This window comes from Lycium barbarum, chromosome 1 (assembly GCF_019175385.1).
Source record: "Lycium barbarum isolate Lr01 chromosome 1, ASM1917538v2, whole genome shotgun sequence".
In the NCBI taxonomy this organism is placed as follows: Eukaryota; Viridiplantae; Streptophyta; class Magnoliopsida; order Solanales; family Solanaceae; genus Lycium; species Lycium barbarum.
This window is the reverse complement of record NC_083337.1, coordinates 152332686-152459357: the sequence shown is the minus strand read 5'-3', so window position 1 is coordinate 152459357 and position 126672 is coordinate 152332686. Positions and strand designations below refer to the sequence as shown.

The following is a 126672-nucleotide window of genomic DNA, read 5'->3' as shown; positions in this document are numbered from 1 at the left end:
AAAGATCTAATTGCGTAATTATATTTTTTCAACCAAACATCACGTTAGTAATTGCACTGTAATTACGCTATGACAAACAAGCATGTCCTTTTAATAATTATACTATATAATCACTAGCCTGTGTAATTACTACCTAATAATTACACCAAATCCAATTACAAGATGGCTTCCGAACCAGTATAGAAAACGTTACATATCTTCTCTTCAAACATCACATGAATAAGATAGGTCGAAATTAAATTAATAAACATTCAAAGATTCACCTTTAGAGGCAATGAAACAAGTTAAAGTTTTCCTTTTTCTAAATTTCTTTCAAACTTTCTAGAGAAAAGACATGTTTTAACTCCTGAACTTGGCACGAAAACTCACTTTAGCAACTAAACTTAACTTCTATTTATTTACCTACCTTAACAACTTACGTTTCAATTATTTTTCACCCTAAAAAAATAATACCACTCTCACAATGGGAGGTGTATTACACTCGCGTCACGTCATTGCCACGTCAATGCCACGTCGTTGCCACATCATTGCCATGTCAAAATTACCAACACATCATTTTTTATTTTTCTTTTATTATTTTTTTCTTTCTCTTTTTTCTTCTTTCTCCTCATTCTCACTCTACTTTTATCAACCACCATGCCCCTGCTATTGCCGCCGCCACTGCCGCCGCAAAAAATTGGACGAACTGCCCTTAAAAAAAATTCATCACCATCATCTTTAACCCCACACCCACCACCACCACCATCATCTCCCCACCAAATTTCATCAAATTCCTTAAAAGAAAAAAAAATCACCACCACCATCTTTAACCCACATCTACAACCACCACCATTTCTAGCAAACCCATTTCTTCCACCACCATTATTAGCAAACCCATTTCTTCCATAACTTTATTTTTGAAAGAAAATCAAATTACCCACATCCACAACCACCACCATTTCTAGTAAACTCATTTCTTCCACCACCATTATTAGCAAACTCATTTCTTCCATAACTTTATTTTTGAAAGAAAATCAAAATACCCACATCCACAACCACCACCATTTCTAGCAAACCCATTTCTTCCACCACCATTATTAGCAAACCCATTTCTTCCATAACTTTATTTTTGAAAGAAAATCAAAATACCCACATCCACAACCACCACCATTTCTAGCAAACCCATTTCTTCCACCACCATTATTAGCAAACTCATTCCTTCCATAACTTTAATTTTGAAAGAAAATCAAAATCAAAAAACCAAAAAATGGTGAAAATGAAAAGAAGAAGAAGCAGCTGGGGGGGGGGGGCTGTGGCGGGGGAAGAAGATGGTGGGTGAGGTTGTGAAGAAGATGGTGATGGTTTTTATTTTTATTTTATTTTTTAATTGTATAATGTTTATTTTATTTTTTAATTGTATAACTTTTATTTTATTTTTTAATTTATAATAATATATATATATGAGCCGGTCAACTTTTTTTGTTTTTCACTCTCTTAAGTTTTTTTGCCACGTCAACATTTGGGATGGAAAACAATTGAAACGTAAGTTGTTAAGGGGGGTAAATAAATAGAAGTTAAGTTTAGTTGTTAAAGTGAGTTTTCATGCCAAGTTCAGGAGTTAAAACATGTCTTTTCTCAACTTTCTATTTGCAATAACTTTTGTGATGTTAAACCAGTAAATTCTTGACAACTCAGGGGTGATAAAATTAGTCTCTAAAAATATGACATGTTCAATTCATTTAATTAAGTTCAGACGGGACGGGTTAACCCCATACATTTATTAGTTTAGCCAATTTTATGCCACAACTCATGTAAAATCAGATTTGCGCTAAATATATAATCCAAATTGATGAGAAAGTTTGTCAAAATATACTTCTCAAAAATGATTTGATATGTCATATACTATAACTATAATAAAGAAAAAGAATTGCATTAGTTTTGTCTGATAGTCATAGCACCCCCAACTCATTCAATTATCAGGAAACAAAATTAACATTTAATAAGAGTTGGACGAGTTGGGAGTGCTATGATTATTTTAAATTTATCATTAATGATTTAAACACTGAGTATATTATTGTTTGTTGTTGTTGTTGTATTAATGACTTAAACATTTGGTTCCGAAAAAACTGCAATATCAAAGCTAATGAAGTTCTTGCCTAGATCATATATATGCATTTATGATCTTAGAAAGAGATTTTGCTTGAATTCTAACCGTCAAATTGAACTTTCTTGTTGTAGAATTTATCAAACCATCGGATGAATTGAAGAAGAAAGGAGATGAAGAAGAAAGGAACGAAAATAAGGCCAAAATGAATAAGGACAAGACAAAGTCAAAATGTGTCATTGGGCCATTAAAAATATTGGGCTCAAAGAAATGTTTAGATCAGGCCCAAAGCTATCATCAACTTTCAGACACTCAACATTCAGCCCAAAATCAATTTGCATCTCAAAATTCATCTCAACCATTCAAAGTTGACAAAATCACAAGAGCCACACGATCAACAAATCTTGATATAAACAAGTATATTTGGAAAGTGATTGGAAGATTCCCTGATAGATAAGACAAAAATCTGTTATAGCTTAGCAAATAGACTAGATACTGGAACCCGTGCCAGCACGGGCCTAACATATATTTATCATTTAATCGATATAATTATAAGAATCGATCAACATATTCTACGATATTTCTTTGTTACAATTAATCAACATTTCAAAACTAATTCAATTTTATCTCTATACAGTTTTAAGAAATTTTCAACATATTTGACAACGTTTTTTGAAAGTCACGTGGGAAAAGCTAGAAGTTTTGGAAGCCATAAAAGGTGGTAATTAAAGCATGGGTTCTATAATTTGTGTTATAGTATATTTTTTCAGATTATTTGAAATGCTTTGAGACGTTATATATTTGTGTAGTCATAAATTATTTCATTAAGCGTAAAATTAATACCGGATAAATATTTTTAACATTAGTAAAAATATTATTAAGAGCAACAACAATATTATAATCTTTGAGTTCCTTTTTTCTTCTTTAATATGTTGTGTAAATAAAATCTGAGTAGTGGAGTAATTAACAATTGAAATATATGAAAAATGGAATAACTAAAATGAACAAGTTACGGAAAAGTTGTAGGCAAATTTAAAAGACAAATGCATTGTGATCCAAAATTAATAGGTGGGTCCACTGCCCTTTGATTAGCTAGCCCACATGTGACCAACAAATGTGTGCTCTAGCCTGTTCTTTATATAGTTACTAGACGCGACAGCACGAGCCCAATATTTACGTAGTATTATGATGATATTTTTTGTCCTTTGTTACTAAGTTGAGAAGTAATGTCAAAGATTGTATATTCAATTTTCTTCACTTAAAAATTAGTAAAAATACAATAAAAAATGTTATTAATCATTATAACGTTTGGTTGTTTTCCTCATAAATAATAGTATAAGTTATACGGAAATTTATGTATTATCGTATAGATCATACATTACTACATTACTAATTGTTGCATTACAATTCCTACTATAATACCTACAATATTAATCCCTACATAACTCGTCTCTGAACAAACGATCGCTTAAGAATAGTTTAGTTTGAGGTCTTGGTGAAATATACATGCTAATTTAAGTCTTAATTTGTAATTGTATGAGTACAATAATATTGTTTAAGTATACCGTGCATAAACTATGCTTAGAAATTAGAATAACCTAAAACCTTATTGCAAGGAAATATTTCATTATACGAATCTTCTAATTTTTTTGTTGTTCCTACAAAATGTACATTTGATGAACATTTCTTTATTAAATTTGTATTCTATGATTAAGAGTTTTGCCTATAATTAGTACTAACATGACCTTAAAATTCGAACTTATATATCATACAATTATAAATTTATAATATGCTATTTTATTTGGTTGAAGAATTGATTAGAAAGAACTATCAGAAATTAAAGGAGGGCCTGGTAAAATTCTATAAGAAATGACATTCCTAGACGAATATTTTACGAAGAGTAGCATTCGGTTGAGTTATTTTTTCTCCAATAGAGTACATCCACTGGATACATGCAGAAAGAAAAAAATGATCAGATGAAGGCCAAGTGACTTGGATACTTTTCTTTACTCTAATCTAATAACACAATGAATTGAATAGTTAAATACCAAAAATGTTTTTTGCCATAAAGAGTTGTTAGGCACAGAAGGGTAAAGAGAAATGAAATTGACCGGCAAAAAAAAGATTGGGCCCACAAGTGCTTAACAAAATCCAACAAATACAGGGAAAAGTAAATGGGTCCACAGCCACAGAAAAGCTGATACAACAGAGTATAATGAATGCCAATATGGGCTGGTCTTTTTTGTCCAAAAGTGAAAAAGTACCTCAATAGAGCAATGTGGTACAATATCTTTAAAGCTTGAAAGCGAGGGCTTTATGGTCAATTCACATTGACCCCAAGCTCCTCTATTCTACCGTCGATCGACGGCGATCCTTAAGTCCCCCATGCTTCTATTATAGTAGAAACAAGATAATTGCTGCCCGCCCAACATGAGGAACTGACTTCAGAGTTGATATGCTACTGTGTCACTCCCTCTAAAGTCTAGAAATGCCGATATATTTCATCCTACTCAAGCAAATTGAATATAAATAGTTGTTGTGCGTAAATAGGATATGTACATACGGAGTATACATAGTTGCTGACTATTTATGCTACATAGAAATTTCTTGAAAGAACAAAACTTTTTTTTAATAGTACAACTTCAAAGCCAAAAGATTAAATGCCATAAAAAACATGACATGAGACATCACACGAAATTCATCATTTGATTTTGCATGCTAATGTTTTTCATCGTCATCCTTACATCAAAAATTCCTGATAGCCTCCATGCTCCACATTAAATATTGCCAAAATGTGGAAAGCTTTGTGCAACTATTGGCGCCAAGTTTACTGTGTGGTAAATCATCTCACAGTATGAGTTCACCAGCAATATGCATGGACGTATTTCTAAAAAGGTGTCATACCACCTGCAAGCTTAGAACTTTACCTATATGGTTAGCAAGGCCGTAAAGATCAACCAGATAACCATGATGCACAACAGAAATAACCTCATAATATTCCTGCATAAAATATAAACATAAACATGCATCTCTTTTATCCGTCAATCTTGCACAATTGCAAGTATGTAAGATACAACCCGGGGGTTTTTATAGGGCAAACCCATGTATCAGAACATCCAAAAAGGCTTATCCACACGTCCCGTGGGTGTTGATAAGACGGGATTCATATGTCAACAACAGAGGGGAGGATAAAGAACATTAAAATACCAAACCTTGGTTTTCTGCCAATGGTCTCCCCATTTCAAAAATGATGCCTTTATCGTTAATTTCCTTTGTACAATATCAAACTTCCCCTCCTCATATAATATGTGTCTTTTAGGAAAAAGAGATAAGCTTCATAGGAGAATCATCGAAGAGTAGGGATAACAGAGAAACAACCAAAAAATCAAGTTTATAAGTCCAATTGTTTCTTGTTTTCTGTTAACTCCTAAAAATTAGAACAAATTACCTTGTGCTGGTTCTTAGGAAAGGTAAAGTAACTCACTTTGCCAACTACAATCCGTCTGTCTCAAAGCAGCAATACTTGCATGTTAGTCAGAGACACAGGAACTCTAAGAGACAAAGTTGAATCAAAATTGAAATTCTACTTATATCAATTTTTTATTCTTAAGCTATGGTCTCTTGATTTGAAAATACTGAAAAAAGTGATGGTTTAGCAGAAATACGACATAGCGAGGAAATAAGATGTTGAATTTTTCCTTTGGTCCGACCCTTTTCTAGAACCAAAGATTTATTCTATATTTCTATTTGGCTTTGATTTGCAGTACGGAATCTGAAAAATCTTTTGTCAAACCCAGAACAAAAATTCTTTTGTTTTTTTTTGGGAAATGGAACTTTGTATCCACCAATAGAGTGAGGTACAATCACAACATTCCTTGGAATTTTTCTCTAAATTGCCCCATAAAAGCACATAGTATGTTTTTTTGAAACTGGTAATTGTTAAAACCACATAGTATGTTAGAACTTTGTTAGTCTAACTTTATCAAACAGATGAACACATTTTTTCAGGAGTCGTCATTAGTTGAGAAGTTAGAATCACCCAGACTTTGAGCTTAGTTGTAGGATTCTTCTATATAGTTCCAGATCTTTAAAGGAGCTTTTATAATCAAGACCCTTAATTTAAGCTTAATATCGTACTTATAAGTTATATCTCATTAACATCAGTCATTATCTAAGGGACAAATTGAGATAAGACAAAGCACTGAAACTATACATTAAACTCTAAGAAGCATTAATCAAAAGTAAAAACAGAATACAATTTGGGTACAAGATATATAGTTGGTCTTAACTACATATCCAGATAAGGTGGACAATACATGGTTGACAGCTTACGTTTTCCTTTGATGTGCAGAATTAGGAACCCGGTTCCACTCCGGTCCTTCAGGAAATTCTGAAGAGCTGCACCACCTTTTTGTGAGTTTCCAAGCTCCCATTTCTACACACTTCAATATCTATAAATTTCAGAATTAGCACACATCCATCAACCAAAAATATAAATCAATCTTCTAATTAAGAAAACAAAAGCATATAGAATTACCGAAAGAAGAGACATCCAATTTGAGGACGGTAAGCTTAAGGGGTTCCTGCCGTAAGCTCTTCTCCTTCAAGATTTAATCTCTGACCCTAACAAAAAACTAAATCAGCTTGCGTAATGATACCTTTGTATAGATTAAGAAATTCTTTTAATATGATTTGGGTAATATTTAAAAGAGGAGGAAATTGTAGCAGAAATTGAAAGAGAACTTTTTTTTTTATCGGAAAACAAAAATCTCTGTCTCAAACAATAGGTAAAGAAGGGTATGCAAGGATTTTTAACTTAGAAATTAAGCAAGACGTTTCCAAAAGTAAATAATGAAGAACTATACATATTGAATATTAAAATCAGACAACCACTAAACACCCCCTGTTGTAATTCTACGTGTAGAGAAGCCTTAAAGTTAATAGCAGCTAGAGTAGTTGTTTTTTGGATTGACTGAACGACATTGTTGCACCCCATTTTAACCGAGGCTAAACAAAACACAACTTATGGAGCTCTGAAATAGTTAATTATGTACAGAGTCGCCACCTAGCATTTAAGGTATACTAGGGTACCTATAAATTATTAATATATGCAGCTTAACATGGTCTACGAAAATAAGTGAGATTCTAGGTAAGGGTTCAAATTATTTCGAAGGGAAGGTGTTAGGCATCCTTCAGAATCCACAAATGTGGTTCCCGGCTGGACCAATTTAACTATTCGAGGGATGTGTAAAAGGCTTGATTATTATTTACAAAAATTAGTAGAATTTAGACTAAAGAATAACTAATATGACTATTCACATAAATAAGCGTGCAATACGTATTTTATACATATGTGATATAATAATTATTTTTTAAAAAAAGTTATGTGCAACTTAGAGGCTTGGGTATGTGAAAAGGGTATAAGGAATGGGCATGAAATTATTTTGCACTCAAGGTGAGTTAACTAATTTAACTAGCTAAGTATGTACGCCTAATCAATTAATTATGAGAGTACATTCTAAAGCCTAAATATTGAGGCAAATCACCCTATTTATTTACTTAAATGTGCTAAGCTATTGAATTAAAACTCTAGCGAAACATGATAACTATAAGAATATTAGCTACGAAAATAATAACTGTCTAATATTGATTTGTCTAAAACTCATAAAATTTAAATCACCTAAGCAGATCATAAATAAATACCATCAACCTGCACCCTAAAAAGTAAAGTTTCACTATATTTTATGCTTGTATAATTTAATAATGTAAATATATATATATATATAAACAGAGAATTTAAGAAGCTATTTGAACTTCTTTTAAGTGTCATCTTCAAAAAGTAACTCCGGATACCTGCATGAGACTTAATAAAAATGTTAGTAAGAAAATAAATAACTATCGGATGAATTAAAGAAATAATGAATAAACTTAAAATAAAAAACCCGTCTTTGTACATGGAAGGCCTTGGAAATCGACGGAAATTTCTTCATCGGCCATTTGGGTGTAGTATTTTCCCAAATTAGTTAGCGAGTCGGTCAATCATAAAAGCGAGCATTATTTAGCAACAAATGTTGTGAAAATAAGTAAGAGATCAACAATATCCATTAGCAAGATGGAGTGATAACATAAAAAAAAAAAAACAGTAGCATAAGACATAGAGCAAAACAGTAGCATAAGTCCCAGAAACTATAGTCAAACGGGGCAGTGGAAAACATGGCCTAAACATAGCAAAACAAAGGTTAAACAGCCAACATCAGCAGCTAAAAAATAGCAAAACGGAGCAACGACTTAACCAACCAAAGAGATCGTCGGAGTTCCACCTGAAAAATAAACAAAAAGCAAACAAAAACGTGAAAGGGAAAAGGAAGGGGAGCAGCGACTGGTTCACGGTGGTGGTGTGTTGATGGTGTTTGACGGAGACGGGTTTCATGGAGGAAGGCAGCGTCGCTGCTGGCTGCTCCTCCACCGCCTTTGATGGCTGTTCACTGGCGTCGAGCAGGCAGTGACGGGTAAAAACAGAAGGGTTAGGATCGTTATCGTCGTTGAAGCTTGGAGAACAAGAGAAAGGGGATGAACGAACTGCTTGTCGACGTTAATGGAGTTCGTCGGAGCGGGCAGTGGGGATGGTGATCGGCATTGTGGTGTGGTGGCTGTTGTTGTGGTGGTGTGGAGAGTGGTGTGACGGGGGTTCGCCGGAGCTCGGAGCTCCGGCGTAGAAGGTGGCGGCGGCTGGAAAGAAGGAGAGAAGGTTAGGGGAGAAAACATTTAGGTTTAGAAAAAAAATCTGATGTTGTGATGTGTCTGTGTGAGTGTTGTGTTGGATCCCAATAAAATGAAACCCCTCCCCTTCTTTTATAACATAAAGTCCAAAAAAAAATATATAGAGTCATACCCCTTTGTCCCCTTATTTCTTTTAACTAATCAAAACCTAAACCATCACCTCAAATGTCCACTTTTAAAAAAAAGAGACGAGACCTTGATTTGATTGAATTTTGCTCTGCATTTAAAAAAAAAATTAGTTGCTCCACTTTTCTCTGCACTGTCGGGCTGTACTAAAATATAGTTAATTAATACATGTATAAATAATAATGTAAGTATAAAATAAAATATTAATGTGTGAGATATGAAAAGGTATCGCTATAAAATTAAGAAACAATTATTAATTGCACAAAAAATGGTAGTATTACGCTGTACATGTGCAAAATAATGATTCTTGAAAAAATGACAATAAATTGAGAAAATTCCTAAAATAAGGATAATCATCAATAAATTGTTAAAAAAAATGTAAAAATGTGTAAAAAAAAATGTATTTCGTGCTCTTTAACGAATCAGGGCCCCCCAAAACGTTAATTTTAGCACGTCGAGCCAAAATTAGGTGTCAACAGACATCCCCCATTTTCTTCTTCGATCTGTTTTTCTTGTTCTTCTACTATTGATACTTTTTGGCGTCTTCTACCCGCCAAGTACCGGAAGGTCAAGGAAATATGCCCTGACTCTTTCATCTTTTTTTATTATGCTCGAGTATATCAAAGAAGTATTTTGGGTGGTTGAATTTATACATAAACCTCTAAACTTCTCTTAAACTTTTAGCTTTTTTGATCTACTATTATCTATAACAGAATATTTCCATCCACATCTTTCTGCCATATCATCTTCTTGTCGTAAGACCTGGTCGCAGAGCAACTGAATAATTAGACCTAGTTAGATCATGTGTTACCATAATTTTAAGGCATCGAAGAATTTCACAATGATATTAATGTAGAGATCTCAAATTAAACAATCATAAGCTCGAAAAGGGCACACTAATACAAATTTCTAACAAGTTGGCAGAGAGAACAAATGAGCATAATCACTAAGAGAAACACAATTATCCATAAATATAACTGAAGATCAAAATGTATTTCGTGCTCTTTAACGAATCAGGAAATGTATTTCGTGCTCTTTAACGAATCAGGGCCCCCCAAAACGTTAATTTTAGCATGTCGAGCCAAAATTAGGTGTCAACAGCTTGTCCCTCTTCGACCGGAGTCGATGAAAGAGTTTTCGGACGAAGACGTTGACATGTAGCCTATTTTGGCTCGACAAAGAATTACTAAAAGGATATGTACGGAGAAAGAGGCCAGACGTTGGTAGAGCTTTGACAATACTCTCAGTCCGTCGACAGGGTTGTGATAAAAAAAATGATAAAAAGGGAAGGATTGTTCAGGGCCGAAAAAACGTTCGCATACCCACGTCGTCGCTTCCAAAATTGCCCCAGTATCGAGCTACGAGATGCTGGGAGGGTGCAAGATTGCATACTTGCTGGGGAAAGAATGATTCTCGTCCCGATGCGACCGAACTCTGCATAGAGCTTCCTACATATCTCATCAATCACGAGAATTAGGTCAATGTAGTTCGAAAGGTGATAACTAATGGATGTTGTGACAAATTTTGATCGTCCAATCAAAATTTTGCCCCAGTGTTGTTAGAATGATCCTAGCAAGTGTAAGATGAAGAACGATCGTGCTATGTAACGCCTTTGCTTCGGCGAAGAATGCAGGTGCAGAAGATGATGCCTTTGCTTTGGCGTGAATGCAGGTGCAAAAGATAACGCCTTTGCTTCGGCGTGAGTGCAGGTGCAAAAGATAACGCCTTTGCTAAGCTGGCATGATGCAGTGCGTTTGAAGGGTATTTGAAAGTGATGATGCAATAGATGTGTAGTGCGTTTGCGAGTATTCACAAGGCATTTGAAAGTGATAATGTAATGCATGTGCAGTGTGTTTGCGAGCATTTGCAAAGTAACGATGCAATGTATGTGCAGTGCATTTGCGAGCATTCGCAAAGTAATAACGCAATGTATGTGCGATGCACTTGCGAGCATTCGCAAGGCACTTGAAAATGTTGCAATGCAGGTGCGGTGCAATGCGTCTGCGAGCATACGCAGGGCATTTAAAACAAAGGAATGCAGGTGCGGTGCAATGCGTCTACGAGCATACGCAGGACATTTAAAATAAAGCAATGAAAGTGCGGTGCAATGCGTCTGCGAGCATACGCAGGGCATTTGAAAATAAAGCAATGCAGGTGCGGTGCAATGCGTCTGCGAGCATACGCAGGACGCTTGAAAATAATAAAACAATGCGGGTGCGGTGCAGTGCGTCTGTGAGCATACGCAGGACGCTTGAAAATAATAAAGCAATGCAGGTGCGGTGCAATGTTTATTATGCTCGAGTATATCAAAGAAGTATTTTGGGTGGTTGAATTTATACTTAAACCTCTAAACATCTCTTAAACTTTTAGCTTTTTTGGTCTACTATTATCTATAACAGAATATTTCCATCCACATCTTTCTGCCATATCATCTTCTTGTCGTAAGACCTGGTCGCAGAGCAACTGAATAATTAGACCTAGTTAGATCATGTGTTACCATAATTTTAAGGCATCGAAGAATTTCACAATGATATTAATGTAGAGATCTCAAATTAAACAATCATAAGCTCGAAAAGGGCACACTAATACAAATTTCTAACAAGTTGGCAGAGAGAACAAATGAGCATAATCACTAAGAGAAACACAATTATCCATAAATATAACTGAAGATCAATATTATTTTCAATTATATTACCTCGATTGAATCCCCTGCAAAGATTACAACCGACTTCTTTGTAATGATTTGGTAGAGAGCGAATTTGTCCCATTTAAATCAAGTACAACTTTCTCATCCTTCGTCAGATGATTTGGTAGCAAGAGGAAGTTTGAGCCTTAAACCCTAACCTGAGCATCAGAGCATAGAGAGCGGCAACAATATGTTAAGGCTCAGGGTTAAGCTCAAGTTACACATAAGATCCTTATACTGAAAAGGATAAAACACGTGTTTCTGATAAACTAAATTGGGTGACATAGATGATTCGATGGCTATTCAGTTTCAGAATTGAAGGATACGTTGCATCAGATTATATCAAAGTTGAAAAAACCATTAAACCCAAAATTTAAAAAAATCAAGCAGCCATGCCGATAGAGAATGTCGAATTTCGCCTTTCATCAGATCCTGATTTCAGTGCAAAACAAATTTGTAGATATCGCACTCATCCGATGATTACTCAAATACAAAACAAACCTGTTACTATTTGATTGTTCTATTAAAACATAGATTCATATATGAAAAATCCACCTACTGAGAAATTAGCACTTCACGAGATTAACCGTAACTCGTGTCAACTATTTATAGAATTTGCTACGAATATATGGATTGTCTACTGACAACATGAAGTTTTATGCCTCGAGGGCTCTCTTAGGAGCATCAGCTTATGTTTCACTCTCGATATGATTCTAGCGGTGGGCTTATTAAAACTTGCATGAATAACATGTGATATTCTAAAACTTTTAGCATTGAATAAAAGTTATCTGCGGTGTTGAAATTCCAAAGTCCTATGTCCTAAAATTTGTTCAGTCTAAGAAATATTCCCTGAAAACATTCCTAGGACAGTTATGTAGTTTGCTAATAAAGGAAAAATGATGTGCAAATTTCCAAGAATTTTGTTTATTTGCTATAGCGAGGCTAGAACAGTTAGAAGAATGTGTGTCTCAATAATGTAAGTTGCACCAGAGTCTCCACTATGTGTACACCCAATATGAGACATTCTTCATTGAAGATACATCTATCCGTTCACAACGATTATATAATTATAGATCTACCAAAATACTGAGTATTCCAGATTAAGATTTCAAAATAATTACTTGAATGATTTTTTTGTTTTTTTGAAAAGGCAACAAAACAGAAGTGGCAAAGTCCATTTCATGACGCTCTGCATTTACAGAGTACTTGACATAAAGCAAATACATGCAACTACAAAGAAATGAATAAGTCATGTTTTTAAACACAAGGAAATTAAACTCACCATAATGCCTACCAAAAGAAAGTGACACTGAACCTTCATATGGTAATCTTAAAAGAAGGTGCATCACCTTTATTTGGGCAGCTAGCCATTTTTGTCCTTGCAAAGAAAATAAAGCACTCTCCACTCTGATAAAGTAACAATTTTGTATAATCAAGTTTGTTCTTTAACCATTTTATCTAAATGGGAAAAACATAATAATATTTGAGTATAAAGAACTTCAATTCTGAGACGGAGAACAGAATATTATTGCACCAAAGAGTTTAGTAGGTTTTCAAGGTTAGCCAAACTTAAAATCAAAGTTCAGTGAAAATATTAACTAATATATTAAATGTGTCGATTGATCGACCAGGAGATCAGGAAAGGAAAAGGGAAAACGTAAATGTGCACCTTCCTTCACTATGCAATGCTTCACTTGCAGGCATTTCTAATTGAAGTATACCAGTTCTTGTTGTCAACCACTGCATAACACAAAGAAACGTGTATCATTAACCAAAAGATTTATTTGTTCTTGCACCCTCAATAACATAAAGAACTGTTTAGTAACTATTTATATCTTTCAAATTATGGCATGGAAGCCATATGACTAAAAAGAGGTGATTAAAACAACCTACACCACAACATCTTAATTCTGAAATTATACATATTAGTTGGAAGACAATTCTGCTTAAGTTCTAAATGCTAGTTAAATACCTTTTCTATATAATCATTTTTTCAAGTAGTATAGATGTCTCATTGTCAATACTGGAATAGCTTGCCCCCCTCATTAACACAAAGAACTGTTCAATAACTATCTTATACCTTTCAAATCATGGCCTGGAAGCTATATGACCGAAAATGGGTGATTGATTCAACCAACTAACACCACAACATCTTAAGCGTGAAATTATACAGATTGGCTAGGAGACATTCTGCCAAAGTCCTAAATGCTCTCATAAGTACTTTCCAAAATGTCACCTGGTAATGGAAGTCGGTTTAGAAAGATGGTGGACATAAAGAGGAAAAAAACCGGCAGAATCTTTTGAATTTATAAACAATACAGAGTATGCATTAGTACAAATTCGAATGCTATTCAAGAGAGATAAAATGAACACCTATGCTGGAATAAAAGTACAATATCATGCAGTAGTATGAGGATTCTTTTAGCAAACTGTAAATTTCCTCAGCAGACATAAGATACACAAAATAGAAAAGTACCACCCACCGCATGTAAGCATAATAGTTGTAGAAAAAGAAAATCTAAGAGCTGTCCAAACTAAAAGGAATGAAGTTAATGCACTTTTTCACACTTGCAATGGATAAGAACTGGATAATTCTCATTATAAAAGAAAAAAAAAAGGATAATTTTTGACATCTACAAACATTAAGAAAAGAAAGTATGCATCCATTCACCAGGATTATTGACCTAGAAGCATGACAGAGAGAATGTTAGTGACTGCTTGATAACGTTCAAATACACTCCTCAAAGAGAAAGTGTACACGGTCGTATGCAATATATTTACCCAACTATGAGTCGGGGTCGATCCCACAGGGAACAATATGCTAGGCGATTAAGAAAGTAAGGAACTTTCACCAATTACGCTAAAGCCAAACGATGGATAATATTTTGGGTTTTTGAGAGAATTATAACTAATGCGGAAATGTAAACTAACCTAGAAAGCGAGTAAAATGATCAATGGCCACATGCATGGATAATAGGATATTACACTCAAGTAACGATCCAACGTATTTTACGATTTTACAACTAAGAGCGGATTTGTGTTGATAGATAATGATATCTACAATCTCATTGAAAGTCTTCCAACCAAATCAATGAATTTCACTCTAAGCTTTTCCAAGCCTTAGAGTGTGATATTAGGCACAATCAATTTAACCTCAAGTAACTATCCTCTTCCGAGCTCAAGTTATTAGATGAGTTTAATGACCCAAATTCTTGTTAATTAATCTTTTCCAACCTAGATTTCCTCTTCCGAGCTCAATCTAAGTAAATGGGTGAGTCCTAGGGTTAGCTAATCCCTTTGGAAACATTCAAGAACGAGATTAATTAAATCAACAAAGACCCACTTCAATAGCAATAAGAATCATTCAATGCATAAGCATAACAAGACTTTCAAACCAAACTTTAATCAAGAATATTTTCATAAACAAGATTCAAGTCATGGAATAGAAAGCTACACACTTAGATATACAATACAAAGCAAGGAATTGAAGAAATGAATTAAAGGTTTAAGAAATACTCAACCAAATCTTCAAATCTTTAACCCCAAAGTGTGGTGTAAAAACTAGTCTCCAAACTTGATGAAAAACTGCCAAAGATCATCTATTACAAACCCTAAAAGAGTATTTATATTATTCCAAAAACGGGAACAAAATTTGGACCATAATACCCTCTTGCACAACATGCTATTCGCATGTTCAACATGCTAATCGCATGTTGTGCCAAAACCGTAGCATGTGGTGACAATTTCTCTGTCAGCACATGCTGCACAACATGCTGTTCGCATGTTGCACATGCTGCACCATATGCTACTCGCAAATGGTGCCACTTTCACTGGCAGCAGATGCTGCACCACATGCTGGTGCCAGAAACGTTGATTTGTTCTATTTTTGCTCTATTTTGGTCCGTTATGCTCTCCGGGCATCTTTTCCTACAAAACAACATAAAAACACAAAAAGTAACAACAAAAGTGCTTAAAGAGTCACAAAAACATAAGGAATTAGCATCGAATATCGCGTAATTTCACGACTCATCACTGCTTACCTGTTAGACATTTCAAAGCCACTGGTATAGCACAACTGGACATAGTTGATGTCTGCTGAAAAGGAAAATGTTTTTTTCAATCAATAATATTAAATCCAGAGAATAGACAACAAAAGTATACTCCAAACAAATTGTTCTTCAGACTCTTCCACTTATTTTTTTCCCATTATATTTTCCATTAAAGTTGTTTCCGCCCCCTACCCCCCACCCTTCCCATATTCAAATCCACCTCGTTCAGTTGCTACTTTTGTGTCTCCTTTGACTGAACAAAAGTGTTCATTTTTTTGTTGTCTTCTCCAATGTCATTCAAGGTTAGTGTAACACCTCGTAAACTTGAACTAGGTGTGAATGTTTAAAAGTCTAGTATTAAGATGATATTATATCTATATGAATCCATTCTTGATGAATTCGGGTGGAGGATGGTCGTTTTGAAGTCAAATCAACTAGTGAAGTTCTTAAGGGCTCTTAAATTCGCCTAAGTTTTGGTAGGTCAGTCTTCTGGGCGATTTTCATGAAAATGTGTTGCGAATTTGGAAACACTTCCTTGATGAAAGTTTTAGATCTTTGAAATAGCTTTCCAACGGTAGGTCGCCCAGCCCAAAAAAGCTGCGTACAAAAAGTTATGCCCATTTTACTGAAACCTGTCTTCGTTGGAAATTTTGCCTGTATTACGGTGAGACGTTATGGACCGTAACACGTGTTACGGGCCGTAACATGGACCGTAACGTCTCAAAAATTTCCAGAAACTCTCTGAAAATTTCCACTAAGGGACGGTCCGTAACACGAAGGACGGTCCGTCCTTCAGAGGCGTCCTTTAGCCCGTTTTCACCAGAAAAATATAAATAAGACCCTTGTTTTGTTTATTCCTCCACTTCCTAAACAACCCTAAGGACGAAAATCATTTCCCTAAGTCTTCAAATCAAAGGTAAGGGCATCCTTAACATTACTAAATCATTCTAACATCAAACCCATGATTCTTAACATGATTTTTGTGACCAAAACCTAGGGTTTGCAACATAATTCTTCCCAAAGTGATTCAAGCTAGGGTTTGGGTGTTCTTCATTAGAAAAGTGATTTGTTAAACCTTTTTTAACAAATTAAGGTATGTCTCTTTTGAAAATCTTATTTTGGAATGCATGACTTCTTTTCTTGAAAGTTCTTTATGGAATAAAAAGGGTGAACTTCTCATACAAAACCCTAATGTATGTCTCTCTTTTAAAAACTTATTTTGAATGAAAATAAATTTTGAAAATATTGTTGGAACTATAAATTTTATTCAAGATTCTTTAATGAATGAAAGGAAAAGCAATCTTTTCATGTTTCTTGAACCCTAGTTCATGTCTAAATGGTGGTTAATGTGTGTGAGGGGACAAACCCACATTAAACCTAGATTGTAACAAACCCTATATATGTATTAGATATTATGAATGTTTTCCTCTATGGGAGATGCCTAGTAATGCTAGTTAAAAGTTGGTAATGACATTCTCATTGGTGAATTGGGACATGGAAATCTTTGTAAAGAAGTTGTACGTTTTCAAAACATTGATTGGAATGACTTATTCTTTCGATATGGCATAATGAACTTTAATGTTATATATGGGGTGACTGCTGTGAGATAATTTGTGAATCGACTTCTATGCTATGAACTTTATTGTTGTGTTTGGCCTAGCTACTCGGGAGGAAGGGTAGCCACTATGGATCCTAGTGTGTCATTGCCTAGCCATTCGGGAGAAAGAGTGGCCACCGCTGGGTTCGCTACTCGGGGTGTGATTTATTCCTAGCTATTCGGGAGGAAGAATAGCCACCACGTACTACATAGTCCGGTGTGATTTATGCCTAGCTATTCGGGAGGAAGGATAGCCACCGAGAATTATATGTTCCGGTGTGGTGCGCTATGCGCGATATGCTTGATTTTGGGCCTGTATTGGCATGTGTGACATCCTTATCCTCTTATGGAATTGTTGATGAATATCTTAATTGATTAAAAAGGCATATTTGAAGTTGTAACTTGACAAGAGGCTTTATAAATGGGTTTTGATACTTACTATTGAGACACATAGACTGAATAACTGTTCTTACGTTGGTTTCATATGATTTTCAAGACTGATTTATTCATGTATTATTTTACTTTATTTTCGTATTATTCATTGTCCCCGAAGCACTCACTGAGTATGAAGTACTCAGGCATACCATTGTTGTTTTTGATGGTATGTTAGGTAACGGAGAAGAGCAGGTTCTTGATACTCCCGGTGCTTAGGAAGGACTTGCTGTTGCGGCTAATTTGGTGAGCCCACACATTCATTCGTGGGACACCCTATTGATTTGCTTATTTATTACATTAGTTGTCCGGGCTGCGTCCCGATGAGTCAGACTATTATTCATTTATCTTAGAAGCTCCCTAGTATACATGTGTGGGTAGTTATTGAGTTATTGATTAACTCTTGGGCACGTTGTCATGTTTGACAAGTATAGATAACTAAAGACTTCCGCTGATTTAATTCTTATATGCATGATTTGTTTACCTTTATTTTATAAACTGTTGGAGGCGAATGTTGCACCTGGCAAAGTATTGTTATTGTGTTGTTTAGGTTCTTCCGATGTTGTTCATGATGACGGATGCCGGTCACGTCTAGGGTGGGTTTTGGGGCGTGACAGTTAGTGTCAAGAGGGAACCAGACTACTTTTCATTTTCAGCACATGACTGAATATGCACCTTTCCAGATGTTAGTTCATAATTGTGTGCAAATGATTCTTTCACTTGGATTCTGAACATTTGAACATCTTGCATTGATAGGAACTCCTTTCCGGATAAGAAATTCACTTGTTTTGCGAGTTCAGTCATGTAAAAATCAAAAAATATAAGTTGTTTAACTTTACCAACAACACAACTATTTGATGTGGTTACATGAAATTTATTTAAAGCTGTAATTTGTATCTTAACTACAGTTAAATTTGTGAATCTCCTCTGCAATAAGGAATCATCATATTATTTTTTAAAAATTTCTCTATCACATTGCCTCTTGTCACTCCCTACAACAATATCTCAGAAAATAAACCTGAAGATTTTTAGTTTTTTCCTAACAGAGAATCAGGAAGCACATATAGTATATTGATACTCCTATTAACAAATTGAAAAGCAAAAGAATTACATACCTTCCTGCTCACTATTCTTGAAGAATTTTCATTCAAACATTCAATTTCTTCTAGTTTACCCAAATATTATCCCCAAAAAAGTTAAGGAAAATACAGAATAAATAGTGTGCTAACCTTCTCAAATTAGCGGACTATGTAGAGTATATGATTTATATTGAGAAAATTAGAGTAAAACAATCCCACATCTCCGCCTAAAGAACTCATGACAACAATAATCAAGAGAAGAGTACAAAAAATTTGAAGAATAGACTAAAATGAATATTAACTTTAAAATTGAGCTCAAAGTTTTGCCCTAAATTCTTTCTCCTTCAAGCCTAACTCTCCGACTCCAAAATACTCAAACAGTGTTCTCGAGAAAAGAACGAAATTTGAGCAAAAATTGTAGAAGACGTAGCAATGGATCTTTTTTAGATCTAACTTGTATGTGGCGTCTCTTTGCTCATAGAGATAAATTATTATTATTTTATACAAAGGGGCATGTGGAGAAAGTGAGAAGCTTCCGGATTTGGTGGAAATGTCATAATCGCCCTTTGGATGGACGACGATCCCCACTTTCACTCATGCTTATTAGTAGACTAGACGGCCTATGCCCGTGCTGCGCACGGGCCCAACACTTTAGATTATAGTGCATCTATGTGTATGTAGTTATCTTTGAATAGTATATATATATATATATATAGAGAGAGAGAGAGAGAGAGAGTATATATTATGTTCAAAACACGATTAATATAACATTGTAGTTTGTACTCCGTATCTAAAACTTTATTATATTAGTGTTTACTACGAATACAAAGTCTGCACTTTTTTTTTTTTTGACTTTATTTTTTTTTAATATGGGGTTCACTTTTTTTTTATTTTTTATATTGCTTGATTTTGTTAATTTGGGATACACTTTTTTTTACCGTGAGTTTGGAGATGGTGGGTTCCACTTTTTTTTTTTATTGCTTGATGTTGTTTAGTATGGGGTCCACCCTTTGCGGGGTGCACTTTTTTTTTTGGACATTATTAGTTTGTATTATTTTTATGCATATAATATATATACATATATTATGTTCAAAACACGATTAATATAACATTGTAGTTTGTGCTCCGTATTTAAAATTTTATTATATTAGAGTTTGCTACGAATACAAAGTCAGCACTTTTTTTTTTTAACATTATATTTTTTTAATATGGGGTTCACTTTTTTACCCTTAAATAAAAAAGTAGGACCGAACACGGACGACGATCTTGCCTCTATAAACCGGCTCTTCTATATAGTAGTAATAGTAAAGTAATAAATATAATTTTTTTATCAAATTTTGATTTGGATAATTCTAATTCAAATTATTATATTAATTTTACATGTTTAAAATGAAACAAAGTAGAAATTTGATTTTCTATTTAAATGAAGAACTTCTATTTTTAAATTTTTAGTAAATATTTTTTGTTTAACTCATTTTACTTGTCGTGTTGTTTTTTACACTGTTTTTTAAGGAAACGTCAATTAGAATTATAATTTCACTAATTTACCTTATTAATTATTTGATCTCCATTTAATATTATTTTTTCTTTTATGACATTAATCTCTTTTCACATTTATTAGAATAAGGAAAAAATGAAAAAGTAATTAAATTCTATCTTATTTTAATATATAAGTATTTTAATTATGTTGCTGTACAATAATTTCATTTGCTCCCACTAATGAGTTGATACGCATGTGGCAATGAATCCATCATTATTGATTTAATTGTTTGATTTTCTAAGCACTTTTTTTTTTTAACATTGTTTGTATTTTTAATATGGCATTCACTTTTTTTTTTAATATTGCTTGATTTTGTTAATATGGGGTCCACTTTTTTTTTTCCTGTGAGTTTGAATGTGGTGGGTTCCATTTTTTTTTAATACTGGTTGGTGTTTAATATGGGGCCATGAAGAACTTCTATTTTTTAATTTTTAGTAAATATTTTTTGTTTAACTCATTTTACTTGTCATGTTTTTTTACACGGTTTTTTAAGGAAACGTCAATTAGAATTATAATTTCACTAATTTACCTTATTAATTATTTGATCTCCATTTAATATTATTTTTTCTTTTATGACATTAATCTCTTTTCACATTTATTAGAGTAAGGAAAAAATGAAAAAGTAATTAAATTCTATCTTATTTTAATATATAAGTATTTTAAGTATGTTGTTGTACAATAATTTCATTTGCTCCCACTAATGGGTTGATACGCATGTGACAATGAGTCCATCATCATTGATTTAATTGTTTGATTTTCTAAGTATTTTTTTTTAATATGGGATTCACTTTTTTTTTTTTTAATATTGCTTGATTTTTGTTAATATGGGGTCCACTTTTTTTTTTCCCGCGAGTTTAGATGTGGTGGGTTCCACTTTTTTTTTTTTTTTTAATACTGGTTGGTGTTTAATATGGGCACACAATTTATTTATTTTAACATTGTTTGATTTTTTAATATGAGATTCACTTTTTTTTTTTTTTAATATTGCTTGACTTTGTTAATATGGGGTCCACTTTTTTTTTCCCGTGAGTTTGAATGTGGTGGATTCCACTTTTTTTCTCTTTTTTTTTAATACTGGTTGGTGTTTAATATGGGGCCCACTTTTTTTTTACCGTGAGTTTGGATGTGGTGCGTTCCACTTTTTTTTTTTTTTTTTTTTAATACTGGTTGGTGTTTAATATAAGACCCACAATTTTTATTTAATATGGGGCCCACAATTTTTTTTAATATTAGTTGTTGTTTAATATATATGGGGCCCATAATTCTTTTTATATTTTAGTTGTTGTTTAGTATATATGGGGCCCACAACGGACGACGATTAATACTGGTTGGTGTTTAATATGGGGCACACAATTTTTTTTTAACATTGTTTATTTTTTAAATATGGGATTCACTTTTTTTTTAATATTGCTTGATTTTGTTAATATGGAGTCTACTTTTTTTTTCCCGTGAGTTTGGATGTGGTGGGTTCCACTTTTTTTCTCTTTTGTTTTTTTTAAATACTAGTTGGTGTTTAATATGGGGCCCACTTTTTTTTTTTCCCGTGAGTTTGAATGTGGTGGGTTCTACTTTTTTTTTTTTTAATACTGGTTGGTGTTTAATATGGGGCCCACAATTTTTTGTAATAGTAGTTGTTGTTTAATATATATGGGGCCCACAATTTTTTTTTGTTGTTGTTTAGTATATATGGGGCCCACAATTTTTTTTTTGTTGTTGTTTAGTATATATGGGGCCCACAATTTTTTTTTATGGGGCCCACAACGGACGACGAAAAAGGAGCCCAACCGGCTCTTCAATATAGTTAGAACTAGATGATGTATGCCCGTGCGGCGCACAGGTCCAACACTTTAGATTATATAGTGTATCTATGTGTATGTAGTTGTGTACAATTGTAAAGATTTATGTATTGGATAGTGATAGTATATATACTTTATATTGCTAATAAACATACCTAAATTTGCACTATCGATGCATATATATATAGATGAACATTAATACATATACACAAATGTTATTTGTCTATTAAGTGGAATTATGTGAGCATGATAAAATAGTAAAAAGTAAAAGAGTTTAAAAGTGACACGTGGCCAAATACGTTTCTTGATCGTTTATATTTCGTCTTCTCGATGTTATTTCCCATTATTTGTGTGAGACGTAATATGTCTAAACTTATACCCAAAGGTATAAGTTTTAAATCTTTTGGTTTTATGACTTCTTTAGCGGTTTTTGTGTTCAATTTAAATCGTTATTTCTTTTTTTCCTGAATTTCTCTTCTTTAAATTTTCTCTAAGCGTACGTTTACCATTTTCTGAACTTATTATCATTATTTAAATGTCCTACTTTTTTTCTTCCTCACATGGACCCCACTTTTTTATTTTTTTATTTTTACAATTATCTCCTAATTCTTCACGTGGATCCCACCTTATTTTTTTTAAATTTGTACTATTACAGAAAAGTCAGCCCCAACTTGATTTTTTTTTAATTTCTCTACTATTATAGAAGTGTGAGCCCCATCTTATTTTATTTTTTTAAAAAAATTACTTTATTGCTACTATATAGAAACGTGAGTTTCTATTATTTAATAGAGTAACACAACTTATTATTTTTTAATTATGAGAACTTTAATTTTTTAAGTTATAAAGCACTAAGAATCTAACATTCTATCTGTTTTTTACTATCTCTCAATGCTATAATTCATTAGGTTTGCAAAGACATATATTTGCTTCTTAGATTGAATTGTATTTTATACAACAACAGTGAGTCATTATACATTAATCTCCTGAAGATCAATCATTTCTTATTTACCGTTCACAAATAAAAATTAGAAAGTTCAGCGCATAATTCAAATGTGTAATTTATCTCGTCAGATAGCAGAAAAGTTATTAGCATGATACAATATTTGCTTCTGTTCTTCTTTCATAATTACAAAATGATATATTGTTAATAAGTATTTTTATCATTTATATCAGTTCAGTGAAAATATTATTGTGTAGTCTCACATCATAAATGTATTTTTTTAAAATTTAATTTAAATTCTACTAAAGTTTATGTTATATAGTTACACATCAAATTAATTTTTTTGACCCATATATTTTTCTTTTATTTCAAAATTTGTTCAATCTTTTTACTTATATTACTAATAAGTTGTATGTTCAAAACATGATTAATATAGCACTGTGGTTTGTGCTCCGTATCCAAAACTTTATTATATTAATGTTTGCTACGAATACAAAGTTTGCAAAAAATTATTAATACCTTTTAAAAGAGAAGACTTGTTTAAAAGGAAACTATTTTCCCCTCTTTGAGACAAAACAATAGCAATATTTAAGCATCGGTTGATAACTTGAATTTTAATTGGATTAATTTAAAGGTGTAAAATATTCTAGTGTTAATATGTATGTAGATTGGACATAAACAATACTTATTATTTTTTATCAAATTTTGATTTGGATAATTCTAAATTTAAATCAAATTTACATTAATTCAAATTGTTCAAATTATTAAATTAATTTTACATGTTTAAAACGAAACAAAGTAGAACTTCGATTTTCTATTTAAACGAAGAACTACTATTTTTTAATTTGGACCCCACCTTAATTTTTTCTTCACATCCCCGCCTTAATACTTTTTTTTTTTTTTTTGCAATTGTCTCCTAATTCTCCACGCGAATTCCACCTTAATTTTTTTTTAATCTCTACTATTATAGAAGAATGGGCCCCACCTTATTATTATTTTTTTTTATATAATTTTTCTACTATTATTAAAGAAGATTGGGGCCCACCTTTTTAAAAAAAAAAATTAGTGACTGACGACGAGAACTATATAGAAACTGACGTTTCTATATAGTAGTAGAAAAAAAATTAGATAAGTGTATAGGATTTTTTTTCATATTCTTTGATTAGATTTCACTATTGTTTGTATATATAGGAGGTCTTACAATGAAATAAACAAGCAGAAAATTTCCAATTCTTGTGTCAAATCTTTCACTTGTTGATAAAAAACAAAATTGATGGTCACTTTCAACACTTAAATGTGTTCCCTATTCAGGCAGACGTAAAGGGACCCTAAAGAAAGCATACTAGTATTATTGATTTCATTTCCTCATCTATCGTAGCAGTGATAAATCCGAACTAGGCCTCGCCCCACTTGATTGGGGGAGAATAATCATGTCCTTTTCCATAAAATTCATTTTTTCTTGTAAATAATATCAACGTCTAAACATTTTGTTTGGGAATATTATTGGTGTAACCTTAAATTCAATTTGAATGCAAGAAAGTTTGGTTTGAGTTCTTGCCATTCATTTATGAGTAGATAGCTATTTCACTAAGAAATCTGCCTAGTTACTATGGAAGTTTGGCACTTAAATTTATTTTAGATACTTTGTGGAACTTTTAGTGCCGATAATTGGTGGTAGCCTCGGCTTCCATCTCAAGTACAGTGCCAAATTATATAAACACTTGACACTTTTTCTTAATTACAGTTAATAGTGATGTTCGAACCAATATGCACGTACCTTGATTATTTTACACTATTATAGAATATTTTCTTACTTCTTATTAGCATACGTATCAGATAATTTTATATATGCAGACTTAGATAAATCACTGATTAAAATAAATTACCTAATATATTTAGATCTCGCTCATATTTGAAGGGCAATTCTATGATGCATTCCTCTTGACTCTTAAGAATATAATGAAGAAGGAGAAAGATATCTTTTTAACAAAAAGGTTTGATCTTGTAGATTTTCTATTTCGCTGAAACTCGTGATTTACTTTGTACGAATTACAAATAAAAACACTCTTGTTCGTCGTAAGATTACAAAAAGAAAAATTAATCATGAATTTAGAGTGTCTGCTTTAATTATACGAAAATAAAGATATTTGAAAACAAATATATAAGAAGAAAAAGTAAACTTTAAGCGCATATGACCAAAAAAGAGAATTTTATTTTAATAATACTTTATCTGAATCATTGGTAAGAGGGTAAGATTCAAATAGGTTTAGTACAGACGATCACAAAAGTCGCCAAATGAACCTTATTTTTTTCCTCATAATAATTCTCCTAACCACTAGATCTGGGCTATGGTGCACAAAAAACTTGGCACTATTGCCCGTGAGGTACTATTTTGAACTTTTTTTTTATTGTCAATGGCTTGTCGTGTCTTTACTCGTGTACAGTACTTGTCGAGTTATAAAATGCTTTTGATGCTTTTTTTTTTTTAATGACATAAAATGTTACTGTATCACAATATTTTTATAATCTTTCGCAGATTTTAAGTAGCTTCATTAAACTATTATAAAGGTTTTGAACTTACTCTACCCAATTGTCTTGGGTATATGTACGGCTTTCAATTTTGAAAATTTATATTAATCCACGAACCATGTTTTTTTCTGGTAGTGGTGGAGTTTATTAAAATAAAAATAAAAAAATACAGCCATCAACCAAGCTTAACTCGTGTATTTGTCTCTCTTTTTGACCTGATTGTAATAATTGTGCGCCCAAAACAAAACGTGGAGTCCTCCTATACTAAACAAGGTTTTTTTTTTATGAAATTTTAATAATGTACAATTTAGCATAAGAAATTACATCCACATCGCCATATTTTTAAATTACATTCGCATAGCCACTTTTTCACGGTATACAACATTATATAGCAATATACAATTTTATACACCTATTGTGGATAATGTATCAACCTTGTATAAAAATTTATAATAATGTATAAAACTAGTATACAATATTATACAAACTTATACAAGAGGTGTTTATACATAAGAGAGTTTTATACATGATGTATAAGAGGTGTTTATACACACTTCTATAGTACAAAAGTGTATAAGAGAGACATCATCGAAACGCCACCACCATCTGGCACTTCGCCAGAGTTAATCGGAGTTAAGAGGCGTTGAATCAGAGTTTCTCCGACAAGCTACAGCCGGAATCTGGCGGAACGCAGCCGGTCAAAACAACACCACGGCGCTCAGTGATCACCGGCAACGACGACGCTAACAGTATCCAAATCAGTGACGGCGACGGCAACGACAATCTTCTCATCTCACCTGCTAAAACAGTGGCTACAGCGGGTAAAAAAAAAACATAGGCTAAACCGGGTAATTATTTTGCCCTAATTGGTAGAGTGTAAAAACCTCTTAATTATAAATTTGTGTAGTATGCAATAAGTTGCAAAAATAATGAATTACAAACAACTACAGGTAAATCGAAGACACCTTTTGATTATAATTGTATTTTTTTTTTTTGTATGGAATCTTGCAATGTGATTGTATAGATAAATTAGCCAGACCTAACTCCTGCCCAATACTCCATAGATAGTTCGTATAAGAGCAATAATCAATTTTAGCTCGAATCGTTTGTAGGAAGCCCTACCCTCTGGTATTTGCAGCAAATGTGCTCAATGTTGCAACTAATTGAAAGGAAATAATGGCATGAAATAGAAAAAAGAAATATTTGATCACAAATTCAAAGTGCATAATTACATTTAAAATTGAGGTGAGGTTGAATATATGTACAACAAAAAACAAGTTGTTATCGGATTATATTTGTATAAAATAAAAAGTTCGATACTCAAATTGATTCAGAAAGATATTTTCTATTGTATTTAAAAAGCAAAGTATTTTCCATCAAAATGACGTTTACCGTATCCAAACGCATCCTAAATATACTTAGTGCATTATTAGAGAAACAAAATAAAAATTTATCAATAACCTATGAATCAAACAATCAAGGGCAGACCCACGTTGGTCACAATGGGTGCTCGATGACGCAGATTTTTATATTTATACAAGTAATTTATAAAAGTATTTATCTTATACCGTGAGCATCTAGGATCTCAAAAGGCAATTGCATGTTGTAATTTTTCGAGCAAGTTAACGAGCGGCCAAAATCCTTTCAATATCGAATGGAGTACCATTATATTCACCCCCACTAATCAACGTGTTTTTCCTTACCTTGTTTGCTTTCTTATTTTACTTTCTTTTTTCCATTTTTATTTTCTCCTAATCCCAGAGCCTTTTTTTTTTTTTTTTTAGTATATGCTTTCTTTTCTTACTTTCATTTTCCATTTTAATTTTGGTTATTAATACTAGGCTCTTTCTACCCTAACTTAGAATGTTTGCTTCTTTCTTCCATTTCCGTTTTAAGATTTGTTTGGTATGCAGAAAAATATTTTTCATACTATTTTTTTAAAAACTATTTGGTAGGTTAAAATGTCCTGGAAAATATTTTAAAAAAGTAATAAATTCCGTAAAACAGAAAAATGACTTCAATCTAAATAAGATCTTTCAATAAATAATTATTTTGGAAATAATTTTAATGTAAGTAATGATATTATTATTTATCATTTCCAAAATATGAAAACGCCGATAATAATCGTGAATAGCATGGTCTATGTTTTAAATGATGAGAATATCTATTATCGTTTACCTGTCAAATATTTCACATTTAGTTTCAAATAGTGGTGCACGCATACTTGATTGTTTGTAACAAATGTAATCTTTTACGTATATATCTATTTCTGTGCTGAAAATATTAAATTTAATTCAGTTAAATCCATTGATTATATGTTATATATACCTGTTTGAGCTAAATATAGTGCAGTACCCTGAAGGGAGCCTTGGCATAATTGATAGAGTTGTTGGCTTGCTGTCAAGTGATTTGGTCACCGGTTCGAACCGTAAAAATAAACTATTGCAAAAATGACCTATTTTTCTCCAGGAATTAATATTTTTTTAAGGGGCGTGCATGTGACAGAGTGAACACTCTTTTTGAACAAAAACTAAAAGTATTGATTATTTTCAAAAACACTTTATATTAAAGGTAAGTTGATAATGATTTAATTAATTCTATCTTGATTTTGTAATGGAAAAATAATTTAAGATAAATATTTTTAGTAATATGAATAAGTAACATGGAAAGGAGGAAGTACCTATTTGAGCTAAATATAGCACAACACCATAAAGGAAGCTTTGACGTGACTTAGTAAAGTTGCTGTTTTCAAACCGTGAAAATAGTCATTTGCAAAAGTTACATAGAGCCCGTTTGGATTGACTTATAAGTTGCTTATAAGTTGTTTTCAGTTTTTTTGAGTGTTTGACTGGCCAACTTAAAGTCATTTTGTGCTTAAAATAAGCTAAAAAAAATAATTGAGCCCATTTGACTTAGCTTACCTAAAGCAGCTTATAAGCTAAAAACAACTTATAAGCCAAAAAAAATAAGTTAGACTACCCAACTTATTTTTTTTAGCTTATAAATTGTTTGGAGCTTATAGGCATAAACCATCCAACCAGGCTCGTAGTAAAATTGCGTACACCATTACTTAAAAATTGTGGATTTGCCTGCGCAAAGACCGTGCCTAAAAAATACAAAATACCATTTGCTCTATGGTGGACAGGGGAAGCGGCGTGGAGTAGTGGTCCAATGGGTATCAATCAGTAGGCAATTAACTAGAGCCTCCAAATATTTTATAATACTATCTCTCATGAAACACATTGATGTACTACTATAAATATAGTGACAAAACTTAGTACTTGTCACATTTGCTCAATCCACAAACAACAATGGCGTTTTCATCTTCCTTTTCACCATGTTATTCATGTAAACTCTCCTCAAATCTGTTGTCACCAGAGAATTATTTGAAGCCCAAAGGGAAGAAAACTGCTACATTTAACACTACACATCCATTTTCACTTCTGCAATGCTCTCCTTTTCTCAAGTAAACTTTTCAATTATTGTTTCTCAATCTCTTTGTAATGTATTTTGGCGCTCACTTTAGGTGTATTTTGTGTTAGTGTTTTTGTATATTCTCACATTTTATGAGTTTAGTAACATGCTTTTTCTTTTACTACAATTTCTCAAACAATTCTTATATATTTTTTTTAGGGAAATGATCCAAATGGAATATCTTAATTTTTGTCTCTGTTCTATTTTGAGGCCATTGATATTATTGTCATTTGCAAATCTTGCCCTTGACCCCCCTAATAGAGCTTCAGTGTGGATTGGGAAGGTTTTGAATCTTGGTCAAAATATTGTTGCAGTGAATTTCATGTGTCAAAATACTTCAAAAAGCAACCAAGGTAGTGACCTAGTGGTCAATGAAGTGGGTTGAGAACATGAGGCCTGGGGTTCAAACCCAATGGAGGCAAAAATAATATTAGGTGATTTCTTTTCATTTGTCTAAGACTTGATGGAAATGGAAAGAGTTATTCCGTACCTGTGTTGGTGGGAGATAGAAGGTAACCCATGGAATTGGTCGAGTTGTGGGCAAACTGGCCCGAACGCCAAAGTTATTAAAAAAAAAATGTCCAAATTTACCCCTCATTTCTGACTATACTTCAATACCTGGTTAAAATTTATTTTTTATTTTTAGGCTTGTTTGGAAGTTCTAAAGTTTTAGTATTTGGTTGGTGAGAAATATTTGAGTTCTTCTCCATATATTTCTTGTCAGAATTACACTTCTTTAATCTTGTATGTGGAATTACTGCTATATGAAGTGCTCTATATTTTCATCCAACTAAAAGTGAAAAGTGTTATGAAAATTGTTCCATTAGTTTTATGCAACAGGTTAATTAGTTGTCTCAACAGTAATCTAATTAAGATATCTAAGGCATGAGAATGGACATCCTATATCATTACTATGTTTTTCTTTTCCTTTGAGGAATTTTTTTTAGCTTAATGTTTTCTATACTGCTAAAGCCTTTCTTGGTTTTAATGATTTTTAGTTCAAAATGGGAAAGAGGGGAGTTGTTAAAGTTCGGGATAAGTGCAGCTGTTACAAGTGAAGGTTAATTTACGTTGAAACCTTAAATATCATCCTCGTGTGATTTTTTTCAATTTCTGACTCCCCTTGATGTTTTAATAGAGTACTTATTGGATGGAGCTGTGGAAAATACTCAGCTTCCTAGTGGTGACAGCTGGTCTGTTCATAAATTTGGTGGCACTTGTGTGGGAAACTCTGAAAGAATTCGCAAAGTTGCTGATGTAATAATTCAGGATCAATCAGAAGGAAAATTGGTGGTTGTGTCTGCAATGTCGAAAGTCACAGATATGATGTATGATCTGATTGACAAGGCCCAGTCACGAGATGAATCGTACCTAACTGCATTGGATGCTATTCTAGAAAAACACAAATTAACTGCTATTGATCTACTTGATGGTGATGAGCTTGCTAGTTTCTTATCTCGTATTCAACATGACATCAACAACCTAAAAGCCATGCTCCGTGCAATATACATTGGTAGATTGTGCTTTCCCTCTTTACTTGCAGAATGTCTTGCTTGCCATAGCCTCTATGCTCATAAATACGAAAAAAACAATATAAAAAGAACTTATCAAACTTGGACTACTCTTGGCAGCTCCATTGTCAGATATTTGTAATTTTTTTGTGGAATACTTAAGATGAAGGAAAATTCTTTTAGAGTATTTATGCCGGTAAAAAGAAGAACATCAATAGTGCAATGTGATTTTTGCTTCATTCTCTAGTTATTGTCAGAGCTGCAGTCATGAAGTTGATATTGGCAGAATGGTCATTCTTCAGTCTCTTGTTTTCAGTAGAACTGAATTGTTTCCATGCCAAAGTTTCTTCAGTTGACAATATTTTTAAACCAGACCTCCTTCTTTAGCCTTCAACTGACACAATAGCTTATTTGTATTGCAGCTGGTCATGCAACAGAATCTTTCACCGATTTTGTTGCTGGGCATGGGGAGTTATGGTCTGCTCAGTTGCTGGCATCTGTTGTCAGAATGGTGATTCTCGCATGATCTCTTCCGAGCTGCTAGTTATGTAAATAAAATAAAATTTTGTTCACATATTTATGACGCAATTTTTCAATTTCCTATATTTGCAGGGTGGTGTAGATTGTAAATGGATGGACACAAGAGAGGTGCTTGTTGTGAACCCAACGAGCTCTAATCAAGTTGATCCAGATTACCTAATGTCAGGGGAAAGACTTGAGAAATGGTACTCTAAGAATCCATCCATGACTGTCATTGCAACTGGTTTTATAGCTAGCACTCCCCAAGATATTCCTACCACTTTGAAAAGAGATGGAAGTGATTTCTCTGCAGCTATCATGGGGGCACTGTTTAAAGCACGTCAAGTCACGATATGGACTGATGTTGATGGCGTCTATAGTGCTGATCCAAGAAAAGGTTTGTCCTCACTCATTGCATGCTTTTTCCAATCAATAATGAACTTCCGTTATGAAGTTAAGATCAACTAAAGGGTACTTCATTTGCAGTAAGTGAGGCAGTAATACTGAAGACACTATCTTATCAAGAGGCGTGGGAAATGGTGAAGTCATGATTCTATATGGTTGCTGAAGTTAACGAAAGCTGTCATTGGCACTTTCTAATATCAAACTTCTCATCTTTTTGCAGTCATATTTTGGTGCCAATGTCTTACATCCACGGACAATTGTTCCAGTTATGCAATATGACATTCCGATCGTTATTAAAAATATCTTTAACCTTGCTGCACCTGGAACAAGGATCTGTCGATCCACTGACAATGAAGATGAAGATGGAGAAAGATCAGTATTCCCTGTCAAAGGATTTGCCACGATTGACAAACTAGCTTTAGTGAATGTTGAGGGGTAGGACCATTAGTTTACTTGCCAAAAAGAAATGTTGAGGGTTATTCTCAAATTTGTTTGTTTACAACAAAGTCGGTTACCTTCTGCAGAACCGGAATGGCTGGTGTTCCTGGTACAGCTAGTGACATTTTTGGTGCAGTAAAAAATGTTGGTGCTAATGTAATCATGATATCGCAGGTATGTTTATTTTTTGATTCCGGGCTAAGCTTATGATGCTTATAACTTCATGAAATTAATCGGGTGCTACAAAACAGGCTAGTAGCGAGCATTCAGTCTGCTTTGCTGTGCCCGAAAAAGAAGTGAAAGCTGTTGCTGATGCTTTGGAGTCTAGGTTTGGTCAGGCTCTGAGTTCCGGGCGCCTTTCTCAGGTATTCTGCTTGTTTTGATTCAATTTTTTAAGTTAAATACGGCTGCGGATCCGCATAAGCAAAGAGGGAAAAAAAAAAAAGGGAGGAATAATGTTATGTGGAATTCTTGTGTTATGGTTTTTGCGTGTATAGTGATGATAGGTATGCAACATGTAACTCAAGAGTTATAGCCTTATAGGGATCACAAGTTGTATACTTAGAAGAATTCCGCAAAAATATCAGAAAGAGGATAAAATACTTAGTGTTGGATTGAGCATTTATCTCCACTCATACTGTGGAACAAGTGTGGGAGTCAAAACTTGGTTCTTGACTAGCAGATCTGAAAAGACGGCTTTCTGGGCTGTAGCTTCTGGCTTTTCCAACTTAAAACTTTAGAAGCCCAATCAAGAAAGCTTAAGAATTAGTAAAGCTGTAAAAGCTAGTGGTCTCTAGATTGACATACGGAAGGAAGGAAAACTGGACCAAAAGCTTTCAGGGTGCTGATGAGCAGTGCTGTAATAGTTAACTCTTCTTGATACTGATTTCTTTTCTAAATGTTATGGGTAATGAACACAAGGTGATCAGGCAACTGAAAACAGAGAATCGTTGAAATCATGAAGCAGAGTAATAGTTAGAATAGCCCAAACATAAATTAGTTGTGGGATTTGGTGTACAGTTAATCTGAACTTCGAATATCATATCAAGCTTATTGCTTTCTGCTTCTTTATGTCACTTCACTTGGTATGCAACATTACTTTCGTCTAACCGATTATAGACTTGTTTACTCAACCTGATAAACTTCAATCTCTCTCCAGATTTCAGTAGTTCCAGGCTGTAGTATTTTGGCTGCTGTTGGTCAGAGAATGGCAATCACTCCTGGAGTTAGTGCTACATTTTTCAGTGCACTCGCTAAGGTCTGGTGGTTTTCGATTCTTTTAAATTAGAAAAGACAACATTTATCTGACTGTATATAGGTGTGTCTTGTGTAGAGTTAACTGGTAATTTTTAAACCCTATTAAACTAAAAAACTGTTTACATTTGACCATTTGTGCGGCTGTATCTTGTGTAGAATTAATGTTCTCTTGATTTTCATCTATAGTTTGTTTTGCGACTGTTATGAGCCATTACATGCATGCCATGTGGAATTCTCCAACTACATTATCTATCAATCTACTAGATCCGGTATATAACCCCTTTGTATCCACTCCACTATTTACAGGGTTCATTTCATTTGTATACTTCACCTATAATTCATGATATCATGACTACTTTTGTGAATTTTTGTTTTTGTGACTCACACAGCTGACATTAGTTGTGTGAGGTTTCTTCTTGTCTCACAAAAAAGTGGACCCAAAGTTTATGGATCCAAAAATGTATGATTTGGGGCCAATTTTTTTTGTGAGGCAAAAAGAAACCTCACGCAACTAATGTTAGTCGTGTCAGACACATAAAAAGTTTTTCCTAATATTGCACGGTCTGTCAACCTACTATAAGTCTTCACCTTTATGCCGACTTGGTACTTGCTATGTGAAGCTCATTGATTTGTAACCTATCTACTAGACTGTTCTTGGTATTACGTAAAATGATTTACAGTTTATATAAGCTTTAAACTTGGCTTTGTTTGCTATCTGCTTTTGGCAACTTTGTATTGCTTTCCGTAGAAAAGATGACATGACAGCATTCGAGTGAGAGTTATGAAAAGATGATCACTGCAATCTGAGCGTACAATTCAACTTTTAATTAGTTGAATTTCCATAAGATCTTCAAGATTCAACATTTTATTAAAGAACACATCTTATTTTGCAGGCAAATATCAATATCCGTGCTATAGCTCAAGGTTGTTCAGAGTACAATGTTACAGTAGTTGTTAAGCAAGAAGACTGTGTGAGGGCTTTACGTGCTGTGCACTCAAGATTCTATTTGTCAAGAACTACAATTTCTGTGGGAATTATTGGACCTGGGTTGATAGGGGGTACATTGCTTGACCAGCTCAAGGATCAGGTCTTTCAATTCAAATTTATGCTAATCTGATTTTTTACATTTTGTATTTCCTACAACTATTGAAGTTAAAATATGCTTTCTTCAATTGAGTATCATTCTTTCGCCTATTAATGTCCATGAGTTAAAGGTGGTAGAGGCTTTTTTTAACATCTTTTCTTTTCATTGGCAGTCAGCTGTCTTAAAGGAAAAATTCAACATTGACTTGCGCGTGATGGGTATAATTGGAATAAACTCAATGTTATTAAGCAGCTCGTAAGTCTTGAAACTCCATCTTTCTTCTAAATGCTCTTTAATAGTCTTTTTCTCTTTAGAATGAAGGAAAGCAGCATTTTACTGGACAAAACAAGGAAGTGCAAAAAGTCAGAAACCTTAGTTAAGATTTCTAAAATTGTTATTCTAATGGATAAACAGAATACAATTTTTTCAACTAACTGAATTAGACGACTAATTGGAGAGATAATTATGGTTCTTTCAATTATATTAGTTTCTTTATGATCATTGCTGAGGTTACATAGTAAATACAAAATCTTAACTGCTTAACTGCAGTTACTCATCCCCGAAGAATATATTATGGTTTTGCAACCTTGCTCGGGGTGCAACCACTCAGAAGTGAAAAATGAACTTTTATTAATCAAACTTAGGGAAACATATGGTCTCTTATTTCTTTCTTCATCCCATCTTTTGATTAGTATGAAGATTAAAAATAGAATATCCGATTTTTTGTTTAGTTATACACCTTCAAGTCAGGTGACTGTTGGATTAAATTAGCACGAAGGTGAAAGAAAATATAAAATTAGATTATACGAATTTTCCAGTTACTTGTAGCTTAATAGACAGAGATCAATCTTCTTGGAGTGGAAACAGGGAAGTTAGTCATAGAAATTGGAACGGGAGGGTACTTGCTAATTCGGAACTTTTGATTTTAAGCTTCTTTTACAAAATTAATAATTGCGTTTAAGTAGAATAACAAATGAGCAGCTACTGACCAGGCCAAGAAAAAAAAAGTTCTCCTAAAGGTTTCATCTATGATATACAGACTCAGTGCTTCCTTTGTGGTTCATTTAAAGAAGCTTCTAGTACCTGTCGCTTGGTTCTTGAATTTTGCGTGTTGACTCATAATTCATTTTCTGCTACTTCAAATGCTGTAATCTTAGCTAAGAATGCGCTAATAGATCTGAATGTACATTTATTGAATCTCTTCCCATCCTGTAAGCTGATCTCATGTCCTCTTTGGTTAATGGTTATATAGATTTTTATGTGTTTAGTTTCAGTGTGACTGAGGAACTTTCAAGGATTTTTTGTGCTACCGATATTTCAAAGTTACAGGTTTACTCAGTGTCAATCTGTGTGTAATGGACTCATGGTATCTTTAACAAGATTGAAAAATTGAAGTGTATGAGGAACTTAATATCTTCTCTTTCTTTCTCCCTTTAACTATCACCTATCTAATGATCATTACGTCGTTCTTGCTATTGTTGAAGCTTCTGGGTTCCAAAAGATACAAAGAGTTTCCAGCTGGTTACTGCCGCTTTTTGCCATTAGATATTATTGAACTGTCTTCACGGGTAGTGATGACAAGACATTCTTTTCATTGTTGATAGGGGTATTGATTTGTCGAAGTGGAAAGAGGTACTAAGTCAAAATGGAGAAATGGCTGACTTGAAAAAGTTTGTTCAGCATGTGAGCGAAAATAATATCATCCCGAACAGCGTTATAGTGGATTGCACTGCAGACTCTCATATCGCAAGCCATTACTATGACTGGTTGCAGAGAGGAATCCATGTGGTCACCCCAAATAAAAAGGCTAATTCAGGACCACTTGACCAGGTAACTAAATACTTTTCCTCTTAAAAGTGCTTAACCTTGCGAATTTTTTGGAAAAATATGTCAATCATCAGGTTTTCAGCCCTTCCTCATTATACGTTTCTTTCAGCTGTCTTTCCTCTCTATCAAAGATAGGAAAAGATGACAGTCTTTTTAAAACTGTTGTTTTATCTCTATCAAGCGAGTGAATGATAATTATATAAATAGCTGGAAGAGGAAGCTTCTCATGCTTTTTATTGCATATTTTCCTTCTGTTGCTTCCAGTACTTGAAGGTGAGAGCTCTACAGCGACAATCGTATACGCATTACTTCTATGAAGCTACTGTTGGAGCTGGACTACCAATCATTAGCACCTTACGTGGTCTTCTTGAAACTGGGGACAAGATTTTGCGGATTGAGGGTATTTTTAGGTTGGTGTCACTGATTTGAAGGAGTGAAATTTTGTATTTTCTCAGATTCGGATAAAATTCATCTATCCTAAGTTGCGGATTGTTATAATGATGCTATCCTTGACTTAGTTACAAGATGCACCAAGGAGTGCAAAATTTCTCTCTTTAATCTGATTCCTTTGCAGTCATTTTCATGCATTTATTCTTTTTTTTTTCTCCTTTTTTGTTTTTTTTGGGCAGTGGAACTCTGAGTTACATATTCAATAACTTTACGGGGACAAAAGCATTTAGCCAAGTAGTGAAGGAGGCGAAAGCTGCTGGTTATACTGAACCAGATCCAAGGGATGATTTATCTGGAACAGATGTTGCCAGAAAGGTATTGGCTGATAAGTTTTGAATGTTTTCATTCATTGTTATTAAGTTTTAACCCAACACAAGATTTCGTTCTTCAGCTTCCATTTGTTCAATACTGTGGATTAGTGTTGGCATTTAGCTGAAATAACATTTTGGAAGTGCCATTGGTTTCCAACCATGACTTAGTGTTGCAAAAACAGATCTGTCAATTTACTTCTATCCTGATCCCATCTTGATGTGTTCACTCACTTGTGCTGATTTTCCTCCTTGACCAAGTTTTATTTTTGAGTTTGCTAGTTCCCCTCGCAGTTACTCTCTAAATAGATTGACAAAAAACAACTTCCTGGAAATTGATGCTACACAATCATGGCTTTATGATTTTTTTTTATATGCAATAACTTTCCTGTCCAGGTGATAATTCTTGCTAGAGAAAGTGGATTGGACCTAGAGCTGTCAAATATCCCTGTTCAGAGCCTTGTGCCAGAACCATTAAGGGTGAGTGGTTAGCTTATAAACATGCAACGTTAGTTGGAAAGGCATATTTGTTCTCTATGAAGTGATAATTTGTGGTTTTCTCAGGCTACTGCATCTGCCGAGGACTTTTTGCTGCACCTGCCAAAGTTTGATCAAGAGTTGTCTAAACAGAGGGAGGAGGCTGAAGATGAGGGGGCAGTAAGTACTCTGTACTTATAGATGCTGATATTTCCTTTCTTTTATTTATATTACTCATCTGAAAATGCTGATATTCATGAAGGTCTTGAGGTATGTTGGAGTAGTGGATGTTGTCAACGGAAAAGGCGCGGTTGAATTGCGGAGATACAACAAGGAACATCCATTCGCTCAACTCTCTGGGTCGGACAACATAATTGCATTCACTACTGAAAGATATTGTAAGCAACCTCTGATAGTTCGTGGTCCGGGAGCTGGGGCTGAAGTGACAGCAGGCGGAATATTCAGTGATATACTGCGACTTGCCTCATATCTTGGTGCTCCGTCATAATTCATGGACTTGCACATACTCCTTATTCCACGTTTCTATCTGTCATCCCCTGCTCCTAGTAGCAGCTATATATTTACATGATTGTTGTGTATTTAAAAGCAACTGATTGTGTTGCTCACTTTATAACATGGCGCTTATCGTCGATTGGAAATTGTAGGTTGCTTATTTAGGAATAAATCTGATAGTAGTAGTATTATGATCATGGATCATGATGGATATATCCTGTAGAGGATACACCTTGTTAGTGAAGCATGTTGCTGTGGCATATCAATGCAATTGATTAACTGTTCAGGGAATTATATCCTGTTGTTAGTTTTGCTCTCTACTGTTGATTGCTACGTATTATGGAGCTTTGTAGAGAACCAAAAGTTCAGCACTTTTTACTTTGTAGATGATCATTCACCATCATGGAAACTAAATCTTAAATGTTTAAACCTTCCATTAAAACAAGGGTTCTTTGTGGGATTTAGCCGTATGAAGGGTGAAAAATAGAAACAAGAAACACAGAACCTAAACATCAATGTGGATGTAACTCTGATCTCCTTAAAAGGACTTCAGTAAGACTTACAAGTTACATCAACTTTAACACAAATACACCGTCATATTTCCTTAAGCAAGAGAAGAAAGTTTTGAAGAGCCTTCTGATTTCTTTTTGAGTCCTTCATACATGTTATACTACAGATACAGCATGGTCAAGCTAGAAGCACTAGTCTGCAGCTACATTTCCAGTGGATAAAAGATCATTCGACTTCCACTTATAGTTCTTGAGATGTCTAAAGTCACTGCTCTAGAATTAAAAGTATAACTCAGCTCATTTTGGGAGCAAGATAAAACTTTGGATCTCTGAAAAACCTTGTGATTGTCTCAGCTGTGGTGGGTGAAAGGTCAGTAGTTTCCAGAATGTATTCCTTTGATGACCTAGCTATTGCTTCAATTGAACCAATAGTTTGATTAAGCTGAAAGAGACAAAGGAAAGAGTGACTAACAACTATTTGGATAGATAAATGCGTGTATTTGATAACGCACAATTCTATGAACAAGAAAAGGTAAAATTTATCTTGGTACAACAAATCTGATGCAACATAAAAGGGAAATAGCACCAAGTAAAATACCACATTTGCATCGTGGCTGTCAACCCCAGGGATTGATGTAACCACTTGTAGGTAAATCTCCATTGCCTGTACTGATTTTTCCTTCTAACAGCAAGGCAAAATGTCTCAGGTTCACAAAAATATCAGGTGATTAGTCAGAAGATTGAAGAAGCTGTTCAACCATCTACCTCAGCTTTTATTTTTGCCAATGCATCCTGGCGTTTACATGCTGCAATAGATGTTTTGGAGGTAAGATATACATTTAAGTTTCTTTTGTTCAGCTTGAGAGAATTGACATCTTACCCCCACGAGCATGTGCTATCTTCACAATCTTTTCAAAGCCCATCTCTAAGTCTCGCACAGGAACAAACGTTGGCCTTCCAAGCTGCATTCCGTACCTTCAAAAAGATCAAGAAATTATCCATGTTCTTCAAATTAAGCACCACCTTGATATAGAGATTACAGATAGAAGGCAACGTTAATATTGACTCACTTGATATAGGAGTATATGAAAGAATCATTCTGTTCCTTTGTAGGGAGGGTGATAACAACATAGAAGTTCGCAAACTGCTCCTTCAATTTCTGAACTCTACATCAAGTCACAATCTTATCAATTTTTGATAAAGTGCAAAATTGGATTTTGAGTGATATACAGCACGTTTACTTTCTAAAGATAGATGTGATGTCGATGCCATCCCAATTGGTCACAAACATGAAAGCAATCGACAAACCACCACAGTTAAAGATAAAATCCTGTGAATCGGAAATGTTATTACTTACATTAGCAAAAGAAAGAATTTATATGAAGACCAAAACAGCTGAAAAGAGTAGTTTTACCGGTGCAATTGGCACAATATTTAAACGGAAAGAATTTTCGTTGAGAAAGCAAGAGATGAAATTGAGAAAGGAAGGGTGTTGTTCATCCCTCCATGTGCTACTCATCATACAAACTCCATTGCTACCTGCAAAGAGTTGATGGTCAATGGTAACATAGACATTTACTATGGAAGTGCAGCGCGATTAATCCTAAAAACAGAAATCTAGACCAATTAAAACGTGCTGCCAATATTGTTCCTACAGATGAGAACTGCAAAGCCTTGTAAAGAACTTATTCTCCTTAACATCAGAAACAGTTAATAAAGTATAAATGTTGTTTTACGTGGGATGAGCAAGTAAGCAAATAGTAATTTTTTTTTTTCGGGGACATAAGAACTGTAGATCTTAAACGTTTAAGGATAACCATAAGCAAATGCAGACATTCAAGCAGTTTGTTTATATATTGTTAAATTATTTGCCATCTAAAAAAGTGACAAAACATTGATGTTACTGATAAATACAAGAGCACAACATATATTAAGACTACCCGCAAGAGTGGCTCAGTTGGTTGAGCATGGAGCTTTCATAATGGAGGTCTCAGGTTCGAAACCCCCTGCCTACGACAACAGGGGATTTGCCTTCTGAGTAGAGCTCGTCGCACAGGGCTTGCCTAGTGCGAATTATCTCTCCTGTGTGGTTTGCGAGCTATTACACAGGAGCTGGGTTTACCCTGTGCGCACCCGAAGGATAGCGGCTGCGGGTTCCCATATCATAAAAAAAAAAAATAACATATATTAAGACGAAAACTTCAAAAATGTGATTTATGGCGGTGTACACACACATCAAACAATGCCGATATTTATCAAAGCCTACACATCATCATGTACAAAAGTGGATAAAACACCTTACGGATCATTGGACATTTAAAACTTAAAGCTGATCCGAATCAAATTTATACGTAGAATACTATGTGAAATTTGAACTTGTATAACAGGGACTAGTATAACATTCACATACTTGAAATGCAACTTATGTTCTAACAAAAATTGACAAAAAAAGTTTACATGAAAAATAGAGTTAATACTCAAAATTCTACTTTCTACGTTAAATCAAATTCAAAATTTCAAAACTAAGTAAATCACAGACTTATTTCCTTCAAAAAATCGCTGTAACACAATGTCAGTAATCATTCTTCAGACAAATCACATTCTATGAATTGCAATTTTCAAGTAGAACAAATTAGTGATCCTTCAAACTGATGTTATAAAACCCCCCCCCCAAAAAAAAAAAAAAAGAACGAAAAATCCAAAATGAGAGAATACATGAAGCAGATAAGGTTGAAGTATTTGATAATGGCGTGGAATCTCTGAATCCTCGACTCATCACTGCTTTTTTTGTGATAATATGAGCAGTGAGCTGGCTTACATATAGTCCTTCGTCCTCCAGTTTTTGGGCCATTTGTACTGAATTGGCCTGGGCTCAAATCATTTTTGTGGTAAATGTTATACGAGTTAGCCACTTTTTGAACCGAGTTTTGAATAATACTAGTCACGATTTGAAGTTTTGTTTAAACATAGCTACTTGTGATGCTGAAACACCATGACATGAATTTTGAATTTAAACAAGTGAAAAATGCATAATACTCTCATGGCTCTCAAAAATAGATGACAGTGTTATGGATTGGCCATTTTATATGTAATTATTTTTCCATTACAAATCTAGAAAATATCTATTGCTGTAAAATATTACTATAACTAACAAAAAGAATACACCCAAACAGCACTTAATAAAATTGTGCCATTTTTTGTCTATTTTTGTCAATCCGAATTTGTTTGGCAACGTTTCACTGAATACGAGTTTAAAAAATAAAGTCTAACATTTAATACATGATCATCTTTTGACACATGAATTTGATATGTAAAATCATCACAACATTTGATATGTAAAATCATCACAACATGTCAATCACTTAAAGAGTATCTCACTTTTGGGCCATAAAATAACATGTTCAAAGAACAACCTTTTACTCTCCAAATATTAATCTTGACGTATAAATTAATACAGACGGAGTATAACTACGTATTAATTGCAAAATAGTAAGTGAAAGCTAAAGGTACCAATTAAAATGTTTTAATAATAACAATAATAAAGTATAATTAAGTTTGTAAAATTTATTATCCAGTTCAAGTAAATATTTGCATTCTTATTTTATTTTATTCTTTTTACTTCCTCACACTTGAAAATTAATTTTTTTTTTCTGCCCCTCAGGAAATTAAGCATTTCATTTTAGCCAAAAGAGTTTTAATAAAACACTGAGAAAAAAGAAAAATAAAAACCACGTGCTTCAACAAGAAGCACATATTTTCATTCAATCGCCAAAAGTCAATTTCATTCATCTCCAGATCAGTATCACAAATCTCCATTCGAATCAAATCACATAACAATAGTAGATTCTACAATATTCCATTTCTTACATGGAACAACCAACACAAATTTAACAACACAGAACATTAGTCCTCTTAACACTTTGAATGAACTCAAAACAAACAAGAAAATAAAGGAAGCAACTTTCCATTCCATTTGTACTCTAATATGCCTACCATTGATTTGAGCAGAACACTTCCATGTGTCACCCTTTTTTCTCCTCTTCAACAAGGACCCAAGTTTCAATTTTCCCTTTCAAATTCACATGTTAATTCATTTTTGTATAGTTTTAAACCCAAACGTTTTCATTTCTTGAAACCATGTTCTTCCTTAAAGGAAACCAAGAAACAAAAGACCCTTTTAAAGACACCAAATAAATCTCCTCAGAGCTTTAGGAGGTTGCTTAACTTTAACCCCAAAAATAATGATGATGAGAGTGAGAAAGATAGTGGATTAGGAGATGGTGATACTGCTATTAAAGGTACCATTTTGGCTGCTCTTTTGATTGTTGGTGTGCTTGGTGGATTTGGAACTGTTGGTTACATATATAAGGACCAGATTAATGCTTTCTTGAACCACTTTTCTGGTTTTATTGAAGGTAATATTCATATGAATTTTCCAATTACCTTTCCATGCTTGCTTTTATTTAAGCACTTTTATCCAAACACGCATATGCTTATGTATAAAATTAATTTCAGCACTTAAAAAGAGCTTATTACGCATGTAGCTTATTAGCTACTTACAATCAGCTAATCCAAACGGGCTATAAATGAGGTTGGAAATTCTATGAAAAGTAATTGCAGCAGTTGTGGGCTCACCATTGCATTTAAACCTATGTAAATATAGATGAACATTTTTGAAAAGTGTACCTATGTCAGTTCAAGCTTATTGCATCAAAGAAACAGTGGGTCCAGTGGTACTTTGCGCTCATTTGTCTTAAAATTCTGAATTCGCCTGTGACGTTAGGAGTTGAATACTAGGCACAGTAAATAGGTAACTAAAGCTGATAGTTCCTTTTTATTCAGAGAAAAAAATTGGTGGTAGAAATCTGTTTCCAATTGTCCTTGGTCGTCGACACTAAAATTTGGATTCTAGGTAGACTACTTAAACTTGTAATGATGTCCATTGTGTAGCTTTTATATGATGGTTTTGATGTTGTTGCCTATTGGGTGCTGCTAAATCGAGGGCACAAGGCAAATTCATAATGAGGAGTAAATGCGCAGATTGAATCAATTGAAGATAGAGCATGTTTGTTTTGATTAAAACTCTGTAATATCCCAAACAATATGGAATCTGTTTAGGTCTATTGAACTTAATTGAGCTCAATAATGAAGTGAATAATTTTGAATTGCTCTGAGATACCTAACTGTTAATGTCCAAACCCTATCCGATTAATAGTTTAATTGGGAATTGAGAGCTTCGCTTCGGTGAATGGCCATAAATTTCTAATTAGAACATGTTAAGCGAAAATTCTAATCGATTTGACTCTTTGGCTCGTGACTCTTCTTCTTTCTTGTCTCCATTTTGTGGTATACAGCGACCATGATTGTAGTTTTTGCCTATACCTGACATGGTCTTGTTGTCCTGGATTGAACGAGCCTATTTGGCGAGCTTCTACTCTTTGCCTCCTCACTTTTCCTTTGCCCCTCCTCATGTGTGGAAAGGTTGGTGAATAGCATTTCCAAACAAGTACTACTGCTTGCCAAGTTAAAGGTTTTATTATCTTGTAGACCTGTTTGAACTGATTTGTGTTCCATGTGGCATTTTTGGTGCCAGTTTGCTTCATAATACAGTTATCGCACAAAATTCAGTTGGGAGGGTCTTTTAACAAAACAGAGAAACTTGGAAGCCAATTGAATAAAGAATGCAATGACTTTCAACAAATTTATCATGTGAATATATTTTTATGAATTCATTTTGACTGAGGCTCCTCATATTGGCAGGTTATGGGCCAGCTGGATATGCTTTTTTTGTTGCAGTTTATGCTGGACTAGAAGTAAGAATTACACTCTATTTCTTTGGTATAACATGTTGCAAGAAGCTGCAGAAATGTACTAGTTAATGGTAGAATGTTGTCTGGTGGGAAAAGCTGATAGTTTTATGGACATAAACATGGTGTATGGTCCGGTCCTTTCCCATAATACTAGGTTGTGCATGCCTAAGTTTTGTACTTCAGAAGATACTCATAGAGGCTCATGCTAATGTATTTTCATTCAAGTTTCTTGTGCTTTTGCTTGACCAGTGTTCTAATTCTAATTCAGAGAATGTTTTAATGTGCCTAGCTCAATAAGTGAACCTTTTTGGAGTTTCTAAATGAAGTGACTTTCACTGTTACACTTCTCATATAGATCCTTGCAATACCTGCCATTCCATTGACCATGTCAGCTGGTCTTCTATTTGGCTCTGTCACTGGGACCATCATCGTCTCCATTAGTGGAACGGTAAGCTGTTCATTTGGTTCAATAGAGTCATGATGATGTACAATGTGTTCTCAATAGTGTGATATGCACTCAGGTGGCGGCAAGTGTTGCGTTCTTGATTGCCAGATATTTTGCCCGTGAACGTATTCTTAAGCTGGTTGAAGGGAACAAGAAATTTCTTGCAATAGACAAAGCAATTGGAGAAAATGGTTTCAAAGTTGTTACTCTTCTCCGTTTGAGCCCTTTACTTCCGTTTTCTCTTGGGAATTATCTATACGGACTTACTTCAGTCGAGTTTGTGCCATATGTTCTAGGAAGGTGAATATCATTTTCTGTTTTCACTTCCTACTTAACCTTTGGGCTAATGTCCAGATGTCTAAATTTCTGTGCTTTGGATTCACTTAGAGGATGACGTTCATTTTCTAGGATTTGGAAGAATTCAGGTTCTTTTCCAATCCCCTTTCACAAACTTGTTGGTGCACCTTTCATTTGAAAATATCTCTTAACATGTGCATATAAAAAGGAATACCTCAGTGCTAAATCTTGCTTGAATGCTGCATGAATTGCTTAATTTGCTATCAGGCCTATCAGTCACGTAGGCTTTTATCTGTTGTCAGAGAGAGGAAATCGAGGTGGAAGTTCCAATGATATGTGCTTTTTAGTGATAAAATAAGCTGTCCATTACGTGATCAATTACAGACGCCAAGAAAAGTAAACCTAAATTGTGGGGAGAAGAACAGTTTCAAGTTGTTTACATGTCTGTTTTCTCTTTTGTATAGTGATGTTGAAATCTTAATTTCGTACGGTCTTTGATCACCTTGGCTGATGTTTAGCATTAGCCAAGCTGTTCTGTTGATGTTTGTGGCAAGGATTATTCTACATATGTGGAAGTAGCCTCTTATACGGATTTCTTTCTGTTAGAACAGAGGGATTGTTTGAGGGTCTTGTGACGTTATAGCTATTCAAGAGTCATTTAGTGCAAAATGTACTTTTGCTTTTCGAGGACTTGTTTATTCACTTGTCAGGTATGCTCTTCGTCTTTATTAAATGTTATCTTCTGTATGCAGTTGGCTAGGAATGCTTCCTGGAACATGGGCTTACGTGAGTGCTGGTGCATTTGGCCGTGCAATTATTGTGAGTTTTGTCACTTGTTTATCTTGTGCACTTATCTGTGGAATCTTTGTCCCTTCTTACAATCAGTCATTATTTCTGTGAATTTATTCTTCCAGTCCTGCAGAAATGGTAATAGCATCTGTTGCTACAACAACAACAACAACATACCCAGTATAATCCCACAAGGTGGGGTCTGGGGAGGGTAGAGTGTACGCAGACCTTACCCCTATCTTGGAAGGTAGGGAGGCTGTTTCCGATAGACCCTCGGCTCAAGAGAAGGTGCCAAGACAATAGGCAGTAATAGCAACATATAATACGGTAAATGCAGGCAAAGAAAGAAAGAAAGAAACAATCAGGTTATAATAGAGATCTAAAAAAATAAGCAAAAGAACAAAGGTAATAATACTCCTAGTACAGAAAAGAAATCCTCGCGGCTCCCTACTAGCCCTCTACCATGATACTCGACTTCCACACCCTCCTATCAAGGGGCATGTCCTCAGTAAGTTGAAGCTGCGCCATCTTGTCGAATCACCTCTCCCCAGGACTTCTTTGGTCGACCCCTCCCTCTCCTTAGGCCCATCACTGCCAGCCTCTCATACCTACTCACTGGCGCATCAACGCATCTCCTCTGCACATGGCCGAACCATCTCAACCTTCCTTCCCGCATCTTGTCCATCACGGGGGCCACACCCACCTTGTCCTGAATCAATTCATTCCGAATCATATCTCTCCTGGTATGCCCACACATCCATCTCAGCATCCGCATCTCTGCCACCTTCATCTTCTGGACATGCGCTTTCTTAACTGGCCAGCACTCCGTCCCATACAACATAGTCGGTCTAACCACCACTTTGTAGAATTTCCCTTTAAGTCTAGGCGGCAGCTTCTTGTCGTGCAATACACCTGATGCGAGCTTCCATTTCATCTATCCCGCTCCAATACGATGGGTGACATCGTCATCAATCTCACAATTCCCTTGGATGATTGACCTCAGGTACTTGAAACTTTCTTCTTGGGTATGACCTGTGTATCGAGCCGCACGTCCTCGTCCTCTACCTGTATTACGTCACCAAACTTGCACTCCAAGTACTCTGTCTTAGTCCTGCTCAACCTGAAACCTCTCGACTCCAGGGTGTCTCCAAACCTCCAGCCTCGTGTTAACACCGCGTCTCGTCTCGTTAATCAGCACAATGTCGTCTGCAAATAACATGCCCCATGGCATCTGTTGCTAATTTGTTCAAATTGAGATATTGTAGTTTGTGGCCTTTCCATCCTTGCTATTGATACACTTAAAGTTCTGTCATTTGGGGAGTTTTGATTTCTCTTAGTGTGGAAAAGAAGTACAATAAATTGAGAAATCACAAGAAATTCAGCAACCCCATCAATGTACTTATATTTCTTGTTATTCCAGCAAGAAGAATCTCAAATTGGTCTAGGAGGAGGAAACCAAGAGCTATTGACCGTTGGAGTAGGTTTATTGTTTACAGCACTCGCTGCAGCTTATGTTACACGGCTAGCCAAGGTAACACTGATCATTTTCTATTACACTATGCTAGTACTGAACATTATGTATTCTGATACGTGCATATGTTTGAGTGATTCTTCTTTCTATTTCTGTCATGAAAGGTCTCTACTTTATGGTTGGTTGTAACTTGCTTGATCTTCATCAATGCAGGATGCTGTAAAGGATATTGAGTAGGCAGAATTACTTGTGCCCAAACCCAGTAGAGTTTACATGCTCTTGTATCAACACGCACAACTGCCTCGTGTAAATGGAAAAACTATAGTTGAGAAAATCAGATAGGGAACGATGCATTGTATCAGTGAACACAGGATAAGTCATTCTATGAATGTTTTAGGGGGAGATAGGAGACGAAGATAGAGGTGAGGATGAATCAAATACTGTACATAAATTTGCATATTGATCTCATTCTGGTTATGCTTAGCACAGGCGTTGCCCGTCCTAGAAATTGAACACTCTGTTTATTGAAACAACATAAAAAATCTGGACCTAAAAATCATGGCAATGGAGGTTGCCATTAACTAAATACAGGCCTGCCCTGGAAACATTGTCCTCAGGCATCCGGTCTAGTTAATTCTGTTGGTTGAGGATTAGTTTCTTCACAACCTATAAATTCTTGAGCAGTTTTTAGCTCTCGCGGTAAAGTTTGCAATCTTTGTTGGGAAAATTACGGCCAAGTATCATTGGGTAGCTAGCTTACAAAATATGTACACGGTGTATAAGTAGGGTATATTTTATATTAAATATACATAAACTATACAATACCTATACATAACATTTACATCCGAAGTATATATTTATATACTAAATATTCATATACTATACATACCTATAAGCAGCATATACAACCAAAGTGTATAGATAGAGTGTACTTCGGCCGTATTGGTAAACTAGTTGGCCGGTTAAGTTTCCCATCTTTGTTTGTGTAGCCTGCAAGTTAGATGGCTCCTGCTGAACTGGTCTCTTCTGTACGCTAGTATGGGTTAGGGGATCAAATGTGCAGGGTAAAACAAGCAGGAAATTTCCTCCAGTGAACTTTTTACCCTCTCTTGCCCTATGGGCAAAAGTAAAAGTTCCAAAGTCAAAAATTCAAAACTTGTTAAAGTTTCGTGCATGGACAAGCGGAGTCAAAAGTTTAAGGCTACCCACCTCCAAAACCATTCTTGTAAATCACCAAAGTAGAATCAATATAAGAATTAAGTTATGGTCCGCGCACAATTTGATTGAGTCAAGAATCAAGATGCATAACTGATTAACTACAAGTGTACAGGTATCCATTGGCAAAGTAGACTTGTGAGTTTAAACATTCTCACAGACACGTTATCTCATATCAAATATGTTTGGTATAATTTGGCTTTGAGAGGGAGATTTAATTAAGATAAAAACGAAGAAGATTCTTAAAGCTTGTAATTTTAAATATGCATTTGTGTGACTGATATAATTACTTAGGGCTCATGAGTAAAAAACCTACGGCATATAACTTAGACAAGGTGGTTAAAACGTATAATAAAAGTATCCTTGTGCGTCGTGACAAGTTATAAATTAAAGAAATTGGAAAAGGGCATGGAAAAGGGAGTGAACAAGCTCCGAAAGGGACAAGAGCAATCTTACACTTGAATGTATTAATAAAATTATTTACTTTTGTCTTATTCAAAACCTTTAGAATTCCCAAAATGTTTACAGTTATTTAACATCATTTTTCTATGATGGGTCTTTAGAAGTTCCGTAAGAGATGTTGATCTTAGTTCATGGAAACCACGTTTAATTAGAGTGCATCTCAATGCTCAAATTATTCTCTCACCTCATGTTGAAATATGATGAAGACACCAAATATGGTTACTGACGATAAGATGGAGTTATATATATCAAACAATAAGGGTGGAATGGAAAAGAAAATTGCATAACAATTCCATCACGACAAATTAGCTATTACATTAAAATGAAACTTTTCATTGTTAAGTAACAAAGCATTCATGGTTAAGAATATAATATCACAAATTTAATACAACAAAATACAATCAATCGAAATATGGGGTAAAACTATAGATGTATGTAACTCTCTCACACAGGTTGGGCCGACGAGGCTGGGTCAAAGAAAGGACTAACAAGGTTCTGAAGAAGGGATGCATATAACACCTCAGACGTATCTTATATAGGAATGAGAGAGAAAAGAGAAGGGCTTTATACGACATAATACAAATTACATGATACCTTACTTTTTGGCTTGATGATGGAGTAGCCCAAATTGACAAATCCGTATGGTCTATTGGATTAAAACGAACAATATGTGTCATATGTTTGGATCATGATAGTGTAACCATGATTTACAAGAATGAAGTTGGAGGTGGGTGATCTTGAATATTTGACTCCACTTACCCAACGAGCAAAAATTCAAGTTTACCAAATTTTGACTTTTGACCTTGAAGATTTGCCCATAGCCGAGTGGGGCTCAAAAGTTCTAGACAATCAATTTCCGAGGTTATTATATTGGGTGTAATTTCCAGGAGAATTACTTATAATATGGTAAGAATGGAAGTTGCAAACTATAGCTTCTAATGGATGAGATTTAATTCAACTTGCAAAGACCAAATTAGTACTAGAAGATAACGAATCAATTTCCACGGACTGCAAGTTTGGTGATCAAGTTTCAATTTAGAAAGTAATATCCTTAAATTATCAATGGATGTACTTAAATTAGATGCAACTATGCAAGAACGCCATCTAAAATACTTGAAAGACTGCAAAGGTCAGATTCTCGAAATAGAAGAATGCAAATTTTGTATATCCTTTAATTTTTTCTAATGTTTAAAGTATAAAAAGTTAATACGAAAATAGAAATAATTTCTGCGACGAACAAAAAAACAATTAAGGCTTGAGATTGAGTGTCTATCCTATGTATTGGTTAAGATTGTTTTTCAACATTTTTGAAGCATTAAAGTTTTATATACTAAAGTGAAACTGTTAACATTTATGATTTGACAATACAATATCACGAAATATAATACAACTAAATACAAACAATCGAAATAGGGAGTAAAATTGTCGATGTATGTAACTGTGACAAAGGGTGGGCCAATGAGGCCTGGTGAAAAAAAAAAAAAAAAAAAGGACTGATAAGGTTCTGGAGAAGGGTGCATATGACACTTCAGAGGTATCTCATATCAGCAAGAGAGAGAAACGTAAAGGGCTAAGACATAATACAAGTTTACATGATGCACACTTTTTGGATTGATGATGGTGTAGCCCAAATCCGTATGTCTATAGGAGCGAATTGCCCTTCTTTTGGGGTGGTTTTTAAATTTTGCCCCTCATATTTGCGGTCTTTAAATTTTGCCCCTCATATTTGTGGTCTTTAAGTTTTGCCCTAGCTTGGATACCTGAGGTTCTGGGTTCGAACCCCCGCTCAGGCATAAAATGAAAAAATAATTTCGCAAGGCAGGGCTGGAGGGAGTGTATGCCGGATCCGGCATAAAGTCCTTAAGGAAAAACTAAAGTTATGCCGGAGGGGGCATAACTTTTCCTCAAGGCATAGTTTAGTTATGCTTTATGGGGCAAAACTTTTCCTTAAGGAACTATGCCTTATGAGGCAGACTTTTAATTAAGGCATAACCAAAAGTATACCTCATAAGGCAGAATTTTTCTTTAAGGCAAACTTTTAGTTATGCCTTAAGGAAAAGTTCCGCCTTATGAGGCATACTTTTAGTTATATTTTATGGGGCACACTTTTAGTTAAGGCATAACTAAAAGTATGCCCCATAAGGCGGAACTTTTCCTTAAGGCATAATTAAAAGTTTGCCTTGAAAAGTAAAAAAAATAAAAATAAAAAATATATGTCTTAAGGTAAAGTCTGCCCCCTCCGGCATATCTTTAGTTTTTCCTTAAGGATTGTATGCCGGATCCGGCATACACTCCCCCAGCCCTGCCTTTCGATATATTTTTTTTAATTTATGCCTGAGCGGGGGTTCGAACCCAGAACCTCAGGTATCCAAGCGAAGGGAAAAACTTAAAGAACACAAATATGAGGGGCAAAATTTAAAGACCACCCCAAAAGAAGGGCAATCCGTGCAAAAAAATGTAGGATTAAAACAAGGGAAAAAGACACAAATGGCCGCCGGGTAAAAAATAATCCCATGCGCTGGCCCATCTATTCCCAAACCCAAAAATTAGCCCATAAACTATTCCCATCTGGTAGCCAAATCAGTAGCAAGCCTTTTGTGACGACTTTTAGTCGCCACAAAAGATTAAAAAAGTCGTCACTAAGGCTGGGTGGTCCAACAGCCCCATCGCTTTTTTTTTTTTTTTTTTTATAAAGTCAGACTTTTTGTGGCGACTTTTAGGGCTGCTATAGAAAAATTAGGCTTTTCAGTGGCAATTTAAAAAGTCGCCACTAAAGGTTAAATATTCCAAAACATGTATAATATGTATATATTTAATAAGAAATATCCCAAAAAACTTTGAGGCGATTTTTGTATATAATATGTATCGTTTGTGTATAAAAATATGTATCAGTACTATCTATAATGTATAGAAACTGTATAAAATATGAATCACTAAGGTATGTATCATTTTTGTATATAATATGTATCATTTGTGAATGTAATGTGTATTATAGAATAGAAAATTGTATCATTTTTGTATATAATATGTATCATTTTTGTATAGAAAGTGTACATATAATTCCAGCATGTGTATATAAACTATATCAGTCTTGTATAGAAAGTGCATCATACGTATAAAAAATGTATCATAGAAACCGTATCATTGTGGTATATAATATGTATCACTATTGCATATGTTAAAAATAAATATCATATCATTATTGTATAATATGCGTATAATAAACGTATAATTTATGTATAATAAATGTAAGATTAATTCCACCATATGTATATACAATGTATAATTCTTGTATATAAAGTGTAAATATAATTCCAACATACGTATATATGCTGTAGCAGCCCTTTAGTGGCGACTTAGTCGCCACAAAAAGTCTTTTTTTTTAAGCGCCTGGGCTGTTGGGCCGGTCAGCCTTGGTATTATTTTGGTCCGACCGGCCATTTTTTGGCAGTATTTTGGGCCGAACGGACACCTAGTGGAATTAAGCCCAAACAGTGGTTAAATGTGGGATTAGTTTGGCTGAGTGGTTACACAGTGTACTTTTCTATTAACACAAACAATATGTGTAATATGCTTGGATTGGGACTGATGAAACCATGATTTACAAGAATGACTTTGGAGGTGGGTGATCTTGTATTTTTGACTCTACTTGCCCCACGAGCAAAATTTTGAGTTTAATAAATTTTGACTTTTAACCTTGAAAGTTTGCCCATATGCAAGCGGGGCTCAAATGTTCTAGACCACCGATTTCCAAAGTAATTATATTGGGTGTAATTTCCTCGAGAATTACTTATAATATGGTAAGAAGGGAAGTTACAAACTATAGCTTTCTAATGGATGAGATCTAATTCAACTTGCAAAGAAGTAACGACATTAGCATACACGATAACGAATCAACTTCGATGGAATGCAAGTTTGGTCAAGTTTTCAATTTAGAAAGTAATATCATTAAATTATCAGTGGGATGTACTTAAATTAGATGCAACTATGCAAGAAAGTTATCGAAAATACTTAAAAGATTGGATTGCAATTAGATTCTCGAAATAGAAGAATGCAAATTTGTATATCCTTTAATTTTTTCTAATGTTTAAAGTATAAAAAAATTAATATGAAAATAGAAATAATTGCTGCAATGAACAAAAAAAAATAATTAACGTTTGAAATTGACTCTCTATCCCCCATATATTGGTTAAGATTGCTTTTCAACATTTTTTAAAGGATTTAAGTTTTATATACTAAAAGTGAAAAGATTATTTATACAGTTAACATAGTTTAACTTATTATAACATTTCATGCAGTTATTAATTTTATCAAGTAATGCTTACAATAGAAGCTTACCAATACTTATCTTATAGTACATGATATGATTATATAAATAATTTTTACACTGTAGATATATGAAATGTAAACTCTTTTTGGAAAAGAATAAAATGAACTTCATTTGGAATACAAGGGGGTTTACAGGAAATGAAAAGGAAAAAGGATGAAGATAAAATGCTTAGTTCTTAATAACAAGAAAGAATGAAAGATATCGAAATTTTCAAGTCAAAAGGAGTTGGTAATATTAAGTAGAAGGATAATCAAAGGACAAATGAAACGATAATCCAAGAAATTTGCATTAATATATGACTTATGGATCCTGTGGAAGATCATCACAACCAAATTCAGCTAAAAAAAGCAGATTAAACAAACCCGCTAAATCTCAAAAAATAGGAAAATCTTGGAAGAAATCTGACTAGTAATCTACATCCAGATACTGTATATCTGCATATCTATTTAATTTGATCGACCAACTGAATCTGTTATTAAAATTGAAGATCCCTGCTAACAAATAGAGCTGTTAACAATTTTTGTGAAAGCCTTAATTAGCTTGGGGCAGCTTAAGAAATATTGTCGTGCAATAATCCCTCTTAAAATCAGAAGTTAATTAGAAAAGGGAAAAATACAGGAACATGGGCAAGTGCCTGGAGGGTTTAGAAAGTGTTACTAATATCTATTCTCAAGAATTTCTAGTTGTTCATGTCAGCATCATCATTACCTTTCCATTGACGTATAATATGGTAATGGGAAATGTCACCAAAACTGACGCAACCAGTTTATTTCAACTCAATATAGGTACACTGATGTGGTTATCCATGTAAAATTTATATTGCCTCCATCCAAATTTTTGTGACATTGTTTAACCGGATACAGAGTTTAAGGAAAAAAAGATTTTTAAAACCTATAAAAAAAATAAAAAAATATTTTAGACATTTGTATGACTATATATCATTTTATTAAGAATAAAATAAAAAAATTTAGAATTAAATTATTTTTAAATATATATATAAAAAAAACTTTTTACGACCGACTAAAAAAAATGTTTCACATAAATTGAAACAAAAAATAAACCAATAAAAATGTCCTCGCCTTTCATCCCTCAACTCTCCCATCCAGTCAGCATGTAGAGCAAGGAAATATTCCTTGGACTTCTAGTTGTAAGGTCTAAAATATAAAAAAGGTAAAATAATACCTCCACGCCTTCCCTAAGAAAGACTATTGCTCACACGTGACTCTCATAGTCGATATCAGAAGAAGACAATTTATACATCTTTAATTGGAAAAAAATATCGTATAGCTGAAAAATTCAAAGTGTTCGTTCCTTTTCTGTTGACAATCTTGTGTAAACTAGCCATGGAAAATGCAAGGTTCAATAATAACATAGATGGTGAAGAAGCACCATTTGAATTTACGAATTTACTCTCTGAAATGTTCACATCTTTCCCTAATCAAAATCCAAGCAGTTCTTCATTACTGGAAATTCCCAAAAGTACTGCTTTGTCTACTCCTTCTTCTACTTCTACTAATTCTTCTTCTTCTTCACAGAATATTATTTCTTTTGGAAGTCCAGACTCTAATTTTCTAGAGGATGAAGATTATGATAAAGTCATGACCAGCAGCATATCTTCATCAATATCAGTGACTAAGAGGATATGTAGAACTCCTTTGCAATCTCAAGATCATCTTTTGGCTGAAAGGAAACGCAGAGAAAGGTTTTCCCAACTTTTTGCTGTCTTGGCCAAAACTATACCTGGCCTCAAGAAGGTATATTTATAATTTCAAATTTCTATTTATAAGTTGCTACAAGGTTTAAATAAAGTATTTCTATATGTGGTACTTCTTCAATGGATTTGTTGGAACATATATATGTAAATTTATACTAAATAGATATCACATGAATCGTATAGCGAGAACTTATAGATTAATCTTCTTGTAGCGAAAGACTGGAACTGATTGAACAGCAGCTAGAATCACTTGTCACCAGTGATTCTAACATTATATCGGGCAAAGTCCTATACCACGAGAAGAGAGCCTAGAAAATACTGAGTTCTATCTTTGATAATAGATTTAATCATACATTGGCCGTAGGCGTAGTACTTATCTAGGAAAAAATGTTAGGTGTGGAATTGGCCAAACAAGTCAATTCTTTTGTTCACATAGTCGTGATGTAAGCGCTTACCTCATGATAGTCGTGATGTAAGCGCTTACCTCATCATAGGAAATTCATTCCTATAAATAGGTAGCTTATGGTTCATTTGTAAAACACACCAAATTGAAGAAGACAACACATCCCAAAGAAAGAGAAATCTAAGAGAAATACTCTTAGTGAAAGGCCTAAGTAAGAGAAGGTCTTTGAGAGAATTTTCTGTGGTAAAAATTCTTGAGTGTAATTGGGATTGGGGTTGTGAGGTTGAGTGTTGTAAACACTTGTAATATTTCTTCTTTAATAAGATCTGCAGCAGCAACGTGGACGTAGCTCTCACATTGAGGGTGAACCACTATAAATCTGTGTGTGCTATTTATTCTTCGCTTACATCACGGCGTAAGTAGGTTCTGTCTAAGGAGGTTGGTATTTAAGTGGTCCAGCTGTGACCCTCCAATCTTTCCTGGGAACCTGCTTACAAAGGTCGGATTTGGGATTCAAATCCTAACAACTGGTATCAGAGCAACAGGTTGTGTTGTGATTTAGAAACGATGGGAGGCGAAGATGGTACGACGCACGGCATCGGTAAATTCGATGGTACAGACTTTGCGTTCTGGAGAATGCAAATTGAAGATTATTTATATGGCAGAAAGCTTCATGAACCTCTGAGTCCGAAACCAGAGGAGATGAAGCAAGCAGATTGGAATCTCCTCGACAGACAAGTTCTGGGAGTCATTCGGCTGACGCTGTCAAAGAACGTTGCTCACAATGTGGCAAAGGAGAAGACCACTGCAGATATGATGAAGGTATTGTCTGACATGTATGAGAAACCTTCGGCAAATAATAAGGTATTTCTCATGAAGAAACTATTTCATCTAAAGATGATGGAAAATGCTCATGTTGCTGCACACGTAAATGAATTCAATACCATTGTAAATCAATTGTCATCGGTAAAAATTGACTTCGATGATGAAGTGCAAGCTCTAATTTTGTTGGCATCCCTACCAAATAGCTGGGAGCCAATGAGAGCAGCGGTTAGTAATTCTGTCGGCAGTGACAAACTAAAGTTCAACGATGTTAGGGATCGTATCCTTGCTGAGGAAGTGCGCAGGACAGATTCTGGAGAGGCTTCGACGAGTTCTGCTTTTTAATGTTGAAAACAGAAGCAGAAATTATGACAGAAACTACAACCGAAATAGGGGCAGATCGAAGTCAAGGAATGGCAGGGGTCAATCCAGACCAGGACGAACATTTGAGTGTTGGAACTGTGGAAAACCAGGTCACTTCAAGAAGAACTGCAGGGCGCCAAAGAAGGAGGACAACAAGGGGGCTGGAATCAACGCTGCTACGGAAGACATTGGCGATGCGTTGTTGCTATCGGTTGACAGCCCGATAGACTCTTGGGTGCTTGACTCAGGAGCGTCCTTTCATACCACCCCACATCATGATATAATGACAAACTACGTGGCTGGGAATCTCGGCAAAGTTTATTTAGCCGATGGAGAGCCGCTAGACGTTGTTGGCACGGGAGACATTAATTTGAAGATGTCAAATGGATCCTCATGGAAGATTACAAAAGTTAGACATGTTCCAAAGCTGATGCGAAACCTGATTTCAGTAGGTCAGCTTGATGATAAGGGATATGATCTCAACTTTGGTAATGGGTCTTGGAAGGTGGCGAAAGGTGCTATGGTAGTTGGCCGAGGAAAGAAGATTGGCACTCTCTACATGACGACTAGCTGTCGTGATACTGTTGTTGTGGTTGACAACACAAAGAAGACAGATTTGTGGCATTGTCGGCTGGGGCATATCAGCCAGAAGGGGATGAAGCTGTTGGTGACAAATGGCTTAATTCCGGAGCTAAAGACGGTGGACCTTCATACGTGTGAGAGCTGCATTCTCGGAAAACAAAAGCGAGTAAGCTTCTCAAATGCAGGCAGGGAGTTGAAGGTCGAGAAGCTGGAATTGGTGCACACAGACGTGTGGGGACCTACCACTGTCCCCTCTCTTGGAGGATCACACTACTACGTGACCTTCATTGATGATTCAACCAGGAAGGTATGGGTTTATTTTATGAAAAATAAATCCGATGTGTTTAGTGTATTCAAAAGATGGAAAGCCATGGTCGAGAATGAAACAAACCTCAAGTTGAAGTGTTTGAGGTCCGACAACGGCGGAGAATACACTGATGGTGATTTCAAATGGTACTGTGCCGATAATGGGATCAAGATGATGAAGACTATTCCTGGAACACCGCAACAGAATGGAGTAGCCGAAAGAATGAACCGAACGTTGAACGAGCGTGCTCGGAGTATGAGAATACACTCTGGACTGCCCAAGACATTCTGGGCAGATGCAGTCAATACCGCGGCCTTCTTAATTAACCGAGGACCATCAGTTCCCTTGGATTTCAGAATTCCAGAAGAAGTCTGGAGTGGCAAGAAGGTAAATCTTTCATTTCTGAAAGTGTTCGGTTGCTTATCATATGTTCATAATGATGATACGGCTAGAAGCAAGCTTGATCCAAAATCAAAGAAGTGTTACTTTATTGGCTATGGTGACACTGAGCTTGGGTACCGATTTTGGGATGAACAAAATCGGAAGATCATCTGAAGCAGGAATGTTGTCTTTAACGAAGAGGTACTGTACAAAGACAAGCTGCAAAAGAATTCAGAATGTCAGGACAAGGAATCGGAAATAGTCGATTTGAGGGACTTTCTGGCACCTGAGCCGCAGCCAGGTACAACCGAGGCAGAGGAACAAACAATCCGAGAAGGTGCTGATGAAAGTGTTGATTCTGAAACAAATGAACAGACGCCAATCACAGAGCTGCGTAGATCATCCAGGATCAGGAAGCCGCTTCACAGGTACTCTCCATCCCTCAACTACATTCTACTCACTGATAGAGGGGAGCCGGAATGTTATGAAGAAGCAATGCAAGTCGATGAATCGACTAAGTGGGAGCTGGCAATGAAAGATGAGATGGATTCACTATCGGCAAATCATACATGGGAATTATCCGAGTTGCCAAAGGATAAAAAGGCATTGCAAAACAAATGGGTTTATCGGATAAAGGAAGAACCCAATGGAACCAAGCCAGTCAGCACTCCCTTGGCTGGACACTTTCGGTTGTCAAAGGATCAGTCGCCGACAACCGAGGATGAGAAGAAGCAGATGGACAAGATACCTTATGCATTTGCAATCGGTAGTCTTATGTATGCAATGATATGTACAAGGCCAGACATTGCACATGCAGTGGGAGTTGTCAGCCGATTTATGAGCAATCCGGGAAAGCAACACTGGGAGGCTGTGAAGTGGATATTCAGATATCTGAAAGGCAGCTCGAGTTCAGCTCTGTATTTCCGAAAATCAAAAACAGGATTGCAAGGGTATGTTGATGCTGACAACGGTGGTGATATTGATAGCAGAAAAAGCACATCCGGGTATGTTTACACCTTCGGAGGTACTGCAATCTCTTGGGTTTCCAAGTTGCAAAATATAGTAGCTCTCTCTAGTTGTGAGGCTGAGTACGTTGCTGTGACGGAGGCCACAAAGGAAATGATGTGGCTACAATCTTTTCTGCGGGAATTGGATCAGGACCACGAGGGAAGTGTGCTATATTGTGATAGCCAAAGTGCCATTCATTTGGCAAAGAACCCTGTTTACCATGCTCGAACGAAGCACATATAACTCCGGTACCATTTCATTAGATCAGCTTTGGAAGATGGAGCGCTAGTGCTTGAGAAGATCGCAGGGAGTCAGAATCCAGCAGACATGCTGACAAAGGCAGTGACGATAGACAAACTGAAGCTATGCTCAACTTCAGTTGGCCTGCACGAAGTATGAAAGTAGGAAAGAGCTGCTGCATCGATCAAAGTGTGAAGACAAATTAAAATTAGTCTTCAAGTGGGAGATTTGTTAGGTGTGGAATTGGCCAAACAAGTCAATTCTTTTGTTCACATAGTCGTGATGTAAGCGCTTACCTCATGATAGTCGTGATGTAAGCGCTTACCTCATCATAGGAAATTCATTCCTATAAATAGGTAGCTTATGGTTCATTTGTAAAACACACCAAATTGAAGAAGACAACACATCCCAAAGAGAGAGAAATCTAAGAGAAATACTCTTAGTGAAAGGCCTAAGTAAGAGAAGGTCTTTGAGAGAATTTTCTGTGGTAAAAATTCTTGAGTGTAATTGGGATTGGGGTTGTGAGGTTGAGTGTTGTAAACACTTGTAATATTTCTTCTTTAATAAGATCTGCAGCAGCAACGTGGACGTAGCTCTCACATTGAGGGTGAACCACTATAAATCTGTGTGTGCTATTTATTCTTCGCTTACATCACGGCGTAAGTAGGTTCTGTCTAAGGAGGTTGGTATTTAAGTGGTCCAGCTGTGACCCTCCAATCTTTCCTGGGAACCTGCTTACAAAGGTCGGATTTGGGATTCAAATCCTAACAAAAAATAGGTTAAAAACAATAACTAAAATTGTCGTATTTCTTTTTAGAGCACCCCTATATATAAACGGACTGTAATTTCACTTGAATTTGGTGTCCATTGATATTGTCATGATGGTAGTCAAATTGTGAATAATCGTGGACTTGTAATAGTATATATATCTTAGAACTTGTGATGATTTATGTTATTTCATGTTCTTAATCAGTACTAATATAAAATCTATGTTTTGATATTTGGGAAGTTGCTCCAAGCTTATAATTTTTGAGAAAATTATTGGAGAGACGAGCTGTTTCCTTTATTTTTCACTGCTTTGCCTCTTCTTTAATTTTCTTCAATGACATAATAATGAACACAAAAGTAACAACAAATTAAATTTATTGGTTGATCAGTTGGACAAAGCTTCAATTCTTGAAGATGCTATCAAGTACATAGGAAAACTTCAAGAACATGTTAGGGCTTTAGAAGAAGGTGCAGCTGGGACAAACAGAAACTTATTGGTTGAATCAATTGGCACAGCACAAAAACAATATTCTTTGGCTACTACATCACATGATGACAACTCTTTTCTCACTAAGAATGTTGATGAATCAAAACCTGGGATTAATAATATAAAGGTTCAAATTATGGACAAGAACGTACTCATAGGAATCCATTGCAGCAAGCAAATGAGGAGTAGCTTCTCAATAATTGCTGGAATAATGGAGAAGCTACATCTTACTATTCACCACATTAGAGTTGCCCCATCCAATCATACTTCTCTTCATTATATCTCCATTCTTGCCGAGGTAATTTCTCATTCTTTAATTTATTTTGAAGCTAGATTATTTTTGAGTTCTTCAACTGACAAGGTGAGCTTCTGATTATTTTGTGGTTATGCAAAACTGATTCTAATTATAACCTGGTAGGGAAGAAACTGATTTTGTATTTACATTTTTTTTTTCTAATTAAACTTCCCAGTTTTCATTTTTCTTATAGGTTTTTTCTTTTTATTTTTTTGGGGTCAATGAGGAACTATTTACTCCCTGTGTTCAATTTATGTGCCACTTTTCTCTTAACAAGAGTCAAGTTGACTAATCTTTGAAGCTAAACTGGCTTATATCAACGTACCAATTTCTTCAACTATGCCTGATCAACGGATTCTCCAACTGACATATCAACGACCTGCAGTCATGTAGAATAATAGCATTGGTAGGATTTTCATTTTTCAATAAATTGATAATCTCTGTGGAATCCATCTCAATTTCTAGAGGGAAAAGTTGTCTTTGAAGGGTCTGTATTTAATTTGTAGAAACCTTTTTTTGTGGAGCACGCCATTTGATTGTCATATTAGTGAACCCCTAAGAAACTCATAAGACGTGTACATGGTATATATAGTTATCATAAATACTCAAATGTCTTTGCTGAAGTATTGTGAAGCATCAAATGAATCTTCTAATACTCATACTCATTATTGCAGATTGATCAGAATGTTGATATTAAAGTGCAGGATGTTGAAAAGGCATTCGAATTAGCTCTTCTAAGTACAGCAGACATGACAGACCAGGCAGACTAAATTCGACTTTCCACTTTTCTTATGTCCAAGATTACTCTAAAGTTAGAAGAACCATTTGATTGAATTCATGCTTTGTACTATCAATATGGACAACTGCTTCAAAATATTCTCTTTTGAGCCAAGAATCGTTGTTCTATTGACATGTTGTGTAGCAATAGAACTCATTTGAGCCATTATTTGTTCATCGAGCTTTTGAGACCAATATTATTTGCAAGAATTAATTAATGCATATAACGTTCCGGGTTCAACTGTCAAGATATTATTCGCTTCGGCCTGACCCCTTTGAGTCACCTCAAGGCTTTGGATCTCACATTTTATGTTCCTTTGGGCAAGAAGTGAACCTAGGATTTTGAGTTTATGAGTTCTAGATCTAGAAACAGAACGTTACTGGATCTTTAATAAATTAGTTGGTACTTATTAAGTGGATTTTTAATACAAATACACGATTTGCGCTAAAACTACCGTGTTCTGCTGATATCCATAAGCGGAATGCTCCGCCCTTGCCGTGGGCTTTAACACTAAAAACGTCTCTATAGTTTAATCCTAGAATCGTTATATGGTCTTTAATTTTCCTCAATTTACTAAGACAAGCTCCACACATAACTTCCTTTTCGAGTTCAACTGCCAACTAAGTCTGGGCATGCAGTTAAAACACACTCGAAGGATTGAGCCAGATAAGATTTGAAATTTGTGTTTGGATCAGTTTTGGTTAGCAAAAGGTTTTTGCTTTTATGTTTCCCTGAAACAGAACTCAGGGGCAAAATGCATAAATTAAACAAAGTTACGGGAATTCGCGACTTTTTTAGGACTAAAAAAAAAAAGTTGAACCAAACTAACATAAAAAAAAAAACATAAGTAGGTTTCACGCATTAATTCGTGCATGAATGAGGCATAGGGGAATAGTGTACTAAATTAGGGTCTATGACCAATACATGAAGGTTTTTTAGTTGGGGTCCTCGCCAGTTTTGTACTACTACACGTGCTTTTGACAATGGAAGCATGCCTCTGAAATGCTATTGAATGGCTTTTGTCGTTTCAAGTTTTCAACATTCAAAGTGACTAGTAATTCTTTTTGGTTATCCTATCCGGTGTTCGAAGTCTCGATTAATTTAATTTGTGTCGCGTAAGGTTCATTAGAGGAGGAAACGCTCCCTATCAGAATTTTTTCATATCCAAAACTCAAATTTTAGACCTCTAATTAAGGTTGAAAGAATCATATATATTCTACCATAATCCTTAGTAGTACTAGTGCTTGGACATATAATTATTTTTTGGAAAACTATTTGGACATAGAATTGTTACAATTAAACCACAGTTTGAATTCTTATCTTTTTTTCAGCTTTTGTTTTTTAAATTAAAGTTGTTGCTGTAGAAGTGTAATGCATCGAATAACAGAGAGTTTATATTGGAATCTTATATTTGATTTTCCTCTTTGATGAATGCGACATGAATCCCCGCTACTCATGCAATACTATAATTTAAATGTTGCGAGTTCTAAATTAAGATCGACTTTAATATATATAGTTCTATTTATATTTATGCTTTAACTCATTTATATAGAGTTAATTTTGAAACACTGGTTATCTCGAATTTGTAAATCCATTGTTGAATTGGATCAAAAGAGAATTTGAAATTTGAAATTTGATTATTGCTTCTGGAATCTTGCTCTTTAGAATTATTGTTTTCTAAAATTTACAATTTAGACACACAAATATATGAATTGAATTAAAATTACTAAATTTCGCCGGCTTCTTATCATAAAATGGTGCACAGAGGATAGGCCCCAACCCCCAATATTATTATGATATTTGTTGAATGTCGACTCATATTGTTACATCGTTACGTGATTTTGTGTAACGTGACTAAACTAATCTCTTGTCCACAAACAAAATATAGCTACTTTATTGTCATTGGGCAGTGGGGGTCACATAATCAAACAGCTTTTGTCATTTTGTCTCCTTATAACCACTACAATCCAGACGATCCAATTGTATACGGTAAAAATCGGACATAAGTTAGGACCGGTAAGACCAGGAATCGAAGGAAAAGAGGAAAGATCATCGTCCGGTCCGATTTCTCCATAGCCGAATTGATCGTGGCCGTTGGTCCGTTTGACCGGGGTCGTTGGTCCGAATTGATCGTGGCCGTTAGTCCGGTGATTCGAGCATCCGTGGCCGTTGGTCCGTATAGCTGGTGGCTCGCATAGCCGTTGGTCCGTGTGACCGTTACATGCGAGCCACGCGCCAGTAGCGTCCTGTCATGGTCAACTACCCACCATGCGTGTGTCAGACGGCGCCGTCAGTCTAATCCCACCAAATTCGTTCAGAGCTGTCCTTGTCACTATTATTTTATTAATTCACATTGTATGAAACCCATGTAGGTCACGCTATAAATAGAGCACATCCCCTTCCTTTTTAGGGGGTTGATTCCTTTACTTTCCAAGAACATTTATAATTTAAAAGAGTTCATATATACAATCTCTCTCTCAATATCTGATCCGGCCAAGGCCGTTTGTTTCCATTTACGTTGTGTTTCTTCCATTAAGTATTCAACATGGCTTCTAAACGTTCATGTCCGTAGCAAATTAAGCAAATCACCGTTATTAGCCGTTTTATTACCAAATACTCACACGCTTATTTTCCGCTATCAAATATACATCAAGATCCAAGCACATATCCTATACCCGCGTACAAATTCAATTGGTTTCCCAATTTCGGGGTAAACAGTTTGGCGCCCACCGTGGGGCTAGGATAATAGTGGTTTTTGGTCTTGATTTCTATCGCATCCATCAAAATCAAAAAACATCTCCGTCTCCTGTCCGTCTCTTCAAAAACGGACTGATGGCTGACATCGAACAATTTGGTCACGTCAACAACGCCGAGATTGTGGCAGAAAACGAAGGCAGTGGACCACGGGGATTATTAAACCCCGCTGACCCGAACCCCGTTGATTCGAGGGAGGGCCTCAATCGACAAAACACCGTGGATCAGCAGAATGCCGCCCCACCGGCCACTGACCCTTTAAATACTAACAATTCAATTACTTTATCCGGGACACAACCCCGGAAAGAACCGGATACCCCGAATGATAATATTGACTTGCGTTTAATTTTTGAAATGTTGCAGGAACAAAGAGCGGCGATTGCCGAATAGGGAATCGCAATAGCCCAGTTGCAAAACGGAAGAGATAAAACGACCCCGGAAAAGGCGAAGGGTCTTGCTGAACCCAGAAGAGATGAGGCACGGATGGTTGAAAGCAATGGCTCCGGAGCTGGTTCATCCATCGAGGTTCTGAGAATGCTCGAAAAGTTGGCGAAGCGGGTGGACTCGACCGAAAAACGGGTGGAGACATACTACTCTCGGGTGGATCAAATCCCGGGGGCTCCGCCTATTTTAAAAGGGCCGGATTCAAAGAGGTACATCCAAAGGCCTTTTCCTCCGAGTGTAGCTCCGAAATTGATCCTGAAGAGGTTCAAAATGTCAGATATCCAAAAATATGATGGCACAACGGACCCTCACGAACACGTGACCTCATACGTCTGTGCTATAAAGGGCAACGATATGGAAGAGGATGAAATCGAATCCGTGTTGCTGAAAAAGTTCGGGGAAACTCTGTCAAAAGGAGCATTGACTTGGTACAATCATCTGCCCGAGCATTCAATCACTTTTTTCGAAATGCTCGTCGATGCCTTCATAAAAGCACACGCCGGAGTCAAAAAGGTGCAAGCTCGAAAGGCGGATATTTTCCGTATAGCCCAAAGAGACGAGGAGTTACTGCGTGAATTTTTCAACCGGTTCCAAAGGGAGCGAATGGAGCTCCCCCCCGGTTCCGGAGGAATGGGCCGCGCAAGCTTTCACAAAGGGGCTCAATGTTCGGAGCTCGACGGCTTCGTTCAAATTTAAGGAAAGCTTGCTGGAATACGAGGCTGTGACCTGGGCGGATGTCCATAACCGATACGAGTCAAAAATTCGGATAGAGGATGACCAACTCGAGCTTCCCCCGGGGCCCGTAAAAATGAATAAAAGCTCGGAGAGATCACGAAAGAATTACGAACCGGAGGCCGGACCATCGAGGGAAAGGTATCGGCCATACTCTCGAAAACCAAGCTTCAGGTCGGAAAAATCAAGGGATGGCCCGAGTCATTTCTCCGGACGGGGGTGATAAACGGGCCGAGTCCCCAGTTCAAGCATACCACCGAGGAGTCAAACGAGGAGGCCACGACTGTGAAACTCGATTTCACGGATGAACTTCGCGAAAACGCGTTGGTCCGTATAGTAGCCTGGAAGCAGAGAATGGAAAGGTACTACAATCGGAGAGCCAAGCACCGAGTCCCCGGCGGAGGAAAACTGGGTCCGAACTGGGAAAAACCGTACAAGATAACCGGGGTAACGGGCAAAGAATCGTATCAGCTGGAATCCGTGGACGGGTAGCGATTGTGCAACAACTGGAATGTGGCTCATTTGAAGGGATATTACTGCTAAGGTATGGACACCTCATGTTTAACCTTTTTCTTTTTGCAGGAAGTCAAGTACCGGATAAAGTTAGGATCTAGGTCTGAAAACGCGTGTTGCACTCTTTTCCTTAGTACGATTTTGTCCCAAAATGGGTTTTTCGATAAGGTTTTTAATGAGGCAACAAGTACAACGTGTTACTTAACAAAGATAAGGACAAACGCCCGGGAACTCGGGGTCACGGCCTACGAGTGGGGACTTGATAGCGCTCGCCTGATCTTGCAGCTCGGATAAGTGCTAGGGGAATACCATGCCCGCACCGAAGATGACCCCGGTCAAAGAAGATGAGGAAACTCAACATTTGCTACGGCAAAACTAAGGCCCGGCCACCGGCCACCGGCCATAGCCTTCGATGTAAGGACCAAACGATCAAAATGAATCGTGTCCCCCCAATATTTGCTACGGCAAAACCAAAACCGGACCTTCTGCATTCGGTCTCGGTGTAAGGACCAAACGATCAAAATGAATCGTGTCCCCCCAATATTTGCTACGGCAAAACCAAAACTGGACCTTCTGCATTCGGTGTCGATGAAAGGACCAAACGATCAGAATGAATCGTGTCCAAACAGTATTAGCTACGGCAAAAGCAGAAGGAAACGAAATTCTCGTATCTTATACAAATACTTGCAATACAAAAATCATCGAAAGTTCGGATAACGATATCTCGAATGTTTTCTTGTTAAAATACTCTACCCCGATGATTGTCGCCGTATTTCGGCATTACTTCATTCGTATACCCTATTCCGGGCACTACGGTCGAAATTCGACAAAGGCAACAAGGTCATAGTGAACCGAGCCAAAATCGTTAACCCCTCAAACGGGGACTGTTATATTGAAATTTAGCTAAGCCTCAGATTCAGGTGTCCGAAAAATACCGGCCCTAAAAATGTCCATCGTGATTCGGAGACGTCTGAATTCACAAAGCATAAGATAAGTCCCACGGGAAAAAACTCCATCAAATTCCCGGACAAAACATACCGGGTGAAGAGAAAAGCCAGTATTCAGGCACAGCGCGGAATAATGACTCCGAGTCTGCTTATCCTTAAATCGGACCGACAACTCGGGCGAAGGTCACAACAGATATTCAAGCAAAAGAATAAGGAAAATCAAGAAAAATACGTGTTCCATTTATACGAAGGTCTTTACACCGGAAACCCCTACAAAAGTGAAAAACAAAAGGCTAAGTACAGCCCCTGGTCTATCCAGTATGGCTGGATCCGGAGAGTTCGAACATTGTCCGCTCGGAGTCGTGGGAGTCAGTCTCGAGGGCTCTCTTAGCTTCTTCCTCGACCCTCTTAGCTTCAAGTATCATGGCCGGAAGATCCGCAAAACCATGCCCGGCTTGCTCAAGGGTGACCCTCCGAGACCTACACCGTTCATAATACAAGCGATGAACCAAAGGGGATAAACGGTTAAATCAGCAACAAATTTGAGATGGAAGATGATTGGAGGTGACGAAATGAAGAGAGAATAAAGTGAAGTGAAGAAAATAAAATGGAGAAAGAATGAAATGAAGGCGTGATTCATCCACTTCCCGTTACTCCGATAAAACTACGGTCCGGAAAGTGTGGGGGCTATCTGTATACGGTAAAAATTGGACATAAGTTAGGACCGGTAAGACCAGGGATCGAAGGAAAAGAGGAAAGATCATCGTCCGGTCCGATTTCTCCATAGCCGAATTGATCGTGGCCGTTGGTCCGTTTGACCGGGGTCGTTGGTCCGAATTGATCGTGGCCGTTAGTCCGGTGATCCGAGCATCCGTGGCCGTTGGTCCGTATAGCTGGTGGCTCGCATAGCCGTTGGTCCGTGTGGCCGTTACATGCGAGCCACGCGCCAGTAGCGTCCTGCCATGGTCAACTACCCACCATGCGTGTGTCAGATGGCGCCGTTAGTCTAATCCCACCAAATCCGTTCAGAGCTGTCCTTGTCACTATTATTTTATTAATTCACATTGTATGAAACCCATGGAGGTCACGCTATAAATAGAGCACATCCCCTTCCTTTTTAGGGGGTTGACTCCTTTATTTTCCAAGAACATTTATAATTTAAAAGAGTTCATATATACAATCTCTCTCTCAATATCTGATCCGGCCAAGGCCGTTTGTTTCCATTTACGTTGTGTTTCTTCCATTAAGTATTCAACATGGCTTCTAAACGTTCATGTCCGTAGCAAATTAAGCAAATCACCGTTATTTGCCGTTTTATTACCAAATACTCACACACTTATTTTCCGCTATCAAATATACATCAAGATCCAAGCACATATCCTATACCCGCGTACAAATTCAATTGGTTTCCCAATTTCGGGGTAAACACCAATTGCTGCTTATTTTCAATACTTTCAATTTTTCATTACCATTCAATTTAGTACACTATTCACGCATGCCTCATTCACGTACAAATTTCGTGCGTGAAAGGCCAAACTTTTATTTTTACAGTTTGGTTCTTTCACGCACTAAATTAGTGCGTGAAACTTACTTATGTTTTTTTTTTTTTTTTAGTTTGGTTCAACTTTTTTTTTTTGTCCTACAAAAATCGCGGATTCTAATTAGAAACAAAATCTAGTTTACATCCCTTCAGAATCTACGTCTTTGTTGTCTTGTTTCACCAAGCACAATGAATATTATACTAATTTAATGTACTACATTTTTCGAAACTGTATGGGACATGTTAGTTCTATTTATTCACGTGCTCAAATGAATTGCTCTAGTAAGCCGCAACCTGATAACGTCCAAATACACTCCTCAAAGAGAAAGTGTACACGGTCGTATGCAATATATTTACCCAACTATGAGTCGGGGTCGATCCCACAGGGAACAATGTGCTAGGCGATTAAGAAAGTAAGGAATTTTTACTAACTAAGCTCTGCCAAACGATAAATGATATTTTGGGTTTTTGAGAAATTTATGACTAATGCGAAAATATATAAACTAACCTAGAAAGCAAGTAAATTGATCAATGGCCACAAGCATGGATACAAAGGAAATTACACTCAAGTAACGATCCAATATATTTTATGATATTACAACTAAGAGCGGGTTTGTGTCAATAGATAATGATTTCTCAAATCTCATTGAAAGTCTTCCAACCAAATCAATGAATTTCACTCTAAGCTTTTCCAAGCCTTAGAGTGTGATATTAGGCACAATCAATTTAATCTCAAGTAACTATCCTCTTCCGAGCTCAAGTTATTAGATGAGTTTAATGACCCAAATTCTTGTTAATTAATCTTTCCCAACCTAGATTTCCTTTTCCAAGCTCAATCTAAGTAAATGGGTGAGTCCTAGGGTTAGCTAATCCCTTTGGAAACATTCAAGAACGAGATTAATTAAATCAACAAAGACCCACTTCAATAGCAATAAAAATCATTCAATACATAAGCAAAACAAGAGTTTCATTCAACACTTTAATCATAGAATATTTCCATAAACGAGATTCAAGTGAAGAAAATAAATACTACACACTTAGATATACAATACAAAACAAGGAATTGAAGAAAGGTTTAAGAATTATCTCATTAAAGAACTCCAATCTTCTCCTCCAATGGTGTAGGTGAAAGAAACCCTAGCCTCCAAGCTTGTAAAATGGCAAAAGATGAACTGAAAATTTGCCCTAGTTTTCTATTTATATGAACTGGAATGGAAGAAATCGGCGAATCCCAGGTTCTGGTCGAAAACGCTCATAATTACTTCAGTGCGATCGCGCCACGAGACAGCGCGATCGCGTTCATGACGTCAGCGTCCCCTGTCCCTCAATCGCGATCGCGGTTTGAGTCGACGCGATCGCGTGTCATTTAAATAGCGCGTGGGCGCGGTCGCGTGAAGTCTCGGCGCGGTCGCGTGGAATTAATTTCGTGCTATGGCGCGATAGCGTGAGTACACATCGCGATCGCGCAGAGTAATTTTCCGCGAAATTTTCCAGAACTTCCAGTTATCCCCAGTTTTGCAACTTTTTTGCTTGTTTTCCACACTTAGGCTCTAGGGACCTCATATAACCTGAAACATGACAAAAATCACGTAAAATAACACAGACTTGCTCAAAAACAAGTAAAACTTATAGTTAAAAAGCATCGATTATGGTGTAAATTCACGCCACATCAACACCCCCAACTTAAAGTCTTTGCTTGTCCTCAAGCAAACTAAAACAAAAATCTCAATGAGGATCCATTTTAAGCACAAAAGCATGACTTTGGTTGGTACCAACAATTAGGCTACAAGCATGTGAAGCTTCAACCAAATAACTCCCTCATTCAAAATACAATTTCAAGAATGCAATAGAGATTTAAAATAATCAAGCAACAACACTCAAGTCTCAATAAGTGACTCAAAACCACTAGTTTGCTAGATATGCTCACTTGACTCAACTTGGAATTTTTGAACATCACCACTCTATCGTAATCCATATGCCCTCACAAGAAAGAAAGTCCCAAAATCACAATATTCACAGCAACGACACAAGGGACAAATACACAAAGTCACTCACACTCACAAAGAAATTCTAGTGCTAACAAATATCACACCATAAGCTTGCCCTTATTTTCAATCATCACTAACTCAAGAACATTTAGTTGGAGATCACATAGGGACTTTTTAAGCTTGTAATGTAGGCTTAGGGAAGGGTAGGATAAGTATTTGGGATACAAGTGACTACGCCCTCCTTGAACACTACACAAAACCTTTCGTCCACTTTCCTCTTCATTTCAAAACAACACTCCTTCCTTTGCATACTAGTTTCCCCAATTATTCCAACTTTCTTTATAAAGTTCCAAAATATAATGTGCTAGCACATGCCACCCCCAACTATAAATGTTGCAGTGTCCTCGCTGCACATAATCAAAACAAAACATAAAAATAGAAAAGGAAGATTTTTTTTTTTTTTTTTTTTTTTTTTTTGCACAAAAAGTTTGCAACCTTTTTGTATTTTTCAAATTTTCTTCCTTTCTTTTGACTTTTTCACAACACCAACCTTCACCGCTCTCAAGCAACACTAACACCCCCAACTTAGGCTTTTGGCCTCAAATTCACAATTTCATGTTCAAGGAGGGAAAGGTTCAAAAGAGAGACTTTTCATCAAACATGGTAAAGGCTTGTAATGTGGCAATCAAAGAAAAGGTCATAAGCTCAAATGGGGTTACTAGTGATATTATTTATGCAATGGTAGGCTAGAAAGGCTAAAGAGGCTTTTTCACAAAGATAGCCCAAGGTCATCTCTCCAACCAACATAATCAAAATTAGCATTGAACGACTAACCGGGCAAGTTCTAGATGATAAAAGTAAACACAAGATTTATTCAACAAACACTCACACACATGGCATATGAACTAGTCAAGATGAATCAATTTCACTTTCCAAGCAAGAACAACCAGTGCAATATCTCATAATCCAAAGTCAACACACTAGTAGGTAAAGAGTCACAAAATGAGCCAAAAAGTTGTCACAAAGATCATTCTTTCCTATGCACCTTGCTTTTTAACTTTCACAACAATTTGGAGAGGTATTCACATTTCAATTTCACATGCAAGAGACTAACTCTATTAGTACCAAACAAGCCAAGAGTTTTCACATTTTTCCTCAAACGAGAACCTACACCTAAACTTACATGACTAATGAAAGAAGTTAAGAAAGAAAATAAAATAATAAGAGTGACTAATCCACAACATGTCAAAAGAACAAAATTTTCAGAAATTTTGAACAAATTTCAAAATATAATGCGCTACCACGTGCCACCCCCAACTATAAACATTGCAGTGTCCTCGCTGCACATAATCGAAACAAAACATAAAAATAGAAAAGGAAGAAAAAAAAAAAATTTTTTTTTTTTTTTTTTTTTTTTTTTACTGGCATGACATGCGACCCCACATGCGATTCGCATGTATGACATGCGAGTCGCATGTGATGTCACCAGAAAAAAAAAGTTTTTTTTTTTTTTTTTTTTTTTTTTTTTTTTTTTTTAGTGTCTGTCACCACATGCGACGCAACATGCGATTCGCATGTATGACATGCGAATCGCATGTTGTGACACCAGAAAATATTTTTTTGCAGCTTTTACTGGTTTTACTTCTAACCAACCTAGAATTCTTTTTGCGTTACAGTTTTCTGATTTTTTTTTTTTTTTTTTTTTTTTTTTTTTTTTTTTTTTTTTTTTTTTTTTTTTTGTATATACGCAACTACCACATCGAATCTTCACTAGCAAACTCCACCACCCCCAACTTATGTTTTGAACATGTACTTCACATTTACTTCACCTCCAACTTAGACATTTTGCCTCATCTAATTAATAGCATCAAGGAGGGAACGGGTGTGAAGATGGATTAATTTCACAAACGGTAAGGTTTCATAATTAGCTAGCCAAGAAAAAGGTCAAAAAGGCTCAAAAAGGGAAACTAGGGGTATTTTCAGCTTTTGGAGAGGCTTATTTAGGCACAGTGACTTATTTACACAAAGAAAGCCTAAGATCATTTCACAACCAAACTCACTTTCGCATTTCAAACAAGACCAACCGGGCAAGTTCTAGATTATACATGCATAAACAGAATCAAACTAACACTTCACACACACATCGGCATAAGGACAATAATTTTCACACTTGTGACCTCCTAAGTAGTAATTCATCACACACAACACCCCAATAATCACAATGTCATATAAAGAATCAATCATGTCAGACAATAACTGTTCTAAGTATGCATTTTTCAAATTTTTTTTTCGAGGGGTCCAACAATTTGCACAAACACAATACATGCCATTAGTTATCAAGTCGTACCAAATAAAACAAAATTATTCTATTCAACCTAAGTAACATCCTAAACATGCCAGTTTCAACAAAATAAACTCCCCTCGGGAAAAGAATTCTGGCAAAGAAAAACCGAGGAGGTTCCTACCCCTAACCAAAAAACTTGCAGTGTCCTCACTGCAGTACATCAACACACAAAAAAAAAAAAAAATTTTATTTTTTTTTATTTTTTTATACCGCGATCGCGTGATTTTGTGGCGCGATCGCCTAGAGTAAAATTCGGCAAACAACCAGCAGTTCAGAAAATAAGCAGAAACCAGCAACTACTGATTTGTGGCTATTCTGAAAACTCAACCTATTCAAATTGTGAAATTTTGCAGATTAGTCACAAATCATAAACTAAACAATTTTAAAAAATCAAATTTCAAAAATGATAAAAAAAAAAAAATTAAAAACGATGGGTTGCCTCCCACCAAGCGCTTAAGTTAACGTCGCGGCACGACGGATACCAACTTTACCGCTTTTCTCGCCATTTGGAGCTTATGAATTGGGCACCTAACTTGGAATCAAGTTTGTGACCACGAGCGATGGGGGGTGGTAAGTAGATGAACAAGCCAAACGTTAATTTCTTCATTTTGCACTTCTTGGCTTTCAAATGAGGAATGTCATTTTGCCTTCTTACTCTTTCGAATTGCAAGATGTAAGGCACTTGTCTTTCTTCTTCACCATCCAACATGGATGTATGTGGCTTAATTCCCATATCAACATACAAATCCAATGTTGAAAAATGCTTGGAATGAGACTTCAACCTCCCAATTTGCAAATTTTTTTGGATTTTGACATTCTCATTTTCCCCCAAACTAGAGTCAACTTCCACCATTTTTCTCAAGATAACTGTTGACTCTAATTTCTTTTCTTCTTTGGCATCTATAATGAAAATGGATTCGTTTGGAGGATTTTCAATTCTTGATTCCTCCTTTTCATGATTGGCCTCCAACATGGGCATTCTCTCCTCATATTGAGCATTTGAGAATTCTTCTTGATTTTGTTCAAATGCCCACGGAAGGTTTTTGTATTCATTCATCAAGCCATTTTGGAGACTAGTTTCCAAGTACTCCTCCAAAGCTTTTTGCTTTTCATTTCCTCCTTCAAGTAGGCATTCCATCATGAGCTTGAACTCTCCATTTTGTCCATTCTCAACTTCTTCCACTTCCATTTCCCTATCATTGTCACAACAAAAAGTAGAATCGTCATAGTGGGGGTTCGGGGAAGGGAAGGACAAATAAGCACAATTAGCCCAATGGCCATTTTGACCACCACATCTATCACATATGCTCCACTCATGGGTTCGAGATTGTGCGCACAATCCTCCCCCGGGAGACTTTAAACAATTTTGCCAAGAGTGGGGTCCTCCACAATAGGGACAAGGGTCATCAAAGTATAAACAACTTCCATCCGACCCATTTTCATGGAATGATGCCATATTTTTTTTTTTTTAATTTTTTTTTTATATAAAAATAAAATCAAGCAAAGAAAACAACTACACTAATATTTATGAATTTGGACCAAAGCAAGCAAGCTTAAATCCCAAACTAACTCAAATACGCCAAATTGTTCCCCGGCAGCGGCGCCATTTTTGATAACGTCCAAATACACTCCTCAAAGAGAAAGTGTACACGGTCGTATGCAATATATTTACCCAACTATGAGTCGGGGTCGATCCCACAGGGAACAATGTGCTAGGCGATTAAGAAAGTAAGGAATTTTTACTAACTAAGCTCTGCCAAACGATAAATGATATTTTGGGTTTTTGAGAAATTTATGACTAATGCGAAAATATATAAACTAACCTAGAAAGCAAGTAAATTGATCAATGGCCACAAGCATGGATACAAAGGAAATTACACTCAAGTAACGATCCAATATATTTTATGATATTACAACTAAGAGCGGGTTTGTGTCAATAGATAATGATTTCTCAAATCTCATTGAAAGTCTTCCAACCAAATCAATGAATTTCACTCTAAGCTTTTCCAAGCCTTAGAGTGTGATATTAGGCACAATCAATTTAATCTCAAGTAACTATCCTCTTCCGAGCTCAAGTTATTAGATGAGTTTAATGACCCAAATTCTTGTTAATTAATCTTTCCCAACCTAGATTTCCTTTTCCAAGCTCAATCTAAGTAAATGGGTGAGTCCTAGGGTTAGCTAATCCCTTTGGAAACATTCAAGAACGAGATTAATTAAATCAACAAAGACCCACTTCAATAGAAATAAAAATCATTCAATACATAAGCAAAACAAGAGTTTCATTCAACACTTTAATCATAGAATATTTCCATAAACGAGATTCAAGTGAAGAAAATAAATACTACACACTTAGATATACAATACAAAACAAGGAATTGAAGAAAGGTTTAAGAATTATCTCATTAAAGAACTCCAATCTTCTCCTCCAATGGTGTAGGTGAAAGAAACCCTAGCCTCCAAGCTTGTAAAATGGCAAAAGATGAACTGAAAATTTGCCCTAGTTTTCTATTTATATGAACTGGAATGGAAGAAATCGGCGAATCCCAGGTTCTGGTCGAAAACGCTCATAATTACTTCAGTGCGATCGCGCCACGAGACAGCGCGATCGCGTTCATGACGTCAGCGTCCCCTGTCCCTCAATCGCGATCGCGGTTTGAGTCGACGCGATCGCGTGTCATTTAAATAGCGCGTGGGCGCGGTCGCGTGAAGTCTCGGCGCGGTCGCGTGGAATTAATTTCGTGCTATGGCGCGATCGCGTGAGTACACGGCGCGATCGCGCAGAGTAATTTTCCGCGAAATTTTCCAGAACTTCAACTCCAATCTTCTCCTCCAATGGTGTAGGTGAAAGAAACCCTAGCCTCCAAGCTTGTAAAATGGCAAAAGATGAACTGAAAATTTGCCCTAGTTTTCTATTTATATGAACTGGAATGGAAGAAATCGGCGAATCCCAGGTTCTGGTCGAAAACGCTCATAATTCCTTCAGTGCGATCGCGCCACGAGACAGCGCGATCGCGTTCATGACGTCAGCGTCCCCTGTCCCTCAATCGCGATCGCGGTTTGAGTCGACGCGATCGCGTGTCATTTAAATAGCGCGTGGGCGCGGTCGCGTGAAGTCTCGGCGCGGTCGCGTGGAATTAATTTCGTGCTATGGCGCGATCGCGTGAGTACACGGCGCGATCGCGCAGAGTAATTTTCCGCGAAATTTTCCAGAACTTCCAGTTATCCCCAGTTTTGCAACTTTTTTGCTTGTTTTCCACACTTAGGCTCTAGGGACCTCATATAACCTGAAACATGACAAAAACCACGTAAAATAACACAGACTTGCTCAAAAACAAGTAAAACTTATAGTTAAAAAGCATCGATTATGGTGTAAATTCACGCCACATCACAACCTCAATGATATTGTACACGAAGTACAAAAATATACTATGAGTCACTAAATAATTTCTCGGAAAAAGAATTATATTACTCCCTTAGTTCATTTTTACTTATTCTTGTCCAAGATACTAAAAATAATTGTCTATTTTTATTTGTTCAGATTGAAAAATTAAGAGCTAATTTACTATTTCATACATATTTTACCCTTATTATTATTATTATTATTATTATTTATTGAGTTGGAAAGTTCTAGAAATTTTTATTGGTTGCACAACTTTTAAAGTATATATTTTATTGATTTTACGATTACTTAGCAATAATTAGGGGTGATATAGTAAAATTATCATTCTATTTTTGACTCATTAATAAGCGTGTCATGTCAATACATGACAATTAAAAATGTATGGAGGGAGTATTATGTAGTGTATTACTATTAAATAACCCTGGAATAAAACTTGGTTTCATAGAGATCCACACTAATTTGAATTTTCTAGTTATGAAAAGGGTGGAGAGAACGTCATATGTATTTCAAAAGAAAGAAAATGAAAAAGCAATTACCATAGAATTTTTTTCTTTTCTGTTTTTAATTGTGTCGTTCTAAACTTTTTGAAAGACAAAACTTATGTTTTTGTAAACTTTAAAAGTCCACTGACCAGACAAAGATTTGAGCTTCTAGATGCAACGACGACTTAGGTAACCTTTGATTACCTTTAAGAATGTGATATCATTTGTCGTCTTCTTCTTCTTCTTTCCAATTTGGATGATTATGACAATGAATACGAGAAACTATAACTTCAATAAATTTGATGAACAAGTTCTACAAGCTTCTAACTCTAAATAATCATTGAGTAGTAATTCCACGAATTAATGAAGAAATATAAAATAGATAAATAAAAAGATTTTTACAAACCAAAGATGGAGGGTTTTGCTTTGGTAGGCAGAAAGTTGCGTGCTAATGATAGTTAAGGGACTATTTTATAACAGTAAAATGTCTATGATGAACTCAATACGTATCAAATCAAAGATGAGGAACGAATTTATAATTTATGCAAGGACTTTTTAAAGGATTTCCTTACGCTGCCTTCTCGAATTACTATTATATATAAGGGAGGATCTCAAAATTGTAGTCTTCACATAATTTTTTTTTTGACCATTTTACCCCTAATTGAAGGTTTAATTATCTTGTAAGCTTTCACCAAAGAATTACCAATTAAATTCTAGGAGGGATGGTGTGGAAGGGTGATAGCGACACCACAAAATATTATTAATTCGACCAAATTAAAAATTGATGCAAAAGTTTATTGTCGTTCTTTTATGTGGAAATGATTAAATTTGTTTAATTTTTTTTTCTATAAAATTTATTACGGACAAGTAAAAAAGTTATATACCTTAATACATGCTTAATTATCAATTTAAAATTACTTTTCATATATAGCTAAAATTGTTTGAAAAAAAGTGATTAAAGAAATATTGTAGCTCTCCAAATAATAATAATAATAATAATAATAATAATAATAATAATAATAATAATAATAATAATAATAATTGAAAACGAGAGTAATCATTTTCACTTTTTTTTTTATATTGAAATGTTTTACAAAAGATGAGATAATCAATGTTTTATATAATTAATGTTGTATATAATTAAGGACAAATAGTTAGATAACCATGAAACACTAAAACTACATACACATTTAAGAAATTATAACAGTTCATTAAGAAAAATAAATTACAATATTTTTAAAGAAAAGGAAAGATTAAAGTAGGAAAAACAAATAATTTCATTAACTTTCCAGTTCCTTTTTGTATGGTTTAATCTGAAGAAACATCTAAAGTATTTCATTGTATCAAGACTTTTAATTATTTAACTTTAAATGCTATCTTTATTTATAAGTTAACTTCATTGATGTCATTATACAACAATTTGTACCATTAAATATTTTTTTTATATTATTTGAATATCGTAATTATTTTTTTCTTCCAAAAAATGGTTTAGCCAATATAAGTTTAATGAAAAAAATTAAGTTGAAATCTAACGTAAGGTAAAACTCAATTTGGATAAGTAAAGATATCTCAAAAAATGTAGTAAAATAAAAGGGAGAAAAGCTTTGATGCATGCATTAGTTTGTATGAAAATCATGCATTAGTTTGTATGAAAATAAAAAGTCTAAATATACTCTAAAAAATGTTGTTTTTTAACTTACAATTTTTTTTTATATAATTAAATATCTTAGAAACATTGAAAAATTATTAGTCTACCTTTATAATTGATATGATGATACAAAAACAACACAAAAAGCAAGAGTAGAAAAAAAATAAAAAATAAAAAGTAAAAAAGAATTGCAAATTTAAATTTTAATGTAGCTTGGACCTGAGCTTAGCATGGGCCGGGCCAAACCACACTAGTGTTTATGTCATATGTGCTCAAGCAGATATAGAATCCTTAATTTAAGATTTTTTCATTGTCCTTATTATGTTTTATTGTAAATTTAATTGGAGATGAATCTTTATAAAGATATTAATTACCTACTCAACCTTACCACTAAACACTACCACCTCATGATTATTATTTTACTAGATGGCCTATGCCCGTGCGGCGCACGGGCCCAACACTTTAAATTATAGTGTATCTATATATATGTATTTGTGTGTGTGTGTGTATATATATATATATATATATATATATATATATACTATGTTCAAAACACGATTAATATAACATTGTAGTTTGTGCTCCGTATCTAAAACTTTATTATATTCGTGTTTGCTACGAAAATTTATTAATACTTTTTAAAAGAGAAGACTTGTTTAAAAGAAAACTATTTTTCTCTCTTTGAGATAAAACAATAGCAATATTTAAACATCAATTGATACTTTCAATTTTAATTTGATTAATTTAAAGGTGTAAAATACTTATTATTTTTTTATCAAATTTTGATTTGGATAATTCTAATTCAAATTATTAAATTAATTTTACATGTTTAAAACGAAACAAATTAGAAATTGATTTTCTATTTAAACGAAGAAATGCTATTTTTAAATTTTTGGTAAATATTCTCGGTTTAGCTCATTTTACTTGTCATGTTGTATTTTGCATAGTTTTTTAAGGAAACGTGAATTAAAATTATAATTTGACTAATTTACCTTATTCATTATTTGATCTTCATTTGATATTAATCTCTTTTAACATTTATTAGAGTAAGAATAAAAATGAAAAAGTAATAAAATTCTATCTTATTTTAAAATATAAATATTTTAAGTATATTTATTTTAGTAAACATAACAAATAAATGACATGGCGGAATAGCAAATATAACAATTAAATATCTAGATTAGATCTCATGTTAATATAAGAAAAGAAAAGAAATTGTATGTATTTGCCTACTTAACCTTTTGAAGAAAAATAATAATATGGGGTCATGTTTTTTGCTGTCCAATAATTTCATTTGCTCTCACTAATGGGTTAATACGCATGTGGCAATGAATCCACTATTATTGACTTGATGGGGATACTTTGGGAATTACATGAATATTGTTTGATTTTTTAAAATATGGGGTGCACGTTTTTTTTTTTTACATTGATTTTTTTTTTTTAATATGGGGTGCGTTTTTTTTTTTGTTTTTTTTTATGAGTTTGGAGAGGGTGCTCCGTATTCAAAACTTTATTCCATTAGTGTTTGTTACGAATACAAAGTTGGCAAAAATATTAATATTTTTTAAAAGAGAAGACTTATTTAAAAGAAAACTATTTTTCTCTTTTTGAGATAAAACAATAGCAATATTTAAGCATCAGTTGATACTTTGAATTTTGATTCGATTATTTTAAAGGTGTAAAATATTCTATTGTTAATGTATGTAGATTGAGCCTAAACAATACCTATTATTTTTTATCAAATTTTGATTTGGATAATTCTAATTCAAATTATTATATTAATTTTACATGTTTAAAATGAAACAAAGTAGAATTTTGATTTTCTATTTAAATGAAGAACTTCTATTTTTTAATTTTTGGTAAATATTTTGTTTTAACTCATTTTACTTATTACTCATTTTTTTTAAGGAAACGTCAATTAGAATTAGAATTTCACTAATTCACCTTATTAATTATTTGATCTCCATTTAATATTATTTTTTCTTTTATGACATTAATCTCTTTTCACATTTATTAGAGTAAGGAAAAATGAAAAAGTAATTAAATTCTATTTTATTTTAATATATAAGTATTTTAAGTATGTTGCTGTATAATAATTTCATTTGCTCCCACTAATGGGTTGATACGCATGTGGTAATTGACTTTTTTTTTTTGACCTTGTTTGGTTTTTAATATAGGATTCACTTTTTTTTTTTTTTGATATTGCTTGATTTTGTTAATATGGGGTATACTTTTTTTTCCTGTGAGTTTGGAGATGGCGGATTTCACTTTTTTTTCTTTTCTTGGTTGGTGTTTACTATGGGGCCCACACTTTTTTTTATATTGGTTGGTGTTTACTATGGGGCCCAAACTTTTTTTTTATATTGGTTGGTATTTATTATGGGGCCCACACTTTTTAAAAAAAAATATTGGTTGGTGGGGCCACACTTTTTTTTTAAAAATGGAACGGACGACGAAAAAGGGAGCCAAACCGGCTCTTCTATATAGTTACTAGACGGCCTATGCCCGTGCTGCGCACAGGCCCAACACTTTAGATTATAGTGTATCTATGTATATGTAGTTGTCTTTGAATAGTGATTATATATATATATATATATATATATATAGAGAGAGAGAGAGAGAGAGAGAGAGAGAGTATATATTATGTTCAAAACACGATTAATATAACATTGTAATTTGTGCTTCGTATCTAAAATTTTATTATATTAATGTTTGCTACGAATACAAAATCGGCAAATTTATTAATATTTTTCTACTATTAATTTGCACTATTTTTATGCACATATATATATATATATATATATATATATATATATATATATACTATGTTCAAAACACTATTAATATAACATTGTAGTTTGTACTCCGTATCTAAAACTTTAGTATATTAGTGTTTACTACGAATACAAAGTCTGCACTTTTTTTTTTGACATTATTTTTTTTTAATATGGGGTTCACTCTTTTTTTTTTTTTGATATTGCTTGATTTTGTTAATATGGGGTCGACTTTTTTTTTTTTACAGTGAGTTGGAGATGGTGGGTTCCATTTTTTTTTATATTGCTTGATGTTGTTTAGTATGTGGTCCACCCTTTATGGATGCAGTTTTTTTTTTTTTTTTTGACATTATTAGTTTGTACTATTTTTATGCATATAATATATATACATAACACGATTAATATAACATTGTAGTTTGTGCTCCGTATCTAAAACTTTATTATATTAGTGTTTTCTACGAATACAAAGCCAACACTTTTTTTTAACATTATATTTTTTTTAATATGGGGTTCACTTTTTTTTTTTTTTTTTTTTTTTGATATTGCTTGATTTTGATAATATAGGGTCCACTTTTTTTTTCCATGAGTTTGGAGATGGTGAGTTTCACTTTTTTTCTTCCTTTTTTTTTATTGCTCGATGTTATTTAGTATGGGGCCCACCCTTTTTTTTTAAGGGACAACAGACGACGAAGCATGGGTCTAAACCCATGCTTTATATAACTTTTTTTATTTTTTATATTGTTTGGTGTTGTTTAGTATGGGGCCCACCCTTTTGAATATTATTACTTTGCACTATTTTTATGCATATATATATATATATATATATATATATATAACACGATTGATATAACATTGTAATTTGTGCTTCGTATCTAAAACTTTATTATATTAGTGTTTGCTACGAATACAAAATCTGCACTTTTTTTTTTGATATTGTTTATTTTTTTAATATGGGATTCACTTTTTTTTTTTTTTTTTAATATATTGCTTGATTTTGTCAATAAGGGATACTATGTTCAAAACACGATTAATATAATATTGTAGTTTGTGCTCCGTATTTAAAACTTTATTATATTAGTGTTTGCTACGAATACGCACGTGGCAATGAATCCATCATTATTGACTTAATGAGATACTTTGGAAATTACATGAATATTGTTTGATTTTTTAATACGGTGTGCACTTTTTTTTTTTACATTATTAATTTTCACTATTTTTATGCATATATATATATATATATTAGAATTATGGGGCCCACAATTTTTTTTTTTTTTTTAATATATATATTGCTTAATTTTGTCAATATGGATACTATTTTCGAAACACGATTAATATAACATTGTAGTTTGTGCTCCGTATTTAAAACTTTATTATATTAGTGTTTGCTACGAATACGCACATGGCAATGAATCCATCATTATTGACTTAATGCGATACTTAGGAAATTACATGAATATTGTTTGATTTTTTAATACGGGGTGCACTTTTGTTTTACATATTAATTTGCACTATTTTTTTAATATTAGTTGTTGTTTAATATATATGGGGCTCACAATTTTTTTTAATTAAATTGGAACGAATATATATTAGAATTATGGGGCCCACATTTTTTTTTTATAGTAGTTGTTGTTTTTAATATATATATGGATGGGGCCCATAATTTTTTTTTAATTAAATTGGAAACGGACGACTTAATATATATGGATGAGGCCCACAATTTTGTTTTTTATTAAATTGGAAACGGACGATGAGAAAGTGAGCCCCAACCGGCTTTTCTTATTAAATTGGAAAAGGACGACGAGAAAGTGAGCCCCAACCAGCTCTTCTTAATAGTAGAAAAAAAAAACGGAAAGGGCATTATACGTTGCAAAAGTACGTACAACTAAGACTTCAAATAAAAAACAGAATAAATAAATAAATGACACTTGGAGCTATTTATTTAGTATGTTACATTATCTGAGATTAGAAAAGATATGATCTTATCTTAATAGAATCAAATCATTTCAAAATTTAGGTAACTCATATTTAAAGGAGAAAAACTTATGGTATGGAGCCATCTTTGAAAAAAAAAACGTTTTAATATTAAAATGGGATTTCCTCGGGGCGAACTCCGGATTAGTCGGTCCTCACAGTTGGAAAAAAAAAAGATAATTTTTTTTTATGAATGAGTAAATCTTTTTTTTTTTTAAAAGATGTTAAGGAAGGTAAATTATTCCTTTTTGTTTGCAGCAAGATGAAAAAAGAACATAGAGTAGTTTGCATTCCTCTATAAGAAAAGAAAAAAGTAAAAAGGAAAATATTTCCTCCTTCTAGATTATCCTTCCTTTTACACACCCCAAAAGACAGAAAGAGCATTTTCAAATGTGAATGAACTTGAAAATTTTGACGTGTAAAGGGGTATAAGTTAAAAATTAGCACCTGATCATAACCATTTAATGTGAATAAGCGAGGGGAAGTGTGAAAACACTATAAATCCTCCTAAAATGGGAGGGGGAAAAAAAAAATGTGAATAAGCAAAGGGTTCTGGAAGATGTTTAATTGGAGGAAATGGAAGAGGCCCTCTTTGACTATATTCATGTTCATGATGAGTTATTACTGGAATGTATCATTTTATTTAGAGAAAAGACATCATTTGACCCTTAAATTTAGTACGAAAACTTAATTTAACAACTAAATTTAACTTATATTTATTTATCCCCCTTAACAACTTTCATCTTAATTAAATACAACCTCAAATGCTGACGTGGCAAAAAAAAGTAAAAATAAAATTAAGAGAGTGAAAAATATAAAAAGGTGGGCCGGCTGATATATATATATATATTATATAATTAAAAAATAAAAAAAATAAAATATATAATTAAAAAATAAAATCAAAATGCACTCCCAACCCCCACCCGCTCCTCTCCACCCCACCCCATAGCCCCGCCCCCTCTTCTTCACCCCACAACCCTGCCCCCACCACCATCTTCTTCTTCACAACCCCCCACCCCACCCCACAGCCCCGCCCCCACAACCTTCTTCTTCTTCACAGCCCCCCACCCCACGCCACAGCCCCTCCCCCACCACCTTCGCCTTCTTCACAACCCCCACCCCACGCCACAGCCCCGCCCCCACCACCTTCCTCCTCTTTCTTCTTCTTCTTCACAAATTCCTCTTTCTCTCTATATTCTCATCATTCTTTTCTTACTATTTTCACCATTTTTTGGTTTCTTGATTTTGATTTTTGTTTTCTTTAAAAAATAAAGCTATGGAATAATGATTATGGAAGAAATGGGGTTGCTAATAATAATAATAATAATAATAATAATAATAATAGCCAACAATAACAACCTAAATAACCAATTTGGACGAATTTGAGAAGGAATGGGATGAAATTTGGTGGGGTGATGATGGTGGTGGTGGTGGTGGGTGTGGGTTAAAGATTACAATTCGATCAACAAGTACTAAAATTCAGGTCATCTTTTTTTTTTTTCCAGTGATTTTTGCAGTAGAGGTGCAAAAATAAATATATATGGGTCATCTTCATAGAAGAAATAAATGTATTTCAATTTGGTGTTGCTTCTGGGTGTTGCTCTTATGGGTGGTTATGGTAGGATGAAGAGAAAGAAGAAAGAGAAAAATAAAAAATGAAGGGTTGGTAATTTTTGACATGACAATGACGTGATGAGGATGATGAACTAAGCTATGTTCAATCATGGCGGTGTCGGCGGCAGCGGAGGTGTGGCGGCAGCAGAGGGGTTGAGGAGAAAGAAGAAGAAAGAGAAAAGGAGGGAAAGAAGAAGAAAGAGAAAAAATAATAAAAGAAAAACAAAAAATGAAAGGTTAGTAATTTTTGACATGACAATGACGCGGCGCGAGTGTAATACACCTCCCATTGTGAGAGTGAAATTATTTTTTCAAGGTGATAAATAATTGAAATGAAAGTTGTTAAAGGATAAATAAAGTATTGAACTAACGAGGTTGAAAAGATGACAGCTTTTCACACGTGGCTGGGGTATATTACTTTATAGTATACTTGGAAAAAAATAATCAATATTCGTTCAAGTTTTATTTTTTCCGGGGTGGTTGGGAGGGTGGGGGGGGGGGGGGGGGGGGGGAAGAGTTGGGTTAGTGAGCTATTCAATGGAAACCTAATCCTTCTTTTGGGTTACCTTTCTTGAGAAGTATAAGTGTTCAATTCTTGAACATTGTTGTTTCTTGCCTTTAATTTATCGTGGAAGGCAACTAGAACTCAAAAATCTTCTTTTCAAGTAAGTTAATTTCCTGCTCTCTTCTTACAATATTGTACCGATCTGTACTTTCATTTGCAACTTGTTGAACCTTACTTTCTTCTGCTAATGTTAATCTCCAGAAAAATTAGAACATCATTTTAGACCGCAAAAATCTAGAAGAGAAAATTAAACCTTGGTTTCAAAGCATTATAAAGAGATACTCAATTAACTCTTTATCTTTAGGATAACACAATAAGGTCAATAAATGCAACCTTACTCAATATAGGCATTAATACTTGTACTAATTAACAAGTTTTCTATTTTCTGACCTATATATCCTTTTGTTTCTATCTTAGGGCATGGAATATACTGGTAATTTTAACTACGAAGATGACTTATTCTTCGACCTTAAGCCGAATCTTTCTCAAGATATATATTCATCAACTCCATCAGCTTACACCAATATTGAAGAGAATGCCCAAAAAGCGCTATCATCTCCATTAATTTCCTCTAATTCTTCCTCTTCTGCATTTCTCATTTCGTTTTCGTCATCACCGATTAATCCTCAAGAAGAAGAAAATATTGTAATGATAAGCTCTCATTTGGAAGAAAATGCGTGTCAAAAATCATTAGGGGGAAAAAATAATAATAATATCATGTACAAGAGGAGTTCTGTACAAGCTCAAGAGAAAAAATGGGCGAGCTTTTCATATCTTTGTCAAAGATTGCTCCTGGTCTAAAGAAGGTAAACATCCCTACTCAAAACTTTTTCTTTTCTATCTTCCATCTTCCTAAGCTTCAATAGACCGATATGGACACTGAAGATTTATATAATCGATCCAATATGCTTGAATTAAGTTGACGAGTAGTACTTTGCTATGTTTCAATTTATGAATTATTTTTTTTGTTCTCAGTCTGTTTTAACAAGAATGATTTCTTTTTGAATTTAGAAAAAGTTTAATTTAAACTTCTCAATTTACTCTTAATAATAAGCAATACCCACACAATATTATGACATGTTTAAAATCACACAAGCCCCAAAAGTCTTATACCACACAAATGTTATGACATATTTAAGAATACAATTCCAAAAGTCTTTATTTCCTTCTTAAACTCTACACTCACCCAAATAGGTTCATAAATTAGAACAGATGGAGTAATAGTTATTATTTCCATTGTTCTCCTGAAAAAAACACAGAGTAAAATAAAAAGGGAGCGAAAATAGTGAAAAGGCTACATTTTCTTAACTTGTACTTGGTACTTTTCTAGACTTTAATTTACAAGTTTTGCATTCACGGCAAGGTTTATAAACTCAACAAGAATATGTTTTCGGTTTCTTGTAAAGTGAATTGAGTAGATCTTGTAAAACTTTCAATAAGAGTTTGGGTTCTTAAAATACAGGTGGGTGTTTACCGTTAATTAGTTTAGAAGTGAACTAATTAGTAGGTCATGCATTTTTTATTTATTTTTTACCTTTGTTCTTTAATTTACATGTTGTGAATTTGTGATGCTATTTATATTTGATTCGATCCCTTATAATAAATTGTTACTTAAAAGGCTTCAATATATATAGATCCTTTGATACACAAAACTAAATATTTGCGACTTGTTTCTTGGAGAATATCATAATTATTACATTAGACAAGATATATGATTGTATTTTTTCTGTTTGGTTATTTATAGTTAGACAAGTCTTCTATCCTTGGAGATACTATACAGTACATGAAAGAACTTCAAGAACAGGTAAAACTATTTGAAGAGACAGAGAAAAACACCTGCGAAAATAATGATTCCTCTACCTCCAAGGACCAAGTTGAAGGATCAAAGATTAAGGCAAGGATTTTGGACAAAAGTGTACTTATTAACATCCATTGCAGCAAACAAGATGGAATGGTGGGAAAAGTGTTATTCCAAATGGAGCAATTGCATCTTTCAGTCCATGACATTAGGATCATGCCTTTTGGTCAGACCAACCTTGAAATATCAATTCTTGCTGAGGTACTTTAATTTATTGACACTCCTAATCTTCAACTAGGCATAAATTAGCTTAATTAGTTTGTACCTGCCATTGAACAACTGTGTTTAGGTTTTTGAGATCTCAACTTATCACTTAATACCTTATTAGACATCACACACAAACTAGATCTAGAGATATAAAACCAAAATGCATGAATTAATTTCAAGAGTGGTCATCAAACTTTTAATTTATTCCAAAAGTCACAATTTTTCTTTGTAACAGAAAAATAACTCAACTATGCTTATATATACTATATCACAAAGAAAAAATGGCCAAAACGACTTTGTAATTCATTGAACAAAAGTACACAAGTAATTAAGTTCTCGCTTCATCAACACACCTTACATATTATCTGTTTGACACTACTTAAGATAAAATAAAAACATCATTTTCCGACCCACTTAATTATAAAAGACCCATGATGTATCATGGATGAAAACATCGGGTGTTAGGTTGGGTTGCGAAATGAGTTTTATTTTGTGTTATTTATGACATCACGTAGATATACGTAAGCTGAGTTGCTGACACAGCTATACTTATATGATGATTTTGTGCATGTGACAACCTAACCGAATTTAGCATGTTTTAGCCTTTCTTATTTTATGTGCTATATAAGCATTGTTGAGTTATTTTTTTGTTTCGAATAATAAGTTTTATGACTTTAGTACAATATAATAAAAGTTGAATGATCATTCGTAATATCTCAAAAAAAATGGGTGAAGGTATGCTCTATTGCAAAAAGCTTATGTTCATATGTTTTGTTCGCACTTCTTGCAGATGGAGAATGGATGTTGTATAACTGTGGAGGATATTGTAAAGGACCTCCAAATCAACCTTCTGGAGCAAGTTTAGCATGAATGATCTCTCCTCCTGATCTTCTCTAGGTTACCTTTTCCCTTGTTGCCCCTAGACCTCGTAAATAATAAAAAAAAGGCACGTTTTTAATTACCTATATATATAATTAATTAAGAGGTCTTTTCGAGATTGTGTGATACATGCCTCTACTTTAGTATGCATTTTTCTTTCTTGAAATTACATATACTAGAGGAAAATTAATATTTTTCCTGAGTTTGGAATTCCTTTAATTTCTTTTGCTCCTTTGTTCCTTTTCTATATATTCCCCATTTGGTGTTAGAGCTTGATTAATTTGGATTTGCGTTGGAATGGAGATAGGCTCTACATTTACAGGATTTGAACATGACACCTCTAATTAATTTTGGAGCGGTACTATTACTATCACAGCGCAACTTTTGGTAACAAGTATCGTTTTCTTTTCTGTTCTCTTTGGGACTCTTTCTTCCTATTATGTGGGAACTTAAATAACCTACATATATGTTAAGAGTTTAAGTTATATATATTGTTAGTGTACAAAAATATTATACTATCAGGTCACTTTTACCTATCACAGTAGCCTAGTGGGTGATCAATATAATCTTATTTTTAAGATTACGAAATCCACATTTTTAAAAAAATCGGGTAAATTAAGGGTGTGGTATATAACTTAAACCCCAATATTATTAACTCCTTCAAGATTGATGTAATTTGCTAAAGGAAATATCTATGGCTAATTTTTCATTTTAGGACTATAGAGAACATCATTTAACCAGACACATTAAAATATTAAGCATGAATGGAACCAGGTGCTTTGGTCACGGTAAAATTTCTTCGTTCTTCCCCACCTTAATTAAAGCGACGACAGGAAAAACTCAGCGTGTTGTGCTCCATGGTCGGTGAATTTGTTTTTTAATTGTCATTAGACAACAAAATAGACCTGCTTTTATATAATGGCAATATAAAAACGAACAAACAAATTCCACGCCTTAGGATTGGTGGAAACTTCTGTTAGCAGTTCTTGAAACAATTACTAATTAAATAATTAAACTTCCATTAATGTTAATTTTTGTTTGTTTACAATCTCCCATGCTTCTGGGGTTCATTTAAAGCACGTGGGTGAAAATGTGGTCAAACAGTAGAATTGTAAAAAAAAAAAATGGAATAAAAAAGTTGACGCAGGAGAATCTATCAGAACAAATTAAATAAGATACCAATTACGTACAGAGACACAGAATTAACTATTCATATCCTTAGGTCAGACTTTCCGGCCACTTTGTTAGGTTTGTGTATTAAAATTCACTAATTTTTAGACGGAAGAAAATGGATATGGGGAATATAAAATACTAAAAGTTGGGTTTCTATTAATCTTTTAGTAGCCATATCTTTCAACTGCTACTAAAAGAGTTATAATTTCTTGCAATTAATTTAATTTAGTGTCCGTCATATTTGAGTTTAGGAAATGACTTAGCAGCAATTAACTTACTGTCACAAAATGCTAAAAGTGATTTTGTGGTAGTGTAATGTTTTAAGCCTTCATCTTGTGTTCTTTATTCATATTTTCTAATAATATTAACTACACTAAGATATGCTAGTCAAGCATATCGCTCTTTTAGTGAAGGCTTTTTTCGGACCTGAAGATAAGATTTCTTTATGGAAGGATCAAATAAAAAAGGGGGTCCCATTTCATTATGAAAGATTCATTAGTTGGATTTTCTTTGTTTAGTCCAATATTAGAGGTATAACATTCTTTTGAGGGAAAGGGGTCAAAAATGTCCCTCGAAGGGCTAAAAATGTCTTCCGTTATAAATTTAGATAAAATATACCTCTATCTTCGTTAAAGTTTTCAAATATACTCCTATCTTAACGGAAATCTTCAACATAATCCGATTTCATTTTTAAATTCGCTCTATTTAAAACAGACCCAACTAAATAAAAAACGCATATGCGACCAACTTATTCATGAGTACTACATCTAGAGCCACTACGCATAAGAGCGGGTAATCCGTATGCATTTTTTATTTAGTTAGGTCAAATTTAAATGGAGGGAGATTTAAAAATGAAATCAGGTTATATTGGAGATTTCAGTTAAGATAGGAGTATATATGAAAACTTTAATGACGGAAGGGATACTTTTTATCTAAATTTATAATAGAGGATATTTTTAGTTCTTTCCCAGAGTAGAGTGGCATTTTTGACCCTTTACTCTTCTTTTGAGAGCTCAATATAGGAGAACCAGAGTTCAATGGCACCAGCCAACACGAACTACAAATACCCATCTGCTATTTTTGGGCCCGTTTGGCTTAGCTTAAAAAAAACCGCTTATAAGCTTAAGCCAAAAAAAAAAAAAACTTATATTTTGGACTTATTTTAAATAGGCGTTTGGACATGCGATTTCATCTCATAAGATGCAATCAGCGTTTGGACATGCGATTTCATCTCATGAGATGAAATCCTAAATCATCCAAAAAGGCATGATTTGGGATTTGAAATCATGATTTCAAAAAATATAAATGTAAAATTTGACCTGTATGTTTATATTTTGTAAAAAAAGACCCATAAGTTGGTAGATATATTTATCAATCATATTTACCAACCATAAGTTGGTAGATATATTGTTCGTACCATGTGGGATAATTATATTAAAGAGTAATTACATTACTATTCATGTTAAATTTTCCTTTTTATTGAACTAAAGTTTGATTAATTGACGTTGTATTTTTTAAAAAGGCCTTCTAGTTGCCTATTAATTTTATTATGAACTATAATTTACTCATTTGGTAAGATTTTATAAGAATTGGAAAAATTTTGATAGTTTTTATAACTTGTGACGTTTTTATGTTTATAAAAAAACTACAACTTAAGAAATTCAAATTGCATGTCCAAACATGATTTCATCTCATGCTTTCTTCTCACGATTTCATCTCATGAGATGAAATCATGTCCAAATGGCTCCTAAGTATAAAATGACTTATAAGCTGGCCAGTCAAACACTCAAAAACTAAGAACTTATAAGCTAAGCCAAACGGGCTCTTCATCCCAAAACTAAGAAAAACCACAGTGATTTTTCTGAGAGAAAATTATAGAACACACAAAAGCTCAAACACAAGCCAAGAGAAGAAAAAATAACTGGGTGTAAGCTGATTAGAAGTAACCTGCTCGATTTCTTAAGATTGACTTGCCCAGAAATTATGTGGCTGCTTTTGTTGGTGAATAGTGCTGATAAGAAAGCAGATGATGTGATTGAGCTAAAACTTAAACATTAGATCACCAGCTGAAGCAATGGGAGGAGGAGAAGAATGACATTTTCTTGTTGATCCATTCCAAGCAAATGGTATGTGTTTTGAGTAAGAGAGGAAAGTAGCTGTAGATGTTCTCTAGATGTGGTGAACCACTAAAAGGATAAATGCCCTTTCATTTACTTTTAGCTAGGTGCTTTGAATGGAACGACATAAAAAATTGTTTGATTGAGCTCTTTTATTTTTTTTTAAGGGCAAAGGTGCAAATATACCCTTAATTTTACGATATAGAATATATATATCTTTGCTAAAAAGTGGTGTATATATATTTTTGCCATTGCAAAATGGTGTAAATATATTCTATCCTTACACAAATAGCGCAAATATATCCTTTTTGCTAACGGGATTTAAAAAAAAAAATCATTTGACTTATTTTTTAATTAAAAAAATTCATGTGTCTTTTTAAAAAAAAAAAGTGTACTAATTTTTTTGAGTAGACATTTTTCTTGTCTACTAATTTTTTTGAGTACACATATTTTTCTAATGCCACATGATAATTTTTTTAATGGATCGGATCTAGTTCGTTTAAAAAAATATGTCTGTGGCTGATATACTAATAAAAAGGAAAGACAAGAAATTAAGGATAAAATAGATTGATACAATTGAATAAGACTAAAAGACAACCATAACCATAAAAGGTTAAGACCTTCAATTAGATTACTCAAAAACACCAAATTCTTAAGGAGACCAAAAGGGATTGATTTCCCATTTCCCAATTAACCACCTTCTCAACAATTCAAACAACCAAAAGCTTCAACAAGCTCTCAAACACTCAATTCTAGAGTTTACAAGTTTCAATATCACTCATCAAAATAATCTAAGTCTTCCATGAAGAAGAAGAGAATTATTTATACTATGCTAGAAATAAAAGATAGCAAACTAACATAAACAACCTTAATGAGACAAGGGCCTTGTTTGGCTATCCTTCTTTCTTCAAAATCTTGAAATCTCCTTTGCAAGAATAGCCAACTTTTCATCTTTTAGCCAATGTGGTGACTTCCATTTCCTTTTCTTCTCCTCAAGCAATCTTCATCAACAAATGGACTTGGAATCCAAGGTGCTCATAAAAAATATACTCAAGAGCCTCCCGCTTCATGAATAGGCTTTGCAAGTGTTGTAGTTCCCGGGCTTGGCTCCTTGTAAATGGCCTTGAGGTAAGTAGGCTTGCATCATTCTTCCCATCTTGAAGAGAATTTGTCCTCAAATTTGATGGCTCATCACTTTCCATTACCGTGGGAGATAGGTCACAAATGTTGAAGGTGTTGTGAACTTGATATTCCAAAGGGAGATCAATTTTGTAGGCATTATCATTAAGCCTCTCAAGGACTTCAAAGGGACCATCTCCACGCGGTATTAACTTTGTCTTCCTCTTGTTTGGGAACCTTTATTTTCGGAAGTGCACCCACACCCAATCTCCCGGTTCAAGGACCACCCTTTTTCTCCTTTTGTTTGCCCTTTCGCCACCTTTTGATTCTTCTTTTCAAGTTGGAGCCTTGTCTTTTCATGGATCTTTTTCATAGCTTCGGCTCTCTTGTTACCATCTATACTCAATACCACATCTTGAGCCAAAGGCGTTAGATCCAAGGGGGTTAGAGGGTTAAAACCATACAACACCTCAAAGGGTGACATTGCTATGAATAACTCTATTATATGCAAATTCTATAAAAGGAAATTAGTCTTCCCAAGAGGCTATCTTTCCTTTTACCATGGCCCGAAGCATAGAACCTAAAGTCCTATTGATAACTTCGGTTTGGCCATCGGTTTGTGGGTGGCAAGAGGTGGAAAACAACAACTTCGTTCTAAGCCTACCCCACAATTCTTTCCAAAAATGGCTAAAGAATTTGGGATCCCTATCGTTCACAATTGTCTTGGGAATGCCATGCAATTTAACAACATTTTCAATAAACAAGGAAGCAATATGGGGAGCATCATCAACCTTATGGCAAGCAATGAAATGGGCCATTTTTGAAAAACGATCAACAACAATAAATATGCTATCTCTTCCCCCTTTTTGTCCTAGGAAATCCCATCACAAAGTCTATGGAAATGTCAAACCAAGGTTGTTGAGGGATGGGGAGGGAAGTGTACAAGCCATGTGTTATAACCCGTATTTTGTACGCTTGGATATTTCAAAGTTGTCGTGGAAAGTTAAGGGCGAGACCATTTTCAAAAAAATTATTTTAACGTACATGTGGTTATGAATATTATTTATGAACATTAGTGTTATGGAAATATTGAGAAAGGTTAAGGGTAAAAAGAGAAACTCACTAAATGGTACATGGTAATAATGTGGAAGGCTAGGGGCGAAATGGTAATATTGAGGAAAGTCGAGGGGCAAAACGGGAATTTTACAAAAAGAGTTCATGAAGGTTCCAAAAAGGGCATATTGGCCATGTGATGGAAATATATGGATCAAAGTGTACATGGTAAGACAATGAGTCATCTTTTATTTCTTTAAGAAAAATTCAAGAAAAAAGAGAAGAAAACTCTAGGAAAAGAAAGAAAGGGAGACATGTGGTCATTTCATATTAAGTGGGGGGCTAATTGTAAATAATAAAAGCACATGGGGTCAAAGCTTGCATAAGAAGACAATTAGTCTTCTTTGACCAATTTAGAAAAAATTCAAGAAAAAAGAAAGAAATTTCTAGAGAAATTGAGAGAGAGGCATGTGCCCCTCACATGCTTAAGGAATTACTTATATATATATATGAGAGCTTACCCTTTAATTCAAGACAAGCAAGAACAACAACAAAAAAAAATAAAAAGAAGGAGAAAGACTAAGGGGCTATTCGGCCCCCTCCCCACCAACAAAAACCTTGGATAATTTTTCACCAAAAATTATTCTCTCCTAGCCAAACAACTAATTGAAGGGTCCTTAGCAAAGTAGAGTGTTCATTGGAGCAAGAAAAACACAAATTCTTGAAAGTTACAATCTTGGCCAAGAAGGAAGATAAGAGGAAAAGGTAAGAATTCATGATCTTTTACATGTTATGGATGTTTATGTATGTTGTAGCATGTGGAAATGAATGAAATTCATGAAGTATGTGTATGTATGGTGTTGGCCGAATGGAGTAATTGTTGTGTAGAAATGATGAATTAATTTTATTTTAGTAGTTTGATTGTTGTGTTGTGAATTCCATAATGTAAAATGGATGAAGAACATGAGATCATGCATGTTGAAGTTGTGGCCATGTATGTGGTATTGTGGCCGAAAATGGTGGGGTTGTGTAAGACAAGTGAATTGATTTTATTTAGTACTTTGGTTGTTGTGTTGTGGATTTTATGTTGCGAATAAAAGCTAAATGATCTTAATAAAGTTGTAGTAGTTGGAGACTTGTTTTAGAGGGTTATGTAAATTGGACATAATGTTCTTGCATGCATGGAAGGTAATGTTGTTAGTGTATAACTCATGAATTTAGAAGTAAAGGATGTAGTTGGAAGATTGTAAGGTTGGGGTTGTTGAATTGAATTGAGTTGAATTGAATTGAATTGAATGTTGGAGTGTTGCTAGAATAAATTGCTAGCATTGTTGTTGGTTTGGCCGGGTTGAATTCTCGGATTGTTGTTGATTGAAATTGGCCAAGATAGATTCTTGGGGACGGTGTATTTACAGGGGAAATGCTGCCGAAATTTCGGTAGACAAAGTGTTACTTTAAGAATCAACTTCTAAATGCCCTAATTAATGTTTGGTAAATGTGACCAAATGTAGATTTTGAAGAAATTGGAACTTGAATTTGGAGGAGCGTAAGGAGCGGAAAAAGGTATGTAAGGCTTTACCCTTCCTTCTTTGGCATGTCTTAGACATAATATGATTGGATACGAGCCTCGGGGACAACCCTATTCTCCGGAATCCGCGTCTAAATTTGCCCCTTTTTTCATTCAGTAGGATTGAATTAGACATTTCATGAATAGTTGGAACAATTGCCTAAATATCTAGAACTTGCACAAATGAGACCTGACTACCTTAAAACTCTCACAAGTGACGTCATAAAAATGTAACGTACGTAAATTGTGTACGCCGCCTCATTTGACCCGAGGTGGGCCCATTGTTCTCGGATTTTCTTTATTGTTCCGTTTATCAAACAATAAGTGTTATAACTATTCTAATGAGAATATTTCTATGATGACAATGGTAACGATGATGTTAAGGAAGAGAAAATGTCTATGATGAGTATGACAAGAATGATTCCATGACTAAGAGTCTCAAGTTAAGGATACAATATGAGCATGAAAGTATCAGACTAGATCTTGATCTTCAATTCTATTCCTTGGTTATGACCCTATTTTCTAAAGATTTCAAAGCATATGAATTGAAGTTTATGATGTCCATGATTTCATTCTATGTTTTCTTTTAATGCTATTCTCCGTTGATAGTCTCGCCTTATGATTATCGTTCCTTCAAGGTGAGACATGACGATCCTGGTTACTCCATAATGTAGTCGGAGGTTACCGACCTTACGTCACTCCGATAGAGTCGTAGCTTTCACTTGGGCTCTCATGCATGCTTTCTAATTATGTGTTTTTTTTAATAACACCGTGCCTACATGGCCGGGCAGTATAACACCGCGCCGTCCAATGGGCGGCCGGGCAGACAGACCACTGCAGTGGGCAGATTATGATTACCCCGGACGCAGGAGGCCTGGACGCGGGCTCACACACCAATCCTACATGGACGGGCAGCATTACACCGTACCTATATGGTCGGGCAGTTTACTTACAGATATTTATATTTTTTTAAGAAAAGCTAGCATGCATGGTATCCGCCCTAAAGGGGCACTCAGATGTACAGATTACTTTTTATCTCATGATATGTTCAGGCAGCGTTACACCGTACCTATGTGGTCGGGCAGTTTACTTGTAAATATATATATGTTGTTTCAAAAGGTAAAGTAGCTTACACGATATCCGCCTTAAGGCAAACAGAGATACAGGTTATTTTCTTACCCTATGTTATGCTTTACGTTCCTTACCATGATGTTATGTTATTACTCTTGCCTTACATACTCAGTACATTGCTCGTACTGACCCCTCTTCTTCGGGGGCTGCGTTTCATGCCGCGCAGGTACACCCAGGAGAGCAAAAGCTATTATAGAAAAGGTTCCAGCGAAGTTGGTAGACTCCACTTGATCCTGGAAGTGCTGCTGAGTCAGAGCTTGTATGCTAGGATTTCTGGATTGATGTTAGAGGCTTTGCAGACAGAGTCGTGGGTATCGGGAGTCAGTCTGTCAGCGGCTCCACCAGCCGATGTGTCAGTTTGTATAATGATATAAGTTTTACACAGTTACAGATGTTATTTGATTTGAAAGCAACAAAATAATAATTCAGTAAGCTTTATTATGTATACTTGATTTAGAGGTTCAAAAAAAAAAAATTTAAGCACGTAATAAGAGTCAGTGGGTTCGCTCAGCTCCGGACATGGGGTCGGGTGCCCATCACACCCTAGTAAGATCGGGGTGTGACACCATGGGGTTGGAGCCTAGATTTAGCTTTTCGGCATTCAAGGCATTGGCCACAAATTCGAGCCACATCCCGCCGCATGTGAGGCCAATAGAATTGCTCCTCAAGAATCCACATTGTCTTGTCAATCTAAAAGTGTCCCATCAATCCCCACTTGTCCCTCTTTGCCCGGTAATGATGAAAAGAGTTGTCGGGCAAAAACGTTGACTCAGTAGCCTATTTTGTCCCGGCTAAAGGAAATTTGAGAGGATTATGACCGAACTCCGGTATCTGAGTTGCCTACATATCTCGGGCTGTACGAGAATCAGGTCGAGTGTAGTTCTGGGACAATTACGACACTTGAACCCCAATTGGCGCGAAACTTGCAAAATATTGTCCCAGTGTTGAATTATGATAACACTGGGTATTATGATAGAAACTTGAGAATTCTGAAAATTGAATTGCTGGAATGCAAGAGAATATTTGTAATTAGAGACGAGTGTTTGAGGTAGATCTTTGACCCGTGTCGGGAAGTCTGATTATCCTTCCCGACAAAATTGCCCCAGTTCGCTGCCGAAGAAAAAGTTCCACGATTTGATGTATGATGCCAACTTCGATATTTGTTCAAAGCCACCAGCTAAAAACAATTGTTAGCAATAAAGAAATATATGCGTAAATAAGACAGGGTTGGAAAAGTTTACACTTGTAACCCGTGTTTCGAAAGTTGAATCCATAATATACTTTGGAGATGAATTAAATTTACGGCTTCCAATTGAGTCGACATTGAGATCCACTTTAACGAGAGCTAAATCCAAAATTGAATTTGAAATACCCCTAAATTGAATTTGAAATACCCGCATTCTGAGGTGGGTGCCTGAACTGAAATATAAGATACCCGCATTCGGAGGTGGGTGCCTGAACTGAAATATAAAATACCCGCATTCGGAGGTGGGTGCCTGAACTGAAATATAAAATACCCGCATTCGGAGGTGGGCGCCTGAACTGAAATATAAGATACCCGCATTCGGAGGTGGGCGCCTGAACTGAAATATAAGATACCCGCATTCGGAGGTGGGCGCCTGAACTGAAATATAAGATACCCGCATTCGGAGGTGGGCGCCTGAACTGAGATATAAAATACCCGCATTCGGAGGTGGCGCCTGAACTGAAATATAAAATACCCGCATTTGGAGGTGGGCGCCTGAACTGAAATATAAAATACCCGCATTCGGAGGTGGGTGCCTGAAATAAAATATAAGATACCCGCATTCGGAGGTGGGTGCCTGAAAATGAAATATAAGATACCCGCATTCGGAGGTGGGTGCCTGAACTTGAATATAAAATACCCGCATTCGGAGGTGGGTGCCTGAAATAAAATATAAGATACCCGCATTCGGAGGTGGGTGCCTGAACTTGAATATAAAATACCCGCATTCGGAGGTGGGTGGGTGCCTGAACTGAAATATAAAATACCCGCATTCGGAGGTGGGTGCCTGAACTGAAATATAAAATACCCGCATTCGGAGGTGGGCGCCTGAACTGAAATATAAAATACCCGCATTCGGAGGTGGGTGCCTGAACTGAAATATAAAATACCCGCATTCGGAGGTGGGCGCCTGAACTGAAATGTAAATCCACGTCCATTTCCACGATACAAAAATGTAAATCCACATCCACTTCCACGTCCGTATTTCACGGTACAAAAATGTAAATCCACATCCACTTCCACGTCCGTATTTCACGGTACAAAAATGTAAATCCACATCCACTTCCACAGTGTAGAAAAGTAAATCTACGTCCACTTCCACAGTGCAAAAATAAATCCACGTCCGCATTTCACGGTACAAAAAATGTAAATCCACATCCACTTCCACAGTGTAGAAAAATAAATCCACGTCCACTTTCACAGTGCAAAAATATAAATCCACGTCCGCATTTCGCGGTACAAAAAATGTAAATCCACATCCACTTCCACAGTGCAGAAAAATAAATCCACGTCCACTTCTACAGTGCAAAAATATAAATCCACGTCCGTATTTCGCGGTACAAAAAATGTAAATCCACATCCACTTCCACAGTGCAGAAAAATAAATCCACGTCCACTTCCACAGTGCAAAAATATAAATCCACGTCCGCATTTCGCGGTACAAAAATGTAAATCCACATCCACTTCCACAGTGCAGAAAAATAAATCCACGTCCACTTCCACAGTACAAAAATATAAATCCACGTCCGCATTTCACGGTACAAAAAATGTAAATCCACATCCACTTCCACAGTGCAGAAAAATAAATCCACGTCCACTTCCACAGTGCAAAAATATAAATCCACGTCCGCATTTCACGGTTCAAAAAATGTAAATCCACATCCACTTTTACGTCCGTATTATATGGTACAAAAAATAAATCCACATCCACTTCCACGTCCATATTATACGGTACAAAAAATAAATCCACATCCACTTTCACAATGCAAAAAATAAATCCACATCCACTTTCCACGGTGCCAGAAAATAAATCCACCTCCACTTTCACAAACTTTAAAAACAAATCCACTTCCACGTCCACAATGTTCATATGAATCCACATCCCCTTCCACAATTTTTTTTATAATGTACAAATATAAATCTACTTCCACGTCCATATCCACAATGTAAAAAAATGTAAGTCCACGTCCACTTAAAAAATAGTATTGTAGAAAGGTATCCACGTTTATATCCACATCCTAATCCATGTCCCGTTGTGACGGGAGTTAAATCTATAATTATCCCCACAATTTAATATACGACGCAAAATTTCGATCTTGTTACCTTATTAAAATACCACATTCTAAAAGAACTTGTTAGCGACTTGAAATAAATAAATAGGTACAAAGTGATGACAAGATTGAGGAATTCTAACCAATAACAGGTGACCAATGTCTGTATCCACTTTGGAGAAAGTTAAATCCACGATTATGTGTACTTGATCCATCGAGAAATGCCACGAGCTAAAACAACTGTTAGTGATAAGAATATGTAAATAACTGGGTTCGAAAGAATTATGCTCACAGTCCTTGGTTGAGAAGATGAACTTGTGTCCACTGTTGCAATCGAAATTTCGTGACGAGCGGCATGACGTCCACCGTTTAGCGCAAGCTACCCTTGCATTCACTTTGAAGAATATTTGCCTTTGAAAGAAAGTCAATTCTTTGATCATGTCCATAATTAAAATTTTAAGAAGAGTCAAATATGCACCACATTCATGTTAATTGAACCCGTCTCATCAAAGAAAAAATTGTGAGTTTAAAAGAAAATTGGTTGACTTGTGCATGTCGGGGAACTTGGCCCTTGAATTGATCCTTGTTTCGGTCGCGTCCACGTTCTTCGACGCCTCACCACATATTTCGCCTTGCCCGGGAGTTTCAGTTATAAGTAATAAAAGTGTATTTTGAGAATAACGAGATTTGGATGACTTCGAAGGGAAATACTTAGTGGCTCTAATAGATAGAATGATTGTGAAGACTCGAATTTGAATTTATCAACATTTTTAGAAAGATATGGGCGGACTTTTATTTAGAATCGTCAAACATTTAAGACCACTTTTGTGCTAACTTCTAAAAATTGTCCCAGTTTCAAGTCCTGGAGGCACTTGGTTCTAAACGATTGAAAAGTGAGAACTTATAATGAAAGTTTTGGGAAGCGATTTGACCGATTTCAAAATTTGTCCCAGTTTCAAGCTTCTAAGACATATGAATTTAAACAGTGGGAAGACCAAAATCTTATATAAAAATCCTTATGTATCTTATAGGAACCAAAACGGTTGGACAAACCGAAGATATTGAAAATTTTAAAATAGAAGGGCCGAACCCGCCTTGGATTGCCTACATATCCCAAAGGAATCAGGCCAGACGTAGTTCGTGAACAAAATAAGAACTTTTGATTTTTTTTTATTATTTTTTTTTTTAATAAAAGGGAGAGCCGAACCCGATGTGGGTTGCCTAAATTGAAATTTAAAAATACCCGCATTATGAGGTGGGCGCCTGAATTGGAATGAGCTAGTCGAGAAGAGGTAAAATAGCTTGCTTGTTTTGAGAATCTGGCATAGGCAAAGTCTAACGACCCCCTGAAATGGAGTCATATGTGGTGGAGTTTGAGAAAATGACTGATTTTGAAATACAATATGGCTTAATTCAGCAACTATTGCTCAAGACGAGGAATGATCTCCAAATGTGTTTCTGGTTCATTAGAGGATGTGGGATTACTCGTGATCGGTAACTAAGAGATGGATCAGATGAAGTGGTTGCATTGATCAAAATTGCTCCATTTTAGAACGAGACTTTTTGGTTAACCAGGTGATTAGTGATGAGCCAGAGTCTAATTTATTGGCTTTAGACTGTGTGAAATATGAATGTTCCGCCAGTCCCCCTTTAGCACAAGTCAACCTTTTGGTTTTGAAAAAATGAGTTTAAAAAGAAAAAAGATAAAACAAGAAAAAGAAAAAGAAAATGAGTCAGTATACGGTAATGACATATTATTGCATATAAACACGTTATTGCACACATAAGTCGCGTTTTATAATGCAAGGGACCTCTTTATGCCAGAGGTAGGCCTAACGAACATTTGAAGGACAAACATGTTTTTATGCATCATTCCATAACTCCTCCTAAAAGTAATTTACAAGAATAATAAAAAATTATTACATGCCAATCAATAATACATCTCAAAATTGACCTAAGATATCTAACACTTCATCTTCACTAATTATCTTTGGTTGTCTTCAACCTCCGGCATTAATTTGGATGCTCCACGGCAACCTGCAACAAAATGTCAACTTCCTTGAAATATTTATCTATAGAGTACTAGGTCCACATATTCCACATATTTGTCCTTCAAATAATGCACATAGATAGTGAATAGTGTCACTTAGAGTCGTAGACTCATTTGGACATTTGGTAAGGTTAACTAATGAACTTAATACACCAAGGGTATTAAGCCTCCTAGGTTTAAAATGATGCATGTCCTTACAAGGTTTTGGTTTTCGCTCTACCTTAGGTAGACTAAGAGTGGGTTTACTAGACGCAAGGTTCCCGAGCGGACTACTCGAGTGAGAAGGCTGCGCGGTCCCCGTTACTCGGGCACCCCGCGCATACGCCAACTCTCCTAAAACTTGGATTCTATGAATGAAATTTGCGGGTGCGCAAAACACACCTCGCGTGTACGTGTGATAGTGTGAGTTTCCAGAAGTGCAAGAAATATGAACGGAATGACAGTTTAAGGAAAGCAGTAATATACATATTACATAGAAAAAAAATGCACATAAGGAATGGAATACAAACATTAGAAATATATAAAGCAACAATATAAGGAAAATAAAGCAAAACAAACAAAATGTTCCACAAATTATTTATTAACCTAAGTTGTTATGGTTAGAGCCTAAGTCCCCAGTGGAGTCGCCAATCTGTCACACCCTATTTTAACCGGGTTGAATTAAGGGGTATGACATTTTGGTGATTCCTATTTTTTTGTGTTTTAAGAAGTCGCCACCTAATTAATTTAACGGTGAATTAGGACACCTAGAGGTTAACTAAGGCAAAGTTAAAACTAAACCTCAATTAGTAGTCTGCTTAACCAGTGTGATTCTAGGTAAGGGCTCCATATTATCCTAAAGGGAAGGGGTTAGGCATCCTTTAGAATCCGTTAACTTACGGTTATCCGACCAAACTTAGGTAAATTAATTAAGATGGAAATTCATATAAAAGAGGACTTTGAATGCCATTTTAAATAAACTCGTAAATATTACTAAGGCTTTAAATCAAATACTATTTAGAAATAAAACTTATAAAAGATAGTTTGCATAAAAGAGGATTTTAGATGCTATTTAAATAAAGCTTAAAATGTTGCTAAGACTTCATATGAAAGTAATAATGCTGTCGTTTGAAATAATACTTGTAGAAAATATGATGCGTTGCATACAAGAAGATTTTAAAGGCTATTTAAAATAAGACTCGAACATGCTAAAACCTTGAATGAAAAATGTAATAATGTTCTTAAAAAATAGGACTTGCAAAAATATAACAACTCGTCTATAGCAAAATGTGAACTTTAGACAAAATTTTGTATTATATCAATATGGTGATGTAAAAATACCTAAACTTATTTTTCTTTAAAATGTGATGGATAGGGTATGAGTTTTCATTCTTTTATATTAATTATACTTAGATAAAAGAAGTGTATTATTGGATAAACTTTGAAAAATTATTCATAGAATGTATTTGAACTTATATTTGCATATTAATGACGTTTTGAAATGTTTAGATAGTAAGAATAAAATATGATTCCTTTTAACTTAAAATATATAGTCATGGCATTTTGTGAATTAATTATTCCAAATAAATATTAGACCTTATGGAATTAATTATTCCAAATAAATATTAATAGTTTTAACATGAAAAGAAGAGAATAACTTATGGAATTAATTATTAGTCCTCCTAACTACCCATCACTAAAACTAAACCTACTAATTCATCTAAGGTTCATCTAAATTAAGAAGATAAAAACAAAATAACGAGTTAGTCATGCAATACAAATTAAATGCACAACAACAAAATAGAGGAGTAGATGTAATTTAAATGGGCTCAGCCCATTCTAAAACAAAAAATGCTGCAATTGGGAATGGACTCAGCAACAGGAAATTAAATGGATTGGTCCATTTTGACTGGTCACTGCAAATCTGATGCTGCTATTGGGCTTAGCCCAGAAATTCCTTTTATTTTGCTGTGGATGGGTTGACACGGGAGAGAGATTGCGTCGGGATTTTAGCCCAACACCGAGTGCGGAGGAGGAACGAGTTTCTCGGACTCGTATGCGATTGTCATGCATAAAATGAAAAGAAAAGGATTAATGTATAATCAATAATAGGTCTAAACACATATAATATAAAATCAGAATAAACCAACTGGGTTACGTACACATCGTGTATACTTAAGTATACCTAATGTATACGCATATCTATCTCACAAAAACAAAACAATACAGGGTGTATACGTATATATTTATTATATCACGATATAGGATCTGCCAAACCCAAATGCAGAGTTGCAAACTTAAAATTGCAACAACGATTTTCATCAGCTACATCGAAACATCCATATGCAAATATTTCAGCAAATAGAAGCAGTTGTTCTACTAAACTCATAGAGTGGATCAAATGTAGTATTACTCTTGTTGTAAAAAAAGAACTAATAAGCAGCTGATTCCCTTTTCGAAGTATAGCATTCGTTTTATCATAGTAATAATATTCCCTAGAAAACAGCAAACAACAAACAGATGTAGTCTATAATAGACTAGCTAAACCTTTCAGAGAATGCACAAATTATTATGTTGAATGGTAATTAAGATGCAGCAAGAATCTTCAGGTTGAGCAGATCACAATGGTTAGATTTGGACATAGCTGAAGAGGCTAATTACATGAAATGTAAGATTTACTATGCCTAGACAATGCTAACTCAGCTACAGGTTCAATGAGAAAGAATAAACAGGCCCACTACTGGGTTCATCTCTAATGCATTGTGATGTATGATCAACTGATGACCAAACTGCCATTTTGTGACACACACAAAGAGAAAGCTGAAACTAAACATAGATAAAGATGCACGTTCAGGCTTCGAACTAAGACCAGTTTTTAGAAATGGGGTTGTTTGATTGGACAACTACCATTCTAAAATGATTCCATGAATCCGCCACAACCAGAAAACCAAATCATTTAGCAACAAACTCACACACCAGGCAGATTCAGCTGATTGGGACTAACATATACTTAATAGAATTTTAAAAATTGATAGATACCTAACCCATGCCAAATAACTGAACTGAACAACCATTTAAAACAGACATAATTTATTTCAAAACTGATATTTTATACACTCTATTGCATAACTGCGATTAGCCTAATATAAGGATTCCTTAACCACATATCTTTAATGCATCAATCCAGTTTCTTTAAAACAATCACAAGGATTCTTTTCATTCTTCACAAAAGGCAAATTCTTTTCACAGACAGAAAACTGAAGCGATTGATTTCAAATGCCTATATTTCTTACCTATACTAGCATACATCCCTATTTATCCAATGCACAGTAACAACATCCTCTTCTAATAGTGAAATCAGAATGAAACACAGAGTTATACTTCACAAGTTCGAATCATATATGTATATACCAAGACTGTCAGACATCAATTACATTTTTTCAGGATATTCCAGATTATTAAGGCTTAGGATAGAGCCTAATCACTCAGACTCCCAGGGAAATGATAACGCATTAAACAATAATCTATCCAATGCACAGCAACAACATCCTCTTCTAACCGGTACATAAAGGCAAATCAAATAGGCATTGATAATAGTCCTTGTTAGACCCTGATCAGACAAGATGCAGACTAACTAATCATGGAAGAAGGCTGATGCATACAAACACGATTAATAGGCCGCCTAATTTAAACCAACACATGATTAATCTAATGGCATACCAGTCGACAAATATAGGCTTAAAGCACCAGGTTAATTCTAAACTTGCATATAAAGTTAACACAATCACAAAACTGAACTAAACAGGATCAAATATGTTTAATACGACTAAAATAACTGCTAACGAAATTGAAATACAATTAAGCAAACCAACCCATAAGCAGTTTCACACATTACAACAAATACCAAAAGTAACTTAAGGGAAGGAAATTTACCTTCTTCGGGTGCAGCGAAGTGAGACTTCGAGTTTCCGATCTATCTCGAATACTATCGAATCCGAATTTGCGATGCTTGGATTTGCAACAACATAAAGCAGATAAAAGCAGAAAAACGAAAATAAATGTTCTAGAATTTGACTAGATATTTTGAGACTATGATTTACTAAACAAACTGGTTTTTACGGAGATCTTGAGGCGGCTAATGAACTAGTATTAATGGTGATTTTTCCACTGAAAATAAACTCGTTCTTGCTTTAGGGGGTTTTGGGGGGTTCAAGAAACTGTTTTCCGTTGCGCCACCCTTTGAATCCTCTTCTCTCCCCCTTATATCGTGGACTCGTTTTCGTTTTTTTTTTTTTGAAGAAGAGAGAGGAGCGGGCGGGACAACATGGGTGCGATGGCAGAAGCATGGGTGTGACAGGGGTATGGGTGAAACGGTGATGGAGAGAACGTGGTGGGGGACAAGGTCGAGTGGAGTGTGTCAGACGAGTGGGGAGCAGAGGTGTAGTGAGGGTAACGTGGGAGAGAGGGAGCGAATGGGGTGTCAGTGGTATGGGGTGGTGTGCGGCGGAGGAGGGAAAGAGGCGATGGGGAGAGAGAGAAGAAAAGAAGAGAGGGAAGGCGGTGAAATCAGGAAAATGAAGGGGAAACCCTTATTCGGATAAAAATGTGGATCGGACCCGGTCCATTTGTGGACCGGGTCAATTTTTAGACTGGGTATTAAAAGATGGACTAATGAATTAAAAACATGGACTGGTCTAAAAATTGAGATAAAAAATATGATCTAGTCCAAAAAATGTTAGGAGTTCATCGGATTTTGATTTGGGGTCCGGTAAGTCAAAATACGGACCGAGTGTAAGAAATAGTTTGGCTTCTAACTTTGAATAAGAGACTTATTTAAATAACTCGTGTTAAAATATTGTTCGACATGAAATATACAATCATTAATGCTCAGATAAAAAATGGTGTTGTAATTATGCAAAGATAAATGCGATGCGTGTGCGTAAGCTGGTAAAATGCCGAAATGATAAAAATTGTGAATTATAATAATAGTAATAAATAATAATGATAATAATAATAATAATAATAATAATAATAATAAAATGCGGTAATAGTAATAAGAATAATTGATAGGATAATGCAATAGCGGTATTGATAAGAGGCTAATAATTATAGTAAACATAATATATATTTTTTATTTTTTCAAAAATATTAGAAGCACAAATAGGTATTTCGAAGGAGAGACGGGACAAAATTGGGTGTCAACATCCCCCATTGTGTGCCTCCCTCACAAATAACTCCCTCCAAGAGCTCATGGGCACACAAAGTCGCTTGTTCTTGAACAAGAAACCATCAAACTTAGAATAGGGAGTAGAAGATCTATCCCTAAGCCACCTTTCACTTTCCCATTCTTCACATTGTAGAAAGATTTGTGCAAAGACGGGGTCTTCGGGATACAATGTCTTCAAGCTCTCAAAACCCATCAATTTGGAAGACAAACTATTGATCAAAACATGTTTCCTTGATAAGGCATCCGCCACTACATTATCTTTTCCCTTTTTGTATTGGATTACATAAGGGAAGGATTCAAGGAATTCAACCCATTTGGCATGCCTTTTGTTCAATTTACCTTGGGCCTTAAGATGCTTTAAGGACTCATGATCGGTCTGAATCACAAACTCTTTAGGCCACAAGTAGTGTTGCCAATTTACCAAAGCATGAATTAAGGCATATAACTCAAGATCATAGGTAGTATAATTCAAAGTCGCTTCCTTGAGTTTTTCACTAAAATAGGCTACGGGCTTTTGGTCTTGCATAACGGCTCCAATACCCATTTTGCTTGCATGACATTCAATCTCAAATATTTTGTCAAAGTTGGGTAATTGCAGCAACGGTGTGGAGCTAAGCATTTGTTTCAAAGTTTCAGAGGCATTAGCTTGCTCCACACCCCAAGAAAAAGGGTTGTCCTTTCGGATTACCTCGATCAAAGGAGAGGCTATGGTACTAAATCCTTTAACAAAACGCCTATAGAAACTAGCCAAGCCATGAAAGCTTCTTACATCTCCAATGGATTTTGGAGTGGGCCAATTTCTTATGGCTTCTATTTTGGATTCATCAACCTCGACCCCCCGTGAGCTCACAACAAATCCCAAGAAAACAACTTCATCCACACAAAAGGAATATTTATCAACATTGACATAAAGTTGTTCTTGTCTATGCACTTCAAATACACATTTCAAATGAACAACATGCTCATCTATGGTTTTACTATACACCAAAATATCATCAAAGTAAACAACCACGAATTTGCCAATAAAAGGTTTCATCACATGATTCATCAAACGCATGAAAGTACTAGGAGCGATAGCGAGGCCAATAGGCATCACCAACCATTGATATAGACCAAACTTTTTCTTGAATGCAGTTTTCCACTTATCTCCGGGATTCATCCGGATTTGATGATACCTGCTCCTAAGATCTATCTTAGAGAATATGCATGAACCATTCAACTCATCAAGCATGTCATCAAGACGAGGTATGGGATGGAGATAATTTACCGTTATCTTGTTGATGGCACGACAATCAACACACATGCGCTATGATCTATCTTTCTTTGGTACCAAAATCACGGGCACGGCACATAGACTCATACTTTCTCGCACAACTCCCTTTTTAAGGAGCTCATCCACTTTCCTTTGAAGCTCTTTAGTGTCATCCGAGTTGGCTCTATAAGCAGGTTTGTTTGGAAATTGAGACCTCGAAAAAAAGTCAATTTGTTGTTCAATTCCCCTCAAGGGTGGTAACCCTTTTGGGAGTTCCGTTGGGAACACATCATCAAATTCTTGCAAAAGAGAAGAAATAGAATTAGGAAAAGAAGAGGTTAGTTCATTAGCGTGCAATGCATAGTCCTTATGCATGAGGAGAATCACCGGTTGACGCTCCCCCAATTCCTGCCTATTTTCCCCACAATTCGCCAAAAGAGACACCTTGGATTTTCCTCTAAGCTCTCCTTTCTTTCCACTCTCCCCTTGAGAAATACTCTCCTTTACACCCTCTTCTCTTACATTCTTCTTTTGTAATGAACTATGACCCCTCTCCTTCAACTCCCTCATTTTGTTATAGATCTCACCCACTTGGGAGGGTGTCATGGGATTTAAGACATGTTTGACACCATTGTGGACAAGGGTGTATTGGTTAGTCCTCCCATTATGGTTGATGGACCTATCAAATTGCCATGGTCAGTCAAGTAGAGGATGTGTCACGACCCGATAAGGGGCCGCGACGGGTACCCGGGGCAAACCACCGAGCACCACTCGTTCTATGTCTCATCATACTCATTTCATGCTCTTTTATTGCTTTTATACTCAAATCGTAGGAAAATCATATTTCATATAAAACATAAATACTTATATATATGCCTCTTGGCCATCAAAATAACATTTATACTATATAGCACCTCGTGAGACCATCTAACCCACACTGCGTATCTGCGAGCCTCTACTAGAGTACTAGACATATGGACGGGACAAGACCCCGTCATGCCCAAAATATATATACATATATATACACAAAAGTATAAACCCGATTAGCACCTCCGGAGTAATGGAGTGCTCCTGAAATTTTGCTGATAGCTCCTATAAGTCTGCACCGTCTCCCTGTCTACCTGTGGGCATGAACACAGCGTCCAAAGAAAAAGGACGTCAGTATGAATATTGTACTGAGTATGTAAGGCATAACAGTGAAAATACGTCAATGAGATAAATGAAGCATCAATAAGGATGCAACTGTATATGACTGTAACTTATAGACGAAATAGCACATGCTGACTTACTCATAATCATCATCATCTCATGTATGCAACAATGTAAAAGCTGCCCGTCCATATGGGTACGGTGTGATAATATAAAAGCTGCCCATCCATGTAGGAGCGGTGTAATGATCAGAGCCTGCGTCCAGGCCTCCCGCGTCCGGGGTATAAGCTGCCCACTATAGTGGTGTGTATGTCTGCCCGTCCATATAGGAGCGGTGTAATATCATCATCATAATATGCTCATCATAATACATGCATAAGAACTCAAGGACAACTATACTTTGTCGGGGTGACGTAGGGTCGTGATCCCCCGACTTTGTTATGGACATCTATAAGTATTCTGCCTCACCATGAAGGAAGTAGTGTATAAGGTGAGTGTATACAACATACGACATCATTAGCGTTATAGGAATGTAATAACGTGAACTCTAGAATCTTTAGACTCAAGCTTATCATCATTGTACTCATAGCATATCTCTTATCTCATATAGCTATTCATGATCATAGACTCTTGACTTTCTAGGGTATATATAAAGAATTCATGTAAAGAAAGGAGAATCATACCATCGGATTCATGCCATAGAAAGAAAGGACTAGCCTCACATACCTTTTACGTTTAACTATTCTATCGCTTGCTTGTTCTCCTTTGATGCACTCATGTATACCTTCAAGAGAATTCATGCCGTCGTTAGCTAAGCAATTATAAGAACGGACTACTATTTTTAGGGAAAATTGGGCAGCATTTCCTTCGTTTCTACTACTTTTCCCATGTCATATTTCAACTCCCAACACTCACAATACTACTCACAATATCACAATCCACAATCGTCATTTATGTACTTTAGGCATAATCCACCATTTCTCTCCAATTTCATCACATTTATGGTTATAGGTTCGATATCGTATTTTCCCACGTATCACATTTATCTCATGGTGTACAAGTCATTTATAACGTGTTTGTAATCTCAACATATCCATTTTCATGATTTTCATGTAATCTCATCCATTCAAGACCCACTTCCCATGCTTTTCTACAATACAAGCACCTTAGCTTTACAATACCTTAAATAGCACAATAAAACCATGAAATATACCTTAGATGATGGTGGAACAAGCTTAGATTTGAATCCTCCCTTTATCACCAAAACCCTTCTTCACCTTCCTTAGGATTTTCTTGAAGAAGATGAATCCTACTTGAGTTTCACACACTTGGGTTCATGAATTTGATGTTGTTAATCTTGGTTCCCTTTGATTTTTCTTGTGGATGAAATGTTGAGAGGGTTCTAGAGGGTTTTCGGACCAAAAATGGTGAGAAAATGGGTTAAAAACGAAGTTGGGTCTATATATAATTGTCCAGAAGGTTCTGAACTGGCACAACATGCGACACTCTATGCGAGTCGCATGTTGTGTCGCACATCATGCCAGCTGACCAAATTCCCCTGGCAAGCTTTGCGATTGCATCTGCGAGTCGCATGTTGAATATGCGAGTCGCATGTTGAATATGCGAGTCGCATGTTGCGCCAGAACGTGATGAACTATCTGTCGTAAAATGGCCATAACTTTTGATCCCGATATGCTGGGAGGGCCCACGACCGATGGTTAGAAATATATTTTAATTGTCTACAACTTTATTCCTGTGGTGGTTTTCCCAAATTCCAACTTAAAAATGGAGTTTTGGCCCCTACAAACCAGATCATCCGAAAATGTTTTCCTTAACTCGCCCTTTTAGATGGCTTATGCCTATATTTGGCTTATGGGTCCTTCTTGACACTTACTTAACACTTAATTACCAATATAAGGGACATTATAACTCTTCTCCAAAATGTCATTAAGCCATCATTAATTCGATACTCGAAATTCTTTCCCGATACACAACATATACCTTGCTTTCCTTAACAACTTTCGTCTCCTACCTCCAATGTCTTTGAAATCTCATTTAGAATCATTAAATATTATTTCTTACTTATCAAAACATCATATGCATCATGCCCTTCATCAGTCAATTCACTGTGCATGAACGGAAAATTTTCCGAGGTGTAACAGGATGACACGCTTGCATGGGCACAACATCACATAACACCTCATCATGATACTTCTCAACCGTGAATTTGATGATAGCTTGCCGAGTCACCTTCAATTCGCCACATTCATTAAGCCATTGAAGTTTGTAAGGATTTTCATGTCGGGTGGTAGGAAGTTTCAAGAAATCAACAAGGGTGGTACTAGAAACATTGGCACAACTCCCACTATCAATGATCATGGTACTAGTGTTTTGGTTAATGATGCACTTGGAGTTAAAGAGATTTTTCCGTTGACTTGGGTCATCCATTACTTTGCTTATAATGGTCCTTCGCACCACATAGAGAGGTACAATAGGCTCAACATCACCCTCAACACCATCCCCTTCACTACCATGTCCCTTATTATCATGATCAACCTCTTTAGCACCACCCTCACGCTCTCCCTCATCATCACTATAAGTTTCTCCCAAATAGAATGCCCTCCGATTTGGACACTCACTCGCTCTATGACTGAAGCCATGACACTTAAAGCATTGAATATGAGTTTTTGTACCTCCTTCTTTTGTAGCAAACTTTTGAGGTTGCTTGTCACTTGGCTTCTCAACTTGAGCACTCTTTTCAAAAGGATTTTTAGTGTCTTGCATGGAAACTTTGTTCTTTTTCCAATTGGAGAAAGAGGAAGAAGTTCCCCTTTCCTTGTTGTTGTTCCATGAGCTCACATAGCCCCTAGATTTGTTGGTTTTGTTATCTTTGAGACTATTTTCGACTTCAATAGCCGCTTCTAGCGTTTCTTGAATGTTCCTATAGTTATGAAGCCTCATTTGGGAGGTGATTCACTATTCAACCCAGCCCGGAACTGAGTCATTTCATGCACCTCTTCTTCTTGGAAATCAATCCTCATCTTGACCAGTTGGAATTCATGGAAGTATTCTTCCACACTTCTCTTGTCTTGTCTCAAGGTATACACCTTCTTGAGTTGTTCTTGTTTGTAGCGCTCGGTGACATACTTGCTCCGCATGATTTCTTTAAGATCACCTCAAGTGGGTGGCATTGGTAATTGAACAATTCTACGAGCCCTTTATTGAATTTCCCACCATGTTGAAGCATAACCCTCAAATTGAGCAATGGCATAGGTATCCTTTTTCACTTCGGACATCTCATTTGTCTCGAATATCCTATCACATTGCTTAACCCATTCAAGAAATGCATCGGGCTCACAAGATCCTTTGAAAGTTGGGAGGGTCATCTTAATAGAATGGAGGCTCGTGTCCCATCCTCCCCCATGGCCATAATGTTTCTCATATTCTCTATCAAAATCATAACCTTGGCGCTCTCGCCCTTGGTATCCTTCACGATCTTGGTACTCATCTCGCCTACCCATGTGAGGTTGATGGCCATGTCTTCCACCTCTACCCCGGTATCCACTTTGTGCTTTGCCCCGTTGGCCCATCCCTTTGTTTCCATACCGTTCATGTATCACCTCTTCTATCTCATCCTCATGATTTAAATGATTATCTCGGTTTTGTTGGTTAAGTGGAAGGTTGTGGATTGGTAAAGAGTCATTTGGATGTGGATCAATTGGTTGGTGGTGTGGTTCATTTAGGGGTGGTTTTTGTGGTAATGGGCCATTTCATGGACCTATCGGAATGTTATTTGGGTGGGTAACAATGGAATTGTGGATGGTTACATTTTGAGGTGTGGTTTGAGGAGTGGTTTGAAGAGTGGAGTTGTACATTTGGTGAAAGGTTCCGGGTGTGATCTGTGTGAAGGACTTTGATTAACCGTACTCGAATCTTCTTGGTATACCACCCGAGGTGAATGAGACACCTCTCGACTACCACTTTCTATGGCCTCCACCCGACTTCCCAAGTTTGTTATTTGACCACCCAAATTTCCCATTGTGCCTTTTATACTTTGCAACTCTCGCATGAGATCCATGAGAATAAGTTCCCCGGTGGGACCTAGTGTTCCATCCTCCGACGACATAGTACCTATGAATGACACTCAACAAAACAAACAAATGCGTTAGGTTAGTATAAAAACAACTCACAATCAATCAAGTGTACCTTGTGGATTGCCTCACAAATTGCTTCGGCTCACTTAAGGTTGTAAGCTTGTTCAAGTCGGTTGGTCTCAAAGGAATCAAATGCTACTTTTGGTCGGAATAGATTCTTGTAGACTCAAGAAAGACGGACGACTCAATTAAAACAAACGAACTTGAACCAAGAAACTAACAACGAAGAAAAAACAAAGAAAAGCCCGAAAGAAATGCGGACACAAGAACTAGTAAACACAAGTAGGAACAACTACTAGATGGCTACTAGTTGAGAGAACAAAGAAAACGAAATGCTAAAATCGGGAAATAAATCAAATTTCGGGCCTGAGTAGGTGATAACTTGAAAACGTGGCCTTGAAGTCCCAATTGAACCAAGGTATCAATTTCAAATAATGAAAATTTTAAAATTTCTATACTCTTTTTTTCTTTTTCTTTTTTGTTCCCTACCAAAGGACTAGGGACACAAGACCAACAACTAAGGATCAAGAAATTTTTTAGAAATGGAAGTGGGATGAAATGAAATTTGGACTTGAAAAGGTACCTTGAGTATACGGTTTAAGCTTGACAAAATACGGTCTATACATCATATCCGTATTTAGTGATCCCCAAAACAGAATGTTCACCTTTGTACCTTGCCTTTTACGACCCACAAGATACAGGCCGTATTTTGTTTTACGGTCCGTATTTAATGATGTCTTTCCTAGGAAGAATGCTCCAATCCTAGGTCCTTTTATACGGTTGGGGAATACGGTCCGTATTGTGGTTTACGGTCCGCATTTTGGGTTTACGTCCCGTATTTAATGAGGTTGCCAAATTCCAGTGAGCTACTGTAATTCTCCCAATTTCAAGATCCACGTTTACGACCCCAGATTACGGTCCGTATTTTGGGTTTACGTCCCGTATTTAATGAGGTTGCCAAATTCCAGTGAGCTACTGTAAACCTCCCAATTTCAAGATCCACGTTTACGACCCCAGATTACGGTCCGTAATTTGCAATGTTCCTAACTTCAGTGATTTTCGTGTTGAACTAGATCTTCTCGAAATTTGGATCGAATTTCTTGGATCGGATGACATTCCTGGGCCCACTCAACCTTGTATTTACCATTTTCGGGTAGAAAAACACTTTTCCCCAAATCTTGACTTGAAAACTTTGGATTAAATGTCCCTTTGGAGAGTCTTCTTCCTTATGAAGATTTGAAGGTCTTTAAGAACACCAACAATTTCAAATTTTCAACTACCTTCAAATTAACTTGTTTTTCCGTCAATTTTTAGATTTAGACTCCCCAAGACTTGTAGAACAAAGCCCAATAAGTTTCAAGTCCTAATTTCACCCAAATAAACAAGAACCACTTCAAGTTCTTCAACTCAACAATGGTGAAAATATCAAAACAATTTGGAATGTCTCAAAACTTCGGATTTGAAACCCTAGCTACTAAGGAACCAGAATCTAATAACAAAACAAACAAAGTTTTTTTGGGGTTTTCTAGGATTTTCATTTTTTTTTTATATAGTAACAAACCCTAGGCTAGATTTGATAGAACAAATCTAATCCAAGCTCCGATACCAATTGATATGATAATAATAAAAAGGAAAGACAAGAAATAGACAAGAAATTAAGGATAGAATAGATTGATACAATTGAATAAGACTAAAAGACAACTATAACCATAAAAGGTTAAGACCTTCAATTAGATTACTCAAAAACACCAAACTCTTAAGGAGACCAAAAGGGATTGATTTCCCAATTAACCACCTTCTCAACAATTCAAACAACCAAAAGCTTCAACAAGCTCTCAAACACTCAATTCTAGAGTTTACAAGTTTCAATATCTCTCATCAAAATAATCCAAGTCTTCCATGAAGAAGAAGAGAACTATTTATACTATGCTAGAAATAAAAAATAGCAAAAAGACATAAACACCCTTAATGAGACAAGGGTCCTGTTTGGCTATTCTTCTTTCTTCAAAATCTTGAAATCTCGTTTGCAAGAATAGCCAACTCTTCATCTTTTAGCCAATGTGGAGACTTCTATTTCCTCTTCTTCTCCCCAAGCAATCTTCATCAACAAATGGACTTAGGATCCAAGGTGCTCATAAAAAATATACTCAAGAGCCTCTCGCTTCATGAATAGGCTTTGCAAGTGTTGTAGTTCCCGGGCTTGGCTCCTTGTAAATGGCCTTGAGGCAAGTGGGCTTGCATCAGTGGCCGTAAAAAAAAAAGTCTACTAATTTTTTTAAACCATTCAGAAAGTTACTTTGAAATTTGAATTATGAAACTCACATCCTCCTTAGTCCTCACGATGTTTCAGCATCGATCAGCACAAACACATTAATTTATGTATCCCAATGCGGTAGAAAATGCTATGTTGATTTGAACAAAACAGAGAAACTTGGAAGCCAATTGAATAAAGAATGCAATGACTTTCAACAAAATTTATCATGTAAATATATTTTTATGAATTCATTTTGACTGAGGCTCCTCATATTGGCAGGTTATGGGCCAGCGGGATATGCCTTTTTTGTTGCAGTTTATGCTAGACTAGAGGTAAGAATTACACTCTATTTCCTTGGTTTAAAATATGGGTGATGCTATTTGGCACAACTTGGCACAATTCTATTAAAAAGTCCTAATTATCCTTAATGAAGATTTGACTCCAATAGGTGGTATTTCCCTCCAAATTTTTCCCCTCCAAGACAAAGCAATTATTACACATAGCATGTTTAAGCTTTTCATTCTTCCAACACGTAGAACCCATAAATTTATCTTGGATAAAGATTCACTTCAATTTTTTTCCCTCTAATATTTTTATATAATTTATACATACACCTAATTTAGTTATTTTGTCAACCTATATATACGGTCTATCAATACAAACTACAAGTTAATGTACCGTATAAAAATCTTTTAAGCAATAGAAAAAGTACTAAATTACATACAAAAATTGTCTAATTTTTTGATGAAATTGCATTTATTTTATATAAACAATGATTGAATTGAATCAAAACATAGTAAAAATATTTACTCAATCCTATATAATATTTAGCTAAATTTAAGTAATTCAACATTTCAATTACAGTCAATCATAGTGTTGATTGCTTGTTTTATTCAGTTTTTTTTTTTTTTAAAATTGATTGAATTAAATCAAAACTTACTAATTGTTCCTCAATTATATATAATACTTATCTAAATTCTTGCTAGAATAAATCTTTAATTCAAAGTCAACAATAGTGTGACTACTTGTTAAACCCACTATTTAAAAAAAAATTGAAGTAAATCGAAATTTGCTAATTGTTATCCAATTCTATCTAATTCTTAGCTAAATTGAGATAATTGAGTGTTCACATTAAAGTCAACTCGGTGTTAACTAATTGTTACGTTCACTACTTTTTTATTTTCTTAAGTTGATTGAATTAAATCAGCACTTACAAAATATTTATTCAATCTAATCCTATCTAATGCTTAACAAATTGAGATAATTCAATGTTTTAATTAAAGTCAATCTCAATGTCAACTACTTGTTACATCCATTGTTTAAAAAAAAGTTGATTGAATTAAATTAAAAGCCGATAATTATTAACCAACCATATCTAATACTTAGCTAATTTGAGATAATTAAATGTTTCAATTAGAGTCAACCATAGTGTTGACCATTTGTTACATCTACTTTTTTTAAAAAAAATTGATTGAATTAAATCAGAAGTTACAAATTGCTTTTCAATCCTATATAATACTTAGCTAAATTGAAGGAATTCAATGTTTCAATGAAAGTCGACCATAGTGTTGACTACTTGTTACATCCTTTATTATTTTTTTAAAATTGATTGAATTAGATCTAAACTTGCTACTTGCTAATTGCTACTCAATTCTGTTTAATACTTAACTATTGAGATAATTCTATGTTTCAATTAAAGTCAACCATTGTATTGACTACTTTAAAAAAAAAATGATTGAATTAAATCAAAAGTTGCAAATTGTTATTCAATCCTATATAATACTTAGCTAAATTGAAGCAATTCAATATTTCAATTAAAGTTAATCATATTATTGACTACTTGTTACATCCACTGTTTTATTGATTGAATTAGATATAAACTTAGTAATTGCTACTCATTTCTATCTAATACTCAGCTAAATTGAGATAATTCATTGTTTCAATTAAAGTCAACCGTAGTGTGACTACTTGTTACATTCACTCTTTTTTCAAAAAATAAAATAAAATAATTGAATTAGATCTAAAGTTGCTCATTGTTACTTTTTTCCATTTAATACTTAACTAATCGAGATAATTTAATGCTTCAGTTAAAGCCAACCATAGTACTGATTATTAATTACATATACTTTTAAAATTAATAGAATTAAATCAAAAACTGCTAATTGTTACTCAATCTTATATAATACTTAGGTGAATTGAAGCAATTCAATGTTTCAATCAAAGTCAATTATAGTGTTGAGAACTTGTTACATCCATTGTTTTATTGATTAAATTAGATCTAAATTTATTAATTGTTGCTTAATTCTATCTAATAATTAGCTAAGTTGAGATAATTCAATGTTTCAATTAAAGTCAACCATGGTATGGACAAACTCTTATATCCACTTTTTTTTTTTTTTTAAATTGATGAAATTGAATCAATAGTTATCAACTTGTTTTACGTAATCTTATATAATACTTAGGTAAATTGAATCAATCCTATATTTCAATTAAAGTCAACCATAGTGTTGAACACTCTTCTTACATCCACTGTCTTTTTTAAAAGTTATTGAATTAAATCAAAACTTGTAAATTATTACTCAATTATATCTAATCTTAGCTAAATTGCGATAATTTAATGTTTCAGTTAAAGTCAACTAGCTGTTATATCCCGTATTTTTGAACCTCGGAGCATCTGCTGGGGTGGGGCCCACATACCGAGATTTTTTTTTGGAACATCTGAAAAGTCATATGAATCACATATGTAAAGTTAAACACAACTCATGAAGTACCTTTGGACCAAATCAAAGTGGAAACCCTCCAAACGAATATTTTTAAGAAAACGTTTTCGGGTGACCTGACTTTGGGGGGCAAAAAACTGTATTGTAAGTTTGGAATTTCGAAAATACCTTGAAATAGAAGTTGTAGATAATTGAATTAGCTTTCAATCCATAGGTCGGGGGTTCCCAGGTGACGTCGGTACAAGGAGTTATGAACGTTTTAAGGTCGAAAGGTCAGTGGGCTAGGCCCAACTCGGGACCAACCGAATTGGCCCAAAAAAAAAAAAAAATTTAGGCCCAATGTTTAAGGGGTGGCCGGCCAAGTGAGGCCCAACCCATGGCTTTAATGAATATTTCCATGTGCTAATTAATTATAAAGGGATCACTATCCCTTAGAAGGTTCAAGAGACTTAGAAGAGAAAGAAGAGCAAAACAAGAGCAAAAAAAAGAAGGCATTTCGGGTTTGGTGTGGAAAATTCACCACCAAAAATCTTGTGTTAAAATTTTGTATTTTGTGGTTTCCTTACTAAGTTGAGTCCCCTCTTCAACTTGGTGTAGTTGGTTTGGAGAAAGGAGGCCTTGGTTCACCAAAGTGATCACAAATTCAAGTAAAGAAGACTAGAGGAAAAGGTAAGAATTTATCCTTTATTCTTGTGTTATGGAGTTTTGTTTGGGTTGTAGTATATAGAAATGTGTTGATTGTATGGAGAAATGGAAGTTTGCAAAGTGGGTGTGTGGTACATATGTGTAGCCATGTGTATTTGTATATTGTATAGCCAAAAATGTATAGAATTCATGTTGTATTCTAGTTGTGAATGTGATGGAATTTATGTTGAGAATGAAAGTGGAATAAATTTGATTGAATGGAGAAAAATAGCATATGGCCGTGTGGTATATTTGACTTGGGAATGAAATGGATTAAGTTTGTTTAGAGTATTGGAGTGTTGTTGTAATGCTTGATATGTGAATGAAGTTAGAATGATATAAGTTTGTATTGAATTGGAATGTAGAAACTTATGTCGTTTTAGTATGGTTTTTCCGACATTAAGGAAATGAAGTTGTTTGGTTGTTAGTTGTGATGACCATTGATGAATTTGGAAGTTGGAAACTTGTTATGAAGTTGTATGCCAAAGATTTGATGTTTTGCATAAGTTATGATTTTGGCGGAAGATTGTATATCATGTATATCGAGTGTATATCTTAAGGAAAACGATATGAAATGTTTCTAGAACTATATGGTCATGATCATGATGGTTGTTGAATATGAAATTATTGATCTTAGTTGAAAGTTGGGTTGAATTGAAGATTATGTCAACTTGTGAGAAAAATGGCTAGTTGAAGGGTATTTGTGTTTTTAATGTTCATTGTTGATATTGTTGTTGTTGATGATTTATAGCCGAGTTGAATTCTCGGGGTGTCATATGTATAGGGGAAGTGCTGCCGAAATTTCGGTAGCCAAATATGCTTAAAGTTGAAATAATGGCATTAATAATTCACAATTGGTAAACTTGACCAATTGCAGTTTTTCGACGAAACGGGAAGTGAGTTTGGAAAGGCTTAAGGAGCGCGAACGGTATGTAAAGCAACCTCAATTCTTCCCTTGGCATGCCCCTAGTGTGTTAGGGTCGGATCTGGGCCTCGAAGGACCTCTTGGCCCTCGGAATCCGCAAGACAAAATTTCAGTTTTTCCTTCAGTAGAATTGAACCATTTTGATACGCTTTTTCTGAAATTATGCAATTTTGCTCTAAATTATTCAGAAAGTCATAGAATGTTTGTATAACCTTTTTAGGTGATACTATATGCTTAGAGGGCACAATTTGAGCCCGCCGCCTTGTTTGTCCCAAGGCGGGCCTGCTATTTACGGTTTTGCCCCTAATGTGTTAAAGCTTCCTTTTTAAGCGATTTTTGAAAGAAATGTTTTAATTACCCTACTAATCGCTTAACGAATATTATTTTAAATATTCTGTTAAATATTATAAATTATTTTGACACTCGGAATGACTTCGGGAAAGTTATACTTCTGTAATTTATTATGATATCCGAAATACATTTATTATGATTCCGTCCGACCCCATTGGATTTGTTTGTCTTTGATACGCTTCATCGAGTCTTTGAAAATATTTATTATATTTTTAAATTGCATTAGTCTCTCACTACTCTATTCGTGGATGTCCCAATGTTTCCCACACTGAGCCCGGGCCAGGATATGTTGTCAAGCGTAATTCTCTGCATTGTTCGCCGCGTCCCGATGTGAGGGGGCAGGTATACGTGTACATGGGTCTGTGGAGTATGATGTGCCATGTCCGCCTATTCTGATCTGATCTGTATGGCCATTTTGATATGACATTATATGATACGGGGCCACGCCCCTTTTTCTGATTCCTCTGTATAGTGGCACCAGCGTCGGGAGGGTGGCCACATTCTGTCTGCCGAGTCCCGTGTCAGGGACCGGATATGATATGATATGACATATGTTTCTGTACGCATTCTGTCTGTTTTGGAAATATGCATTTGACACTCTGGATTCTGTACTCATTTTCTGTAACCATTATGATTTGACTTCTGTGATTCCGCTTTACATATTCAGTACATATTTCGTACTGACCCCCTTTCTTCGGGGGCTGCGTTTTCATGCCGCGCAGGTACTGACGACAGGTTCGCTGATCCACACGTTTAGGATCCTATTTCTGCTATTTGGGGCGCTCTCTTCTACAGAGCCCATCTTTTGGTACATTCTGTCACTGCTATCTGGATATGTACTTTGTTCAGGGTATTACGGGGCCCTGTCCCGTCTTATGATTATGATATGTTCTGTAGAGGTCTGTGGATACATCTGTGTGGGTTCTGTACATATGTTTGGGATATTCTGTTCTGTGATGGCCTTATCGGCCTATGTGTGCCAAGTCTGCTTTTCTGCTAAATTCTGTAGCGACCACTAATATTATTATTATATTATTATTCTGTTAATATGCTAATTTGGGGTATCGGGTACGTATAGGTGCCCAGCTCGGGCACTGGTCGCGGCCCACGGGGTTGGGTCGTGACACTAGCTGTGGCAGCAATGGCTACGCCCCCAGGCCTCCGTGTAGAGAGAGAAGAGAACATTAGGTTTTAGATTAGATTATGTTCTAGTTGATTCATTTTTTTCGGCCCAACCATAGTGTTGACTACTTGTTACAATTTTTTTTTTTTTTTAAATTGACAAAATTAAATCAACACTTAACAATTATTTTACTCAATCCTAATCTAATCTTAGTTAATTTGCACTAATTCAATTTTGAATCGACCCATAAAACAAAACAGGAAAAAGCATCAATTTCCCAAAAAAAAAAGAATTTTAATCAGAATAAAAAAACGAAATATATACCCTTCTGTTATATTGAAAACCATCAATCTTATTAGTCGGTACAAAGTTAGTGAGAAGCATCTGATCACCACCAAGGTTATTATAAGAAGGAAGACAAAAAATTCTTAGCCATTAGATTGAGCTTGAATTTTTTCAACATGTCAACAATATGTTGCATATGATAATTATCTGGTTTATCCAATGAAGATATTTTTGGAGTTGTATTTTTTTTTTAAAAAAAAAGGCATGCAAATATGTACTTGGAATAAGTGTATTGCATGTTTTTTCATATTGAATGTTATTGGGAAGAAAAGAGTAATTGTGGTCTTGAAGAAAGAGAGTTAAATTTGAATTATTTTGACTTTTCCCTCTAACTTTTCAGGAAGAATATCAATGGAATAGAAAAAAGTAAAATTTATTGGTACACCCTCAAAGGCCATATGAAATTACATTAATATCCTAAAAAGGTGGAGTTATGTCATTTGTGGTTGTGACAAATATATTTTTCCGTAGAATATTGCAAGAAGCTGCAGAAATGTACTAGTTAATGGTAGAATGTTGTCTAGTGGGAAAAGATGACAGTTTTATGGACATAAACATGGTGTATGGTCCGGTCGTTTCCCATAATACTAGGTTGTGCATGCCTAAGTTTTGTACTTCAGAAGATACTCATAGAGGGCTTGTTGGAAAATATATATATATATATATATATATATATATATATATATATATATATAATCCAAGAACACAAGATATATGAAGAAGAACACAAAGATGAAGGTTTGGCAATATGAACAACGAATACAGAATTGGAGGCTTTAAACACGTACAAAATGTTTTTCTAAAAACGATATTTGCTCCCTCTCCTCTGCGAGATTGCTATGGGATTATAGGCAAATAATTTTAGTGGATATGACAAGCCTTTTGGAAATCTACACTGAGCAAACAGTGGAAAAATCCATTTTAGGAAAGCAAGAACTTTTCTGATTTTTCAAGAGCAAGATTTTGTAGAAGAGAAAAGAGTTTTGGAAGAAAGAAAGTTATTTTTTAGAAAGAAGAAAAAAAGTTCCTATTCAACATAACGTTAAATTGATTTTTATATACAAAATATTTAATAACCAACACACCCTTTTAATAAAAGACATATCCTTTCATTAAAAGACACCCTTTCTCTACAAAACTCTTTTGTAAATAATTTATATTTAAATAAAAATCCCGACAGGGCTCATACTAATTTTTAGTCAAGTTTCTTGCGCTTTTGCTTGACCAGTGTTCTAGTTGTAATTCAGAGAATGTTTTAATGTGCCTAGCTCAATACGTGAACTTTTTTGGAGTTTCTAAATGAACTGACTTTCACTGGTACATTTCTCATATAGATCCTTGCAATACCTGCCATTCCATTGACCATGACAGCTGGTCTTCTATTTGGCTCTGTCACTGGGACCATCATCGTCTCCATTAGTGAAACGGTGAGCTGGTCATTTGGTTCAATAGAGTCATGATGATGTACAATGTGTTCTCTATAGTGTGATATATGCACTCAGGTGGCGGCAAGTGTTGCGTTCTTGATTGCCAGATATTTTGCTCGTGAACGTATTCTTAAGCTGGTTGAAGGGAACAAGAAATTTCTTGCAATAGACAAAGCAATTGGAGAAAATGGTTTCAAAGTTGTTACTCTTCTCCGTTTGAGCCCTTACTTCCGATTTCTCTTGGGAATTATCTATATGGACTTACTTCAGTCGAGTTTGTGCCATATGTTTTAGGAAGGTGAGTCTCATTTTCTATTTTCACTTCCTACTTAACCTTTGGGCTAATGTCCAGATGTCTGAATTTCTGTGCTTTGGATTCACTTAGTGGATGACCTTCATTTTCTAAGATTTGAAAGAATTCAGATTCTGTCCATACGTGATCAATTACAGATGCCAAGAAAAGAAAACCTAACTTGTGGGGAGAAGAACAGTTTAAAGTTGTTTACATGTCTGTTATCTCTTTTGTATAGTGATACTGAAATCTTAATTTTGTACGGTCATTGATCACCTTGGCTGATGTTTAGCATTAGCCAAGCTGTTCTGTTGATGTTTGTGGCAAGGATTATTTTACATATGTGGAAGTAGCCTCTTATACGGATTTCTTTCTGTAAGAATAGAGGAATTGTTTGAGGGTATTGTGATGTTATAGCTATTCCAGACTGATTTAGTGCAAAATGTACTATTGCTTTTCGAGGACTTGTTTATTCACTTGTAAGGTATGCTCTTCTTTTTTCATTAAATCTTATCTTCAGTATGCAGTTGGCTAGGAATGTTTCCTGGAACATGGGCTGACGTGAGTGTTGGTGCATTTGGCCGTGCAATTACTGGGAGTTTGGCATTTGTTTATCTTATGCGCTTATCTGTGGAATCTTTGTCCCTTATTATAATCAGTCATTATTTCTGTGATTTTGTTCTTCCAGCCCTGCAGAAATGGTAATAGTATATGTTGCTACAACAACATACCCAATATAATCCCACAAGCTGGGGGCTGGGGAGGATAGATTGTACGTAGACCTTACCCCTACCTTGGAAGGTAGGGAGGTTGTTTCCGATAGACTCTCCGCTCAAGAGAAGGTGCAAAGACAATAATAATAATAGCAACATATAATGCGATAAATGCAGTCAAAGAAAGAAAGTAACAAACAATCAGGTTATAATAGAGATCTAAAAAAATAAGCGAAAGAACAAAGGTAATAATACTCCTAGTACGAAAAAGTCCTCGTGGCCCCCTGCTAGCCCTCTACCATGATACTCGACCTCCACACTCTCCTATCAAGGGTTATGTTCTCGGTAAGCTGAAGCTGCGCCATATCGTGCCGAATCACCTCTCCTTAGGACTTCTTTGGCTTACCCCTCTCTCTCCTTAGGCCCAACACTGCTAGCCTCTCACAACTCCTCACTGGCGCATCAACGCATCTCCTCTGCACATGGCCAAACCATCTCAACCTTTCTTCCCGCATCTTATCCACCACGGGGGCCACACCCACCTTGTCCTGAATCAGTTCATTCCGAATCATATGTCTCCTGGTATGCCCACACATCCATCTCAGCATCCGCATCTCTGCTACCTTCATCTTCTGGACATGCGCTTTCTTAACTGGCCAGCACTCCGTCCGATATAACATAGTCGGTCTAACCACCACTTTGTAGAATTTCCCCTTAAGTCTAGGCGGCAGCTTCTTGTCGCGCAATACACCTTATGCGAGCTTCCATTTCATCTATCATGCTCCAATACGATGAGTGACATTGTCATCAATCTCACAATTCCCTTGGATGATTGACCCCAGGTACTTGAAACTTTCTTCTTGGGTATGACCTGTGTATCAAGCCGCACGTCCTCGTCCTCTACCTGTATTACGTCACCAAACTTGCACTCCAAGTACTCTGTCTTAGTCCTGCTCAACCTGAAACCTCTCGACTCCAGGGTGTGTCTCCAAACCTCCAGCCTCGTGTTAACACCGCTTCACGTCTCGTCAATCAGCACAATGTCGTCTGCAAATAACATGCCCCATGGCATCTGTTGCTAATTTGTTCAAATTGAGATATTGTAGTTTGTGGCCTTTCCATCCTTGCTATTGATACACTTAAAGTTCTGTCATTTGGGGAGTTTTGATTTCTCTTAGTGTGGAAAAGAAGTACAATAAATTGAGAAATCACAAGAAATTCAGGAACCCCATCAATGTACTTATATTTCTTGATATTCCAGCAAGAAGAATCTCAAATTAGTCTAGAAGGAGGAAACCAACAGCTATTGACCCTTGGAGTAGGTTTATTATTTATAGCACTCTCTGCAGCTTATGTTACACGGCTCGCCAAGGTAACACTGATCATTTTCTATTAGACTATGCTAGTACTGAACATTATGTATTCTGATACGTGCATATGTTTGAGAGATACTTCAGGCATCCGGTCTAGTTAATTCTGTTGGTTGAGGATTAGTTTCTTCACAACCTATAAATTCTTGAGCAGTTTTTAGCTCTAGAGATACAGTGCGATCTTTGTTGGAAAAATTACGGCAAAATATCATTGGGCTATCTAGTTTACAAAATATGTACAAAGTGTATAGGTAGAGTATATTCTATACTAAATATACATTAACTATACAATACCTATACAAAACATATACATCCGAAGTGTATATTTTATACTAAATATTCATATACTATGCATACCTATAAACAACATATACACTCAAAGTGTATAGATAGTGTATACTTTGGCCGTTTTGGTAAACTAGTTAGAAATATTCTCTCACCTCATGTTGAAATATGATGAAGACACTAAATATGGTTACTAACGATAAGATGGAGTCATATATCAAACAATAAGGGTGGAATGGAAAAGAAAAATTGCATAACAATTCCATTGCGTCAAATTAGTTGTTACATAAAATGAAACTTTTCATGGTTAAGTAACAAAGCATTTATGATTTAACAATATAATATCACAAAATTAATTAAATACAACAAAATACAAACAATCGCAATATATATGGAGTAAAATTGTAGATGTATGTAATTCTCTCACAGAGGTTGGGCCGACGAGGCTGGGTCAAAAAAGGACTGACAAGGTTCTGAAGAAGAAATGCATATAACCCCTCAGGCGTATCTCATATTGGAATAAGAGAGAAAAGAAAAGGGCTATATACGACATAATAGAAATTTACATGATACTTACTTTTTGGCTTGATGATGGAGTAGCCCAAATTGACAAATCTGTATGATCTATTGATTAAAACGAACAATATGTGCCAGATGCTTGGATCATGACAATGTAACCATGATTTACAAGAATGAAGTTGGAGGTGGGTGATCTTGATTGAATATTTGACTCCACTTGCCCATCGAGCAAAACTTCGAGTTTAACAATTTTTTTACTTTTGACCTTGAAGATGGCCTTAGCCAAGTGGGGCTCAAAAGTTCTAGACTATTGATTTCCAAGGATATAATATTGAGTGTAATTTCCTGGAGATTAA

General features: G+C 35.3%; 5 protein-coding genes, 1 long non-coding RNA gene and 1 pseudogene across 8 annotated transcripts; 5 read left to right on the top strand and 2 right to left on the bottom strand.

The window, feature by feature from the left end:
• Window positions 1–12832: 12832 nt before the first annotated feature.
• On the bottom strand, window positions 12833–13417 carry LOC132617073 (uncharacterized). Its single transcript, XR_009573579.1, has 2 exons — window positions 13345–13417; window positions 12833–13082 (listed from the first exon to the last, which is right to left on the bottom strand). It is a non-coding gene; the product is annotated as an uncharacterized LOC132617073 (long non-coding RNA).
• A 15433-nt stretch (window positions 13418–28850) lies between these two features.
• On the top strand, window positions 28851–38195 carry LOC132644688 (bifunctional aspartokinase/homoserine dehydrogenase 1, chloroplastic-like). The gene is made up of 18 exons (XM_060361295.1): window positions 28851–29103; window positions 30110–30171; window positions 30250–30624; window positions 31045–31133; window positions 31235–31538; window positions 31628–31680; window positions 31767–31981; window positions 32071–32158; window positions 32236–32349; window positions 33144–33242; window positions 34135–34329; window positions 34499–34581; window positions 35931–36156; window positions 36418–36563; window positions 36783–36918; window positions 37308–37391; window positions 37476–37568; window positions 37651–38195. Exons 1-18 carry the CDS (start codon window positions 28949–28951, stop codon window positions 37894–37896), a joined length of 2763 nt encoding a protein of 920 aa, XP_060217278.1. The 5' UTR covers window positions 28851–28948; the 3' UTR covers window positions 37897–38195.
• Window positions 38196–38419: 224 nt separating this feature from the next.
• LOC132644696 (protein PARTING DANCERS) lies at window positions 38420–41276 on the bottom strand. 2 transcript variants are annotated; one of them, XM_060361303.1, is made up of 8 exons: window positions 41126–41276; window positions 39825–39949; window positions 39652–39740; window positions 39481–39576; window positions 39291–39385; window positions 39176–39216; window positions 39009–39092; window positions 38420–38852 (listed from the first exon to the last, which is right to left on the bottom strand). In XM_060361303.1, exons 1-8 carry the CDS (start codon window positions 41259–41261, stop codon window positions 38703–38705), a joined length of 816 nt encoding a protein of 271 aa, XP_060217286.1. In that variant the 5' UTR covers window positions 41262–41276; the 3' UTR covers window positions 38420–38702. The 2 variants fall into 2 exon arrangements, with proteins under 2 accessions (XP_060217286.1, XP_060217291.1); XM_060361308.1 differs by having other exon boundaries at window positions 39009–39089.
• Window positions 41277–42180: 904 nt separating this feature from the next.
• Window positions 42181–47730, top strand: LOC132644679 (uncharacterized). Of its 2 annotated transcripts, XM_060361288.1 has the most exons (7): window positions 42186–42825; window positions 44171–44223; window positions 44576–44668; window positions 44742–44965; window positions 45715–45781; window positions 47172–47282; window positions 47436–47730. In XM_060361288.1, exons 1-7 carry the CDS (start codon window positions 42396–42398, stop codon window positions 47457–47459), a joined length of 1002 nt encoding a protein of 333 aa, XP_060217271.1. In that variant the 5' UTR covers window positions 42186–42395; the 3' UTR covers window positions 47460–47730. The 2 variants fall into 2 exon arrangements, 1 of the variants encoding a protein (XP_060217271.1); XR_009583890.1 differs by lacking the exons at window positions 47172–47282; window positions 47436–47730 and having other exon boundaries at window positions 42181–42825; window positions 44742–45090.
• Window positions 47731–54572: 6842 nt separating this feature from the next.
• Window positions 54573–61594, top strand: LOC132616573 (transcription factor bHLH18-like). The gene is made up of 2 exons (XM_060331078.1): window positions 54573–54983; window positions 60207–61594. The coding sequence occupies exons 1-2, from the start codon at window positions 54573–54575 to the stop codon at window positions 60675–60677; spliced, it is 882 nt and encodes a 293-aa protein (XP_060187061.1). The 3' UTR covers window positions 60678–61594.
• A 23499-nt stretch (window positions 61595–85093) lies between these two features.
• On the top strand, window positions 85094–88259 carry LOC132617014 (transcription factor bHLH18-like). Its single transcript, XM_060331883.1, has 3 exons — window positions 85094–85196; window positions 86841–87155; window positions 87952–88259. Exons 2-3 carry the CDS (start codon window positions 86880–86882, stop codon window positions 88024–88026), a joined length of 351 nt encoding a protein of 116 aa, XP_060187866.1. The 5' UTR covers window positions 85094–85196; window positions 86841–86879; the 3' UTR covers window positions 88027–88259.
• Window positions 88260–115366: 27107 nt separating this feature from the next.
• On the top strand, window positions 115367–125538 carry LOC132616566 (uncharacterized; annotated as a pseudogene).
• Window positions 125539–126672: the final 1134 nt, after the last annotated feature.

Bases quoted from the DNA above. Each gene is read 5' to 3' on its own strand.
- LOC132644688 (XM_060361295.1), top strand. From the start codon at position 28,949: ATGGCGTTTTCATCTTCCTTTTCACCATGTTATTCATGTAAACTCTCC. The intron at 32,350-33,143 runs GTATTCTGCTTG...ATCTCTCTCCAG, and splicing joins GTTCCGGGCGCCTTTCTCAG to ATTTCAGTAGTTCCAGGCTG. The intron at 33,243-34,134 runs GTCTGGTGGTTT...CTTATTTTGCAG, and splicing joins TTTTCAGTGCACTCGCTAAG to GCAAATATCAATATCCGTGC.
- LOC132644696 (XM_060361303.1), bottom strand. From the start codon at position 41,261: ATGGCCCAAAAACTGGAGGACGAAGGACTATATGTAAGCCAGCTCACT. The intron at 39,577-39,651 runs GTAAACGTGCTG...GACTTGATGTAG, and splicing joins ATCACATCTATCTTTAGAAA to AGTTCAGAAATTGAAGGAGC. The intron at 38,853-39,008 runs GTATTTTACTTG...TGTCTCTTTCAG, and splicing joins ACAGCCACGATGCAAATGTG to CTTAATCAAACTATTGGTTC.
- LOC132644679 (XM_060361288.1), top strand. From the start codon at position 42,396: ATGCCTACCATTGATTTGAGCAGAACACTTCCATGTGTCACCCTTTTT. The intron at 44,966-45,714 runs GTGAATATCATT...TTCTGTATGCAG, and splicing joins GTGCCATATGTTCTAGGAAG to TTGGCTAGGAATGCTTCCTG. The intron at 47,283-47,435 runs GTAACACTGATC...TCATCAATGCAG, and splicing joins ATGTTACACGGCTAGCCAAG to GATGCTGTAAAGGATATTGA.
- LOC132616573 (XM_060331078.1), top strand. From the start codon at position 54,573: ATGGAAAATGCAAGGTTCAATAATAACATAGATGGTGAAGAAGCACCA. The intron at 54,984-60,206 runs GTATATTTATAA...TTGGTTGATCAG, and splicing joins CTATACCTGGCCTCAAGAAG to TTGGACAAAGCTTCAATTCT.
- LOC132617014 (XM_060331883.1), top strand. From the start codon at position 86,880: ATGAAAGAACTTCAAGAACAGGTAAAACTATTTGAAGAGACAGAGAAA. The intron at 87,156-87,951 runs GTACTTTAATTT...CACTTCTTGCAG, and splicing joins AAATATCAATTCTTGCTGAG to ATGGAGAATGGATGTTGTAT.